This window comes from Tursiops truncatus, chromosome 5 (assembly GCF_011762595.2).
Source record: "Tursiops truncatus isolate mTurTru1 chromosome 5, mTurTru1.mat.Y, whole genome shotgun sequence".
NCBI classification, from domain to species: Eukaryota; Metazoa; Chordata; class Mammalia; order Artiodactyla; family Delphinidae; genus Tursiops; species Tursiops truncatus.
Window position 1 is genome coordinate 35,875,829 of NC_047038.1, and position 118,765 is coordinate 35,994,593.

General features: G+C 49.3%; 1 protein-coding gene across 3 annotated transcripts; it reads left to right on the top strand.

Moving 5' to 3' along the window:
- Window positions 1-16,920: 16,920 nt before the first annotated feature.
- On the top strand, window positions 16,921-118,090 carry JAKMIP1 (janus kinase and microtubule interacting protein 1). Of its 3 annotated transcripts, none has more exons than XM_033856828.2 (13): window positions 16,921-17,025; window positions 74,469-74,730; window positions 82,182-82,676; window positions 91,128-91,337; window positions 92,137-92,256; window positions 95,322-95,468; window positions 96,398-96,538; window positions 98,229-98,288; window positions 109,793-109,921; window positions 111,107-111,235; window positions 112,616-112,699; window positions 115,752-115,814; window positions 117,712-118,090. In XM_033856828.2, exons 2-13 carry the CDS (start codon window positions 74,602-74,604, stop codon window positions 117,883-117,885), a joined length of 1,881 nt encoding a protein of 626 aa, XP_033712719.1. In that variant the 5' UTR covers window positions 16,921-17,025; window positions 74,469-74,601; the 3' UTR covers window positions 117,886-118,090. The 3 variants fall into 3 exon arrangements, with proteins under 3 accessions (XP_033712719.1, XP_033712721.1, XP_033712720.1); XM_033856830.2 differs by having other exon boundaries at window positions 91,128-91,250; XM_033856829.2 differs by lacking the exon at window positions 16,921-17,025 and adding an exon at window positions 26,809-27,741.
- The last annotated feature ends 675 nt before the right edge of the window (window positions 118,091-118,765 follow it).

Here is a 118,765-nt window from a genome sequence, read left to right on the forward strand (position 1 = left end):
AAAAAGAAGAGAATGAATTATTAATCAATACTGCTAACTGGCTAGTCACCTGAGAAGAAAAAGGATGGACTCCAATCTAATTTCAAATACAAAAGTAAATTCTAGATGGATTACAGACCTAAAGTAATAAAGGAAACAATAAAAATAATACAAGACATTGGGATCCCAATATCATGCTCAGCTAGATAGCTCAACTGGACCACCCTCTCAGATCAAAGTACAGAGATGGGAGATTGTTTACAACAAACTTAAAATGCCCTGCTGAACCCACGGGGAAATATCCCACACATAAAAAGAATCATCACACCTCCCACACACAAAAAAGAATAATCAGCCCAAAACAGAGTGGGTGTTAACACAGAAATCTGAGCTCCACAGGATACAACCACCTATAACATGAACTTCAAGTTTTAGGGACTGATGCTGGTTCAGTGGACCAATGAAGAAAACCTGCTCATACCTGCTGCCTCTGGGTGGAAAAACCACAAATGATATAAATAAATAGTTTCTCCTGAGAATTTGTAGCCAGAGGACTACTCCCATGTGTGTCTGGGGTTCAAATTTGCACTGCCCCCAAAGTAAACTCACCTATCAAACTGAATTAAAATAGTTGCAGGTTAGTATCGCCCCCTGGAGCCCAGAATAAGCAGATGCAAATGTTCTCTGGAGAAAAAGCATCTTCAATCCAGGCCCATCACCGTATACCATATATGAGCTCATAATAAAACTTACCACAGGCACGAAGAAATAATGCAATATAAGTGAGATTCTGAAGAGTAACATTAGTTTAAATACTGAAGTATTTCTGATAGTAGACACATAATCCGCAGACTAAAATTAATCATGTATAAACAAAAAATGTTAAAAGAAATAAAAATGGGATAAAAAGAGTTCAAAGAACAAAAGTCAAACAAAATAACCAGGAACATTTGAAAAAGAATCAACTAAAACATCTTGAAATAAGAAATATAATCACTGAAATAAAAACCTCAATTGATGGGTCATATAGCAGATCAATTATCTGAAGAGAAAATCAGTTAACTGAAGGACAGATTTGAGGATATTACCCAAATGCAACTCAAAGTGACAAGGAAATAACAAATAGGAGAGAGAGCTGTGGAGGCACACATGATAGAATATGAAAGTCTAACGTCTGTCTAGTTAGAGTTCCACAAGATGAAAATAGAGAAAGTGGAGGAGAAGCTATACTTAGATGATGACTGAGAATTTTTCACAATAGTTCGAAGTTGCCAAATTTCAGATCTAGGAAGAACAACGTATAGTAAGCAGCATAAATAAAAAGAACCACACATAAACATATCAGATGAAACAAGAAGACATCAAAGATAGAGGAGTAAAAGACAGATATTCAACAGTTACCATATTTCATCAATTCTAAGTTGCATATTTTCTCACCATGTAACATGCATGACGTTGGGACCAATCTTACTGATAGAGTATTACGATTCTAATTGACAAATTGACAGAGTAGTTCTTACTGGTAATAAAATATTGGTGCATCATATACTCAGTGATGTCTTAGAGTGAGTGAAATATGGTAGACTGGCCACAGACACGTCAACAGCAACAATGGAAACCCAAAGACAGAGACGTGGTAAATTCAAGGTTCTGAGAGAAAACAAAAACAGCATTTAGATTGCTGTTTCTGTCGCTGGGGAAAACTGGACAAACTATATGAAAAAATTGTTTTCAGATATTGGACAACAGACAGAGCAGAGCTCTGATCCCTGAAGGAAAAGAAGCAAATAAGGAAACTCTATAACCCGGCTTCCTGTCTGGGAGTACTTCCCCAAGTGCAGTGCAAGGAAGAGGAATCAGAGCAGGGCACACATTTGCTGAGTTGAGGAGAGAGAGAGAGAAGAGAGGGAAGCCAAGGCAGCTGGGACTTCAGAGGCAGAGAACCAGACATGAGAGGACTATGGGGAGAAAGATCTAGGACTCTACAGAGGGCTTCTCTCGTGTCTATGGATGAATACTAAGCCAGGAATATATCAGATGAAACTTCTTGAGCTAAAAATCGAATAACTACTAGATCTCTCAAAGGGCTGGGAGACATTTGAAGTTTAATCAGTCAGAGCGGAGAGACTTTGTTGAATACCCCAGGGCATTCAGTAGAGACCCCAGAATGGCCATGCCTTAGGAATAGGGCCCATCTAGCGCTAATGTGAAAGCAAGCCTAGGACCCGATCTAACAGACAGTAAAACTAAACTTCAAAAGTATCAGACTGATCTGCAAGTAAATTAACTGTCTGACAGAAGAAAGCCAATCATTCTTTAAAGGAAGAAAACAAAGTCTTCCCTGGTGGCGCAGTGGTTGAGAGTCCACCTGCCGATGCAGGGGACACGGGTTCGTGCCCCGGTCCGGGAAGATCCCACATGCCGTGGAGCGGCTGGGCCCGTGAGCCATGGCTGCTGAGCCTGTGCGTCCGGAGCCTGTGCTCCGCAACGGCAGAGGCCACAACAGTGAGAGGCCCGCGTACCGCAAAAAAAAAAAAAAAAAAAAAAAAAAACAAAATACTCAGCAACATAACATTCACAATGTTCAGCATCCAGTCAAAAATTACTAGACAAATGAAGAACCATGAAGATGTGAACATAACTAGAAAAAAAAAGTCAATAGAAAAAGATCCAGATATGACAGATGATGGAACTGGCATTCAAGGGCTTACAAGGAGCTATTATTAATATGCTTAAGGATGTAGAGAAAAACATGAAACCAATTAAGAGATACAGTAAGATGAAACAGAGAACCAAATGAAACTTCTAGAACTGAAACATGCAATGTCAGAAATTAAAATTCATTGAATAAGTTTCAGAGAAGATTATACCCTACAGAAAACGAATAGTGAATATGGAAACATAGTAATAGAAGTGATTCAAACTAAAGTACAGGAAAAAAAGCTGAAAAATGAATAATCCTCAGTGACTTGTGGGATATCAAATGGCTATATAATTAGAGTATTAGAAGAAGTATAGCAGGAACTAATATTTAAAGAAATAATGAACAAAAAATCTAAATTTGATGAAAATTATAAACGCAAAAATCCAAAAAGCTCAGCAAATCCCAAGCAGCATACACACACACACACACACACACACACACACACACACACACACCCCCAATGCACGTCTGAAATTGCTGAAATACAGTAATAAAAGAGAGAATCTTAAGAGCAGCCAGAGAAAATAGTACATCAAAAGAAGAGCAAAGGTCTAAGACCTACACTACCTGGCTTTTCAAGATTCAGTATGAAGTCTTATAACAGTGGTATTGGCATCAAAGATAGACAAATAGGTCAATGGAACAGAACAGACTCCAGAGACAGACCCACACATTATGTGGTCAATTGATTTTTGACAAAGGTGTAAAGAAAATTCTGTAGAGAAAGGACAGTGTTTTCAACAGATGGTGCTAGAACGATTGGCTATCTATATAAAAATGAATTTTGATCCATACCTTGAACCATATATGGCAATTATCTCAAAATGGGTCATAGACCTAAATAAAAATAAAAATTATAAAAATTCCAGGAGAAAACATAGGAGAAAATTGTTGTGATTTGGGGTTGGACATAGATCTTAGGTACAGTACCCAAAGCATAAGACATTGATCAAACAGTGAAAAGGCAAACTATGGACTGGGAGAAATTATATGATTATATAAATAAATGTGAATGTGTGTGTGTGTATCAACTCCCACAATAAAACAAACAAACCCATTTAAAATTGTCAAAAGATTTGAATAGACACTTTACTAAGAAGATATACAGATAGCAAATAGGTACATGAAAAGATGTCAGAGCGTTAATCATGTAAATAAAAATGAAAATTAGAAGTACAATGACCTACCACTACATACTTATAAGAACGTCTAAAATTAAAAAGGCAGACCATACGAGGTTTTGGCGAGGTTGTGCAGGAACTGGAGCTCTCACGTGTACTGCTGGTGGGAATGTAAAATGGTACGACCACTTTGGAAAAGTTTGTCAGTTCTTAAAAAGTTAAACATACATTTGCTACCTGACCTGGATTTTACACTCTTAGGTATATACCCAAAAGAAATGAGGGTATATGTCCACACAAAGACTTATATACAAGTGTTTATAGCAGCTTTATTTGTAATAGCTGAAAACTGGAAGCAATCCAAATGTCCATTAACATGAGAACGGACAAGCAAATGGTGGTATATCAATCCAACAGGATACTTCTGAGCAAGAAAAGGAGTGAACTATTGGGCTTTCCTGGTGGCACAGTGGTTGAGAGTCCGCCTGCCGATGCAGGGGACATGGGTTCGTGTCCCGGTCCGCGAAGATCCCACATGCCACGGAGCGGCTGGGCCCGTGAGCCATGGCCACTGAGCCTGTGTGTCCGGAGCCTGTGCTCTGCAATGGGAGAGGCCACAACAGTGAGAGGCCTGCATACCGCAAAAAAAAAAAAAAAAAAAAAAGGAGTGAACTATTGACCAGTGCAACAACCTTGATGAATCTCAAAGTAACTGTCTAGTGAAACAAGACCAGGAAAGCGCCAGGGATGAGAGGTGGGTGTTGGGGAAGGGGAGAGGCAAGAAGGAGGCCTCACAGAGCAGCTCCAGGAAGCCTTTGAAGGATGAATAGGTTCACTGTCTTGATTTGTGGTGATGGCTACACAGGCGTCTACACGTGTCAAGATTTATCTTCACTTTATATACGTGCAGCTTATTCTGTACTAATTTTCCTTCAATAAAGTTGTTACAAAAAGAAAAACTATAATTGACAGTTTTAAGCAAAAATAATTACACTTTTCAATTTATAAGAAGTGTAGAAGTAAAATAATGGGCAATAGCACAAAGGAAAGGATGGGAGAAGATTGAAGTATAAGGTTAAAAGTTCACACATTACATGGGAAGTGGTATGTGTTATTTGAACTAGACTGGGATAAAGATGCATATTATAAATTCTAAAATCAGCCAGTAAAAAAGTAAAATAGAGGAATGGCTAATAAGTTAATAGAGGATAGAAAATGGAATACTAAAAACACTTAATTTAAAATAAAGACGCAAAAGGGGAATAAATAACAAGTGGGAAAAATAAAAAGCAAATACCAAGATGGCAGACTTCAGCCCACCCGTATTCACAATGACATTAAAAATGGATGGATAACAACTCCATAGAAGAGGCAGATTGTCAACTAAATAAATAAGAAGACCCAGTGATATTCTGTTTATAAGAAACCGTTTTTAAACATGAAGAAAGATGGGCTGAAAGTAAAAGTCTGGAAAACAATAGACCATTCAATATTCTTAAGGATCAGGAATTTCACAAGGCTATATAAATAACAGAAAAACCCAGACTTTACAACAAGGAATGTTACCAGAGAGGTTGCATAATGATAGAAGGGTTAGTTCATGAAGAAGACGCGACAACCTTAATTATGGATATATGTAATAATAAAGCTTCAGAAAATAAATGGATCAAAAAGTGACAGAGCTGAAAGGAGAAATGGACAAATTCACAATTATAGTTGTAGATGTTTTTTGACCCCACTCACTCTCTTGATAATTGACAAAAATCAGCTGATACATAAGAAGATCTGAACAGCGCTATCAACCAACTTGACCTCACTGACATACATAGAATCCTCTACCCAATAAAAGCAGATATTGCCTCTCTCCAAGTGCAGATGGAAAATTCACCAAGATAGATCCTGTGCTAGACCATAAAATACGTCTCAATAAATTTAAGAGGGCCGAAACCATACAGAGTATCATCTTTGACAACAGGAGGATTAAAGCAGAATTCAGTAGCAAGAAGATGTATATAAAATCCCCCAAATATTAAGAAATTAAGCACCACATTTCTAATTAATACACAGGTCAAAAAAGAAATCAAGGGATTGACTGGAAACCAGGGGAAACAGAAAATATTAAAACTGGATGATAATACACACTGTGTATATAAAATTAGTGATCTACTTAATAGGGTTAAAAAAAAGTAGAAGCCAGAATTAAAATACTGGACAAAAACTGTGTAACCTGAGAGAGAAGTGACTGAGGTTAAAGTACTATTGTTTGAGATGATGATTTAAGATTTTGATTAGTTTAGGCTTTGCAAAATAAATATGGTAAAACTTCCAGGTGAATCACTGAAAAGATGGAAATAAATGATAACTTTCAAACAGAGGAAAATGGAATAAGAAAAAATCTCATGTCATCTAAAGAAGAAACAAAGAGAGAAAAGGGGGAAGAAAAAAAAAAAAAGCAAGACAAAATCAGATGGGTAGAAATAGCTCCAAAGAGATCTATACTCACAGTCTGCCTAGGTGAAGAAGCTGGCTGGGTAAGGATGGAGCGTTACGTTGTAAAAATTCAAAACCCAAGTATACAAGACACACCTAAAGTGTGAGAAGGACACAGGAAGGTTGGAAGTCAAAGGATGAAATAAAATCCATGAAGTAAAAGAAAGCTGCAGTAGCTTTTACTATCGGACAAAATAAACATGAGATTAAATCATCATTAGGATAAAGAGGATTACTACCAAATAATGAATTCGCCAGCAAGAGATCACAATCTACAACTGCACGCGTGGTATATGAAACACAAATATATGAAAAAAGACGGAGAGAACTGGAAGGGGATAGTGACAATTCCACTATCTTAGTGGGGCAGTTCAACATACCGCTTTTTAAAATTTAATTTATTGTGGTGAAATATACATAATATAAAGTTTACCATTTTCACGTACAGTTCAGTGATATTAGGAACATTCACGTTGACGTTGTGCAGCCGTCACCACCATCCGCGTCCAGAACTTTTTCATCACCCCAAACTGAAGCTTTGTCCCCATTAAACAATAACTTCCCATTTTTCATTCTCCCCCAGTCCCTGATAACCACCATTCTACTTTCCATCTCTATGAACTTGACTACTGTAGGGACCACATGTAAGTGCAATCACACGGTATTTGTCCTTTCATGACTGGCTTTCCTCACTTAGCATAATGTCATCCACGTTGTAGCATATGTCAAAATTTCCTTCTTTTATTGAGAGTCAATACTATTCTGGGGTGTGTGTGTATCACACATTATTTAACCATTTATCTGTTGATGGATACTGGGGTTGCTTCTGCTATTTGGCTATTGTGATGAATGCTGCTATGAACATGAGTGTACAAATATCTGTTCAAGGTCCTGCTTTCACTTCTATTGGGTATATACCCAGATGTGAAGTTATTGAATCATGTGGTAATTCTGTGTTTAATTTTTTGAGGAATCACCATACCATTTCCCACGTGGCTGCACCATTTTACATTCCCACCAACAGTGCACAAGGGTTCCAGTTTCTTCACATCTTCTCCAACACCTGTTATTTTCTGTTTTTTTGATAGTAGCCATCCAAATGAATGTGAAGTGTCAACATACCACTTAATAATTTATAAGCCAAAGAGTTAAAAGCTGATAAGGATAGAGAAGATCTGAACAACACAACTATAATCAGCTTTATTTAATGAACACATAGAGAATCCTCAACTTATCATATAAAGAACATTTATCATTTTAAGATACCATTTACAAGGACTTCCTTGGTTATCCAGTGGATAAGACTGCACACTCCCAATGCAGGGGGCCCGGGTTCGATCCCTGGGTGGGGAACTAGATCCCACGTGCATGCCGCAACTAAGAGTCAGCATGCTGCAACTAAGAGCACTCATGCCGCAACTAAAAAGATCCCGCATGCCACAACTAAACATGCCGCAACGAAGGTCCCACGTGCCGCAACTAAGACCCAGCACAGCCAAAATGAATAAATAAATAAATGATTTTTTTTAAAAAGATACCATTTACAATAGCAAAACAAAATAAGAAATACATTTATTGACAGATATGCAAGACTTTAACAGAGCAAATTGCAATTCCATATTGAAGGATGTTTAAGAAGACCCAAATAAATAGTGGGATTCATCAATAGAAGGACTTGATATAAGATGTCATATCTCTCCAAACTGTGTGATAGATTTAATGCAGTTCCGAATACAATCCCCATAAGGTTCTTCGCAAAATTTGCAAAGCTAATTCCAAAATGTATATGGAAGAGCAAAGGGCTAAGAATAGCTTAAATGCTCCTGAAAAAGATGAACAAGTGAGGGGGGGAAGTGACAGATATTAAGACAGAACAAGTGACAGATATTAAGACTTACTCTAAAGTTAAAGTAATTATGACTGTGTGATATTGACACAGAGTTAGATAGACAAATGGGACACAATAAGCAGACCATGAATACATGGAAACTTGACAAATATCACAGGTGGCATTGCAGTTCACTGTGAGGAAGGGTGGAGTTTTAAATAAGTGACGATGGGACAATTGGCTCTTCCCATGAGGGAAGAAAATGAAATAGGACCTCTAGCTCACAGTGCACACAAAACCCCATTCCAGGGGCATTAATTCTTAAAACTAAAAAGTAAAACTTTAAAACATTTAGAAGGGAATATGGGAGAATATTTTGAGTGCTTCAAGATATGGAAGAACTTCTTAAACAAAATGGAATAAGCAGAAATCATAAATGCAAATATTGAAAAAACAACTATATTAAAATTAATATTTTATTCACCCAAAGGAGACCAAAGTAATGAGAAATGACAAGCCCTTAACTGAAGGAAGGTATGTGCAAAACACAGGCCCAGCAAAACATTAGTATATAGAAAATATCAACAATCCCTGAAAATAATATGAAAAAGACAATCCAATAGAAAAATAGGCAAGATACATGGAGAGGCACGTTCATTGATACAAAATGTGAGTAGCCAGAAATACACAAAGAGTTGCTGTCAGAGAAATTCACAATTCATTGACTCTGAGACACCACTTTACTCTCACCAGATTGGCAACAACTTAACATCCAGCCAATAGTACATGTTGGCAAAGATGAGGAGGAACTGGCTTTCTTGCAGACTGTTGGTTGGAAAATTAATTAGCATGAACATTTTGGAAAACTATCTGGCAGTTATCTTGTTAAGGTGAGGCTATTCCTGACCTGGCAATTCCGTTCCTATGGTATATACTCTGGAATAGAGGTTCTGTCTGTGAAACCAAGTTTTTTGTACATGCAAGAAAATCTAGGAAACTGCCTGTGGAGTCTAGGTGTCTTGGAGACTTTCTGACCACAAAAAAAACCTCAGAAACTATATAAAGAAAGAAAAAGAAAGTGAGAGCCGTTTACATGTTTGACTATATAAAAAGTTCGTTGTTGTGTGGCAAAGATGCCACAGGTGAAGAACTTGAGAGATGAAGGCTGGATCTGGAAAAAGTGCCTGAACAGTCATGACAGGCCGAGAGGTAACAGCTCTACTGAGCAATCTTAAAAACTGACAAAGGAAAAAACCCCAACTAAAAATGGGCAAAGAGTATGAACAGTTATCAAAAGAGCAGATCTAAAGTTATGTATATATTCAAATTCTGTCAAATTTCCCAATAGACAGAGAAACGCAAACTAGGATAACAAGGACATATCACTTTACATCCATCAGAATGGCAACAATTACAGCTCGCTGTATCGTCCGCATTGGTTGATGATGGGAAATAAACACATTGAGGTAGAAGGGTGAGGGGCCACAGAGTCTTGGGAAGTTGACCTCTCAACATCTACTAAAATAAAAGTTTAAACCTTCAAACCAGCAAGTCCATGCCTGGGAATCCATTTGTAGGATGATATGTGAGGACATGCATACAAGAGTATTTACTGTCCACTGTCCTAAGCTGACAAGGACAAAGAGGATGCCTACATCATGGAAGCCATCAGCCTTTCAACCTTTCAAAAGGATGAATCTAGTTCCCTCTAGATGCTAGTAGGGATTTTCGCCAGGTGTTGATGAGCATGAAAAGTAAGAAGCAGATAAATATGATTAGGATGGATTCATTTTGTAAAACAATGACCCCCGCAAACCCCTGTATGTGTGTGTGTATGTAGGCGTGTATGTATACAGTATATACTTTCAAGCATCCATAATAAAAATGTGGTGCATAAAAGGAGTCCATTCATGTAAGTCATTTGTATGTACCTGCACTGGAGGAGATGCATGAAGGCCTGGTCACCGAGGGCCTATGGGGGTTACCCTGTGCAGCAAGATTCAAGGTGACCTTTGTTTTCCTTTTTATATCTGCCTGTACTGTTTGAATTCTTTACAATGAGCATGTATTATTCATAGAACCAGAAATAGCCCACAGAAAACCGTTTTCATTGGAAGGTGGACAAGAGATGAAAGAAGCCTGTCTTGGCACAGGGACTTTGCTGCTGAGAAGGCTGGATGCCTCCACGCTGGAGGTGGTAGAGAACTTGGGTGTTCTGCCTGCCCCACCCGTGTCAAGGCTGCTCCACCCTGTTTCTGGAGGACAATTCCCCCCTCCCCCCGGTTCCATCTCCCTGTCCCAGGGAAGAACGCTGTCTGGTGCAAGAGCCTTGGTCAGCTATCTTAACGGTTACCACTGTCTTTTAAAACAACTTTTTATTTTGAGATAATTGTAAATTCACATGCAGTTGTAAGAAAAAATACACAGCGACTCATTATACTCGTCACCCAATTACCCGCACTGGTAACACTTTGCAAAACTATAGCACAACATCACAAACAAGACAATCAATGTTGATACCAGCCATCCACCTTATTCAGATTTCCCTGGGTTTATATGGACTCGTGTGTGCGTGTGCATGTGCGTGTGCATGTTTAGAGCTCTGTGTGCCACCTCCACGGTCAAGATACAGAACAGTTCCAGACAAGGACCCCTCCTGCTAACCCTTTATAGTCACAGCCCCCTCCCCGACTCCTGGCAACCACGAATCAGTTCTCTATTTCTAGAGTTTTGTCATTTTGATCAAGCTATATAAATGGAATCATACAGCTGTTCTCACTCCCCATCATCCCCATCCTTTGCATTTGAAAGTGAATTGATGGAGAAAATGGCCTTGGGGTCATAGAGACCTGGCTGTAATTTCCAGATCCTTTTTGTCAGAGTGACTTTGACTCTCTGAGTTTCCACTGTCTCATCTAGAAAATGGGAATCACAGCACCTGCCCTGCAGGGATGGAAGGAGGTAAGCTTTTCAGCTATGTTTACCAGTGTTACCAACTGAGTACATTTAATAGCCCCGACCCTCTTTTAGGTGTGTCTTGATCGGAATCTAGTTAAACAGCCAAAGCAGCCTGTGAAGTAGGTTCTGTTCCCATTACTCAGATGAGGGAACTGAGGTTCAAGGTAACCTATGGACCAGATGGTGGACTCAGGATTCACATCCCAGACCATCTGGCAGGTGTGCGGTATGGCAGCCCTAGGAAACCAATAGAGATTCATATATATTAACTCATTTAATCCCCACCCAAAGCTAGGAGGTTATTACCATTATAAGCTCCACTTTACAGATGGGGAAACTGAGGAAAGTAAAAGGGCAATAACTTGCCTAAGTTCACCAGCTAGTAAGTGACAGAGTCAGGATCCAATGCAGGCAGCCAGGCTCCTGCAGTGGTGGGCACAAGCCTCAGGTTCACCCTGGCAGAATCCCCTCTCCAATGCTCTCCTAAGTTCACAGCCTTCACAGCCAAGGGAGCAGCATCTCTGATGAGGGCCTTTGTTCTCATGATGCTGAGCTGAAACCTACCTCCCTGTGATGTCCAGGCCTGGGTTACACACCACAAGTCCCACGTGCCAGGGAGGCCGCTTTGGAGGAGAGGGATGGGCTCTTGGCCCCCACGTTACTGCTTCCTGTGTCTGGGCCCTGGGGCCCCCTCATCCCTAGTAAGGAAGTAGTGATGGTACCTGACTTGTAGGCTTGTCCTGGGGGTGTGCAGTGAGCACATAGTGGCAGTAGGCATGGATTCCCTGCAAAGTAAGGAGGGCAAAGCTGCAGGCTCCTCCAAGGCTGGGGAGGGCCTGAGCTCTGGGTTCAGGTGGTCACATAGTTTTGACAATTTTGCAAATGTGAGATATTTTAGCCACAGTTGGTCAAGCCCACTGCTAGGGCTGCCATAACAAAGTACCATAGACTATATGGCACAGAACTTATTTTCTCACGATTCTGGAGGCTATAAGTCCATGATCAAGGTGTGGGCAAGGTTGGTTTCCTCTGAGGCCTCTCTCCTTGGCTTGCAGATGGCCGTCTCCTCCCTGTGTCCTCACGTGGCCTTCCTGTTGTGTGTGTCTGTGTCTTAATCTCCTCTTCTTACGAGGACACCAGTCATGTCGGATTAGGAAACATCCTAAAGACCTCATTTACCTTAATTAGCTCATTAAAGACCTTGTCTTTAAATACAGCCAGTGTTCGAGGTGCTGGGGCCTAGGACTACAACATATGAATTTGGGGGACACAGTTCAGCCCATAACACCCACCGTCTCTTTCCCACTGGTTTCCCATCATCATACTCCTCATGTTGGGAGGTGCTGGCGTGGCTGAAGGCATTTTGGGGATGTAGCTGAAGGGAAGTTGAGTGGAGGATGTCTTGATGTGAATTTAGTGGGCAATGTTTATATGGTCCTCAGCCAATCTGTGTAGGTCAAGTTATTGCTCCCTGAGCAGGTACGATGGCTTCCAGGTGTGCCCTTCCCCACACTGTGCCAATCCAGGGCCACCTGATGTCTGAGTAAATGGGTAGAGGAGGAATGAGGTTTAAAAGGTAATTTTTCCAATGGGGAGACCTGGATTTGCAAACCTTCAGAGTCAGAAAGCAACCTTGGAATCACCTAATCCAGGGCCTCTCAGGCCTCAGCAGACATTGGAATCATGGGGGCACTTAGTAAAATACCGATTCCTGGGCCCTGCTGTTCCAAGGCCTCACTTCAGCAAGATGTGGAGGAGCCCAGGCATCTGCATTTTTATATGTTTCCACATGTGCCTGTGAGGGGCACCAAGGTTTTGGAACTGCTGGCAGAGTCATCTTCTGGAAGATTTGTACAATTTCCAGAAGACTTATTTGAATCTGTACAATTGCCTTTTGTCCCCCAAATTAATAAAATCACAATGAGGAAACTGAAAAAAAAAGCAAGTCTTCCAAATCCTAATGTTCATTTATGAAACAATGATAGAGGTCTTCCCAAATTTGACAACAATCCCAACAATGTACATGAATACTAATAATGAGTTATGAAGCTGAAAGAAAGTTTTCTCATTAACGTTTTATAAAAATCCATCATTAGGGACTTCCCTGGTGGTCCAGTGGTTAAGACTCCATGCTCCCAATGCAGGGGGCCTGGGTTCAATCCCTGGTCAGGGAACCAGATCCTGCATGCTGCAACTAAAAGATCCCACATGCTGCAACGAAGATCCCATGTGCTGCAACTAAGACCCGGAGCAGCCAAATAAATAAATATATTTTTTAAAAAATCCATCTTTAGAGGAGTACTATGAATTACTTTCTATTTTCTCCATAGAAAAAAATATTGCGAAATTATTGTCCTATGAAGAGACAATCCCAAAAGATGAAAAAGCCAAAAAAATGTGGAGAAAGATATTATAAAGGTGGATATCAGTTAATTAAAACTTATATTACTTTTCTGGATTTTTTAAATGCTTGTGATATCTGACAACTTGAAACGTTTAAACATTTGTTGTGATGTTTAAAATTATTCTAAATACATATTCACTTTTGTACTTAATTTTGTATTGTAATTTTAAAATTTCTTTTTCTTAAAGAGGACCTCCCAAATTGCGGAAGCTCCAGGTCCTGGGAAACCTGCTCCACCCCTGCTAGTTGCCAGCTGGAAATCCATTCTCCCCTCTTGCTCACCAACAGAACCCTGATTTTGTTTCAGGCAACAATGAACCCTCCTTACTTTTTTGTTTTTTAAATTTCTACGAAGCCAGGGGTGGCCATGTGACACTGACTTGGTTCAAAAACAGAAGTCTCTGGGAAGAGTTTCCAGGAAAGTGGTTAAAGGGAGCCAACTCAGTTGAGTTATGCCTTTTGCCCTTCCCTTTCTTTTTTTTCCTTAAAGATTATTTATTTATTTATTTATTTATGGCTGCATCAGGTCTTTGTTGTGGCATGCAGGATCTTTTGTTGTGGCGCGCGGACTCTTCCTTGCAGCGTGCAGACTTCTCTCTAATTGTGGCATGCGGTTTTTCTCTTCTCTAGTTGTGGCGCGCAGGCTCCAGGGCGGGTGGGCTCTGTAGTTGTGGCTCGCGGGTTCCAGAGTGTGTGGGCTCTGTAGTTTGTGGCACACGGGCTCTCTTGTTGAGGCGCGTGAGCTTGGTAGTTGTGGCACACGGGTTTAGTTGCCCCCTGGCATGTGGGATCTTAGTTCCCTGACCAGGGATCGAGTCCATGTCCCCTGAATTAGAAGGCGGATTCTTTACCACTGGACCACCAGGGAAGTCCCTTCCCTTTCTTCTTGACTGGTATAGTGATGAGATGCTGGAGTAAGGGTGACCATCTTGCCACCATGTGGCTATAATGAGGAAGAAAATTGTATGCTGAGGATGAAGCAGTGCAAACGGATAAAAGAAGGGATGGCTTACCTTTGGGTTTCTTGTTGAGTGAGAAAAAAAAATTTGTTTAGGCCACTGTATAGTTGGCATTTTGATTACTCACAGCCAAATATAATCCCTAACTATTGAAATATGCATGTATCAACGTACCCCAAACTGAGTGGCTTAAACAAGAGAAATTTATTGTTTTTCAGTTCTGGAAGCTAGAAGTCTGAGATCAAGGTATCAGCATGGCCATGCACCCTCTGAAGGTGCCAGGGAAAGGTCTGTTCCAGGGCTCTCTCCTAGCTTCTGGGGGTTTGCTGGCAATGTTTGGCATTCATTGGCTTACTGATGCATCACTCTGGTTTCTGCCTTCATGTTCTCATAGCATTCTCCCTGTGTGTGTCTCTGTGTCTAAATCTCCCCTTTTTATAAGGACACCAGACATATTAGATTAAGGCTCACCTCACTCCAGTACAACTTCATCTTAACTAATTAATATGCAATGACCCTATTTCCAAAAAAGGTCACATTCTGAGATATGGGAGTTAAGACCTCAACGTTTGATTTTTTTTGGAATTCAAGTCAACCCATAACACCAGGGCCATCCCTGATGCCTCTTCTCTCTGGGTGCCTCCTGTCTAAGCCTTGATCAAGTCTTGCCAATTTGATGCTTGACCCTCTCTGATGCTCCTCTTCCCTTGCCACCAAAGCCACGCCCACCCACCTCTGTGATCCACACTTGCCTTCTTCTTCAGTCCACAGTCCATAGGCAGCCAGTGCATCTGTTAATGAGAGTCTCATCTGTTCACAGATATTCCAGTTCTTCTCATCTACTGGGAACACGGGAGGTCTGCACTTCTCACCCTGATTCAAGTCAGGAATGGCCATGTGACTTGCTTTGGCCAATGAGCCATGAGGGGAAGTGATGTGTCTCTTCCAAGTGGAAACTTTAAAAGGCGGTACAATTTGCCACCTTTCATTCAAACTGCCAAATATATTGTGGGTACAATACACAGTTTCAGATAGAGCCTCCATCAGCTTGGGCTCCTGATTCACTAGAGCAACCAGAGCCCCCTGTTGGCCCAGGTGGGATGTGTAGCATGAGCAAGATGGTGAGATTTGAGTTTGTTTGTTCCTGGGGCTTTACATAGCTCATCCTGACATGTACATTTTAAAAATATGAATCTGACAGTGCTCCTATAGACCACCTTCCCTGGTGAGACAGTCTCAGGATAAATTCCAAATTCTTTCCCATAGCCTATGAGAGCTTACATGTGCTGGCCTCTGGCCACCTTCCCAGCCTCAACTTTCCCCACTCTCCCGCTTACCTCTTTGTGGCACAGAGACACCCACTTTTTTTTTAGATTCTCAAATATGCCACATTTTCCTCCAGTCAAGGGGTTTAACACGTGCTGTTCCCTTTATGTGGACGCTCTTTCCTCCCTTCTCTTTGCTAGAATGTAAGCTTCAGGAGGGCAGCTGTTTGCTTTCTGTTTTTTCACTGCGATATCTCTAGATCTTAATGGCTATCTGGTACATAGGACACATACCGGTACATAGGATATGTACCTGGTACAATAAATATTTGTGAAACGAAACTGAATGAATGAATCTTTGCCTAGCTAAATGCTACCCTTCCTTCAAGCCTCAGCTGGACATCACATCGTTCATTTTACTATTGTTTGGTGATGCTGTTTTGCCTAGTAGTGAAGCCTCTGGGCTCAGGAGTAAGACTCCTGGCTCTGCCATTTGCTGGTTGTGTTACCTTCAACATATTCCTTTAACCTCTGACTTTCAAATTGTTATCTATACAAAGGGGGAAACATAGTACCATGGTCGTTGTGTCTTCTGGACCACGGATGGCCCAGGATGGCCACAGTCTCAGGTTATAAATATCAACACACTCTCTCCAAACTGGGTGTGAGTCCCCTGAGGGCAGGAACGAGCTTCCTGGGGCCCTTAGCTTTAGATGGAGCCGTCAGAGTCAGCCTCGACCCAGCGCTGGGCAGAGCGGCTAGGCTGATGGAGCTCAGCAGTAGGTCCCCCAGCCCCTCCCTGGCACGAGCCGCTGGGCCCACTGCGCACGCTCAGGCCTCCCCTAAACTCCTCTCGAAGCAGCAGAACAGCTCCCGGCCTCGGCCCCTGGCGGGGGCGGGGCAAGCGCCAGGCCCACCCCTCCGACTGGCAGGAGGACGGACCAACCGGAGGGGCGCCCCGGGTGAGGGGCGGGGCCGCGCTGCGAGCCGGGCGCCGGGCTGCCGCGGGAGCTGCAGCCGGGAGTGTGCGGCACGCGCTGACCGGCTGCCCTAAGCACGGTCACCCGTGTCGCTGCATCTCAACCCCCGCCCCGCCGGGCCGCGCGCGCACATCAGCCCGTCTTCCTCATTTGCTTCTTACGATTTTTTTTTTTTTTGCATGCATCCTTTTTCTGTTCCGTTTTGTCCTTTTTAAGGCGGGGGCGGCGGCAGCGTAAGCTCTGGGCGGGGAGGGGGGCGGCCGGAGGATGCGGTGCGGGGCTGCGCTCGCTACGCCCGCTGCTGCTGCTGCCCGGCTCGGGCCTGAGCACCGAGCAGGTGGGTACAGGTGCGCCGGGGGGCGGGAGGCGCGCGATGGCCAAAGGGGAGCCGCGGACTCCAGGACCGATGGGCTGACCCATTGGCAAGGGACGCAGTGACCAGTGCCGCCCCGCCCCGTCTCCCACCTTCCCCGCCCCTCCTCCAGCCTTCGCGCCCCCATTTGATTACACTGCCACTCTTGCATCTCACCTCTGAGGTCCCGCACCTTTCCGTTCCCATCCCCCAATCCCCTCCAAATCCCCCTGCAGTCTCCCAGCCGGAGGACTCTGCGTCGCCTTCCTACATACACCCCCTCCTTCTCCCGCCCCCAGCCCTCTCTTTCTTATGCCACCCCCATTTCCACTCCTCTCCCCATTCCGTCTCCAAGCTAAGGAGGGGGAGGGGGATCCACCGGGTGCCTCCCGGGAGTGGCGCGGGGGGCGTGGCCGGCCGGTTCTTTCTGGGTCCCACCCCCTGAGTAGGTCTGGGTCCCACGGATCTCTGCCGAGGTGGTACAGAGGATGGAGCCCCGGGCCGCGCCGTGGAGGCAGAGGGCCGGGAGGGCGAGGCCGCCCCACCCCACGCACAGCACACGCTGCCGCGGCCTCTGCCACGCACACCCCCACGCTGCTCCGCCCACGTGGGCGCCGGGGAGGAGGCTGGAGAAATGCGAAGAAAGGCTGGTACCCACCCTCCTGCCTGGCCGGCGCGCCCTGGGCGTACTCTGCCTCCGGAGATGGCGCACAGAGATTGGCTCCCGCGGGGCCGGGCACCTTGCCGGACGCCCTGCGTTCAGGCTAGCGGCCGCTCGGGCCTGCCGCGCCTTCGCCACCAGCCGCCTGACTCCATCGCTCCATCACTCCACCCTCCTGGCTTCGGGCTCCTGAGCCGGCCTCGTCATCCCTGATAGAGGCTGCCTCCCAGGCTGGAGCCTTTCGCCTAAAGACAGCCCCCTCGCCCCCGCACACACATACACCACCACCACCACCTCCCCTCGCCACACACTCTAGTCTACCCTTCTGAAGTCTTGGCCGGCCTGGGCTCTCCGCCGGCCTCTGCCCAGCTCTCTAAGCTCCAGAGATACTGTATCTAACCCTGGTCCTCCTCCGCCCCCCACACCCCTTCCATGCACACTCACAGGCACGCTCTCCTTGGCCTTTGCTCGTGCTCTTCCCTCTCCGGGAACTCCCCTCCTTTAACTGGACAGCTCCTTCTAGAACAAGGCAGGGAGAGCCCCGTGCCCCACCTGAGCTTTCCTGTATGGCAGAGCTGGACATACTGCTGCCCTAACTGATGGCCGCCGCCTCCCAGACCAGACTAAGAGGTTCTGGCGGAGGGCGGAGGAGCCTAAGCCCCTCGCAGAGGGATCCACCCAGAGTACATATCCGGCCTAAGTCGGGGGGGGCCTTCCCCCAACTCAGTGTGACCTGGTATGGGGCGGGGCTGTGGAAGGAGTTGGCTTCTTCTCCAGGGCCTTGGGCAGGTGGGTGGCTCTTCCATGAGCCCGGATGTACGAAGAAGAGGGACAGGTTTGGGGATGGGGTGGGATGGTCAGCACTCCCCCACTTCCCGCCCCCAGGATGCTTGCCCAGCAGGGCATTGTCAACTCCCAGAGACCTGCTGGTCTGAGCAAACTTTTCGTTTTGTACAACTCGGTGGAGGTTTATGGATGGTTGCACAGTTTTTGTTGTTGAGACGCCTGCATGTGGTCTGTAATGCTGAACATCTCTGGTCAGAGTCTGGGGGCAGCTCTTGCCTTGAGTCTTATCACAGCAAGAAGCCCCTCAAAGGGTCAGAGTGTGGGTCCCACAAATGAGCTCATTGCCATTTTCATCCTTCACTAACCATCCATGGCTCCCACTGCCTCCGTGACCTCACAAGTTCCTCACATCCCGGCTTCCCTGGCCCACCTCTTCCTCTCCCCACCACAATCTCAGCCACACATGCCAACTCTGTGTCCCCAGATGCATCTTCCCACTTAGGTTTTCCCCACGTGCTGTGTTTTCTCCCAGAAATGATCCCCTCCTTTGTCTGTCTGGAGAACTCCTATTCATATGACAAAGCCCAGCTCTCATGTTACTTCTCTGTGGTGTTCCTTGACTCTGCCAAACAGATTGTGTAGTTCTCTCCCAGAACCTTATATCTGTACGTTGCATAGTATTTGTGTCATTTTTCCTTAAGCAGACCTTGCCCACCAGAGACTAGGGGCACAGTGAAGTCTGAGAGGCAGCCCCTCTTTGGTGGGGCTCCATCTTCCTGGGGAGGCCTTCACACTGGCATCGGTACTGCCAGCGCTGGAAGAGAGACACGTACAGAGGGAGAGAGCATGACAGCTGCCTTCCCCCGACCTGGAGCCTTCATGAGGAGGAGGCACGATGGAGCCCGCTGTCTTAGCACAGAGCAAGTTGGGGCTGGAGAGGAGCGGAGGGAGGAACAGTTTCTGAGGAAGGCATAACCCAGCAGTGATTGCCGCCGTGTGCTATGGCTGTTTACCTCCCCGAGGACGGGCTCTCCCTCTCTCCAGGCTGTAGAGCCAGACTGCCTGGGTTCCCCTTCGGGCCCTGCCCCTTACTCATCTGCGGCTGGGCAAGTGCTTCCCACCTGGGCTTTCTAACTAAGATGGGATGCCTTCCTCAGAGAGATTGGGGGTGACTGCAGTGTATCCTGGTTCTTCTCTGTCGGCCTCCTTCCCCACTGTGGTTGGGTCAACCTGCAGGGCTTCTGAAGCTGGACTCACCTGTGCCTGTTCCTTATGGCTGTGTGATCTTGGGCAAGAGGATTAACCTCTCTGAACCTCCATATCCTGTACAAATGAGGGCAGTGGTCTGTCTTTGGCTGAGTTGGTGTGAGATCAGAAGTGTAGTCTCTGGGCATTGGAAGCACTTAAATAAGTGGTCATGACAAGGAAGGAGGGTGTCATAAGTGATTTGAAAAAGATAAATCCTTTAGCTTTGTCACAGAGCAAATGGCCTGGTTGGAGGCCCTCTTTGTCCTTCGCAAGCTAACAACGTCACGCCAATAAGCTAAATATTCAATAAGCAGGAATGAAAGATGAAAGGGGTGGGTGCCGTGTTAACTAATCCCAACTGTGCAGACTTGTGTGAGAAGGTGCTGAGAGCTACATGCAGGAATCCTGAACTCAGAGTCCACTGGTCCCAGAACAGTTCCTTCGATGCCTCTTTCATCTAGACTTTCTCCCTGCTCAGTGTTGGGGTACAGCAGTTACAATAATTTCCACCCAATTCTTAGGAAAACTCGTTAAAAAAAATTTTTTTTTATTGAAAGATAGTTGATTTATAATGTTGTGTTAGTTTCAGTTGTACAGCAAAGAGATTTAGTTATATATATATTTCAGATTCTTTTCCATTATAGGTTATTACATATTATTGAGTATAGTTCCCTGTGCTATGCAGTAGGTCCTTGTTGGTTATCTATTTTAAGGAAAACTCTTAATGGAACTAGTGATCATGAGCGGTGGCCACCAGCTAGGTGAGGTGGGCTGGGAGGGAACAGGGCTGGGTTAGAGGAGCTGCATTGAGAACCACCTCACCCCTACTAGCTGTGTGACTTTGGGCAAGTCACTTAACCTCTCTGTGCCCAGTTCCTTTTCCTGTGATGTTCGCATAGGGAAAATAGCTCTCTATTGTTGCTTAAACTCCCACTTCTGCCATGAATTATCTCATTTAAACGGCACAGCACCAGGCAGGGTAAGGATTATGTGAGGCCCTGACAAGCAGGGGCTGTGTCTGGAGGTGGAGGCAGAGGTGGAATTAAGCAGTGTGTGTGTGTGTGTGTGTGTGTGTGTGTGTGTGTGTGTGTGTGTGTGTGGGCGGGGGGTGGGGGGGGTGTCTCTCACTCCGGAGCTTAGATGTTGTTCCATGAAGCATGCTGATTCCAGTAATGGAAAGAAAACCTTCCTACAGGGCTAGTGTGAGAAATCAATCAGAGGAGCCTTCTCAGTGCTTTTAATAGAAACATGTTACCTTAAAGGCAGTAGTAGCTATTGGTGTTGGTGTAGCCCGAGGTTCAGGAAAAAACCCCAAGGCAGGCTAGCAGTGGGACCTTGGCTTGCCACTCTAGCCCTGAATGCCTTCTGAAAATATTTTCTTTGCTTATGCCTTTCCAAAGCCAGATGGACAGCCCGGGGACCATGGGCCAGCAGGGAGGGGCAAGGACAAGGAAGGGGGCCCTGAGGGCCTCATGGTGTGAAGGGCAGGGGTCAGGAGCCCCTCCTGTGGGAGGTGGGAGGGGCACGAGTGCTTGCAGAGAGTAGCCCAGGAGGTAATTAACATGCTGGTTCTGAATCAACCTGAAAGCAGCAGAGAGAGGGCGCAGGGGTGCTCAGGGTGAGGGAGGGGCCAGCTCCCCAGTGGGGACAGTGGCTCTGTTCTTGTCTTTGGTGATAGTATTTATTTTCAGAACCGCAACAAGGAGTACTGTGCCTTTCATTGGTCTACAGAAATGAATTGAGATAAATGCCGTTTTTCTTAATTGTAACAGTTAACATTGGCTGAGCACTTACCAAGCGCCAGGGTGTCCGCAAGCTACTGCTCATCGGCCCGCTGCTTGATTTTGTAAAGAAAGTCTTACTGGTACACAGCCATGTCCATTTGTGTACCTGCTGTCTATGGCTACTTCGGCCCTGTATTGGCAGAGTTGGGCAGTTGGAGAAGACACCAGTAAAGCCAGAAACATTTACTACCTGGCCCTTTGCAGAAGTTTGCCACCCCCTGGTCTGTGCTCTCTCCCTGGTTTGAGTTCATTCAATCCTGAACACAACCCCAGAGGGAGAAGCCCTGCATCTCCCATTTTACAGGTGGACACAGAGAGGCTGTGAAGCCTACCCAGGGTCACAGAACTGGTAACTGGGGAAGCAGGGATTTTTTTCCAGCAGGGGAAGAATTTATATTTTTTATTAGCTTCTAACAGAATCTTACCATGTTCAGAGAATGTGGTCTGTATGATATCTCTTTTTTAAAATTTGTTGATAGTTTCTTTATGTCCTAGTACCTGACCAATTCTTCAAATATCTTTGTTTCAAATATATATAATATTTACTATTAACCATTTCTGAGGGTATAGTTCAGTGGCATTAAGTACATTCGCATTGTTGTGCGACCATCACCGCTATCCATCTCCAGAACTTTTCCGTCATCCCAAACCGGCGGCCCATGTTCTTAACCATGACTCCGTCCTGCCTTGTGGGAGTTTTGTAGAAAAAAGCAAACATCAGCAGCAGCATAATTTAGCACAGGAGGCGTTGATGGCAGCCTTGGGTTTGAACGCCGGCTCTGCCGTATGCTGACCGTGGAAGATCGCCTGTACCCTTTGAACCCTCCACAGCTCAGTGTCCTCATTTGTGAAATGGGAATAACCCCAATCCCCATCCTTGCCATCCACGTGGGTGTAAGGATGAAATAAAGAACAGAGGTGGGGCTTCCCTGGTGGCGCAGTGGTTGAGAGTCCGCCTGCCGATGCAGGGGACGCGGGTTCGTGCCCCGGTCCGGGAAGATCCCACATGCCGCGGAGCGGCTGGGCCCGTGAGCCATGGCCGCTGAGGCTGCGCGTCCGGAGCCTGTGCTCCGCAACGGGAGAGGCCACGACAGTGAGAGGCCCGCGTACCGCAAAAAAAAAAAAGAACAGAGGTGAAGACCCAGCCTTGTGTGGTGGACAGTCGCTGTGATGCTGTTCCCTGGAACAGCCACACCCTTAATCAGTCGTTAGGTCCGTCTGTCCTCTCTGTGTGGCTCGTGGTGTCCCCTTTATCCTTTCCAGGTCTTGGAATCATCCTCAGGACCCGTCATGTGTCCTAAAGTCCCCAACTGGACCTCAGAGGACCCATGTGCTGTGTGGAGGCAGGTTTCCTGCTGTACTTTCTCCCCTGTGGCCCAGAGTTGGCTGAAGGGCCACTTTAGGGAATGAAAGGAGGTTCTGTTGTGGCCATCCCGGGGCTGCCAAGGGCTGCCCATTGTAGCAGTAATGCCCTTGTGTGTGCCAGGTCAGGGGATGCGCTGGCTCAGCCTGCTGGCCCCCAAGCCTCCATCTCGGCTGCATTTTGATTCAGGAGCCCTGGACTGGCCCCTCGTCCCTTCCTTAGGGCTGGTAGGGGTGGGACACACCACTGAGGAGAGTCCTGCTTCCTATGGAGGACAGGAAGACTGTGAGTATCACAGGCGTCGATAGTGGAGGTGAGAGTGATCTGGTAAAGTATCAATAGCTTTCTGCTTCTTTTAACATTGGAAAGTCCGTCTTCTCTCTTTTCCTTTTCTATTCTGGTACTTCTGGAGGCTGATCACTCCTATCTGCTTTCTGAGACACGGGGTTTTATTTTATTTAACAGGATCATGACCTGACCGTTCTGTTGAAACAATTTTTTTCCTCCCCTTCCCCTTTTTTAAAAAATTGAGCTGAAATTCACACAATGTAAGATTAACCATTTTAAAGAATACAATTCAGTGGCATTTAGTACATTCACAGTGTTGTACAGCCAACACCTCTGTCTAGCTTTAAAACACTTTCATCATCCCCGAGGAGAACTCCCTCCTCGTGGAACACTCACTCCCCCTCCCCGTCCCTCAGCCCCTGGCAACCACCCATCTGCCTTCTGTCTCTGTGATTTCCCTGTTCTGGAATTTCATATACATGGGCTTATATAATATGTGGCCTTTTGTGTCTGGCTTCTTTCGTTCAGCATCATATCCTCAAGGTTCACCCAGGTCGTAGCATGTATCCGTACTTCAGTCCTTTTTGAGGCTGAATAATATTCCATTGTAAGGATGGACCACATTTTGTTATCCCTTCATTTCTTGATGGACTCTTGGGTGGTTTCTACCTTTCGGCTATTGTGCAGAGTGTTTGAGGTGTAGCTTCAAGTGTTAAAGCTTTCTTCTTGGGGCCTTGGCTACCAGGCTTCTGTTGTGGTGCTTCCACTGTCTCCTCCCACTGCTCTCTGATTCATCCGTTCAGCCACTCAGCAGATAGCTATGAATGTGCCCTCCTTGCCAGGCTCTGTGCTGGGAACCTCCAGCCTTCACTTGCTCTCGACATCCGGAGAATGGTTTGTAGATTTCTCATTTTCCAAGCCAGAGTGTGGGAGCGCCCTGAGGCAGGGGGGCCCCCGCCAGGGGCCAACCCGGTGGCCCAGAGAGGCAGCTGGCACAGCACAGGGGGCCTTTCTGACGGTTCCTGGAATGTACTGGACTCTCCTGCCCAGAGTGTTGTGTCTCCTTCTTGCCGCCTGGCCTGTTCATCTCCTGCCCTCACCGGAACTGGCTTCTTCTCACCCTTCACGTCTCAGCTTAAATGTCCCCTCTTTGGAGAGGTCTTCCCTGCCCTTCTCAGGTAGATGCCCGCCTTCCCGCTCCACTGTTATTCTCCCCTCTGGCACCCCGTTTCTTCTGAAATCATCATGATCTGAAATGCATTTTGTTTCCCCATTTGTGATCATTCCCCTGGTCCTCCTGAGCTAGAATGAAAGCACCGTGAGGGCAGGAACCTCGACTGGCATGTTTTCTATCTCTCAGCACAAGACTCTGGCATGCAGTAGGTGCCCAAGAAATAATTGTTGTTTTGCTTAGAGCCAGATGTGCGTTAATTTCCTAACTCCACCTTGGTAGCTCGGTGATCTGGAGCGTGTTACTTCATCTTTCCAAGCTTCCCTTTTTTCTTCCGTTCAGTATGGAGAAAGTTCAGCGTCCCTAGCTCTTGGGGTTGGTGTGAAGGTCAGAAATAACTGTGCAGACGTCCCAGAGCATGCTGGTGTACAGGAGGTATGTGTCAGGTGGTACTGCTGACACTGGCGGTTCCAGAAGTACTGGTCATAATGATTATGAACGGGCCTCCTAAGTCATACGTTCACTTGCCCTGGGGAATGGAAAACACACACTGGCTTTCAAAGACTTTGTAGGAAAAAGAGAATGAGAAAGATCTCAGTAATAACTTTAACACTGATGACTTGTTGAAACAAAACCGTTTTGGATATGTTGGGCTAAATGAAATGTATCATTGAAATTAGTTTCGCTGGTTTCTTTTTACTTTTTTTTAACGTGGCTGCTAGAAAATTTAAATTTTTACCTGGGATTCACATTGTATTTTGGGGGGCAGTGCTGCTCTAGACGCTATGCTCCTCAGGAGCAGGGACCAGGCCCAGAGGATGGTGGCTCTGCCTTCTGTGAAGTATGTGGCCCTGGGCAAGTGAGTTACATTCTCCCATGTTTCAGTTTCCTCCTCTGTAAACAAGGCACTCAGTCTGATAACAAAGAGTGACAGTGCACATCTGTGGGCCTCCTGTGTGCCCCCGGAAGGAACTAGAGCCCCAGGAAGACCAGGCGCGGCAAGGTCCCTGCCCATGGCAGCTTTCATTCCGAGAGAGGGGAGACCCACAAATAAAACACAAACCCCATCACCAAGACTGTGACTGTTACCTGGAGAATATGAGGAAGGAGACTCGGTAAACAATCGCAGGGCGGTGAGAGCTGGGTCTCTAGCTGGGAGCCCTGAGGGCAGACCTTGTGAGGGGAACAGGCTGGATCCACATACAGCCTGGTGCGTGGTAGGCTCTCTGTAACTGGCGGCAACGTGATTAGGATGAAGAGCGTTGGGACACTCTTCTGAGTCGCCTCCACTCAATGGCTCTAGCGTTTTTACTCCCTCTGCATAGAGTAACCGCACCAGAATTCTTCTGTCCTCTGAAGAGTTTGCATGTTCATTTCCCATGGTCTCTGAAGGTGGAGATCTCTCCATGCTTCTCAGAGCAGTGGGCAGGGCTGCCCAATGGCCAGAGCTGATTGCTCGAGGGAAGCTGATTCTCAGGGCCTGGCAAGGCCACCTCCATGTTTTGCGCATCTCCTCTGCTCCAGACCATCTGCTTTCTGCCAGACCTGGGAGGGAGTCTGGGTTGAACTCCACTCCCCACCCAGCCAGGAGCCTCGAGGGAGACAAAGCACATCACCCCTGGGAGTTCTGGTGTCCTGGGGGGTCACACCCCTCTCCCAACCCAGGGTGCCATGTGTTCCACGTGGAGAGATGCCCGTGAAGGGCTTTGTCCAGGTTTTGCAGGGGTCAGCGAATATTGTCCTCCTTGTCTTCTCCATGCACACCTGCCTGCGAGTTGCTGGCCTTCTGCTGCTGCTCGGGTGGGGACTGAGGAGTGGATCGTGCTGACGTGTAAGTGGAAGTGGGTTATTGAGGGCAACAGCGAGTCTTCCTCTCCAGCCCCTGTTGGGCCCGTACCACCTCATTGGTGAAGAATGAATGACTTATTACCTGAGATTGCCCAGGTAGAAATGGCAGTGATGGGGGTCAGACCTCTGGCTACTCCAGTTGCTGATTACTTATGAAAAGAGTGCGGCCAGCTTAGCCTGTGTTCAGGGCCCCCATGGGCTGCTCCCAACTCAATTCCCATGTTTCCCCTGGTGAATTGTACCCCCCTCCTAAGCACTGTCCCTTCTTCCAGACCCTTGCTTGCCAGCTCCCTCTGCCAGGAATACCTCCCTCCCTCACCCCCCCACCTGTGAATCCCTGCAGGTTCCATGGCCCGGCTTGGATGGTGGAGCCTAGGAGAGACCTGTTTGCTTACTCTACAAGTGAAGATACAGTGGATGAGGTCACCAGGGCTGGATTAAGATAGGAACAGCCCGGAGGCAGAGAGGCGGACTAAACAGGCTTCCGGCACTCTCCTGATCTTGCCAGGGTGGCGTGGCCTGCCCCTGCCTCTCTCCTTCCAGGCCTTCAGTAGAGCATGTTTCCAGCTGTACCATCCGCCTGCCATTCCTGACTGAGCCGGGCCTTTGCACATGCTGTTCCCTCTGGCAGATCTGCCCATTAGCCTTTCCTGCCCCCATTCACCCAGTTGAACATCCTCCACGTGTGCTTAAGATCCACCATCAGCCTTATTTCCTCCAGAAAACCTTCCTTGACAATCCTTCCGCATCCGCAGGCCAGGTCAGCTATGTCCCCAGGGTTCCCGTTGCTCCGCACATCCCTCTGTCACTGCCCTGGATTCTGTATTCCAGCTGCCAGTGACTTGTCCGACTCTCCCACTAGACAGAAGGTTCTGGGAAAGTAGGGATGCTGCCTGGTTCACAGTGGGATTCCCAGCACCCAGCACAGGGGGAGGGGCACAGTAGGTGGTCAATCACTTTTGGGCTTTAGCCTTAATATTTGCTGTTTATAGTATTATGACTGAATTGTTTTCACTTCTGGGCCAAGAAAGGAAGAATGAATATGTTTCATATTCCTATAATGTTCGTGTTGGGAGGGACTGTAACCGGGTGCCGTAGGTTCTTCTCTCTGTTGTTTGCATCAGGTCCACTCTGCCCTCAATAAGCCCCACTCCTTTCTCTGTAGCAGCCTCCTCTAGTGACATCAATTCTCCAAAGCTCCGACCCCTCAGTACTCGTGGTTGAAACACCCCTGGTGGTTCTATCAGCCCAGAGATGACATTTGTGAAGTTTCTGTAGAACTCAGTAAAGCTACCCTTCCCCTGCGCACGGGGATTTCACAGCCTTGCAGTGCAGTCTGCGTTTAGTTAAGGGCAAAAAAAAAAAAAAAAAAAAAAATGTTAGACAGCTGTTCTTCAGAATCCAAACCATGTTCTTGTGTTCACAGGTCATATTTCTTGTTAAACTGGTCTGATGTTTCCATTTCTCCCAAGCTGCACCTCAGAATACGCTTTGGAAGACACATCTTCTTTTTGGAAGTTGGCGGGGCTGCTCTGTGGGCCAGGGCAGCTGGGTGAGTGAGCTCATTAAGCCTGGCGGTAATTGAGTTTCTGCGGCAAGTCTTGGAGCCTTTCAGGATCAGGGCTGGAAGAGGTTCTTTTGCCAACCAGACACCTTATTTAAACAAGGGCCCGGATGCCCCCAAATTATGCCTAATCTGTTTAAACTATTGGGCAAATGGGCACTTTACTTTTAGTATCTATCTCTCCCTGGAAGTGCACCAGATACCCAGGATGAGCCCAGTTTATGAGCGCCTGGGCATTGCAGATCCCCTGAGTTTTCTATAGGCATGGCTAAAGGTGAATGCAAGACACTTCATACCAAATACGCAAACAAGTCCTGTTGCTGGATAGGATATCGGAAATTGGGAGTGTTCCAGTCAGAAGATGGGGGAGGGGTGCTGGGTGCCCCAAACCTCAGATGTTCACAACATAAACTGTGAATTGGGGATTTCACAATTCACAAGCTCCCGGATTGTAGTTTCCCTTCATATTTGTTGATGAACAGAGGGCATTGTAGGTAGGTCAACTAAGAGGTCAAGTGACAAGGAGATGGGGGGCGGGTATTAAATCACTCCCTGGAAGGGATGTGGGCTGATCAGTTTGTGGTGTCTCACCTGTTCATCGTAGCTGGTATAGAAAACCCCTCCGCTCACCAGATCTTTGTTAGCATCTGTGCCAGGTGTCTGTGAAAGCAGTACCACAGCCCTTGAAAATATCCATGCTATGGACTCTGTCGTGAATTCCAACCATCCTTTCCCGCCTTGGTCTGAAGCACTGAACTGTTATGACACTTTGTATCATCCCATGTCATGAAGGTGGTCCTCAAAACACCGTGAGTGGCCCCATGCCTCCTCTTTGTGGGAAGGTCAAATTCTAGCCTCAAATTGTCCAACCCAGGAATCTGGTAATGGACATTATTATAGATGATGCTCTATGACTATTGGGTGAATAATTCATTTGCTCCTGTTTACTGGAACCAGAGAGAAAAAAATCATGGTCGATTAGAAAATGAACCATTTTAAGAAACTAAAAATTGCTGGAGAGGTGATTTTGTTATCTGAATTAAAAAGAATAAGCTCTTTGAAGTTCTTGCTGTGACATATGCCCGATTCATTTAATGCAAAAGAACACGGTAAAGGAGGAATGGAGGAAGTAAACTGACATGAGACGTGTAGAAAACAAAAAGTAAAATGGCAGAGGTAAACTCAACTGTATAAATAATAACATTAAATGTGAATGGCTTAAACAACCCAATCAGGGACTTCCCTGGTCATCCAGTGGTTAAGAACCTGCCTTCCAATGCAGGGGATGCAGGTTCGACCCCTAGACGGGGAACTGAGATCCCACATGCCGCGGGGCAACTAAGCCTGCATGCCGCAACTACTGAGCCTGCACGCCGCAACTGCAGAGCCCACGCGCTCTGGAGCCCGTGTGCTACAACTAAAGAGAAGCCTGCGTGCCGCAACGAAGATCCCGCGTACCACAACTAAGACACAATGCAGCCAAAAATAAATATTTTAAAAAACCCCAACCCAATCAAAAGGCAGAGATTGTTAGAGTATATTAAAAATGATCTAACTGTATGCTGTCTACAGGTGACATACTTCTTTAGGCTCAAAGATACAAATAGGTTGAAAGTAAAAGAATGGAAAAAGATACATCATGCAAAGAGCAACCATAAGAAAGCTAGAGTGACTATACTGATATCATACCAGATAGATTTAAAATAAAAAATAGAGATAAAGGACTTCCCTGGTGGCACAGTGGTTGAGAGTCTGCCTGCCAATGCAGGGAACACGGGTTCGTGCCCCGGTCCGGGAAGATCCCATATGCCGCAGAGCGGCTGGGCCCGTGAGCCATGGCCACTGAGCCTGTGCGTACGGAGCCTGTGCTCCGCAACGGGAGAGGCCACAACAGTGAGAGGCCCACGTACCGCAAAAACTAAATAAATAAATAGAGATAAAGAAGGACATTTTATAATGACATTTAATAACATTTTACAATGGTAAAAGGGTCAATCCATTAGGAAGATATAACAACTAGAAACACACATGCATCTAACAACAGAACACCAAAATATCATTATTTGAAGCAAAAACTGATCTAAAAGAAGGGAGAAGTAAATAATTCAGCAATAATATTTGGATACTTCAATACCCTACTTTCAATAATGGATAGAACAACTAGACAGAAGATCAGTAAAGAAATAGAAAACTTGAAGGACACTATAAACCAACCAGACTTAACAGACACCTAGAGAAAACTCCACCAACATAAGAATATACATATACACATATATATGTAGAATTGAGGTATAATTGATATAAACCATTATATTAATTTCAGGTGTATAACATAATAATTTGATATTTGTATACATTGTGAAGTGATCACCAAAATAAGTGTAGTTAACATCCATTGCCACATATAGTTACCAAAAATTTTTTCTTGTGATGAAAACTTTGAAGATCTACTCTCTTAGCAAGTTTCAAATATACAATATGGTATTACTAACTGTAGTCACCGTGCTGTATATTGCATCCCCATGAATTGTGTATTTTATAACTGGAAGTTTGCGCTTGGTGACCTCCTTAACCCATTTTGCCCACTCTCCTGTCCCCCGCCTCTGACAGCCACCAATCTGTTCTCTGTATCTATGAGTCTGGTTTTTGTTGTTGTTTTTTAAGATTCCACATATAAGTGAGATCATGTGGTATTTTTCTTTCTCTGTCTGATTTATTTCACTTGGCATAATGCCCTCAAGGTCCATCCATGTCTCACGAATAGCAAGATTTCATTCTTTTTTTGTGGCTGAATCATACTCCATTTTACATCTATCTATTTCATAGTTTCTTTATCCATTCATCCGCTGACGGACACTTAGGTTCTTTTAATTTCTTGGCCATTGTAAATAATGCTGCAATGAACACGGGGGTGTGTTTATCTTTTCAAGTTAGTGTTTTCATCTTCTCTGGGTAAATACCCAGAAATGCTGGATCATGTGGTGGTTCTATTTTTAATTTTTTGAGGAACCTCCATACTATTTTCCATAGTGGCTACACCAATTTACATTCCCACCCAACAGTGCACAGAGGTTCCCTTTTCTCCGTGTCCTCGCCAAGAATATATATTCTTCTCAAGGGCACGGGGATCGTTCTCCAGGATAGACCATATGCTCAGCCATAAAACAACCTCGATAAACTTGAAAGGATAGAAATAATACAAAGTGTGTTCTCTGACCACAATGCAATGAAATGAGAGATCAATAGCAGCAAAGACAGGGCCTGGTCCATAGCTGATGTTCAGTTCCACCCTTGTAAGCCTGATTTCTACAGCCCCCGCTTTTTCCTCCCACCTCATCCTGCACCTCATTACTCCTAGCCACCTCTTTGACCCCAGTGAACTACTGACTTCCTTACCCACTGTTTCCAGATTCCATGTGTTTGCTGCCCCAGTCCCTGGAATGCCTGTTCCTCTGCCTTCCCCCATCCTTGCTGTCGTAGGAGGACCTACCTATCCGGGCTTATGGGACCACCTGCCCTAATGAGTCTCAGTAAGCAGAGTTTGTAAAGAGTAGATTAGAGCAGTGGTTCTCCAAGTAGGGTCCTGGGCCAGCAGCATCAACGTCACCTGGGAGCATTTTAGTAGCGCACGTTCTCAGGCCCCACCTTGAGGGGCTGAGTCAGAAATACTGGGTCAGGGTGTAGCAGTCTGGCAATAGTTTATTTTCATATTTATTTTATGACTCTAAACTTATAGTGCTTCACGTCACGTCAGTCCATGAGAACAGTGAGGTTGCCTTGATGCATGTAACTTTCAAAATGAAAAGTTTGGGGTGACAGTAGTATTCTTAACAGCCATGGCACCCTGAGTGTTAATTGGGCTTTGTTGTGGTTGTGAAAATATTCTGTTCTCAGAATCTTTACCTACCACATTTGCAATCGGTAAGGTTTTTGTCAACAACTTGTCTTCTAGTTTCAGGATCCGTTTTGCTAGAGATGACAGGAGAGTCTCAACCCCAAGACATGTATAAAACTGAGTATTCACCTGGCAACCCAGGTCCATGCAGTGGCGTCTACAGAGGGTCGACATTTGATGTGCAGCTCATTTGAGCTTGTATGCCGTGTTTGTAGTTTAAAATGATTCTACCTATAAAAAATAGAACCAAACATTTGTTGCTCCAGAACCCTGATCTCTGATACCCCTGAGCCTCTTCAGGGTGGACCAGGGCTCCATGGAATGTGGTTTGAAACCCAGGCCTGGTCACCATCTCCCAGTGCCCCAAAGTTCTGATGGTTCTGCTCTGTTTTAGGTACTGGCCACCATCCCTTTGCAGACACCTGTGTCTCTGTGTTGTCATGTGCCCATCAGTATCACATTGGTTCTGTCTCAACCTCCAAGTATCCTCATGTTCCTTAGACTGGGCCCTGGGAAGGAGGAGCCTCCAGGACTGTCACTGACTGAACTGAGCTGGGCTGGAGAAAGAGCTGCATTAGGACCAGCACTTGCTTCACCCCAGGTCTCTGTGAACAGACCTTGAGGGTCCAGTGCTCTCCGAGGACAGTCTGAAGGTTCTGCCCACCCACTCCTTCCTCAGAGTGGCTCTTGAGTTATTGGGAGTATTTGGGAAGACAAACAGTCATACCAAGAAAGGCTGATATCTTTCAGAAACCACACCTGGCTGTGTCACCCCTCTGCTCGATGGACTCCGCCGGTCCTGGGATGAAGCACACACTCCTTGTCACCACATCTGTGACCTCATCTCTCGATGCTCTTGCTTTTACCAATTATCTTAGTCTGCTTTGGCTGCTATAACAAAAAATGCCATAGACTGGGCAGCTTACATAACAGAAATTTATTTCTCACAGTTCTAGAGCTGGGAAGTATAAAATCAAGGTGGTGGCTGATTCTGTTTCTGGTGAGAGTTCTCTTCCTGGCTTGCAGATGGCTGCCTTCTCACTGTGTGCTCAGGAGGTGGACAGAGAGAGGAAGTAAGCTCTCTTGTGTGTCCTCTTATGAGGATGCTAATCCCGTCATGAGGGCGTAATCACCTCCTGAAAGCCTCATCTCCAAATACCATCACATTGGGGATTGGGGTTTCAACATATGAATTTGTGGGGGGGGGGGACACAGACATTCAGTCCATAACACTGTCCCCTACCATATAGAAGAGTCTGACTTCCTTGAACCTGCCCTCCGTTCCTCCTGTCTTTGCACATCTGTACCCTCTCTCTAGCGCGCCCTTTCTGCCGCCTCTAGAGGTGGCTTAGGCTCATATCCTCGGGTACTTCCCTGACTCCCCAAGCCTTGCACATCTTTCTGTACCAGCTTTGGCCATACTGTGGGACTGTTGTCTTTCACAGTTTTTCTTCCCCACTGGCTGGAGCTCAGGGCCTGGCTGGGATTCGCGTCTGAAGCCCCTGTGCACAGCACAGGGCCTGGTATTGGGCAGGCACCGGGATGTTGATTGAATGTGGTTCTCTGCTGCTCTCCCTGCCTAAATGCCATTCAACCTTCCTTAGACCCCTATTCCCTTGTCTGCATGTCCACATTTCACCCCTGCCAGGGCCCACTTCAGATGTCTCTTTTGTCACACCCTACTGGGACCCACAGCCCTGGTCTGCACTTATCACCTGGGTTTGCTGCACTCTGTTCCCTTGCCTTCCTCCCTGACTTGACGGGAACTCCTCACGCATGTGGGGGAACCATTGGGACACCCAGCCCTGGGCCGGCACATTCGAGGGATTCGGCAAATGTCTGCATCTGATGAAATCATCCTTAACCATCTTCCTTCCCGATGGTGGTAGTAACCTGGTAGTAAATAACCTGGCAGTAAGTTCATCTTGGTCCGAGCACCCGAGCCCCGTAATTAGTGTTCCGATTTGAGCCCCTTGTCTCTCCCTGCTTGCTTCAGCCTTGCCACCCTTTCCCCTGTCCTCCAGTTCTGGAGTCATTCGTAAGTGTCTGTTGAGGAGTGCCCTAGGCATATCGGACGACATTGAGTGGCTGGTGGAGAAAGGATGTGGAAACCACAAAAGAAGTTGCTGTTGGCTTGAAAGTCACGAGTCACACTGCTTGTTCTTAGTGGTGTGATGATGTGACTCATTTCAGGAGAGGTGGGACAGAAACAGCCTAATGGCTGAGACCTTTTCTGGGACTCCTTAAGGGGCCCTTGCACATCAATAAAGGGGAGATTACAAAATGGTGCAGGGGGTTTGCGAAGAGTCAGCACGTAGTAGCAGAAAGCAAAGGCTTTGTGTTCAGGTGGGGACTCGAGCAAGTCCTTTACTTACTTTCAGCTGAAATTTTGTCCCTATAAAATGAGGAAAATAACATGTGCCTCTCCAGGACCTCGTGAGCACCAGGATTATGTGTGTAAGGACCTGATGCGTTTTGGCTGCCTAAGGGATAGCAGCCATCTACCCCCAGGTATGCAGAATGGCTGAGGCTTCGTCAGTCTTATAAATGTATTTACTTTGGCATTTTGCGGATGAGGCAGTGCCTGGGCCACCCTAGTGGCTCTATCTTCACATTCTGGCTGGCAGAATGTCACAGGGCTGTGGAATAATAGAGAATCTGGAAAGTTTGGAACAGTTTCTAGTACAGAGAGACTGCTGTATAAGCAGGGACTGTTATTCCTGTTAACTTGGTGCACGTTGGTTGAATTGTATTGAATTCTGTCTGATGGAAGAGGAGTACGGGTGCTGCCACGATGCTTTGTTTTTCTTGCCGCACAGTTATTGTTCCCATTGCTCATCCCCACCTCAAAGTTTCTCTCCTGTTCAGCACCTGGTAAGATTTTACAGTGAAAAGCTAAAGAAAAAAGAAGACGTCACATGCACAGAATATTCCAAAGGAAGTGTCATCATGTTCCTGTAACTGTTGATAAACAACTATCGTTCCTCTATTTGATGAGAATTTTGTTATGGGGGTCCTGCATACGAGTAGCAATTTTATCAGATTGTGTTTGTGGGTGTGTTTGGTGTTTTGGTTTGGTAGGTGGTTTTCTGATGATATTGGAAGTTTTTCATGATTGAAAAAGTTTTACTGTTTTACAGAAGTTTTACTGTTTTATATATGTCACTCACTCAGTGACATTTGATTTGCTGTCAATATGCCTGGTTCTTGGAAGGTGATGGCATGATGTGCAGGAAGGAGCCTGGCTGTTCATTCCTAAAAATGTTCTTGGGTGCCTTCTAAGAGCATTCATGGTGCTGGGTCCTGAGGATAGAAAACAAAATTGACAGTTCTTTGGGCACCTGGGAAGTGGCCTTAGAGTCAGACATACCTGGGTTCAGTCCTGGCTTTGCCACTTACAAGCCACAGACCTTGGGCAGGTGACTTCACCTCTTTGAGCCTCAGTTTCCTTATCTGTCAAATGGGGATAATACTGTTACTTGTTTCACAAGGACGGATGGACTGAGGATGGATTGAGATGGGTAGGTCCAGCACATTGCCTGGCATAGAGTAGGCTCTCATGAGTGGCAGCTCTTGGTTTAACAATGCTGCTTTTAGGGCCCAGAGGAAGGAGTCCTGCCCCAAGAGTCCCATGCAGCCTGACTCGGGGCCACCCTGGGCCACTCCCTTCCTCTTGTTCTCCGGCTGGCAGAATGAGTAGGGTCACCTTCTGCAGAGGAGGTGGCTGTGTGTGGGGGTGAGAGGCCTGGTTTCCTGTGGGTTTGCGGCAGTATCCCATCAGGGTCTCCCAGGAGAGCACGGCCAGCGACCACCCCCCCTCCCCCTTGGCCTCTGCCTTCCTGTCCAACTCTATCCAGTCTGCCTCTCAGCAGTGGTATTTACTGAGTGCTCCCTGGGCAGGTGCTTTCTGCTTCTCTCTGGGCCCCTCAACCACCGTGTAAGAAGGTAGGAGGGCACAGGAGGCCCTGGGAGGTTACACAGTCATTGAACCGTCAGAGTTAGTGAGCGGTGGAGCCTCAGGACGAGAGCCTTGCCCTCTCTCCACCCACGCTGGCGCTTTCTGGGTGGGCTCAGCAAAGGTGGCTTAAGAGGCTGAGGTTTGGGTGTGGGTCCTTCCAAGAGCAGCTTCATGTGGACTGTCCAACAAGTTTTCATGTCATGAAAAAAAGCAAAAACTGTTTGAAAAGCACCTCTAATCTTTATTTTTTTTTGCCCTCTGAACATATATGCTAGTTTTGTATTTTACTGGGGTCATACTGAACCAACTTTGTAGCCTGCCCTTCTTTTTAAATGGAGCAATCGAGGCTGAAGACTTCCCCACGGCGTGGTTCCTTTGGGGCGGGGACAGGAAGCAGGCTGTGGGCGTGGCTAATGAGGTGGGCTGGGGACAGGAAGCGTAAGGTGAAGAGTCAGGCTCCACTTTAAAAGTCCGTGGCAGGAAGTGACGCAGGACTGGCCGGAAGTGGAAGGGGCAGGAATCAGAGTTGGCGGCTTTGGGTTAACGTCAGGGCCTTAGTGAACAAACTTGCTTTTGGAGTTGAGGAGGCTTGGCATGGGGAGAGGAGAGGTGACCAGGCAGAGGGATGAGGGATGGCCTGCAGCGTGTGAGAGGCCCCGTGGCAGGACGGGGTCAGGTGCTTCCCAGGCCGCAGAGAAGGTGGTGGCTCTGACGTAGGTAGTGGCATTGGAGGGGAGCAGAGTCTGTGGCACTGACATTAAAGGGAACGCAGCTGTTATTGTATGGCTGTTCTCTGGGCCCATCCATGGAAGTCTAGACTCTGCAGGGGTCTTCTTAATTCATGTAATCCTTACAACATTCTCAGGAGGCAGGGTTTTCTTTCGTTCAGGTGACATGACTTGATTTAGGTCCTACAGGAAATAAGGGATGGAGCCAGGATTCGACTCTGGGTCTGACAGTGAAGTCCAGGCTTTTTTGGGAGTCCCAGGATTTCAGGGGCAGGAGCCTTGGCAGTCATGGAGGACTTCCTGGAGCCGGTGGTGATGTGGCTTATACACCTTTACCAGGCTAAGTATGAGGTAAGGGTAAGGAGAGCAAAGGATTGGGTTCAAATCCTGCCTCCCTGTGTACATTTGCATTAGACACACCATCTCTGGGCTCCATGTCCCATCTGTACAATGGGGAGGTGGGACCAGATGGCCTTTCTCAACATCCCTTCTAAGTCTCGGGCTCACTCCTTCTCTACAGCAATGTTTGCTAAATATTTTCCTCTTGGGGAAGCCTGACATCTGACTACCAACACTGTCTCTCTTCCTGAGCTCCCTTTCTGGTTCCAGGATGCCAGTGGGTGCCCAGGTAGGTGTCCCTGTTCACGACAACGAGGGCTGTGCCCTGCCCGCCATTTTGAAAGACTCCAACTCTTTCTGGCCACCTGGGCTATCAGTGCTGCTAGGAGGTTCACCTGCTGGGTGACGCCATGAAGCAGGCCCTGGGGCCTGACAGACCTGTGTTCAAATCCCAGTCTTCTTGCATGTTCGGTGGAACCTTAGGCCAGTCCCTCTGCCTCTGAGAGCCTCCATTTCCCTATTTGTAAACATGGAGGTATTATCTCCCTTATCTCCCTTAGTCTCCTGACCTCCCTCCCCCATCCCCCCACCCTTGGTTTTCACCCTGAGGGCAGCGGGAAGCCAAGGGTGAGGTGAAGCAGGGCTGCTTCACATTTCTGCAGAAAAGCAGCCCTGTGGTAGGAATGATAAGGAGCTTGGTGAACCGTTTGACGAGATTTAAAAATAGATTAAAATGTAAAATACAGCTTAATTCAAGCTTTAGGAAATCGTCTTTGTCCCTCTCGTCCTATCGGTTTTGCCTCCTGAAATATTCACATCCGTGGCTCACCTCAGGCCTCTTCGTCCCCTACCAGGTGAGGACACAGCCTCAGCACTGTGCCTCTGGGGGCCCCCTCCAGGCAGCCCTCCGTGTTGACCCTGAGCAAGTGGTCTGAACTGCATGGGTATCTGACCTTTTCCTCCCAGGCATAAACCTTAACCAGTGGCTCCCTGCTGTGCTCAAGGTCACGTACTAGCCCTTTAGGGATTTATTGTGCTTCCTCCTACACGAAGAGCCTGTAATCACTCCAGGGCAGCACTGCGTCTTGTTCATCTCTATACCATCAGTGCCTGGGAAAGTATCTGACACTTAGTAGATTCTCAGTCAGTGGTAATGATGCTGCCTGTCTACTGAGCAGGGTACCTCCTCCACTGTTAAGAGTTTCAGTTACAGCCCTGTGGATGCCAGTATTATTATCTCTTATATGGATGAAGAAGCTGAAGTTCAGAGGATAATCGGTCTTGATGGGATTCAAAATGATCATTAAATAAATATATGGTTACTCTCTTAAGCTCTTTAAAGGGAGCCATGAGGCATCTATTACTTCAATTGGACAAAAAAAACCCTGAAGTCTTCCAGGTGCAGAGAGAGCCCAGGATAGGCAGGCATGCTGCAGATGTGGGTAGGGTCATGGGCTAGGGCAGTGTCCACCTGCCTGGGCAGAGCTCAGGGGGAAATCCTACCTGTGCCAGCCACACTGAGGTGAGTTCCCAGCTGAAATCAGGCCACCAGTTTTATCTCCTGTGCATAGCATATCAGCTATATCAGCATATAGTGACACTGAGATGCTTGTGGAATTCTTCATCACTTAGCGCCTGCCAATTTCTAGCCACTTTTATTTTTCCACTGTGAAAATTTTACACCATACAAAATTAATGGAAGTATTGCATAAAGAAAAAACACACCAGCATCCACCTCTATTCCTAGCACCCTCTGAACCACTGTTGTAATGTCCTTTCCAGCACTGTCCAGAGGCAGTGTGCATGTAGAGACCTGCATCGATGAAACATTTTGCCTTTAATGTGGGATGAAGGGATCGGGCTTGGAGCTCACTTCTTTGTGCCTTGGTTCTATCACTCCTGAGCTGTTGAACTAGGGAAAGTTTGTCAACCTCTCTGGGACTCCATGGCCTTAGCAGTCTGTCCCGTAGAGAATGCCATTGCTGGTCAGGGCCGCTGCTTTCTGACGTTGGTTGGGATGGCGGGTGAGGGGAGTCCGAGGGGATCTGTGGTAAGGGGGAGGTGGGGAAAAGACGAGGAAGGGCTTTATCCAAGCCAAGGAGTTTGGTTTTCCCCCTGAGGCCAGTGGAGAGCCAAGGGCAGTCTACGAATATATTTTACTATTTCTGACTCTCAGAAAAGTAGTGGTAGACACCCGGATCAAGAGGCCCTGATCAGAACTCTGCGGCGCTCAGGGTGGCCGTGGACGTGGGGGCAGTTGGGGCTGCATGGAGTGGGGCGGGGGTGAGGAAGTGGCCAGATCCCATCCCTACAGATGGGAAAACTGAGGCCCACAGCGGCTGTGTGACTTCTCCAGAGTGACTCAGCAGTTGAGAGGTGGGAGCCCAGGTCCCCTGCTTTTCTGCGCCATGGCCCACCTGGCCCACGCTGCCAAAGCCCAAGGACAGAAGGACCCTACTGTCCTGCCTGAGAGCGTGTGGTTTGTGTTTTCTTAGACACAGAGCTAAGGACCAGGGCTGGCATCGGCTGAGGGGTGATTTGAGACTGATCCTCGTTTATCGCTGTGCCCAGAACCCCTTCCAGCTGCCCTGCCCTGTTGTCAAAGATTATTCTGTACTTAATGATGTTTATTATTCTTGATTGTTATGTTTTACTTTTCCACTTGATTATTTGGGAAAGTTTGTTTGTGGTTTGGAGTACCTCTGACAGAGACAGAGCTGCATCCTGCCAACAACTGCTATTTAATAAGTGCTGCGTGAAGAAAAAGAATCATTTTGCTACATAGGACATCATTGCAACAGTTGGTGACATTGGAATATGAAATGTATCAACGATAAAATTTCCTGGTCTTGATAATTGTGTTATGATTTCATGATGTCTTTGGCGGTAAGGGATGAAAGCCACAGCACTGAGCGTGAGATGTCATGATGTCTGCAATATACTTTCAAATGATTCATAAAAATAGACGTTTATATATAGAAATGTATCTTTATAAAGTAGCTGTGGGAAAATGTGAACAATGGTGAGTTTAGGTGAAGGTATGAGGAGTTCATTATACTATTCTTGGGACTTTTCTGTAGTTTCAAAACTTTGCAAATTGAAAAGTTTGTGAAAAATACTCCTAGCGGGAGAGGTGTGGTGAAGCTCGGCTGTGTCCACCTGTCCACCCTGGTGTCTCTGGCCTCTTCTGTGTCTCATTTGCCTCTAGGTGGAGAGATCTGCTCACCCCACAGTTCGAGTCTGATCAACCCCTTGGGGGCCAGTCTTGAAATAGAGGCACAGCCTTTTGACAAAATTCATTCTTCCCTCTATAGAGAATTCATTAGATTTTCAGAATCTTTGCTTTTGGGTCAACTTCCCCTAAAATTTTCATTTCCCTCCTTCCCTTATTACATTTTTTAAAAAGTTGTGTTGCCTTCCAAAATTACTAAAGTAGTATTTGTTATTTTAATTATTCAAACAGAGAAGAGAATAAAGAAATGAATAGACTCTATTTTTCTCCATCCAGTGTGGGGTAACCAGTGGTAGGTGGAACCCCCAGAACGTTCTCCCATGCTCGTGGGAACACATAGAAATGCACACACACATCTAGTAGGGCTTGGTGTCTTCTTTTCATTTCTTATCCTTTGTTAACCTGGGCTTCCTGCCTCTCCTTGAAGACATGGCCTAGGGGCCACCTCCTCCAGAAAGCCCCCCAGACTCTGAGCGCTGACCTTACTTCATTGCAGTCATCTGATTACAAGCCGCCTCCCCTGCAGATCGTGGGTAATGCAAAGGCAGCAGCTGTTCCCATTTCATCGTCTGCACTCGAGCCAGGAGCCCAGGAGATGTACAGTCGGTGTTTGTAGAGTGAACAGATGGGCAGGGCAGGCATCCTGGGCGAGGAAGCCACATGACCAGAGCCTTGCAGGTAAGAGAAGCCTTCTCGTTCAAACACTCCTAGCCCCTGGGAAGAGAGTCCCAGGCCCCTGGGCATCTGGGGTTGGAAAGTCACTTTGGGGAACATGGTCACTGCCGCCCTGAGGCTCCCATGCCCGGGCTGATTCTGTCCTGTCACTAATGCCCTATGTGGGCCAGGCTGGTGAGATGGCCATGAGCAACCAAGGGCGGGCAGGGCTGGATCCTCTCTTCCATCCCAAGCCCCGTACAGGCTTGGCCCACTGGGAGTCTCAGGGGCGACAGGAAGAAGCCCAGGCCAGGGCTGGAGCAGCACAGGATTTAGACGTGAGCCTGGCCTAGTCTTGTTATCTTGCCATAATCCCGACTGCTTCCTCATTAGAGGCACTGCTTTCTGCATCTGGGATTTATTAATCTTATCTGCAGGTCGTCCGATTGGTGCCAAGGGACCAGGTCACTGCAAGCTGGAGGAAGTTAAAAATTTCAGCAGGATGTAAAGCTGAGGGGCTGGCTTCTCAGCCAGTGTGCTTGGGTAGTGCAGAGAAGAGCATCCCTTGCTCTGGGCAGCTGTCCCAAGCTTGCCCGCCAGTTCAGGCTGGAGGGACCCTGGCTTATCTGATGGCGGGACTGTAGACATTAGAGCACTGGACCAAGATTTTAGACGATTTAGGTTACTGGAAGAGAGTGCGCTGCGAATTCCCTGGTGGGATGGTGTGGGCATGTGTCCTGGGAAGAGCGGTCATGGTCAGTGTCAATTGGGGAGCCTGTTAGAAATTAGAAATTCGGCTTTTCTGTTAGTTTTGATTATTAAATTATTAAATAGTTATTCAGTATTAATAGTGCTTGACTATTAAATGTCTTCATAGCTTTGTAGGAATATATACTTCAGCAGGTTTGAAATTAGCATTTTCCCTGTTTAATGGAGGCATAAGCTGAGTGGGAAAGTGACTTTGGAAAGTCAGGTCTTGTGGACTCATTCCTGATGCCATGCCAGGCCCCGGACCGAGAGTCGACAGTCGGAGATGAAAGAAGCACAGTCCTAACCTCACCTAGTCTAGGTGGTTTTTAGGTTTGTCCACCAACGTGCAGGGCATGTAAAGCTTCCTCTTCTGTCTCCCACGCCCGTCACTATTTTGTATTCATTCCCATGGCGTTTAGTTCTGAACAGGTGCTGAAGTGAATTGAGTTGGGCTACATGACAGCAGGTTCTACATCCTTCTCTCCCTCTCAGTTTCTTGTCTGCTCGTCCACATAGGCTGACATTCTTTGATGGCTGGAACTGTACTGTGAATACCCGGTGGTGGTGCTGGTGGGGTGGTGGGGAGGGTGGTGACAGTGATGATGGTGCTGGTGGTGGCAATGGTGACGGTAGTGGTGGTGGGGAGGGTGGCAATGGTGACGGTATTGGTGGTGGCGGTGGCAGTGGTGGTACTGATAATGGTGTTGGTGGTAATTGTGATGGTGATGGAGGTGGTGGTGGTGAGGATGGTAACAGTGATGATGGTGCTGGTAGTGGTGATGGTGACGGTATTGGCGGTGGGGAGGGTGGTGATGGTGACGGTATTGGTGATGGCGGTGGTGTTGAGGGTGATGGTGGTGGTGTGTTGGTGGTGGTGAACGATGGTGATGGTGGTGGTGGTGGTGGCAGTGGTGATGGTATTGATTGATGGTGGTGGTGGTGAGGATGGTGGTGGTGGGGAAGGTGATGGTGGTGGTGAAGCTGATGTGGCAGTGGGGATGGAGGTGGCTGTGGTGGTGGTGGTGGTGTTTACTAAACTTAAAATTATGGGCCTGTCCGTACTAGGCACTCTTGTAAGCACTTTAGTTGTCTGAATCTGTTGCCTGCTCATAACAATCTATGAGGTTGTAACCATTGCTAGGCCCATTTGCCAGGTGAGGTGATTGAGGCACAGGGACACACAGTTAGTGCATGCTAAAGTTGGCTTCAGAGCCCACACTAAATCAGAGTTACCCAAGGATGGTCCTGGGTTCTCCAGCATCACATCACTTGGGAGCTCTGTGGAAATGCTGACTCATGGGCCCCGACTCATGGGATCAGCATCACTGGGGAGGGGCCAGCTAAGGGACATTCAAGGAGCTTGTCATTCTCATGCACGTTAAAGTTTGAGAATCACTGCATTAAACTGTCACCGAGTCCTGCTCTCAGTGGCTGAGTCAGCTTGTAACCAGGCTCATGTGACTCTGACCTTGTTACTTAGAGTAGCCTGCGTGCAGCACAGTAGCAACTTAAACAGGACCTGGGCCTCACCCCTGGCTGGATGAGAGCTTCTAATCCAAAGTGGGGGGAGGGGCAGGGAGAGGAGAAGAAGGGAGGGTCTTCTCACTCCTTACTGTGTGCTTAAATCACCTGGGCATCTTGTTAAAATGCAGGTTCTGATTCAGTGGGTCTGGCGGGGGGCGGGGAGAGCTGAGACTATATCTCGCAAGATCCAGTGATGCTGACGCTGCCAGCCTGTGGACCCACTTTGAGTTGCAAGGCCCTAGGCAAGAGATTCTCACACTTAAACTAGCATCAATGGCACCTGGAGGACTAGCTAAACTCACCCCCAAGTTTCAGATTCAGCAGGTCTGGGGTGGGCCTGAAATCTTGCATTTCTAACAAGCTACCTGGTGGAGCCAGTGCTCTGGACCTGGAGGCCACACCTGGAGCAGGCAGGGCCCGAAGCCAGCGACTTCAGCTTGGACTGCTCGTTGGAATTACCTGAGGACCTTATAAAACCACTGAGGACTTAAAAAACCCCACTCCAAGACGCTGAGTCACTAGGACTGAGAGGGGCCTGGGCGCTGGGAATTCTCAGCCAATGTTGAGAACTGCTGCTCAAGCCTTTTTTTTTTTTTTTTTTACCCTAGTTGCCTGGGGAGGTGAGAATATAATACCATCTTGCCCCTGGAGAGTTCTCATTCTGTGGCCAGGTGGAGCCAGGCAGGGGCATGAACAATAAATTCTCCAGACTTTTCCGGTGGGCAGTGTGGCTGAGAACAGCTGCCCCGGACCTAGAGCTTGTGCCTGGCCCCTCGAGGCTCTTCTGCTGCCGGCAATAGGTCCTGAGGGCCAGCCTTGCATTCCTAGCCTCTAATTCCTTACCTTGGTGAGGTGAAGCACCTTGAAGTCAGAGACCTACACAGAGACTCCGCTTCTCCTGCTCCCCGCTGGGCTGTGTGACCTCCGGGAACTTACTTAACCTCTCTTGAAGTCTGTCTTCATCTATAACATGGGGGAAGTAAATTATTTGCTCCAAAGAGTTGCCTGAGAAATAATGTTTATAAGCAGCTTGCACAGCACCCGACACCCGGGAGTCCCCCTCAATATCAGTAGCTGCGTATATGTGGGTAGTACTGTTTATCAAGTACAGCAGCTCTCCAGCGTGGGGGGCAGGAGAATCACAGGGGGACTTTAGGAGCTGGGCCTCTGTGACCTTTATGAGCCCTCCAGGGCTTTTGGTGCACAGCAGTTTGAAAACCACTAATGTTATAATAATCTGGTGGCTATTATTAGCTAGTAGCTAAGAAGCACACCCAGATTTCTGGCCTGGGAGTCTGGTGGGGTCTTCTCTGGGCTGAGGAACATGGTAGAAGCACAGATGTGAAGGAGGGAGATGGGGAGCCCAGTTCTGGGCTACTTAGTATGAGGCATCTGGGGGTCAGCCAGGGGAGGTACAGATGGCAGTTGGGGACATAGGTCTGAAACGCATGAGAGAGTCCTATGCTGTATTCCTACCATCTCTGAGGAAAGGCTCTGGTTCTTCAGGACCTAGAGCTTCTTGCATTGCACTGTGACATTAGCAGTCGGTCGTACAAGCGAGATCCATTTGTGGGATCTATGGGGATGCTCTATGCCATGAACTGGCTCTGGGTCTCACTCACTGTCTGCCTTGTCCCTCAGGCTGTGGCTCTCAGCACTCTGACCACTGCCTCCCACGTGCTTTGTCAACCCCTGGCCTCAATTTCTTTGCCCTTCCTCCCCTGACACCCCCTCTGAGGCTGCCTCTCTGAGGCCATGGTTAATGGTTTAATGTCTCTGGTCAGATCTGGTCACAGCTGTCCTTTGCAGGCTCTGGGCATCGACATGGCGTCTCTCAGCCTTGAGAGTTTTGTTTGTTTCACTTGCCTAATGGTTAAAAGTCAGTTTAAAAATAAATCATATATGCTCAACAATGCTAATTGTTAGAGAAGTGCAGATCAAAACTACAATGAGGTACCACCTCACACCGGTCAGAATGGCCATCATCAAAAAGTCTACAAATAGGGACTTCCCTGGTGGTCCAGTGGTTAAAACTCCAAGCTTCCAATTCAGGGGGCGTGGGTTCAATCCCTGGTCAGGGAATTAAGATCCCATATGCTGTGGGACGTGGCCAAAAAAAAAAAATCTACAAATAAATGCTGGAGAAGGTATGGAGAAAAGAAGACCCTCCTATACTGTTGGTGGGAATGTAAATTTGTGCTGCCACTATGGAGAACAGTATGGGGGTTCCTTAAAAAACTGAAAAGTTACCATATGATCCAGGAATCCCACTCCTGGGCATATATTTGGAGAAAACCATAATTCAAAAAGACACATGCACCCCAATATTCATTGCAGCACTATTTACAGTAGCCAAGACATGGAAGCACCCTAAATGTCGATCAACAGATGAATGGATAAAGAAGATGTGGTACATATATACAATGGAATACTACTCAGCCATAAAAAAGAATGAAATATTGCCATTTGCAGCAATGTGGAAGGACCTAGAGATTGTCGTACTGAGTGAAGTAAGTCAGACCGAGAAAGGCAGATATCATGGTATCACTTGTATGTGGAATCTAAAAAAGAATACAAATGAATTTACTTACAAAACAGAAATAGACTCACAGACAAAGAAAATAAATTTATGGTTACCAAAGGAGAAAGCGGGGAGGGATAAGTTAGGAGTATGGAATTAATAGATACACACTACTATATGTAAACCAGGTAGCAGGATTTACTGTATAGCACAGGGAACTATGCTCAATATCTTGTAATAACCTGTAATGGAAAAGAATCTGAAATATATATATATATAAAAAACTGAATCACTTTTCTGTACACCTGAAACTAACACAATATTGAAAATCAACTATACTTCAATTAAAAAAAAAAAAGGAAAACATCATGTATATATGTGTGCACACATACACAGAGTTTCCCAGGGCTGCTGTAACAAAGTACCACAAGCTGGGTAGCTTAAAACAGATATTTATTCTCTAGTGGGTTTAAAGTGCTGTCTCACTGTGGTTTTGATTTTCCTTAATGACTAGTGATGTTGTGCATCTTTTCATCTGCCTATTGGCTATTTGTATATATTTTCTTTGGAAAAATATCTATTCAAATCTTTTGCCTATTTAAAAATGAGGTTGTTTGTCTTTTCATTGTTGAATTATAAGAGTTCTTTATATAGAGTTCTGGATATAGGCCCCTTATTGGATATACGACTTGCAGATATTTTCTACTGTGGGTTTTCTTTTCATTTTCTTCGTGCTCTCTGTATTAATTTCCTGGGGCTGCTGTATAACTACAAACTGGGTGGTATTTTCTTAAAACAACAGAAATCTATCCTCTCACAATTCTGGAGGCCAGAAGTCTGAAATCAAGGTGTCAGCAGGGTCATGTTCCCTCTGAAGTCTCGTCCTGGCTCTCCCAGCTTCTGGTGGCCCCAGGCATTCCTTGGCTTGTGGCCACATCAATCCAATCTCTACCACTGTTTTCACACAGCCTTCTTCCCTGAGTGCCTTTCTGGTGTCCTCTTCTCTTCTTATAAAGACACCAGATCCAGAATGATCTCATCTCGAGATCCTTAACTAATTATGTCTGCACATACCCTATTACCAAATAAGGACACATTCTGAGGTTCTGGTGGACATGAATTTTTGAAGGACACTATTCAAACCACTACAGTATCCTTCGAATTTAAAAATTTTGGTCAACTCCAATTTATCTATTTTTTTCTTTTCCATTTATGCTTTGGGTATCTTATCTAAGAAACCATTGCCTGATCCAAGGTCATGAAGATTTATTCCTATGTTTTCTTCTAAGAGTTTTATAGTTTTAGTTATTGCATTTAGGTTTTTGATCCATTTTGAGTTAATTTTTGTATATGGTGTGAAGTTCATTCTTTTGCTTGTGGATATCTAATTGCCCAAGCACCATTAGCTGAAAAGACTATTCTTTCTTTCTTTATCAACTTGTCTTGGTACTGTTGTTAAAAATCAAATGACCACAATGTAAACATTTATTTTTAAATTCTCAATGCTATTCCATTTATTTATACGTCTGTCCTTATGCCAGTATCGTATTATCTTGATCACTGCGGCTTTGTGGTGAGTTTTGAAATCAGGAAGTCTGTGTCCTCAAACTTTTTGTTTGTTTTCAAGGTTGTTCATGTTGAAATGTGAATTTCAATGTGAATTTTAGGATCAGCTTCTTAAAGAAGTCAGCTGGGATTTTGTTAAGAATTGTGTTGAATCAGTGGGTAAATTTGGTCTTAACCATATTAAGTCTTCTGATCCATGAACATAGGATGCCTTTCCATTTATTAAGGTCATCTTTAATTTCTTTCAACAATATTTTGTATTTTTCAGTTTTTTACTTCTTTTGCTAAGTTTATTCCTGAACATTTTATTCTTTTACATCTTGTTTATTTTTAAAAGTTGTCCTAAAAGCAAAATTCCTCAGTGGAAAAGACTCCTCCAGTTTGAGAAATGATTGTTTCCCTCCTTTGAGTGGTGCTTCTGCTGAGAATTTTCCTTCTAAGCCGAGCCCAAGAATTGAGGCCAGCCCCAGGCATCAGGGGATTGTTCCATAAAGTCCTAGAAGCTCAGGTTGGAAGGATCTTATGGACCCCCTGGACCAAACTCTGCTTGGGCTCTAAATCCTCTATTGAAGTTCTGAGTTGAACTGAGAAGTTTTTCTTTATCCCTCTGTTTATCCATGCATCCATGCATCCATCCACTCTCCCACCCCTTTAAGCCCGCCACTGGGGTATCCCACGTGCACCCTGTGCTGAGGGATAGAGACTAAGATGACTTAGACCCAGTCCCTGCCCTCCAGAAGCTCACAGTCTGCAGGAAATTAGGAGGCAATCCAGATGACAGCCTCAATGACTGTGGCAAAGCAGAGAGAGGCAGAGGTTAGGGGTGTTGGGGACAGAGGGAAGTCTTTATTTTAATGGGAATGACCCAAGTATATAAAGCTGACAGTGAGGTGCCCTGGAGGGAGGTGACACTGCAGCAACTGGGAGAAAGAAGGGAGGTTTGGGAAAAGATGGGGATGATAAGGTGTCCAGGGCCAGAGAAGAAGGGGGTGTTGATTTGGGGGCGTGGGGTTGAGGGTGACCCTGTCTGATTCTCAGTTCAGCTTGCTCTCTCCTTTATAGAAAAGTACCGTTTTCTTCTCTCTCCTGAACAGTCTGTGCTGTTCATTCCTAACTCCTTTTGTTTCAGTTATAAATGGAATCTTCCAGTTTTATCCACAAATTGGTTATTGCTGGTATATAGGAAAGAAGGCTATTTTTTGGGTCACTTAGCCCTATCCAACTACTTTGGGGAATTCTAGAAGTCCCATTAGTATATTTCAGACTGGACGTTTGACTTTCATCTTCTCAGTGCCATTGTGGCTTCTCTCCAGCCTAATTTCTTCTCCCTCTCTTTTTCTTGGCCTAAACCTAGCCCACCCCCACTCCATTTCCTGGTTCTTTTCTCCCTCCCTGCCCCTGATAGGAGCCTTCCACCTTCTCTTTCTAAGAATCCTCTTTGTTCACACAGCCTCCTTCCCCTGCCCCTAAATGGAAATACTTTCTTGGCTTATCCTACTCGTTAGGGCTGTGATGTCAGCGAGTGTCTCAATGTGGGGTTTTTCCCCTGAGAAACGGGATCACCCCGTTTGTGACCAGCTTTTCTCACATACACGGGTATACAGAAATCTTGCCGTGGCCTCTGCGGCTTGGACGTATTATGATTTATTTAACAAGTCCCTTATTATTCCCATCTTTATGGATTATCCCCTTGTCTGATTGTTCCCTTAGGAAAGATTCTAGAAGTGAAGCTACTGAGTGAAAGCAATCCATGTTTAAAAAGGTTGACAGAATTGCCAAATGGCACTCCAGAAGAGTTGCGTCAATTTGCACCCACCAGGGATGAATGAGAATAGCAGCTTCCCAGAACCTTGCCAGCAATGGATATTGCAGATCTTTGCCAGCGTGATAAATGCGAGTTCTCAGCCCTATTCTCACTCCTCTGATTGCAGTGAGGCTGAGCATCTTGTGGTCTGTGTACTGGCCACGTGCTTGTCTTCTCTGGAGAACTGCTTCTTCATTATTTATACTAATTGTTCTATTGATGTGTTGCTTAAAGCAATTTTGATTTGTAAAGTCTCTTCACTAAAAGGGATATTAACCTGTGGTCCTTAATATGTTACAGATATTTTTTCCCAGCTTTTGGTCTGATGTTTTTGCTCTGTGATGCTTTTCCCCTCCGGAAGTTTAACAGTGGTGCCTTCCGTGGACGCTTAGACTGTTTGCCTCCTTTAATACTTGTTTTTAGGAGATTCCTTTGTTTTGTGTTTCTTTGGTTTTTTTAAACAAATGTATTTTTAAATTGAAGTATAGTTGATTTACAATGTTTCAGGTGTACAACAAAGTGATTAGGCTACATACATATATGTATATATATATGTATGTATGTATGTGTATATATATATATATATATATATATATATACACACACACACACACACACATACACCTATTCTTTCAGATTCTTTACCATTATAGGTTATTACAAGATACTGAGTATAGTTTCCTGTGCTGTACAGTAGGACCTTGCTGCTTATCTGTTTTATATTTAGTAGTGTGTATCTGTGAATCCCAAATTCCTAATTTATACCCCCCTTTCCCCTTTGGTAACCATAAGTTTGTTTTCTAAGTCTGTGAGTCTGTTCCTGTTTTGTAAATAAGCTCGTTTGTATTATTTTTTTAGATTCCACATATAAGTGATATCATATGTATTTGTCTTTCTCTGTCCAACTTACTTCACTTAGTATGATAATCTCTAGGTCCATCATCTCTAGGTCCACGTTGCTGTAAATGACATTATTTCATTCTTTTTTAAGGCTGAGTAGTATTCCATTGTGTGTGTATATACACACACACACACACACATATATATATATATATATACCACATCTTCTTTATCATTCATCTGTCAACGGGTCTTTGTCTTTATTTCAATTTGTAATCCACTTGAAAGTTGTTTTACTGTAAGGATCTAGGTAGATATCCAGTTTTATTTGTTCCCAAATGGCTAGTCCTTTATCCCAATCCACTTGTAGTGCATGAGCTGTTCTCTGTCCCCATTTGTGTGTGTTAAATTCCTGTGTCCATCCTTGGATCTGTTTTTGGACTGTCTCTGCCATCTCACTGATCTGTTGAGCAGCCCACGTTTTACCCCTAAGGAGAGAGACACAAACTCCCAGTTTGAAGTTTTCAAACCAGATTTTTCTTTGCTAACTGAAAAAGATGGACTTCCTGTCTGAGAATGACAGCTGTTATCTGAAGGAACCCAAAAGATCGTCTGTGGGTGACCAGCCGTATACCCCAGCCCCTCTAGAATGTTCTTATACCTTCTTTCTCCCTAATCATATCTCACCCGGGGCTCCAACACTAAACCTTTACTTAACCTACAGACATTGCTTGCCACCTCCTCTGCCAGACCCTGTGCCGGGGCAGCCACACGAGTTAAGCAGGGGCTTCAGAAACCATGACCCCTGGTGCCTTTCTTCACCCACCACGAAGCTTTGTGGACCTGTGTTCATTCGCAGCATCTCTGACATTCCTACTTGGAAGCAGGCGGGCAGGCAGACACCACCACCCCACTGCTGTCCCTATGCTGGAAGGCTCTTGGCCTTCAAGTGCTTCGTGTTCGAGCCTGTGGGAAGCTGGAACGTGCGTGGGGAAAGCTGGGATGTCTGGAGCACTCGCTCTGTGCTGGCCTTTATCTGTCCTCAGTTCTGACAGCATCCCTGTGAGGTGGTCCATTCTCATCATCCTCACTCTGTTGAGGCTTGGAGACAGTGAGAAGAGGGCAGAATAACCTGGCCAGGGTCCCACACAGGGGAAGGGGCAGAGCCAGCCTACAGCTGGGGCTCTGCCGTGTTGCACTGTTCTCCGTTCCTCTAGCCCTGGAAATGTGGCCCAAATAACTCTTCTGAAGTTGTGGAAGCTTAGTTAGCTCTTGCTCTTTGGGGGAATAAAATGCTCCATAGAAGGAAAGCTGAGCTAACCCGGTGCTGTTGCTCTAAATGAAGACGTCGTGCGAGTAGCTCTCCTCCCCAGAGGCACTGCAGGAGGGGGCTCTGTGCCTGGTGCTTTGCAGAGAGGTGGATCTAACTGTACAGGGAATGGGAGAACTAGACAGTTAGCCCCAGGTTACACACGAGGAGATGGAGGCTCAGAGAGCTTAGGTGGCGTGTCCAGGGCAGCACAGGGAGACAGTGCTGGGATTCTGGCCCCAGTTCCTGGCTCTTAGCTGCTGTGATGGTTTGTGCCACTGACTCACGAAAAGGTCTGGGCAATGATGGATTTCAATCAAAAAAAAAAGGCAAGTGTTACGATGGAAAGTAGGTGCTGAAGTTTTCCTGAAAGTTTGAGCATTTCTACTCATTTGTGTCTCCTAAATGTCACGAATTACCTTGTATAGAAATTGCTGCTATTCAGAGAATTTTCAAATGAATCTCATTTGGTTCTCAGAACAACGCTGTGTAGTGGGCCGGATTCCCATCCCCAAGCCCTTCTTGCAGATGAGAGTAACCTGCCTAGGGTGTCCGACTTTCATCTAGCCGTGGGACCTGTTAAAGGACATGCAGGGCTGTAGAGCACTGGCCAAAGGGTGCCGGTCCTCTGAGTGCTGAGAAGTCACAAGAGGACCAACAGCTGTTGTGGACAGACCACGTGCCAGGCCGAACATCCAGGGGCGACGGGGCTGGGATGAACCCGAGTCTGGGCCAGAAGCACCCTCTGGCCCATCCTGTGGCCTCCAAGAATGTAGAGAAACCCTCCAGCCGATGCTGTCAGAAGTTTCCCAGGTGAAGACAGGTGAACAAGCCTGTCATTTGCATCAGATCTTGGTTTTGCATCTCAGCAGCAAAGGGTTGGATGACCAGGAGTACTGGGGGCTGCAGCCACAAGCTTAGGACAGATGGCATTGGATTAATTCTTGAAAATCATGAGAAAGGGGATGCACAGCAATCTGTTAGCTGTGTTGGCATCCGACTTTAATTTTTTAAAATCAGAATTATGTACTCAGTTCCCGTATTTTAATAAATCTAAGATGACAGCAATTGAGAGATGGCATCATTATCTTTGTACCACTAAGGAAGGGGAAGAAACAACGCTGCCAGCTAAACCATGACAGAGTTAGGTTGTAAGACACATTCTGATTTCAGAAATGTTAAAAAGTGAAAGGACGTGCAACTCAGAATCAATGCAGACGGCAGTGTTCATGTGTTTATGTGTTCATGTGCTGGTGGACCGCGTCCGAGGGCTGGTTCTGTGCTGGGTACAACAGGGTAACAAGATGTTCACAGGCCCTGCTCCTCAGAGGCACACAGATTGGTCAGTTATTTAGACCTGCCAACAGAGCATTGCAGAATAGTTTGTTGATTGATGTGTTCATTCAGTCACCAAATATTTCTTGAGCACCTGCCGTGTGCCAGGCACTGTTCTAGGCACTGGGGACCCTGTGGTGAACAGAACTACTCGCGGAGCTCACCCTTTCCATGGCATAAATATTCATCCCCAGCAGTGGTTCTCAAACATTACCATGCAGAAAACTCTACATGTAAAGATTCTGATTGCCAGGTCCCACTTCCAGACATTGTGTTTCATGAGGTCTAGGAGGGACCCAGGAATCCACATTTTCACACACACCCTGGGAGCTCCAGGGGCAGGAGGACTTCAAACCGAAATGTGATAAATAGAGTTTATGACTCTGTTAGCATGTTAACGACTTCATAGCATCCCACTGCGTAAATGCTCCTCAGTAGTTCAGGACGTTTGCTAATATTTGGATGTTTAGCAAATACTTAGTCGTTGCTTGTTTTCCTGTTAGAAACAACACATCCATGAATATCCCTGCAGCTAAATCCTTGCGTAACTCTCCCGTGGTTTCTTTAGGGTAAATTGGGCAGCGGTACTTGGGCTAACTTTCTAAGGGTGAGGTATGGGTCTGCCGTAGTTCTCCCAGCCCGTCCACCTGGGTTCCTTTGCCACTTGTTAGCTGGGCACTTTTGAGCAACTTCCTGAACCTTGCCATATTTTCTCATCCCTAAAACGGGACAATAATAGTGCCTACATTTTAGGGCTATTGTAGGGATTCGATGGAGGTGCTTAGAGCGGGACTGGTAAATGGTAACCAGGCTGTGTTATGCGCATATTAGCTGCAGTGCTGGTTGTGATACTGCCTGGCAGGTCGAGGGGCCCTGCTTTCTCTGCACGGTGTCTGGGCACAGCAGTGACTCTGGAAGGATGCTCTGGATACAAGCAGTCAAGCATATACGATTTGATGCTGGAGACTCACTTCGTCATCACGGATCCAGTTTCAGCCTGTCTCCCACATTGTCACCAGAAATTTTCTACCACGCTCGTCTGGAAGTGTTTCTCTGCTTGTGTCTCCTCCCTGACTTCCCACACTGCCTGAGGATGAACTGTAAATTCCTTACACACCGGACAAGGAAGGAAGGCCCTTTAGAACTTGGCCCCAGCCCCATGGAACAGCCCCCCGGACCCCGCCCTGCCCCGTGTGCTCTGTGCTGCTCTGTGAAGGGAGAGATTCTATGAGGGGAGACTTCCTGTGGGAGGTGATGGTTGAACTTGACCATCATTCCTGGGCCTTTGAGGAATGAATAGGAGTTTTCCAGGTGGAGAAGGAAGGAAGGGCTGTCCTGGCTGATGAACCGGCACATGCAAAGGTGTAGCTGAATGTTTGGGGTGATGTCAGTAGATCATTGCGGCTGGGTATGGGGTGTTGGGATGGGGCTCATAATCTAAATTGAGAAAGAGGCAGCTGGGGGCTGGGTTGGAAGGGGCTCCAGTTGCTGGGCTGCAGAGTCGGGCAGTGGTTCCTGCACGCAGGGCTCTTGAAGTCATGCTAAGGTTCCCCGTCTACCTTTTCAATAGGGCCTTTTTCTAGGCTGCAATCCACCTCCCCATTCATTCTCTATTTCTATTTTTTAGAGGACTGTAAACATCTGACAAACTCCTTGCCTAGTTGCTAAGGGCACAGAAGGCTTCCCTTCAGTTATTTAGCTCGTTGCAATACTGGGACTTGGAAGGCTACCAGTCCCTCTTTGCATTCTTTGTGGTAAATCCCTTCTGGGAATGCAGATGCGACATCTTGGAGGGCTTTTCTTGCAAAAGGTTTTGATGTGAAAGCGACCGAGTTATTAAAATAACTTAGTGGGCTGAAAAAATGCAGGCAGAGGACGGAGAATTAGGAGTAGCTCTCCCAAACGTAGCCTTTGCACTTTCACCGCTTTGTTTCTCTTCTGCATCCACCTGGTTTCCTGCTTGGCTCTGCTTCTGGTCCCCTCTCCCTCTGAGTGGCCGTTTCTCTGAATGCAGCATTTATCAGCTCCGAGGAACGTAAGCTGGCTGCTTCCCGCTGCAGGTGGTGGAACTCAGTCAGGTTGGTCAGAGATGGAAAGGAGATGGGCCGTGGATTGTCCCTTGTGTTCAGCAGCCAGTATTTAGCAAGTGCTTGCTGTATACAGGACACCAGGCTAGACTCAGTGACAAGTAAGATGTGGAATCCAGACTTTCAGAGCTAAAGGGGCCTCGGGAGGGAGTGGTCACTTCATTAAGTATTTCTCCATGGGGCATGCATGGCTTTGTAGGTGCGTGAGAAGATTTGGGGTGGCACTTGGACGTTTTATTTTAATAGGAATTATTTCCGCGTGTATTAGAGAAAGTATACCTAGCCCATTAAGCCTGTCATTTTGTGGATATCATTGCTTAGAATAAAGCTGAAGCCGTGTATGTTTTTAAAAAGTCAGTCATTTTAAAGGAAAATATTAAGCAAACAAAGGTAAGTTGCAAAGGGGTGTGAGGGAACTTTTGGGGGTTCCCCCAAACGTTTTCTATCTCAATTGCTAAAACCCTTTGAGCTTCCACTTAAAGTTGATTTTTAAAAAGTAGTACTTGTTATATGTATTTTATGCAGAAATTACAGCAGCTGCAACCGGATGACTGAAACACTGTCCAGCCCAAATGTGCATTTTTCAAAGGATGAAACTGAGGCCCAGAGAGAGGCGAGACGTGGCCTGAGGTCACACAGTGCACTGAGGGAAGAATGGGGATCAAAACCCAGGGCTGGTGGCGCTCAACTCAAGATCCACCCCAGATCCAGCCTGCGACCAAGGCCTGTGTTAACAGGAGGCCGGGGTGCGGCAAGGTCTGGAGCTGAGGCGGCCGTGGCGGGGGAATCTGAGTGCTGGTGACGTGCAACAGGTGTTCGGGCCAGGTGCACGAAGGTCTGGGTGGGGCTTGAGTTTGAGGCCTTGTGGCTGGATTTGCCTGCTGAGTTGTCAAGGAAGGTGGGAGTGGTGGACATGCCTGGTTGTGGCTTGTTACAGCAAAACAGATGGTCCTCAGGTTAGCAGGTCGGCGCTGTGGGTTACTAGAGTTGCTAAGGAATACCCACTCCTGGGACAATATTCTGAAGACATCCCCATGGCAAGAGTGAGGGTTTAGAAGTTTCAGGATCAAAGAAGGAGAGTTTAGGTTAACTTAGGGGTTAAAGCATCGTGTAAACACTCCTAGGGGTCCGATGTTATGGTTCTCTCTTGTTGACTGCCTGCGTTTTGAGGGCTGGCCCAGCTCCTCCGATGCCTGGTCTTACCTTTATGTTCACGGCACACAGAGAAGCTGCAAGATTCCTCAGCGGGTTGGTGGGGGTCGGGGGGTGGGGCGCTGGGAGCAGAGGCTCCAGGCTCAGGTAATGCAGCCTCCGCCAAAGAAGATGAAAGTCAGGCTTGGGTAAGTTAGGACAGTTCATCAAAGCCGCTGCGGGGTGTCATGGCCAGAATTCAAAGAAATTTGGCTTTTTTGCTCCCATTTAGGGCATTGTCTGTCGGTTATGCAGTTTTATTCCAGGTAGATTCATTGGTCTTTTTCTTTCTTCCTCCTTCCCTTCCTCCCTCCCTTAAGTGGCTTACAGTGTATCAGGAAGAGTGGTGAGGACTGTAGTCGCTACCGAGCCAACACAGGAACATCAGCTAATGTTTAGTGAGCGTATAGCAGGTGCCCAGCACTACGTTAAGCTTTTACTTACATTATCTCATTTACTTCTCGCAACAACACTGTGAGTTAGGTATGGTTGTTTAATAATCCCATTTTCCAGTTGTGTGTCCCCTGAGCTCGCTGGTGGACCACCTGCTTCAGGTGTAGAAGTGGGTGTCTTCTGTCTGGAGGCATGACTGTCCTGCTAAAACGGAGGAACCCCAGACGGGTGTAGGCAAATCATACCCGTTATTTAACCGTCATGGTCTAGGAAGGTGATTTTAGAGACCTGCATTTCCAAAGGTGCTTTTCAAAGAGTTTGCTTCCTATCAGCAGCATCAGGGCCATTTTGGGGGCCCAGGTGGAGTCTGTCGGGTTTCAGGGAGGAAGACAGGCAGACGCTGATGCAGATGCTGCCGGCTCCCTGGGCTGTTCATCACGATGGAGAGGCCGTTTCGGGGAACACTGCTCAGAAGCCGAGAGTGGAAGCATGTGTCTATTCCTGGACGCGGAAACCACTCAGTTCAGCAAGCAGGGCCGTGTCCCTGCTGTGTCAGGCCGGAGACAGGGCCCTGGGGATGCAGAGGTGATGAGCTGCAGACACTGCCCTTGAAGTTCAGGGCACAAAGGTCAAGGTTTAGGTAGATTGAACCCTGATGGGTGGGTGCCGCTTCCCAGCCCATGATCTTGGGTAGGTCACTTAATTTCTCTGGGTCATGGTTTCCCCTTCTCTGAAATGGGGGTGGGGTGGGGAGGGTGACAGCATCTCTTTCAAAGAATCATGACGATCACCGAGCACATAACATGAGTCTGCTCTTGAGAGCTGCTCCTCTCTCTCTCTCTCTAGAATGTTCTGTGCTGTAGGAGCAGGGTGGGGACACTACCTGTCTCATTCACCTTTCACTCACAGAGCTTGGCATACAGCAAACTTTGTGGCATGTTTGTTGGAAGAATGAATGTGACAATGGCCTTGGAGAATTTGGAGTTCAGGCAAGTGGAGACCTGGGAAGGTGGGTCAGTGTTCTGGGCAAGCAGGGAGCACAGAAGGAGCAGAGGTGCAGAGGAGGGGAGGCCGGAGGCCTGGGCAGGGGTGAGAAGAACGGCCCGGCTGGAGGGCGGGTTTCTGTAGGGAGAGTTGGCAGTGGGACGGGAGAGGTCAGCAGGGCTGTGCTGCAGATCCTGACCACCAGGCGGATGCTGTCACTGAGGTTCTGAGGCTGTCTTTTGGGTGTGGGTAAGAGATGTTTGGCCTCGTCTTCTCCAGCCTGGTGGCAAATGGAGGCCTGCTCTGTGCTGTTCAGGAGCTGAGAGATACAGCCCTCCCCGCTCTTGGAGCTTACAGCCTGGTCAGGAGAAAAAGACACTGCAGGTGCAATGAGAACTTGATATAATTTGGACTTTGTGAGCAGATATAAATATTGATGTACAGCAGAAACTAACACAGCATTGTAAAGCTATTCTCCAATAAAGATATTAAAAAATAATGAATTTTAAGTTAGGTAATTTTTTGCCCTATTTTTTTAATCTTTGGAGGAGAGATGAAATGAACTTTCCTTCCATCTTGAGCACATGTGGCACAAACTGTGATTTGCAGTCAGATCTGGTTTCAGATCCTGGACTCAGTATTTCTTACCTGGGTGGCCTTGGGCCATGTCACTTGATTTCACAGAAACTCTCTTTTCGTGTCTATAAAGTGTGAGAGTCCTTCTTCAAACATAAGACTTGAGGGTCGACTGGGATGGTCTTACAGAGCTGGGCCTGGACTAAGTGCCCGCTCACTGCTGGGCCTTTCCTTCTGGGAAGAAAGGTTGCAAAGACGCCATGTGTTGGGTGTGAGGTGTGGGATTGTAAATTAATTTTGTTTTTTTTTCTGAACCCCTCAAATTTTTTCTTTGCTTAGCATGATTTTACTTTTATAATTAAGAATATGACTTACAAAGAAAAGCCCCAACAAGCAATCTGCTCATTTGGGTCCTTGCCTCTGCAGACTGGCCTTGTGCCCACTGGCGGCAGGTGCGGGACTCAGGAGCCCCATGCCCGTGGTGGGTGGATGCCATGTGCTGCTCCAAAGCTTTGAAACTTCCCAGGCAGCCAGAGAAAGGGAGATACTTGGACCCTGGTACATTTGCAAAACCATTCGCTTACATGCTCATATGCATTTCCTGCAGTGCAGAAGCTGAAGCTTGAAATCCTCATTTGCTTAGGAAGAAACAAATGCAAAATGTCACCAGTCCTCTGCTGCAGAAAATCTGCTAGGTGTGAGCCAGCACTGGGGACTGTAAGTCAATCAGCTGCATGGAGCGTCTCGTCAGGAAATGCACCTGCCCCGCTCTTGGTCTGAAACTGACGCACCGTAGCCATCACATCATTGCACTCCAGCTGGCATTCAGCTTGGAATATGCCAGAGTTCAGTTAGCATGTACTGTTACCCAACCCACAACAGTTCCAGAAAGCCATTCTGCAGTGGAAATCCTGCTTGATTTTCATTCTGTCACCCACTATTCTCTGAGCACCTACTCAGCCCCAGGCACTGTGGTAGATCCCGGAGCACAAAGCTGACCTGACCAGGTCCTGGCACCTAAGGAGTGAATGTTCAGAGGAGGTCAGCTCTGGGAGGGCAAGGACTTCTGTCTGTCGGGTGGTCCCAGTGCTGAGAATTGTGTTCTTCAGAGTGGAGGCTCAATAAGCCTTTGTCAACTGGATGAATGATTGCGTGGGAACAAGTCAGTGGGTGATGCCAGCCCAGCATAGCCAGGGTAGCCCTGTCAGGAGGAAGTACGGGAGCTGTGGGTACCCTGAAGCGGATTATGGAAGCTTCTGGAGGAGGAGACTTGTGAGCTGAGAAGAAGACTGTGTCCAGACTGAGAACAGGGCCTCTGGTCAGAGGGAGGCAAGGAGGCAGAACCCACATTGTTAGCAACCATGCGAGTCCAGTGAGATGCACAAATACACCTGTGTCTTCTGGGCTGTAGCTGAGTGTTTTCTTAATTGTATTTTCCCATTGTTCATTCCTAGTGTATAGAAATGCAATCAATTGTTGTATACTAATCTTGTATCCTGCCACCTTGCTGAATTTGTTTATTAGTTCTAATAGTTCTGTGGGGTTTTTTTTTTGGGGGGGGGCGTCGATTCCTTAGGGTTTTCTATACAAAAGTTCATGTCATCTGCAAGTAGGGGTAGTTTTACCTCTTCTTTTCCAATATGGATGCCTTTTATTTCTTTCTTCTGGCCTTATTGCACTGGATAAATCTATAGTATAATGTTGAGTAGAAGTGATGAGAATAGACATCCTTGACTTGTTCTGAACTTAGAGGGAAAGCTTTCAGTCTTTTACCATTGAGTATGATTTAGCTGTGGGTTTTTGGTAGGTGCTTTTTATTTGGTTGAGGAAGTTCCCTCCTGTTCCTGGTTTGTTGAGTGTTTTAACCATGGTAGGGTGATATGCCTTTTCTGCACTGAGATGGTCCTGAGGATTTTGTACTTTGTTCTATTAATATAGTATATTAAACAAATTCATTTTGGATGTTAAATCAACTTCGCATTCCTAGGATTAATCCCACTTGGTCACGGTGTACAGTTCTTCTCATATGTTGCTTGTTTGTTTTTCTAGTATTTTGTTGAGGATTTTTGCATCTATATTCATAAAGGATATTAGTTTGTAGTTTTCTTATAATGTCTTTGCCTGGTTTTGGTATCAGGGTAATGCTGTCCTCATATAATGAACTGGGAAGTATTCACTCCTCTTCTACTTTTTTGGAAGAGTTTAGCATTGATTCTTCTTTAATGTTGGGTAGAATTCACCCATGAAGCCATCTAGGCCTGGGCTTTCTTTGTATCTAGCTGTAAAGTTTGTTTAATACATAACAGTTTTCATCTCTGTTGTGGCATTACAGTTTTACCTGAATTGGAAAGGAATGGCTAACAGGGCCAGGGCTTTTAAAGGATAAATTTACATCAGATTTGCACCTTTTTTTTTTTTTTTTTTTTTTGCGGTACGTGGGCCTCTCACTGTTGTGGCCTCTCCCGTTTCAGAGCACAGGCTCTGGACGCGCAGGCTCAGCGGCCATGACTCACGGGCCCAGCCGCTCCGCGGCATGTGGGATCTTCCCGGACCGGGACACGAACCCATGTGCCCTGCATCGGCAGGCGGACTCTCAACCACTGCGCCACCAGGGTAGCCCCTGCACCCTTTTGATATAAGGATGCATAGGCAGGAATGGTAGTTTTTTTTTTCTACCCAAAATCAGACCTTTGGCGGCATCATGACAAAGCTCCTTCCTTTCTGACCCGTCTACCCACACCAGCCTTTGTGCTGAGCCTGGGTCACCATCTCCCCTTTAATCTCACGGACGCTGTGAGGTGATTCTGTGGTCCCCTGTTCCAGATGAGGAGACTGGGGAGAAGGGAAGGTGCTCACCCAGAGCCATTAGCCAGTAAGTAGCGGGGGAGCGGACTAGACTGGCCCCAGGCCCCGCAGGCCTTCCGTTGTCCCCTGATGACCAGAGAGAGTCACTGTGAGACTATTCTTTTTCTTCTCCATTTAAATAAAAAGCCGTGCTCCAGAGCAGCATGCATTAGGATCAGCTGGAGGACTTGTTAAACCTCGCGTTGGTGGGCCCACCCCCAGTTTCTGATTCGGTAGGTCTGAGTCGGGGCCAAAGGCTTTTAATTTCTAACAGGCTCCCAACTGGAGCTGATGCTACTGGTCCAAGGACCACACTTTGAGAACTGCTGTTCTAGGGGAGGCATCCAGACTAAGTTAAAATTTTTAAAAAACCAATTATCCAGAGGCTGTAGGTGAAGCTATAAGAGACTGAATGGGACCTGGGGTGGATACAGCAGCGCTGCTTCTTGTCTTCGTTTTGGAGTGTGAGGGGGCCCATGCTGGCCTCAGAGGGGACCTGGTCACTCTGATGAGCCCGTGTTCAGAGAGGGCCACAGAATGAGTCTATGGCAGCTGAGCCTTAAGCCTTGGTGATGGCAAAAGGTGGTCTCCCACTTCTAGATCAAAATTCGGACAGGGGGCCACAAAGCCCCTAAGTCTGTTCAGAAAGCTTTCAGAACATATCCAAAGGAAAACAAAAACGGGATAATAAAGGTTTAACGTTTTCTGCGAACTCTGCCAGGTGTCAGGTGCTGTGCAAAGTGCTTTACATGTGTTAAGTCATCTAATCCTCACAGGTGAGAGCTGTCATTGTCTCTACAGATGGGACGCTAAGGCTCAGAGAGGTCCAGTAACTTGCCCAGAGTCACCCAGCCAGGCAGGACCAGAGTGTGTGCTGAACCTGAGTCTCCCAGAGCCCCTGGAAGGCATCAGGGTAGTTTTTCTCTTTATGTAGATAGTGTAGTTGGAAACAAGAGGCCGTACACACGTGCATACGTGCATACCCACACACACACAGTGCTGGACTAGGGAACCAGGATTCCAGGTTAACCTCTGTCATTTCCAACTGTGTCATTTAACTTTTCCATCCTTAGTTTCCTCATCTGTGGACAGTGAGGTTGAGTTATTTTCTCCGAGGTCACTGAAAACCCCACGATATCATTTGTCACTTCTTAGAAACCTTGCAGACAGCACTGGGAGTATTTAGATGAGTGTGTCTCTTGGTGGTTCAGTCATATGATAATCTCAGCCCCTGTGGACTGCATGCTGATTGCGGCCAGGCCCTGTGCTAGGAGCTTTCCATCTTTGTCTCATGGAATCCTACATCAGACTCCAGAAGCCATGAACTTGACCCCTCTGCTAGCTGCCTCTTGAGTCTGAGAGCAGTGACTCCAGATATATTTTAAGATTCAAGATTGGAATGCGGATAGTAACGTTTTGATATGTTAGCTTAAAAAATACCACTAATATGAAACAAAATCAAAATATACAGCTTTTGAATATCACCGAGTCTACTTAGAACTTTTATTGTGTGACAAATCAGCAGTGCTGTGGCTGAAGGTGCAAAAAAAAAAAAAAATGTCATTAGGAAGCACTAGTCTCAGAAAAAGCAGAATCTGAGAAGCTACCATTATGAAAACATAGGACTCCTGGGTTGGGCCGGCTAACCTTGCCTGTGCAGGTCTAAATGGGTACAAGCCCCTTGGAAAGTTTGTGAGGTTTGGCCAGTGAACCCACTCCTGGGAAGGGAATAATTCTAAATATGCATAAAAGTGCCTGCAAAGCGAGGGTCAGTACAGCTGAAAAAACGTTCACGTTTGTTCTACCCCCTCCAGTCTTTTTTCTCTCTGTGTGGATGACATGGTTCCCTTCAAAAATTGCGACAATATTTTATATGCCGTTCCCATTACTTAGTAAATATACTGCATTAGTTTCCCATGGCTGCTGGATGAAGGGACCACAGACTGCGTGGCTGAAATGACAGAAAATTATTCTCTCGCAGTTCTGGAGGGTGGAAGTCTGAGGCAGGGTTGGTTCCTTCTAAGGCTGTGAAGGGGGATCTGTTTGAGGCCTCTCCCCCAGCTCCTGGGGGTTTTCTGGCCCTTCTTAGGGTTCCTTGGCTTCTAGCTGCATGCCTCTGATCTCTGTCTTCACACAGTGTTCTCCCTGTGCGCATGTCTGTCTCCAAATGTCCCCTTTTTATAAGGACACCAGTCATATTGGATTAGGGCCCATCCTGATGGCCTCACTTTAACCTGATTACTTTGGTAAAGACCTTATCTCCAAATAAGGTCACATTCTGAGGTACTGGAGGTTAAGACTTCAACATGTAGCTTTTTATAGGAGGGCGAGGAATTTAACCTATAACATATCAAGAACATTTTTCAATATCATTGAAATTTTCTTCTGACATTGTGGCTTTCAAATGTTTTTCAGCTGGCGTGGAATCCTTTTAACAAATGAAATCTTGAAGTCCATGTGAAACCCTCAAGTGCAGGTTAAAGTGGGGGAGGGAGAGTGGTGCCCAGGCTTTAGAGGAGTTCAGAGGAGAGCAGGGCTGGCCCCTGCTGTTGTGTGTGTGTGTGCATGCATGTGCGTGTATGTCCGGGTATGTGTCAATGAGTATTAATTATTAATATTAACTAATGGGATGGGTAATAGTTAATAATTATCCCCACTGTTCCCAGAGGGGTGGGGAAATAAGTGATTTTTAATCTCATCTTTATCTGTCTTGTTCACATTTTCCATAATGAGCATGTAATACTTATTAATTAATTATGTGTACTCATTAATGTTAATAACATTAATTAATAATTAAATTATGACTTAACAAGTTAATGCAACTCATGCTGTACTCACAACAACCCAGCCCTGTGAGGTAGGTGTTATTACTTTCATCATTTTCCCAGGTGGAGAAACTGAAGGCCAGAGAGGACAGGTAACCTGCCCAGAGACGCACAGCTAATGAGGGGCAGCTAGCTCAGTCTGATGCCACAGTCAGCCCTTGAGAACCCTCCACTCCACTGCCATTTCTGAGCTTCTGGACTGAGAAATTCCATCAGTGGAGTGTAGGTGAGGCAGGCTCTGTTTGTGCTGAGTGTGAACAAAGTATTGGGTTTTGTGCTGTGTGATTTAACATTGTGTGTCCCCCTTTCATTTCAACTCAGGTTTCTGGGGCACCGCCTTTTTTTTTTTTTGCAGTACGCAGGCCTCTCACCACTGCAGCCTCTCCCGCTGCGGAGCACAGGCTCCGGACGCGCAGGCCCAGCGGCCATGGCTCACGGGCCCAGCCGCTCCGCGGCATGTGGGATCCTCCTGGACCGGGGCACGAACCCACGCCCCCTGCATCGGCAGGCGGACTCTCAACCACTGCACCACCAGGGAAGCCCTGGGGCACCCCCATTTTAATCTGTGTTCAGTTGCAGACAACAGAAGCCACTCTCTTGGGTTCCTTTAAACAGAGGGGTGTCGCACAGGGAAGCAGGTGCTGACAGCATGCTTGGAAGGTGGAGGAGTGGGGTTTGGGCTGGGCCTCAGGGTACCACCCCAGAGTTGCCCTCTGGGGAGCTGGGGGGTTAGAAGCCACTGTCCCAGGGCTACAGCTGCAAGCAGAGAGGTGGCCAGACCCCAGGAGCACCAGAGCATCCCATATCCTCCAGGCCCACACCAGCAGATGGGCGCCTGGCACCAGCACCTGGTTGCCCATTTATCCTGGAGTCAAACCTTGTGTTTATGAATGATTGAATGAATTGAATGAAGGATGGAGTGTGAGTCCCACGTGAAACGCTAGCCCCGATGGAGCTGAGAAGTGTAGATCTCAGCTTGCCAGCCTCCGCAGTTGACATTGGCACGTTTGTCCCCCTAGGGGGTCATTTCCTCAGGGTATGAGAGAGTATGGCCAGACCTCTAAAGAGAATTTTGAAGAGCTCCTGCCTCTAACCTTTGAATGAATCACTGATGTCCTGGAGCAAAGGACTTGAAGGGTTCGTACTTGACATGCAGCCTGTGCTGTTTCCCAGAGTGTGAGTCAACTTTGCAGGAACTGGAGCGGGTGTGTGGCGGTGGTGGCTCCACAGGGCAGAGCCTTGTGCATTTCCTGAATCCCAGCGAAGACACAAGAAGTGCAGCCTAAAGCTGCTCTGGGCCCTGTTAGGAGAACAGCGACAACACGCTGTCTCTCAGCAGAGATGGGTGAGCCCACAGGACGGGCACTGAGAACACATGCAAAGCACCTGTCTGTTCACATGGAGGAGCGTGGAAGAGGCGGGGCTGCACGGGCTGTGTTCTGGGGCATAAGATGGGGAGTGCCACCAGGCAAGGCGACAAGCAGCCCCTTACTCTGAAAGTGTGGAGTCGGGTGGGAGGTGGGGGGGAGAAGCAGTTATCCCTTCCTTGGGAGGGCAGAAGGGCCACAGAGTGGAGCAGAGGAGGCTGGAGGGAGCAGGCTGCGGAGTCAGGCCCGGTGGGATCGAGGCCCCCATTTCACCTCCTTGAGCCTCAGTTTCCTCAGCTGTAAAATGGGTAGTCAACTGAATTCCATGAGCTTGTTATGGAGTTTCAGAACAAAACTGTTTAAATGCTGAGTGGCTACATGGTTTGTTGCTGTTGTTTTGTTTCTGCAGGCTGTTCACAGAACAGAGCTTTCTGGGTGCAGAGGACCTGCTGCCATGTGGGTTCTGGCCAGCTGATTTCTTTGTTTTTTCCTGGGCCGGCCATTTCTTAGAAGTCTAGTTTCTTTACCTTAGTTTGGCTCTTAACTAGTACTAAGTTTCATCAGAAGTAAGAAAAGCAAGCAAGAAAGGGCTAAGAGTAGGGATGGGGTGGGGACGGCAGGGGCCCTTTCTGGCTGTGTGAGCATGGGCAGTGGCTCAGCCTCTCTGTGCCTCAGTTGTCTAATGTGCAAAGTATGCCAGATGAGCCTCCCTGTCAGGAGCTCGAGAGGGTTAGCGAGATGACTCTGTGCAGACACTTAGCACGTTCTAATAGGTCCCTAATTGGTGCTTCCCTCGTTCCTGCTCCTGGAGGGAAATATTACCACTGGGGTGCTGAAATAGGATCTTTCCAAAAGTGCTTAAATATTTTCACGGTTATTTGGGTTTAAACAGACCAAAATATGGATTCATAGATGCCTGCAGGAAACCAGAGCACTTCCATAAGCATTGAAGGAATGGTCCATTCACTGTGTAATTTTCCACCTCCCACTATTTCTTAATTCCCAGGACACCAGTCTCTAACACGGTGTTAGGTGATGATTTGAAAACGTTTGTAAGAATTTCTGTGACAGCTAGCAGTTCTACTGGGCAGTGCTTTAGGAAGGAACCAGTGGACTGGGCTTTCAAAGGTTTGGGTTCAAGTCCAGGCAGAGGTGGGACTTCAAACATTCAATTACTGCTTCAAATATTTCTTGCGTTCCTTTCTCTGTTTCTTCTCTCTTCTCCTATCATTATGCATATGTTACAGCTTTTGTAATTATCCCACAGTTCTGGGATATTCTATTCTGTTTATCTCAGAGTTGGTTTTTTTTTAATTTGCTGTTCACTTTGGAAAGTTTGTATTGATGTATCTTCAAACTCACTGATTCTTCAGCCATGTCCAGTCTACTAATGAGCACATCAAAGGCATTCTTCATTTCTGTTACAGTGTTTTTGATCTCCAGCATTTTTTGCTCCTTTCTTAGAATTTCCATGTCTGCTGACATTAGCCATCTATTCTTGCATGTTGTCTACTTTTTCCATTAGTGCCCTTAGCGTATTGATCAGAGTTATTTAAGGTTTCAGTCTTATAATTCCAGTATCACTGCTATATCTTAGTCTGGTTCTGATGCTTGTTCTGTCTTTTCAAACTTTTTCTGTTTGGTTGTTTTTTGTTTGTTTGTTTGTTTTTGCCTTTTAGTATACCTTGTAACTTGTTGTTGTTGTTGAAAGCTGGCCAGGAAGTATTTGGTAAAAGGATTCTAAACCGGTTCCCACAGAGGTTTCTACTCCTGGGTTTCTGTTGTGTTATGTTGTTCTCCGTATCTGCCTGTCTGCAGTGGTTTGCCTCATGACCTCGGTTCTCTGATGGATATAAGAAAAGTTACTGATTTTCAGTTTGTTCAGCTCTTGTCTTGTGATGACTCCCAAGTTCCTTACACACCAGACCAGAAACCAGAAGTTTGATTCCATTCTTTCTGTGTTCTCCCTTCTCCCTCCTTCCTTCCCTTTTTCCTTCCCTCCCTCCCTTGTTTTTTTCTTCCATTTTTCCTCCCTTCCTTCCTCCTGTGTAGGGGTCCCCTCCTTTTCACTGGGCGGAACTTTGCCAAAGTGGCCACAGGGCAGGTAACTGCACAGTGTTGCCCTATTTGGGTTTCTCTGTTTTTTTTGGCAGGGGAGGGGAGCTGGCATCCATGAGTGCAGGTGTGGCCTCTGTGGGTCCTTGACTATGAGTCCTGGTGTTTCAGAGTCTGCAAATTCAGAGAGGCCTCCTGTCCCTGAACTTGGCTGTACTCTACTGCTTTGGGACATATCAAGATGGGCATGCTAGGACCAGGTGATGGAGGCTGTCCAAAGATCCCTGGGCTCTCCTGCTCCTGTTGAAGGGGTGTCCTCAGGGTCCAGCTGTTGCTTATGTCAGCTCCAGCCATTCACATGCTCTTGACCTCAGAGGTGACGATGCTGATTCTGTGACTGGGGTGACAATGGCAGGGGACGATGGCAGGTGATGCTGCCATCAAAAGGAGGGGGTGTTCTGACCTCCTAATACTTTTCTAGGGATTGAAGGGTGGTGATCCTTGGAGAAATCTCACTACACCCTTCTTACAGCAGTTTTAAGGTGCAAAGGGCAGGTCTCCTCCGCAGCTGCGTATGGAGATACTGAAAAGAGCAAGGGAGCAGGGGTCTGAGAGGAGGGAGCGTTGGGCTGGAGAGGCCGTCAGCATCCCGAGGTGGGGGCGGGCTGGGGCGGGGCTACTCAGTGCCGTGGTCCAGTGCCCAGCGCAGTGCCTGCATGCAGGAAGTGAGCGGTGTGCTTCCGCTGAACAGATGAGGGAATGACGTGTTCATTCGGCTGAGCTCCTCTCTGCAACCAGCTACCCAAGGGCAAGGCCAAAGTCTTTGATGCTCATATCTTGTCATTTTGCTGAGGACCACATTTGACTATGGGGGGTACCCATCTGGCACAGCAAGGGGGCCAGCTTGCAAGTGAGCCAGACCCACTATCCCGGGCACTCGCGTCTCTGTCCACACAGAAGTCAGTTCTTACGTAGTGATGCTCGGCTTCATGGTTGGGGGATTATTTTTACCAAGGACTCAGGAATCCTGCATCCCTTGAAGGATCTCTTGTGTCCTTCTGCCTGAACTTTGTAATTGTAAAGACACCGTGGGCTGGGTATGAAAGAAGGGTATGTGATGCTTTCACAGATGAGCAGATGTCCGGGAGGGGCCCTGATGTCGCCAGACACCTGCTCTGGGCAGGCACTTTGCTTGATACTGGAGAGTCAAGTGAGTAGCTGAGAATCCGGCAGGGCAAGCAGACAAGGAGACGCGGCAATGGGGCAAGACGGCAGGGGCCTCGCAAGGCATCCTCGGTGATGTGCGGACTTTCCCCTGAGGCAGTGGGACCACAGCAGGTTGACGTGTTGTTTGATTCTTACTGTTGTTGTTTTGATTATTTTCTAGGCAGGGGTGCAATGTGGGCTGACTCCTGCTTCAGGAGGCTTCCTCTTGGTGGCTGTAGCTGGGTGACTGGAGTCGGGGGGCCAGGGAGACTGCTTGGTAGTCTGCCAGGCTGCAGGTGGCAGGTGCGGGGAAAGGGAAGGACGCTAGAGGGAATCTGACAGGTGGCACCGTGGGTTTGGGCATTGCCCGTGAGGGGCAGGCAGCAAAGTCAATGGTGGGAGGAGCGGCCCATGCCTGTGTGTCCCCCTGAGCTGGGGTTTGTCCAGTAGATGAGTCCATTCTTTTCTCTCCACTTGCGGAAGCAAGTTTGCCACCAGCCGGGTTCCCCACTGTGGGGACGAACTCCCAGGCCCCAGGCTTCCCTTCACCCCCTCCTCTTTCTCTGTCCCTCTGAGCTCCATCCACCACACCATCTGCAGTGCCTGGCTCCGGGGGGTAGAGTGCTATGTCCTCACGTTTGGAAAAACACACCCACAGGAAACCGGTGCTGGCCGGCCCTGTCCCCATGGAGAGATGTCCCGTGCTGAGTACCTACTGTCTAGGACCTTCTCAACAGTGACAGCTCCACTTCACAGATGGGAAGACCGAGGCCCAGGGAACTCAGATCACAGACCGCAGACCAGAGTGACTGACTGGGATTTGCATCCAGGTCTGCCTGCCTCTTTTCTAACTGCATGACCGCCTCGATTTAGGGCCTCAATTCCTCCATCCACAAGATGGGGGCAACAGTAGCACCTGCATCACAGTCATTGGGAGGCTTAGATGGATTTGTCCTGTAAGAGGCTGACCGTGGTGCCTGATGAGGGGCATGTGCCTTGCTCTTCTTATGCCTCGTCCCCTGGAGGAGAGGAAGGTGGGGGAGTGTGATGGGCATCTTCAGGCTCTAAAGGGCCTTCTTTGTGGCGGGGGAGTGGGCTTGTTTGGGGCAGCTTCCAGGTGCTGGAAGGCACTAACAGCAGAAGTCCTAAGGAAGCCCTTTTAATTTGTGTGTCTGCATGTTTTGGGCTTGAAATAGGAAGTGCTCTCTAAAGTAGGGATGCCCTGGAGAGCAGACGTTCCCATTGTGGTGGCGTCTTCCTGTCCCTGGAAGGACTTTCAAGAGAGGCTGGAAGGCCACGTGTGGCAGCTCCCGCAGGGGAATGGCCAGGAGGAGGTGACCTGTGGGGCCTCTGGGTCCCAGGGTCCCTGCTCACTGACCTTGTCTTTGTTTGCGTTATTTTTTCATCACACATTGAAAAGCCCTGTTTCTGGGCCTCTTCATGGCCTTCCAAGTACTGTCATAGCCATTGTCCCAGTTGGCCCTTACCAGTGTGCTGGTGGGGTCGTGCTAGTGACCTGACCAGTGGGAGTCAGAGGCTGCCCGCCGAGCTTCCCCTGCCAGGGCCCGCAGTCTCTGCCCTGCCACCCCAGGCCACAGCCCACACCCCCTTTCTCCTCTGCTTACCCCCATCCTTCCACAATAACCAGCTTTTCAGCAAACCCAGATGTGTGGCTTTTTAGTGTGTGTGTGTCTGTGTGTGTGTGTGTGTGTGTGTGTGAGCCTCAATTTCCTCATCTCTTAATCGGAGAACAACCTTTGCGCTGCCTGCCCCTGGGTCACTCTGTGGTTTGGCCGCAGTGAGGTGGGCCATGGCGGGCAGCTGGTAAACCAGACTCAGATGGGGCTCGCCTGCAGTGACTTGGGCGCTCTGAACCCCTCTGAGCCCAGTTCCCTCGGTGGAACGATGGGAATGATGATCCCGTCAGCCTGTGGGCCTGCTGTGAGCGCACCTGCTCAGAGCCTGCCGATTCTGTGCTTGCCTTTGTTGTTGGTAACAGGAATTCTGAAGCACCCAGGCCTTCCCGAGTCATTGGAGGCTCCGAGGAGGCTTCACAAGACGCTCAGGACCCCTTCTGGGGAATCCCGACATGGAGGCTGGCGAGGCAGGTCTGCGCGTCTCAGAAAGGCTTTCCTTGGACATTCGGGGCCTCCCCATCCTCGTTGGAAATGCTGACCTAGTGCATGTGGCGTGTATGGGATGTGTGTTGTGTTTGGAGGGTATGTGTGTGGTGAGTTTGTGGTGTTTGGTGTGCATCTGTGTGTGTGTGTGTGGTGTTTGATGCCTGTGGTGTGGTGTGTGTGTCTTCGTCAGCTTGGGCTGCTATAACTGAACTCCATAGACTGCATGGCTTAAACAACAGGCATTTATTTCTCACAGTTGTAGAGGCTAGAAGTCCAAGATCACGGTGCCAGGTTGCTCAGGTTCTTATGGGAGCCCTCTTCCTGGCTTGTAGACAGCTGCCTTCTTGCTGAGTCCTCACAAGGCAGAGACTACAAAGGCACTAATCCCATTCACGAGGACTGCACCCTCACGATCTAACTTTTTCCCAAAGGCACACCTCCTAATACCATCGCATCGGACATTAGAATTTCGACATACGAATTTTGGAGAGAGACATTCAGTCCTTAGCAGTGCGTATGTGTACTCACTTCTCTGTGGTGTATATGTGTGGTGTGTGCATTGTGTGTGTGCTTCTGTATGATGTGTGCATTGTGTGTGTGCGTTTGTGTGGTGTGTGGTGTATGTAGAATATTAACAGAAGCCACCCCTCCCTGTCACTAGAGGGACCCTCAGATGTTTGTTGGGTGCAAAATGTATAACCTGAACTAGAAAAGGAGGCCAGCACAGCGCAGGCCCTGTGGTTGCAGAGTCCGCGGCTGGGAGACTTGGCAGCAGGGGGCTTGAGTCCCAGCTCAGTGGGAACGGGTGGCCCTCGGTGTAGGGAGGAGCTAGGCAGGGTCTTGGCTCCGGTGGCCCCTGGGATGAGAGGGTCCTAGGTGAGGGGTCAGCCAGCCCAGGCAGGGGAGCCCAGCTGCTGTGATGAATGACATCATTGGCCCGGCGGTGGGGGCCATGGGAGCCGAGGGCACTCCAGTGAGCTGGGGCTGGGCCCGTGGGGTCCGTGTGGGGTGGTGCCCACCCCACAGCCTCTACAGCTCAAGGCAAGCTCTGCCGACTGCCAGGTGGGCTCAGGGGAGTGGTGAGTTCTCCTCTCCCCACTGGGCCCCCCTCCCTGTGACCCCAGGCAGGCCTCCGATCTGTCTGGGCCTCAGTTTCCCCATCGGTAAAATGATTCTGTCTCCTGTGGCAGCCCCAACCCTGCTGGACTCGTGGCCCTGGATGGTGGCTGAGAGTCAGTCTGGTGAGGCTCGGGCTGCAGGGACACCCTGACCCTGCCTGTGGGGCGGAGAGGGCTGCCGGAGGAGGTGTGGCCGGAGTCGCGCGCTGGGCACAGTTAGGAGGTGGCCCTGTCAGGCAGGGAGAGGCACGGGCTGAGGACGGCAGGGGACGGCAGGTGTGGCACACGGGGGCCACCACTGGTTCAGGCCGGGCAGTGGATCAGGGCCCAGCACAGCGGGCTGCTTTCTGTGGCCATGGGCACTGTCCCCTGCAGGTTGTCAGCAGGGAGTGGCGAGGAGGGTCATCCCACTGCCCCTGGAGCCTGGGGGGGCAGGCAGTGTGCAGGCCAGGAGACAGGGAAGGCCACAGTCAGGCCAGCGGGACGGCCAGAGCCTTGGGAGGAGGGGACACCTCTGAGAACTGGTGGGAACAAGGCTTGGTGGCCGGACACTGATGGTCAGGAGCCCCGGAGTCAAGGTGAGGACCGAGCCGCCACACAGAGAGCTTGGAGCAGGGCCCAGGGAGCCGAGCGCTGCCAGATGTGCTGTTCTGTCATCATTTCTAAGACGTGGCAGCTCCGGGCTGCTGGGGTCTGTCGCGGGACGCAGAGGCCCCGGCACCGTGGCCGCAGGCAGTCTGCTCTGGGGTTAGCCGTGGTGGCAGCCCTGGCGCCCACACCACCCCTGCGCGGCCCGCTCCACTCCATGGCTCGAGAGTCCTGGGTGAGGAGAGCGCAGAGGTTGGTGGCGGAGCTGGGCTGAGCGACTGAGCCCAGCTCCTTCTGGGTCCTCTTTATAGCCCTGAGCCCCGGAGCCCAGGATGTGTGTTAGGAAAACCCGACTCAGCTGACTTTATTTATTACATCTCATGAACTTTTTTTTTTAAACTCCCACTGACTCTCTTGCACCAACACTGTATAAGAAGAGTCTGGACAGGTAGCACCTTATTAATTTGCTGTAATTGGAGAATGAGGTGTCCTAAGAATGTTAATATTTTAGGCCTTGCAGGCTTTTTATGTATTAAAGGTAATACTGAAGGTAATAAAAGTAATTATTATTTTACTCTCTTAAGTTTTGGGGGGGAAGGTATGGTAGAAAAATCTTTGCTCTCTTTTCATTCTCCTATCTGCGTGTTTGCCTTTTGCAGAACACCGTCTGCCGGTTTTTAGTTTCCTTCTGCTCTGGGCTGGGAGAACAGACAGCACAGCTTGCTAGCACTGTGTGTAAATCATGAGATAGTAGGCTCTGAGTGAGGGACAGGGGATTTGCCTGTGGTGTGGCGTGAGCTGGCTTATTACTGATGGGAAAGGAAGCAGGGAAAGAAGCAGGGCTCAGTGCTGAGAAGCTGGCTATCTTAAGTCATTCAACAAAGTGCTGAATGTGTCCCACGAGCGTTTTTCCCTTCATGCCCAGTGTATTCCTTTCCGGTGTCTGCCATAAAGAATTTCCACAAGTGGAGAGGCTTAAAACGACAGAAATTTACTTTCTTACAGCTTTGGAGGCCAGAGTCCAAAATCTGGCGGTGTCAGTGGTGTCGGCGGGGTGCTGCTCACTCTGGAGGCTCTAGGAGAGGACCCCCCGACCTCCTCCAGCTGCATCACTCCAATCCCCCCTCTCTCTTCACACGGCCTTCCCTTCTGCGTGCTCTCTGCTCTGTGTCTCTTTCAAGGGCGCATGTCACTGAATTTAAGACTCGCCCTCATCGTGGATGATCTCATCTTGGGATCTTTAACTTGATTACATCTGCAAAGACCCTTTTTCCAAATAAGGGCATATTCCCAGGTTCCGGGGAATAGGATGTGAACATGTCTTTTGGGGACCATCATTCAGCCCACTGTGGTCCTCATCAGCTAAAAGCTGACCCCTGTTGCTCGGGACCTGCTGCCCAACCAAGCATCCTCAGAGTTGCGCTTAAATTCTGTCCGGGGCCAGCATCGCCGGTGCATGGTGTGGTTGTAGAGGCCGTCAGGGGGCTTCACTCTTGGTTTAATGCTCAGTGTCGTGGTCATGAAAAGCTGAATAGCTTTTGAAACAAGACCCTCGCATTTCCATTTTGCACTGGGCTGCACATTCTGTACCTGGCCTTGACTCTGTCCATGGTCTCTAGGCCCCATGTAGTCGGGCAGTTTACTCCCCTTGTCTCCCTCTGCCAGTGACTTGGGTAATATTTGATAGAGGTCTCAAATACCCCGTTTACTATTTCTTTCCAACGCCAATCCCAATCCAGAGTTATTTTATGTATTCATTTCCGTAGTCGTCTCCCTGGCTAGAAAGTTCTATGATGGCTGGGACGCTGTCTGGCCCTCCATCGCATCCCAGGGCTAGCGCAGGGCCGGCGCTGAGTATAACTTCTGGAGCGCACCTTCTCGGCCCTTCTCTCCCCGTGGTGTGGCATCGAGCAGTCACATCTCCTTGCTGAGACTCTCGGGCTTCTTTGTCAACACTGTGCTGTGCCGTGTTCTGTGGGGTGACAATACACAGTGCTACTAGCTGTCACTAGGGCCTGATTTTAATGGCTTTGGCTTTGACACCGTGTGGGCTGTGAGGGCAGCCCTACCAAATGGAAGGTCTGGGGTCCCCCAGGGAAATGTGAGTGCGGGAGGGGCCGTTAGCTTATCAGGGCATCCCGTTGGCCGCCTGACCAGCTCAGGCCTGGCCAGGCAGGCACAGAGGCCTGGAGGCCTGCAGAGCACCATGCTTGGCTGTCACCTCCTCCAGGGGCTGTGCTACTCCCCCAGGCTGGCTTGGGCACCAAAACTGGGCCCAGAGCTAGCAGTTCTGGGCAACCAGTGCTGTGCTAGTCCTTGGGGTGGGGAGGGAACCACTAACCTTTAGTGAGTCAAAAAGCCCAGTTTTCAGAGTGCGGTCCTTAGACTCTGCTCCTGAATCACCTGGGTGTGTGGATGAGACATCCAGGTCCCCTGGCCCCCTCCCCACAGGCCTCAAGCTTTGAGCTCTGTGCTCCCCCAGAATCCTGCCTGTGAATCAAGCACCAGGGTGACCGAGGCCCAGTTACACTTGCAGATCGAGGTCTCTAGTTGCTTAGATGGCATGGTCTCATCTTGATGAGGCCGGGACTGGACCAGACAGAGCTACTCAATGAGGGTGGTCACCTGGGAGCCTCACCTGGGAGCCTGGGAGACGTGCAAATCAGATTCCTGGGGGTGGGCCCAGGACTCCGTCTTAACAAGCTTCCAAGTGATTCTGATGCGGCCCCTGTTGGAGAAGCCCTAGGTCAGTGTTGTGAATGGTGGGCCATCTTCGGGGTGAGCAGGTGCCCGGATCAGGGAGGGAGGCATCGGCAAACGCTGCCTGCCATCGTGTTTGAGTGCCCCAGGTGAGGGGGCGCCGGCCCGCTCTCTCTGCTGACCTGGCTTCCTTCCTCCCCCAGGATCCCAAGTGATGGTGGTTTACGCAGAGGAGCTGAGCCCTGTGAGACTGATTAGTGCGGTGGAGCTGGGAGCGGCGCCTGCTGGCTGGCGGGAGTGAGCACAGGATCTCAGCGTCTCAACCTGAGAGGAAGCATGTCTAAGAAAGGCCGGAGCAAGGGCGAGAAGCCTGAGATGGAGGTGGACGCGGTGCAGATGGCCAACGAGGAGCTGCGGGCCAAGTTGACCAGCGTTCAGATCGAGTTCCAGCAGGAAAAGAGCAAGGTGGGAGGGACAAGGGCCTCCTGGCTCAAGTGAGGGGTGGGCTGTGAACTCCCGGGGGACAGACTGCCCCCGAGGGAAGTGTGAAGGGTGTGCCCCAGGGCTGGGGTGGGGCTGGGCGCTCCACCTCTCTGAGCCTCAGCTTGCCTCACTTTAAAATGGGTATAACATCAGTGGTGGTACAGAGACCACCTGGATGCGAATCCTGTCCGCTACCCGCCCCCCACCGACCCTCCCCGACATTTGGCTCTGATCTCGGACAAGGTACTTCATTCTCCACACCGTAATTTCCCTCACCTGCAAGATGGGATCATAACAGTACCACCTGATGGGCCGGTGGGCAGGAGTAAGGATGTAAATACGTATATCAATACGTAAAGCAGCGGTCCCCAACCTTTCTGGCACCAGGGACCGGTTTCGTGGAAGATGGGTTTTGCATGGACAGGGTCAGGGGTAGGGTACAGGCGGTAACGCGAGCAGTGGGGAGCCGCCACGGGGAGCGCCAGCTGAAGCTTCGCTCGCTCGCCCGCCGCTCACCTCCTGCTGTGCGGCCCGGTTCCTAACAGGCTGCGGACCGGTACCGGTCCACGGCCTGGGGGTTGGGGACCCCTGACATAAAGGGCTTGATTTGGAGCCTGGCTCTGTGATGGGAGCTGTTTTGCTCTCGTAAGGCAGGTATGAGCTTTGGAGCCAGTCAGTACGATGCCCCGTTGGGTGCCAATCAAAGTGTCGGCGTGATGGGCAGCCAGTCACAGTGGGAGGAGCCCAGGCTTCCTAACCATGCAGACCTGGCTTCAGACCTCACCTTGACCCCCGACTGGCTTCACGATCTTAGACAAGTGACATAAAGCCTCTGAACCTCCGTTTTCTCACGTGTAACATGGCATCACGATAACCACCCAGTTTAAGGTTGTCTTAAAGATCTTAGGTAATGTAAGCAAGAAAAGCCCATCCGGTGCCTGGGCGCTGCCCCAGCCCTCCTTGTTGGTGTGGTTCTGACCTGGGTGGTTTGAGGGCAGAAGCAGGCGGGGTGGAGGTGCTCTCCTAGCAGGATGGAGCCGCCATTCGTGTGAGAAGAGAAGGAGGACGGGGTTAGGGCTTGCTCCTGGGGGGCCCGACGGAGGGGCTGGCCTTATACCCCAACCGTGAAGGTACCCTCCGGCCCTGCCCATAGCACCTGAGGGAGGGGAGGGGCTGCTTGGGGGATGGCAGCAGGTGTCTGGTTGAGAGCTGCAGTGCTGAGCGGGGTCCAGCTCCTGGGTGGGGAGGGGGCTGGGGCTTGGTCCTTGGCTCTGACCCCAGCTCAAGACAGCTACATGGAGAGCAGAGGCAGAGCCCCCGACCTGGGGCAATGAAGACTGGGCTCCTGGAGCTTGCGGACACATGTGCTGCCTCCCATCCCCAGACGCTCAGAGTTCCAGGGCCAGTGCAGCCAAGGTGTTTCAGCACAGTTGCTGGTGGTGCCAGCCTGTCCACATCCTGTCCAGCTCAGGAAGGATTTGCCTGCCAGGATCCCCTGGGTTGTCAGCTGCACAGCTGGGCCTAGAGGGGCTGACCAGGCAGTAGCAGCAGCAGCTGTGGTTATGGGGAAAGCCGCACAGCCAACGTCATTCGGCCAGGTCTCCGTCCCACCTCCACCACCTAACTCGCCTTGAGGCCTTGGGGCAAGCCAGGTAGCTGCCTTATGCCTCAGTTTCCCTATCTGTTAAATGGGGACATCTGATGTGTCTGCTTCCCTGGGTTGTTTAAGGAATAAATGAGAGAGTCATATCCGGAGCCTGGGCACTGCCTGTCACATGTAGTTACTCAGCGGTTGGCAGACACGTGTCTGCTACACAGGCCACACCAGGTACCTTAGAGGGCCTCCTGACCCTCATAGTGACCTGTGAGGTCAGATGTGGCTTTCCCCACTTTATAGGTGGGCAAACTGAGGGTTGGAGAGGAGAGGTGGCTGGGCTGCCGTAACAAAGTACCACAGACCGGGGTAGGGGTTCAACAACAGAGATTTATTTCCTCACAGTCCTGGAGGCTGGGAGTCTGAGATCAAGGTGTGGGCAGGGTTGGTTTTTCCTGAGGCCTCTCTCCTTGGCTTATAGACGGCCGCCCTCTCCCTGTGTCCTCACATGCTCTTCTCTGTGTGCATCTGTGTCCTAATCTCTTCTTGTCAGGGCACCAGTTGTATTGAATCAGGACCCACCCCCAGGACCTCATTTAACTTAGTAACCTCTTTTAAGACTGTCTCCAAATACAGTCACATTCTGAGTGTCTGGGGGTTAGGACGGCCACTCAGGAATTTGGGGGGACACAGTTCAGCCCGTCACAGCAGGTGTGCACAGTCACAGGTCACACAGGTGTTGGCACTGGGTTGGAAGCCAGGCCTACAAGAAACCCAGTCTGTGCCTCCCCAGGCACCTCCTGCCTCTACGTGCCCTGGCTGCCCGTTTGCTCAGTCCAGCCACCCCGTGGCCCTGCCGGGGGCGTTATCCAGGCCGCCACTGGGAGAGTTTCTGTTCTCAGAGAATTCAGCAATGTGCTTACTGGCTGGTATGAGAAACATAAGTGTAAACTTTGTGATTGCGTTTAACTGCTGTTTCTATATGATCTCATGATAACTGTTGCTGATGTATTTACAGTGTTGTTACTTGAGTAGAGGAGTCCCCATTGAACACCGCAGGGCGAGGGCATGTGGGGAACGTACCTGTTGGTTCATCCACACATTCATCGAGCCCCCAGCCCCCCGCCCCGTGCCTGTGCTCTGGGCCTGGGCTGGGCGTTTGGAAGTGACTCAGAAACGGCCCGCCCTCAGGCAGGCTGGGTGCTCAGATACTCAGGGAGCTAGCCGGATGACAGTACTTGGCATGTTGCACCAGAGATTTTAGGAAGCCATGCAACGGTCAGAGTGGCCCGAGAAAGCTTTGCAGGGGTGGTCTGGAGCTGGCTCTGAAGGATTTTGCTGGCTGGCCCAAAAGGGAGCAGGGCTCACACCGTTCCAAGTGTCTGGCATCACCTGGGAGTATGCGCAGCACCAATCAGCGTGCCAAGGCCACTGGGGCAGAGACCCTGACTTGTTGAGGCCCATGGCCTGGAGTGGGTGGGGGCAGAGAGGGCAGTGGTCAGCACATGGGCCCAAGCCAGGCCATGAAGGTTCCGGCTGCTGCCCAGCGCTCACCGAGCTGGTGATTCATTCGTTCTTGCAATGAGCAGCCCACCCTGGTCTGGATCTACACTGGGCCAGGGACTAGTCCAGCTACAGAAGTGAATCAGGCTTCATCTTGCCCTGCAGGGGCTGCCGGCTGCAGTGGGTAGGCCGGGAGAGTTGGAATTTGGGTGTGATGTGTGTGGTGATGGAGGGAATGATGCAGGGCTCTGGGAGCCCAGGGGAGGCCCTGACCCAGTCGGGGAAGCCTTCCAGGTCTCCTGGAGAATGGAGGGAAGGTGAGGCACAGGGACCAGGCAGAGGGACCAGCTAGCCTAGGAGCCGGCACCCACGTGGGGGCAGGGGGAAGGCCAGTGCCCCAGAACCGCGGTCACCCTCATGCCCCAGGGAGTGGATGCTGTCATTCATTCTTTACAAAACTGCCAGGCCCCTCAGCCTTTCATTCTTTCCTTTGCTCAGTCCGTGGCTAGTTATTGAGCACCTACTGTGTGCCATGCTGTGTCCCAGAAGCTGGGTTGCCCTGGAGGTCCTCTCCTGGAGCTAGTGTCTAATGGGGGAGGTAGGGAACGAAGGCCAGGAGATTAACGTGTAATATTTATTCCATAGTGAAAAGTGCCAAGAAAGTAAAGCAGCAGAAGCTGGTGGAGAGTCGTGGGGCTGCAGTGGGGGTGGCTCTTTTGGGAGGTGGTCAGCAAAGGGGTGCTGCAGGGGGTGGGAGGGCAGGTCCTGCAGAGGCCTGGCTGGGAGCATTCCAGGCAGAAGGGCCGGCTTGGGGAAAGGCCGCAGGCGGGAAGGTGCCTGCATGTCTGAGGTGCAGCAGCCAGGGACGTGGCTTGAGCTGGGTGGTTAGGGAGGAGGACCGGAGAGCCATCAGCCGGGGTCAGTCCTGTGGGCCGGGGAGGACGTGGGCTTGTATGCTGGATGCCACAGAGCCCTCGAGGGTGTTTTTGGTTTTCTTTCGTATTTTTACGTGTATCAGTTCAGTCATTTATATCACTATGAACACTATTTTACACTTCGGCTTATAATCCAAAAGTAACTTTATTTTGTTGCTCAGACTGTTCTAGCTTTGGCCACGGGAATCTCTTTCAGTTGACCCCTGTGTTCCTTTGCACCCCATCATTGTGGCATTTATTTATTAATTTATTCTTGGGTACACCCTTACTTTCCAGTCCTGTAAGGTGCTCCAGGTTCGTCTCGTATATTCCCTGCCCCAGTCCTAGAGCCACTCATTTCTCCAAGGAGCCCTGGTCCCACTTATTAGAGAATGGCATGAGAAACCAGGATCTGGGCACTGGGTGTGCTCACCGCTGCTGGCATGTCGTTGCTTCTAGGCTTAGCTGACAGAGCAAGGAAGTGTATGCGTATATACTAACCGTGTATGTGTACATATCTAAAATATTTCTAAATGTAGCATCTATATGTATATTAAGTTAAACATGAGTTCTTACCGATGTCCCCAGGCTAATCCACTAGCACCTGGATCCTCTGGCCTTCTCCCCTGGCTCATCTGTCCTCCCTCCAGCGGGGAGGGCCTGACCCCACCACCCATTTACTTAGTTATTCAGCACTCTAGTGGTTTCAGAACGGTTAACCCTCACCCCGTGGATTCAGAGGGCAGTAGAGGGAAACCTTCTAACGTGTGTGTTCAGAGGCCTGTGCTGGCCGCTGGGAAGGACTAAAGGGCGAGTGTGCGGGGGCAGAGGCAGGGCGATGGGTGAGAAGGTGACTGCCACGGTCTGGCAGAGGGCTGCTGCCACTGGCTTGGACCAGGGTGGTCGCAGGGAACGGGGAAAAGTGGTCTAGGCCTGGAAGTGGAGACCCGGCGCTGACAGATGGGCTGAGGAGCTGGGGAAGGAGCCAAGTGGAGGCTGACTTCACTGTGCCCAGGGGGCGCTGGCGGTGCTGCCTCAGAGTTCTCCAGGCCAGCCCCTCCCACCTAGATGCCTGCCCTTTGTTGGTCACTTTGCTCTTGCCACATTTAGAGCCCAGGCGCTGAGGCAAGGCTGGTAAGGGCCCCTCTCTCCTGCTGCACCTCTGGACTTGGGGGCAGGGCACAGCTTGGAGGCAGCTGGCGAGTCAAGTGGCACATGACTTTCGTAGACCTGCTCCACTCAATGGAGTAAGGAGCGGGTGCTCTGTGCCCACCAGGGGCCACCCCGCCTCACTGTGCCACACCTGGCTCATGGCGCCTGGGCTCGGCCCTCAGCTTTTCTAGGCAGAGCTGGTGGGACCCAGCAGGGCCTTCTCCCGCAGCCCATCCACTGTTAGCCTCCCTGCCCTACACACGGGTGTCACCTGGCCCATCTCAGCTGGCCCCCTCTGCCCCTCCCAGGGGCAGGCCCGGCCTCGCCCAGGCTGCCCTGCACACGCCTCTGCTCACGCTGGCCGCATTCCTCCTTCCTTTACTGCCTGGGACCAAACTCCCCTTTATCCGCTCATCCGCTTTCAGCTTTCCTCCTCCCAACAGTCTTTAAGGGGCAGCTGTTGATAGCCTTGTTTCCCAGGGAAGGGTCAGGAAGCTCTGGGAGGTCTGTATAGTCAGGGTTCTTCAGAGAGAAGAAGAACCAGTAGGAGAGAGAGATGGAGGGGGATTTGGTGTTTTCAAGAAGGTGGCTCACATGGTCACGGAGGCTGACAAATCTGAAATCGGCGGGGCAGATAGGCTGGAAATCCGAGCGAGCACTGATCTCACAGTAACGAGGCAGAATTCCTTCCTCACTGGGGGACCTCAGTCTTTTCTCTGAAGGCCTTCAACTGACTTGGTGAGGCCCACCCACATTATAGAGGGTCATCTGCTTTACTCCAGGTCTACTGATTTAAATGTTAATCACATCCTTAAAAATTCCTTCACAGCAACATCTAGACTGGTGTTTGGCCGAATGACCTGGTACCACAGCCCTGCCCAGTTGACACGTAACATTAACCATCTCGAGGTTAAGTAGTTTGCAGAGGGAAATGCACTCGTCAGTGCAGATTCGGATTCCGACAAGATCCCATCCCTTTGACTTCAAATCACCGTCAGCATCCCAGAAAGTTAGAACAGTGTTGCCTCCTTAGAAGGAGAATGCCAGAAGCATTTAGTTCCTCCCTGGGGAGATCATGTTAAATATTTAAAGTTCTGGCTTCCTGGCACTCAATCCCTTAGGAAGAGGCCAATTCTAGCTCTTGGGTGAGATGAGCCCTCTGACAGGTCCGGTCCTTGTTTTATTTCTGTGATTATGCGTGTTTGATGTAAGGAGACATTGATCTTGTATCTTTGCCTGGCCAGGTTTATTTGCTCCTTTCCCTGCTGTTATGAGTAAGGATTTATCAACCCGAGTGACATCGTAAAACTCCTCACCTAAAAGTAATTTCAGCATGTTAGTGTTCTGTAGACTGTGGTCTGGGGGAAATGTTGCCACCTTGGAAGCAGCTCATCCATGAGAGACACATTGGTTTCTGTTCTTCGGAGATTGCTGTAATTTAGAAAACGAATGGGTTCCTGTGGAATGTGTGTAATTGTGTGATATTTGAAATAAAAAGATCGAATAAAGCCTTTTGGAGTGTTTGAAGAAGACACTCCCTTGGCATATTTTACAAATAATGTTTTTTTTTGCTGAATAGACGAATACCTTCTGTTGGGGTTAGCAGCCTGGCACCCGCAGAGCACTGGCCCTGGGGCCGGGCTCCTGGGGGTGAAGCCTGGCTCTGCCCCTTGGCAGCCCCTCATCCCAGGCAGGTCACCAGCGGCGCATCTCTGATGCTCGGCTGCCTTGTGGCAAAGCAGTTACCTCCTTCCTGGCTGCTGTGAGAGCTTCATGTGGCAGGGAGGGTCACAGAAGCCCCCAGCCCGGGCAGGAGAGCCACTCAGCAGTGAGGGCACCTCCACCCCTGCCCCTCTCTACGTCCACCTGCTCGGCCTCCTCTAACTCCAGAGTTCAGGGCATGGGCACTGGAAATGTGTTTCTGGTTTACAATCTGTTCTGCTCTGATGAGACAGATGATTTCTGCGCGGCATATTTTGTGACTGATAAACTGTCCTTACTCGTAAATCTCCAAATTGGAAGGGATGTTAAAGCCTTACTCTCCTCTCCAACACCCTCAGATGTTTTTCCACAGCTGGGAACATCTCAACAAAATAGTAGGGAAGACTCTGCGTGGGACTGATGGAGGTGGCAGGAGGGGGAACTGGAGAGTGGGGACCGGGGGAGGGTCTCAGGGGCCTGTCACACACGAAGGGACACGGGGAGGTGGCGGCAGGCGTGGCCGGCTCCCCCAGCCCGGACCCTGACTGGCTCTCCCCCCACGGCTGCAGGTGGGCAAACTGCGCGAGCGGCTGCAGGAGGCCAAGCTGGAGCGCGAGCAGGAGCAGCGGCGACACACGGCCTACATCTCGGAGCTCAGGGCCAAGCTGCATGAGGAGAAGACCAAGGAGCTGCAGGCGCTGCGCGAGGTGCTTATCCGCCAGCACGAGCAGGAGGCAGCGCGCACGGCCAAGATCAAGGAGGGTGAGCTGCAGCGGCTGCAGGCCACGCTGAACGTGCTGCGCGATGGTGCAGCCGACAAGGTCAAGACGGCGCTGCTGGCCGAGGCGCGTGAAGAGGCGCGCAGGGCCTTCGACGGCGAGCGCCTGCGGCTGCAGCAGGAGATCCTGGAGCTCAAGGCGGCACGCAAGCAGGCGGAGGAGGCACTCAGCAACTGCATGCAGGCCGACAAGGCCAAGGCGGCCGACCTGCGCGCTGCCTACCAGGCGCACCAGGACGAGGTGCACCGCATCAAGCGCGAGTGCGAGCGCGACATCCGCCGGCTGGTAAGTGCGCTGCCCTCTCCCCCCCACCGGCTCGAGTGCGTACCTGACCTTCCGCACACGCAGCCCATCCTCCCTGCACACATGCAAGCCCTCCTGCACACACGCAGCCCATCCTCCCTGCACACACGCACCCTGCTCCCTCTTACGCACAAGCAACTTGTCCTCCCTGCACACATGCAAGCCCTCCTTCTGCACACACGCAGCCCATCCTTCCATGACGCATGCGCCGTGTCCTCTCCACAAGCAAGTGCCCCAGTCCTCCCTCACGGAGCAGTAAATGCCGAGTTTTGGGGACCCACTGTGCTCCAGGTATGGTTCTAGACCCTGGGGTCCCAACAAAGCCCCTGCCATCCTGGGCGTGGAATGGAAGCTTTGGCAGGTCTCTCCTGTCTCTGGAAGACACCTAAGAAATTTAAGGACTGGAGGCAGAAGGACCAGGTGTTCTTTTTGGAGGCCTGGTCCAGCTGTCCATCCTAGACTGGTCACCAGTCAGCGACAGAGCATCAGTTCACAGCTTAACAAGCCAGTACCAAGAATGGCAGAAGAGATGCACTGATTTTAAATGTCTAATGTATAGAAAATCTAAGCACATACCGATACTAAGTTCTCAGAAGTATTCCCCAGCCCCTTTTCCCTTTGTGTGTGTAGGGGCGGTGTTATCACATAATAGGAAGAGAAGGCTTTGGAGAAAGTCTCTTCTGGGTGTGAATCCAGACTCCCTCACTCGTTAGCTGTGTGAGCCCAAGCAAGTTGCTTACGGTCCCTAAGCCTCTGGTGCCTCACCTACAAAAGGAGAAATAATCACGTATCTGTTACCGCATTACGAGAATTAAGTTAACTAAAGCATCTATCCGCAGCTTGTAGATTGTGTAATAGGAGACATGTAAAATATGTTCCTCTGTTACAGGAAATGTATATTTAAGGTAAATAAAATGGGGAAAAAACAAGTATTTGCACAAGAGACAGACTGAGCTTAATTTAAAACGAACCAAGGACTTGGTGTCTGTTTCCATTTCAGTGCCAAACAGAAGTATCCCCAGCTCAGGTAGTCTCAGTGTGTGGGGGCCACTTAGGAGAACAGAGTGAAAAGAATAAATGTCCATTTCTCCAGTTCTCCACGCATTTGATAAATGTCCCTCGTCAGACAGGCCTCTTGGCAACGTGTTCAGAAAGTGGCCTGCGTTTTGTTTCTTTGTCAGCTGGATTGGATTAGAAATGCAAAAGGCTTCCAGGCTTCCACTTACACATTTAACATGCCTCTTAAGAAACAGTCAAGAAGAAAAGGCAATTATGGTCAACGTGGGGCTATTGGACACATTCTTTAGACCAGTTAGGATTAGGTCTGAGAAGACTCCCCCCAATACACAGGGGCTTAAAATCTGGAAGTTATTTCTCTTTCATATACAAAATCTGTAAAGTGCTCCACAGAGTAGGGTAGGCCACAGGGCCTCTTACCTCTTCTCTCAGAAGGGGCTCTGGGATGTGGCCATGGTCCTCATGGCCCCTCATGCCATGGAGTGCCAGCCATCACATCTGCATCCCAGGTTGGCAATAGGAGGGCAGATGAAGGAGGGTATGGTCTTCATTTAAAAGCACTTTTCTTTCTGGAGGTTCTATATACCTCCACTTCCGTCTCTTTGGCCGGAAGTTACTTGCTCAGCCTCACCCAGCTGCAAGGGGAGCTGGGAAATGCATGGCAGCTCCTAATAAATCCTGGTATGGCACTCTGTTCATTTCCTAGGGCTGCTATAACAAACTCCATGGCTTATAACAACAGGAATTTATTCTCTCGCAGCTCTGGAGTCTAGAAGTCTGAAAACAAGGTGTCAGCAGGGCTGTGCCCCTCTGAGGGCTCCAGGGAAGAACCTTTTGTTTGCCTCTTCCAGGCTTGGGTGGTTGCCGGGAATCCTTGGCGTTCCTCGGCTTGCAGCTGCATGACTCCAGCCTCTGCCTCCACATGGCCTTCTCTTCCCCATGTGGCTGTGTCTTGTCGTCTTCTTATAAGGACACCAGTTACTGGATCTAGGGCCCACCGCCATCTGTTATGATTTCATCTTAGTTATATCTGTAAAGACCCTATTTCTAATAGGATCACATTCTGATTTTCCTAATAGACATGAAATTTGAGGGGGACACCATTCACCCAACTACAGGTACCAAGGAGGAGACGAGAATGGATCTTGGGGTAGCAGCTTCTTTTTCATTCTTTGATGCTCCAAACTTTGCAAATGAAGTGGAACTAACATTTATTCACAAATTGGTGGGTTCGTTGGGAGCTGACTAAACTGAGGTTTTCACTGAGACGAGTGTCCTGATGGATGTGACTGCTGAGAAATGCTTAGATTCTGTGCCTCTGGGGCTGAGAGAGGGCATAGTGAGGGCTTTGCAGGGGCTGACCCGAGTCTGAATCATGGATCTGCTTCTGACTAGTGTGTGGGCACATTCACCTCTCAGGGCCTCAAGCTTATCTGTAAGATGGAGTAAATAATGTCTACTTTGAGGGTCTTTTGAAGACTGAGAGAGAGAGTGTCTCTTAAGTACCAATGTAGTCCCGAGCTCACACTAGCACGTAAGTAAAAAGTGATAGACGTCATCCAGACTGTTGTTCTTTCCCTAACTGTATGTCAGCTAGAATCTTATGGTTGCAAGAGACAGAGATTCCACCTCACACTAGCTTAAACCATGAGTCTGCCGGCTCTCATGACTGAAGTAGCAGGACTAGCCTCAGGCATAGCCCCAGTGGCACTAATGATGTCACCCCGGACCCAGGTTTCTCAGGCTCTGCTGTGTCCCCTGATGCATCATTCTCAGGCTCTGAGCTCTCAGTGTGCTGGTGAGATGCCACCACTGTGCCAGACCCCACATCCTCACAGGAAACAGCCCAGTTGATTTACAATGTTGTGTTAGTTTCTGCTCTACAGCAAAGTGAAGCTGTTATACATATACATATATCCACTCTTTTTTAGATTCTTTTCCCATATAGGTCATTACAGAGTATTGAGTAGAGTTCTCTGTGCTATACAGTAGGTTGTTATTAGTTATCTATTTTATATATAGTAGTGTGTATATGTCAATCCCAATCTCCCAAGTTATCCCTCCCCCCCTTTCCCCCTTGGTAACCGTAAGTTTATTTTCTACATCTGTGACTCTATTTCTGTTTTGTAAATAAGATCATTTGTACCATTTTTTTTAGATTCCACATATAAGTGATATCATATATTTGTCTTTCTCTGTCTGACTTACTTCACTTAGTATGACAATCTCTAGATCCATCCATGTCACTGCAAATGGCATTATTTCATTCCTTTTAATGGCTGAGTAATATTCCATTGTATATATGTACCACATCTTCTTTATCCATACCTCTGTCAAAGGACATTTAGGCTGCTTCCATGTCCTAGCTATTGTAAATAGTGCTGCAGTGAACACTGGGGTGTGAGAGAAGCTCTTTCTTAGCTCCTAAGGAGAAACAGGAGGGGCCTAGCAACACCCTCTTCGGGCCTGTTGGCTCTGATTGGGTCATGTATCCATCCCTGAACCAGTTACTGTTAGGCGGCAGAGCCATGCAGGTGATGTGAGCCAATCAGGGCCTGCCCTGGGAACTTGGAGTGATTTCAGCCCCACCCCTCTCCTGAACCACATGGTGAGAGTGGGAGTGTGGGAGAAGGGGAAATGGATGCTGGGAGGCAACCCAGGAATGTCCAGCACACTCAGGTGTTGGGGTTTGGGGAAGCTTGAGAAGCTCATTGTCAGAGGTTTACACTTCCTCAGGTCCTCAGGGCAGGGGGCAAGATCACTAAGGGCCCAGCCTGGGGGCCAGACCAGAGTCGACAAATAGTGAGAGTAGCTGTGTGAGCTGGCAGGTCTCCTGACCTCTGCAGCCTCAGGACTCTGGCTGGGGAAATGTGACAACCTAGAAAATGTTGGCTCCACAATCTATTCCACATTGTCCATCCATTCCTGGATGCCATCTCCACTAGCGGAGACTGTTTTCTGGGAACCTTTCCCACATGATGGGGTGTAAGTCCTCTGCTCATTTTCTAGGATAAATGGGGAATCTGTGCTCTTCCAGGCTGAGAATTTGGATTTCCAGAGATGTCTTGCTTAAGATGCTGTTCTTTCTTGTGGGAGGAACTAGTGTAATGCAGTGGTGGAGACAGCGCTTCTGGGCTCCAGTGCAAAGCCAGGAGTGTGCAGCTGGGATGCTGAGGGGGACGGACTGGAGCCCTACCTGTTAACTTGTAACACCTCCCCAACTGGCACCACTGATTCCCCTCGATTTATCTTTTTCTCCTAGCATTAATCATGCTCTGATCTACTCCATGTTGACTTTTTTATTCTGTTTTCAGCTACCCTCCCCTCTGGAATGGAAGCTCTGAGGGCGGGGACTCTGTTTTGCTCATCAGTGTTTCCCAGCACCTGCTGATGGCACTCAATTCAGTATTTGTTGAATTAATTAAAGCATGTTTAAGTGGTTTCAATTAATGAGCTTTCACTGGTTCACATTGCTTCTGGATTGAACCCTGCAGTGGCAACAGTGTTTTCTGCATCATCAAGTGCTCTTCCCTACAGCGGGGAGGTGTTCCCACCTCCGGCTCTGAAGAGCGGGGAGCTGCGGGTGACCGCCACCAGGGGGAGCAGCAGGCACATTCTGCAGCTGCTGCAGGAGAAGCTGCACCGGGCACACCCTTGGCTGGAGTTCCAGGAAACTGTCATGGGGAGGTGGTTGGGGAGTATCCTTTTTTCTTCTAAAGAAAGGCCACTCAAAGAGCTTGTCAGAGCTCTGGGACTTTGCTTGAAAGCCTCAGTCTGGAGGTTGGGGGTACCATTTGCTGCCTTCTGTAAACTGTATTTTGTAAGTTTTTCATGGTCTGCTGTTTAAATCAGATAGCCTTCTGTTATGCAGGAGCTAAAGTAGATTACTAGTGGCCGCTAACATTGATTGTGTGCTTGTAAGATGCCAGGCTCTGTGCTAAATTCTTCCCGTGGTTGAAGTCTCCCCCCAGTTGGACGGGGTGTTCTCAGTGTCCCCACATTACCGAAGCTGAGGCTAAGAGGGGTGGCCCAGTCTGCCCAGAGTCACACAGCAGGTAGGGGCGGGGATTTGAGCTAGCTTCTGTCTGCCCTCAGGGCAGGGCTCCTAACTAGCATTCTCTGCTGTAGCGATGTTTCAAGTTACAATCAGCTTTAGTTTGTTACCCTCTGAGAGTGTGATGAGTGAGAAGGGCATTTGTATTAGTTTCCTGGGGCTGCCTTAACAAATGGCCACAAACTCAGTGGCTTAAAACAACGGAAGTTTACTCTCTCACTGCTCTGGACTCCAGAAGTCCAAACTCAAGGTGTCAGCTGGGCTGTGCCCCACTGAAGGCTCTCGGGGAAGACCCTTCCTTGCCCTTACAGCTTCTGATGGCTCCAAGAGTTCCTGGGCCTGTGGCTGCACCACTCCAATCTCTGCCTCCCTCTTACATGGTGATAAATGGAATATTTCCTGCCATACCAATAAACAAAGGATGTCACAGTCATCAACGACTGCAGCCCTTCAACATGAGCCGGTGAGCTCTGAGGAAACTCAAGGCTGACAAGAATACCTGCCATCTAGCAGCCCTCAGACTGCAGCCACTCCCTGCAGCGGTGAGCCCTGAGGAAACTCAGGGTGTGAAAATACAGGATACTGGCCCCAGGTAGCTGAGGTGCATATCAAAGGAATGATTTCAGTGAGCCCAGACTCTTGCATCTTCCCATACATAGGAAAGCACTAAATTCCTTTACTTGAGATATCTGGTTTTCTTTAATTAACAATCATCTTTTGACGTTCCCTACTACTTTGCCTTTGTCGCAAAAACTCCTCTATATCCTGGCTCCTCCCCTCGCCTCCTCCGAGCAGTTTCTCAGAGTTGCCTGAAACGCTGTCTCCTGGGCTGCGGTCCTCATTTTGCCCCCAATAAAACTTAACTCGCAACTCTCACATTGTGCTTTTTTTTTAAGTCAGCAATGGCCTCCCCTCTGTTTTTTTTCTTTGGTCTGCGTCTTCTCTTTGTCCTATGAAGACACTTGTCATTGGATTTAGGACCCAGCCAGTTAATCCAGGACGATTTCCTCATCTTAAGATCCTTAATTACGCCTGCAAAGACCGTTTTCCCAAAAAAGGTCCCATTCACAGATATCTGAAGTTAGGATGTGGACATGTCTGTTTAGGAACCACAATTCAAACAACTGCAATATTCATTCATTCATTTCCTCAATATTTGCACACCTAATGGAAACAAAAGTCTAGGAAAGACAGGAACTACTATTTATTGAGACCTACTATGTACATGCAGCAATTATAATTAGAGCTAATGTTTATTTTATGCCTACTGCGTGCCAGGCAGTTTTTATGTGTTAGTGTATTTCATCCTCAAAACATCCCTATTATTATCCCCATTTCACAGATGGAAAACTGAGGCTTAGGAAGAAATCAAGTAACTAAACCAAGGTGACAGAGCCAATAAGTGGTGGCATCAGGGCTAGAACCCAGGCAGTCTGGGCCCAGTGGCCTTGCTCCTAAGCAGCCTGCCTGTCTCTGCTGTACCCTTCAGCCCTCACAGCTCCCCTTCCAGGTGGATGTTCCTACATCCCCATTTTACAGGTGAGGAGCCTGAAGCTTAGAGAGGTTGAGTGACTTGCCAGAGGTCACACAGCTTGCCAGTGGGGATTAGTCTCCAGTTAATACTTTTGTACGCCATGCACAGTGCTTTTTCCTCTGTGCCACGTTGCTTTATATCAGTTGGCTTTAACCTTTACGTTGGGTAATCAAGGTAGTATCCACGTTACACTGCCTAATACAGGCCCGCTCGCGGCGGGCACTCACAGGTATGTGTTAAGTAAAGCCCCATCATACAGACTTTATCCAGATTTCGTTGAAACCATCCTTACTAAAGCATTAGTATTCTTTTCAGAACTTTTTAATGTACCTTATCTCAGATAGAATTTATTCCTAAGTCCCATGATGATAGTAATCACTGTAGCCGAAACTCTTATGGTTTTTGTCAATTAATGAAACTCTAGTACTTGGGAAATTTTCTCTTTTAACACCTGTATTAGTTTCCTAGGGCTGCTGTTACAAAGTACCATGAACTGGGTGGCTTAAACAACAGAAATTTATTCACTCACAGTTTTGGAAGCTAGAGGTCTGAAATCAAGGTGTCGGAGGACCATGTTTTCTGAAGGCTATAGGGGAGGATCCTTCCTGCTGCTTCCGGCTTCTGGAGGCTCCAGGCGTTCCTTGGCTTGTGACCACATCACTCCAGTCTCTGCCTCCATCTTCTCCCTGTGTGTCTCTCCTCTTATAAGGACACCAGTCGTTAGGGCCCACCCGACTCCACTGTGACCTCATCTTAACTAATTATATCCGCAAAGACCCTATTTCCAAATGAGGTCACATTCTCAGGTTGTAGGAAGGACATGGATTTAGGGGAGGGGCACCCCAGTATAGCACCCTTACTGGGGCAGTTTCCCAGCTGTTGGCTTTGTGTTCAGAAACAATCGAAGTGTATGGCCCGGGGCAGAAGCTCCCTCCTCCGTAAGCTTCTTTCTGCTTGGTTTCCTCTAGGGAATGTGGGGCGAGGCTGGGCTGGGGGAGCTGGGGCTCACGCTGAGGCTCGAATGTGGGGAGGCTGAGGTGCTTTGGAGGCCCCAGAAGCATCCAGTCGGCTCTCTGACCGCGGGACCCTGAGAGACGTCAGGGCGGAGGGAGGAGGTTGGAGTGTCAGCTGCACACGGGGAGTTAGCATGGGTGAGGATGCGGCTGGCTGAGGAGAGGATACAGACTGGGAAGAGAGCCAAGCCTTGGAAACTACAGATTTCGATGGTGACCAGGGCAGGGCGAGAAGAAGATGGAAACAGTGAAGTCCCACAGAGGGCGCGAGGGTGGGAGCAGTTCACGTAGCTGGAGTGGGCGACAGTGTCAGACGGGGTGAGAAGGAGAGAGGATGGAAAATTGTTCAGTGAGTTTGCGGGCCAGGAGAGCGTTGGAGACGTTAGCAAGAGCCGTTTACTGGAGGGGTGGGGACGTGGCCAGACAGGAGTGGGAGAGAGGACGACCAACTCTGTGAAGAAGCTGAGCTGCTGGAGGGCCAGGGGGTGATGGCTGGAGGGCCCTGGCAGGTCAGGATTTGACTTTATTTCATTAAGGTGAGAGAGACACGAGCACTGATCAGTTTCGAGGGTAAGTGTCTGGTTGACCATATAGGTCGTTGAACCCACAGCTCTGTGCTCCTCTGTGCTGGGGGCGGTGACGGCGGAGCAGGGCCTGGGCTGTGCACTATGGTGTCTCTCTGTCCTGTGTTGCTGAGTTCAGCTGCCCCAGGTCCATGGACCTGCTGCACCTTTCCCTGGGCCTAAGGCCAGCAAAAGAGAGCTTTCCCTGGTCACGAGCCCCTACAATTGAATGCTTATTCTTTCTCTTTCCAGATGGATGAGATCAAGGGAAAAGATCGTGTGATTCTGGCCTTGGAGAAGGAACTCGGTGTGCAGACTGGGCAGACCCAGAAGCTGCTTCTTCAGAAAGAGGCTTTGGATGAGCAGTTGGTTCAGGTCAGAGAGGCTGAGCGGTACCACGGTAGTCCAAAGAGAGAGCTCCCACCTGGCATAGGGGACATGACCGAGCTCATGGGTGTCCAGGTGAGGGGCTTATGCAAGCACTGGGGCCTCAGAGCTGACCACCTACCTGTCCTTCCTCCTACTGGTCATTCTTCTGGCGAACTTGCCTGCCTGCCTGCCTTTCCCCCACCCCTCCCCCTTCCCTCCCATCCATCTGTGCGTCCTTCCTTCCCTCCCTTACCCCTTCCTCCCCAAACGTGAGCTCAGTTGAAAAGAAATGAAAACATGAGTGCCGAGTATACAGTGAGAGCTCAGAAAGGGACCCAGTCAGATCAGGACATGACTTAAAGGCAGAGCTCTGCCCATGAGGAGAGCTCAGCCAGCAGAGAGGGCACCTGGGGCCACAGCTTGGTACTTATCAGGCACAGAGGAGGCCAAAGCTGCATTCCTTCATTCATTCCCTCATTCATTCATTCACTAAATACTCAAGTGTCTGTTGAGTGTGCTGTGTGCAGACACCACGTGAGGTGCTGGCGTCTCAGTGGTGAGTGAGGTGGGCACAGTGCCTGCCCTTGAGGAGCGTCCTGGAACTCTGTGACTGTGCCTTTGTCAGAGATGCTTGGCGGGCAGGGGTTGGGACGGGAAGGTCCCCAGATACCACGTTCAGATGTCAGGGAGCCTCTGGAGGGTTTGAGGTCTTGTCGCCTTTGAGATGAAGTCTTTCCACATGTTGCTTGATTTGGGGGAGCCCCAGCATGGCGCATGGTCCTCCTAGTGAGGAGCTCACCTTTGCCCTCAGAGTTTTCCACAAAGGGTCCACAGAGCGCTTTGACTCAGTTAAGCTTTTTCAAAGTATGTTTGTATCTTGCTTCTTTTTTAGGATCAGCATATGGACGAGCGAGATGTGCGGCGATTTCAGCTAAAAATTGCTGAACTGAATTCGGTGATACGGAAGCTGGAAGACAGAAATACCCTCTTGGCAGACGAGAGGAATGAACTGGTAATCAGCCCCCAAGAGGCAGATGGCGCCTTGGGATGCAGGAAAGCAGCCCCGGGGCCACAAACCACGCCCTAAACAGGAAGTTAACACACAGGCCATCTGGTTTTCTCTACTTTCCTTCTCATTTCTTCCTGATTAAAAATCTAACACTCGCTTGTTGAGGAAACCTGTTAGTGCCCTTGATTCTGTAGGAATTTATCCTGAGCTGACAATCAGAGAAGTTCAGTGAGGGGTGTGGAGAGGGCTTTCATTGCAGTGTTGTTTATAGTAGCAACCGAAACCGAACCAAAACAAAACCAAGCCCCACCTAAGTATTGATCAAAATAATTATGGAACATTTATGCAGTGAGTTGCGTGCAGTCATTAAGAATGATGTTATAGGTCACGTTTATTTGCCGTAGAAATTTGTTCACGATGAATTAAATGATAAAAGCAGTCTACAGAACAAAAATACATTGTCATCCTCCTGGATTTTGGAAGTTGTTTTAGGTGGTGTGATTATGGATAATTTTTATTTTTTGCTTATCTATTTACTTTCTTTTGCATAAAAGTTCACATATTTCTAATTTTAAAAGTAGTGAATGTGAACTTCTGGTTAAAAAAAATAAATCTCTAGTAAGAATAGCAATTTCTTGAATATGTTTAAGTTTGCTGGATAAACAATTAACCTAATTTTTATGTAGTGGTAGTCAACACGTACAAATGTCTTGACAAGTGTCTCGTAATATTTCTCTTTATTCTAAATTTTATTATGAAAGTAAGTGTATCAATATATTTGAAAAACATGGGAGATGAAAAGTGTTAAAAAGTGTCACCTCTTCACAATTTTAACAGGATCAGAATAAATTCATTTCCTTCCAGTATTTTTAAAGGCATATTTTTATATAGTTTTCATCAGACTGTACATCTAATATTATGTCTCCACTTTTCATTTAAATATTCATGAGCTTAAAAAAAAATCCCTCATGAGAGGCAAAATAGTTTACTAAGTGGATTAGAAAAAAAAATATCTTGCTTGAAACAATGCAAACCTTCTGAAGTGTTTAAAGTAAGAATCAATAAGCTGGCCAGCACTGGGATCTTAAAATCATGAGGTGACTTCTGTTAACAGTTTGAGGTGATTCTCACGTGTTTTTAACGCTTATGCAAATATTTTGACACCCACGAAGAGCCTTTTTTTTATTGTTTTGTGGTTACAAACGGGACATTTTCCCTGTGTAATATTGTTCTGCAACTTGCTTTTTTCGCTTGCTGTGTCAATTACAGTGCTCCCCAGCAATGCGTGAAGATCCACCTTTGTCTTTGTAACCGCTGCATCATACTCTGTTGGTTTATTGAATGGTTTATTCAACCATTCCTCTACTGGTGAAGATTTAGGCCGTTGCGCGTTTCCTTGCTGTTGTAAACAGTGCCTCACAGAAGATACATTTCTGTCTTTACCGACTTGAACCTTTATTTCTGCAGGATAGATTTCTAGAGGTACAATGTATGAGTCAAGGTACATGTTATACTTTAATGGCTACCATCAGTGTTTTATCTTAACTTTCACAGCCTGGTAACCAAAAGCAGGGGTGTGCAGTCAGTCCCTTGTGTTTGGTTCTTGGTCCTGGCACTTTCTATGTGGTACATCACCCCACCTCTTTGTAGCCAGGTTCTTTGTCTGTGGAATGGGGATGGGGATGGGCCCCCTCCTAGGGCGGTGGTGAGGGCTAAATGAGAGGGGATGCCTGGAAGGTCCGAACATCGTTTTGGACACATGGCGAGTACTTGATAGATGCAGTGGTTCTTGTGATTGTCGTGATACTGATAAATATTTTAAATTGTTTATGTTTTTCATCCATTAAAATGACCCTGCGAAGACTCTCACTATGCATTTAGTTCTCATAACAAGTCTCTGAGGCAGATACTACCATCATTCCCATCTTATAGAAGAGGGAACTGAGGCTGAAAACTCGGCGGTGGTCGTGCAGCTAGTGTGTATGTCACGGAGGACACTGTACTCAGAAGGGAAAAGAGTGGGCGCCTCTAATGGAGCAGCCTCCCAGTCCCAGCTCCCCCTCCCCCTCGCCTGTCATCTCTCGTGTCTCTGTCTCGCTGGACTGGCCTCCACACAGCAGTCAGAGGGATGGATTGTTCTAGAAGGCATTCCTGACCACAGAGTGCTCCTGCCTCAAAGCCCTGGGGGCGGCAGGAGTGTGGCTGCAGGTGGAAACAAATGGCAGAGCTCTCAGCTCCCTAAATCAGACCTCACCATGCCCGCCCCTGCTCTGCCCATCCCGCAAACTCCTTGCTCCCGCTGCACTCAGCGACGCGCCGTCTTCTTGTCCGTTCTGAACCCCTGGATGTGTGGTTCCCCGGCCTGGCGTGTCCACCGGCTCCTGTCTCACTGTGTTCTTACCTCTGTTACCGTCTTTGTCCTCTTCTCTCGTCTGTTGGACGGTCACCCCATCGTGTCATCCCTTTGACCCAACTCCCAGCACAGGGCCCGGGCCCAAGAGGGGCTCCTCAGATGCTGATGGGATGAGAGAGACTGGAAGGACACCTCGTCAGTCATAGGGACTGTGCTCAGAGGACTCAGGGCGTGGCTCCAGGGCTGGATGGAGCCCTGAGCATTGAGGCTGGCATTGAGCAGGGCCAAGGGATCGTCTGTTGTCTGAAAAGTGTTGAGCTTTCGGCTAGGTCTCTACCTGGAGAGGAATGGTGGCCAGGAGGAGCTAGGTAGCTGGAATGACCTTTATGCATATGACCCATGACCTCTGGGGGTTATGCCCGGAGGTAAAGGAAGTGTGGAAGAGGCTCAGGCCGCCCCCTTGCCGGCGGGGACGACCTGAGGGAGGTCTCTGGGCCTCCGTGTTGGGCTGCACCCCCTCCTGTTGCCCTGCCCGAGGCCCTCTCAGGCTCAGGTGGGAGCCTGCATTTGGAAGCCAGGTGTCTGTGGGCTCTTCGTGGTGTTTGCACCACCCAGGAGATGTGGTCCCAAGCAGCGGCAGCTCCAGGCCAGGGGGCATCTCCACTGGCCTCTGAGGTTGGCTCTTACAGCTGCTGCCCTCTCTGTCTGGCCGCAGCTGAAACGCTCCCGTGAGACCGAGGTCCAGCTGAAGCCCCTGGTGGAGAAGAACAAGCGAATGAACAAGAAGAACGAGGACTTGCTGCAGAGCATCCAGAGGATGGAGGAGAAGATCAAGAATCTCACGCGGGAAAACGTGGAGATGGTAAGTCATCGTCTCGGAGGCCTTGTCTCTGCCCGGGCTCCTCCAGCTCCTGGCCCTCACCGTACACGTTCCCTGGGGCCACCTCCTACCCACCTTCCCCAGGAAGCCTGCCGAGCGGTCTCAGTCTGCACCCGTCCCTCCTGCCTCTGTTCTCCACAGTTCTCAGCACTGTGGGCATCTGTGCCTGACAGAGAGCCCGGGGCAGTCAGACAGTGGGTCTCCACCCAGGGTCCTTAGGCCCAGCCCTCATTCTTTCAGCTTCCTCATCTGTGAACTGGGAAGGAAAATATCAGTGCTGTGGGTTTAAGGAGAGGATGAGTGATGGCGTAAAACATTCTCACAGAAAACCCGGTGCACTGACGAAGCTCAGTACGTGAATGATTACAATTTTGCTCTGAGTGCTTTGAATTTGGGCCTTTTATTTGCTCCAACAAGAATGACTGGTCTTTGTGGTCAGGGTGGTGTCTTGCAGTTGATGGTTTAAGGAATACTCTGAGGTTCATTGTCTAAACTAGTGTCAGTCATGCCCATTTTACAGCTGAGAAGACTGAGGCTCCGGGAGACAGAACACCCTTCTCCCACGCCCTGGCAGGTCCAGGTGTGAGTGTGTGTCGTTACCATGTGTTCCGTGCTCTCTTTCCCCAGCGACCAAGCTTTCCAGGCTTGGTGCAGACACCCACCTCTCCCCACCCCAGTGCCCACCCAGCCCTTCCTGTCAGCGTCGGGCACAGTCAGCCACACCTCGGGCCTGACTCTGGTCTGCAGCTGTCCACTCCTCCAGCTTGACGACCTGGGGGCTCTCATCCCTCCCTCCATTCTTCCATCCCATATCCCCAAGCCCACACTCCATGCCCTGACGCGCACGGTGGCTTCCTATCAAGTGTTGTGGATGAGTGGCCCTGCAGTGCCCTCTCTTCCCTTGGCCGCAGAAAGAGAAGCTGTCGGCACAGGCGTCCCTGAAGAGGCACACTTCCTTGAATGACCTCAGTTTGACGAGGGACGAGCAGGAAATCGAGTTCCTGCGCCTGCAGGTGCTGGAGCAGCAGCATGTCATCGACGATCTCTCGCTGGTATGTCTGCATGAGCGTGAGCGACAGCCCTCCGTGGGGCGCATGAGACCCAGGCCCCGGGAATGGCAGCAGGGCTGCAGGGCGATGCTGCTGGCAGGGTGGGATCTCACAGAGCTCCTCCTGGTGATGGGCACCTTCCCCCTTTGTTCTTCCAGAAAGCAGCCTCCACTTGTTTATATGACATCACTGGTATCTGGGAGCGGTTTTCATGGCTGCTCTTTTTCTCAAATCTTATCCCTAGTTTGCTGCCATTGAGAAGCAGCATCAGTTTTTTAAAAAGAGCCTTCTGGCCTCTACAGAGTGGGCATGATCTGTCCCCAAGAAATCTATTTTCTTTTCTTCTAGCCTAGTTGTTGCAGACTGTGAACTTGAAAACTGGAACCTTGTGATCAGAGCAGAATTTGAAGGACTTGTTAAGACTGTGTGTGTGTGTGTGTGTGTGTGTGTGTGTGTGTGTGTGCGGGGCATCATTAAGGGGGTTGTATGTCTTAAGTAGGTGGAGTGTTACACCCAGAGAATTCTGCACCTCTTTGTGGAAGGAGCTTAGGAACCAGGAAGGGAGCATCTATAGTGAGCTTTAGTTGCATCTTAGAAGCAAAGTGTGTTCTGCTTGCCCAAGGGGGTATGTGATGCTTCCGTTAGTGGATCTTCAAAAAGTAGAAAAGCCAGTGATCAAAATTATAGAAAAGGCTTTGACTGTAATTGTCCAATTCATTTTGCTTTCCTATCTCTCTATCTCTACTCCTTCCTTCTCTCCTTCCACTCACCCATCCATCCTCCCTCCCATCCCTCCATCCATCTTCCCATCGTCCCCTTCCTCCACCCATCCCTTCTTCCCTCCATCCCACCTTCATTCCAACCATCATCTAATCATTTATCCTTCCATTCATCTTTGCTTCATTACACGAAAGTCTTTATGCCACATAAGATGAAAAAAACACACTCAACAAAACAATGATAGAGTTGAAAGAGGAAGATTAACAGATAAGACTAGAGAAAATGAAGATAGCAGCATCAGTTAAGATCAGCAGGGACACATGGGTGGACCATATGGGCTGTGGCCAAGCACCAGATTTGTCTCTGGGTTTCCTGGCAGCCAAAGAGAATAGGAACATTTGATTAGGAAGGAGAGAATTTACTGGTTTTATCTGGGGCAGAATGCTGCTACTACTCGATGGATGCCATTTCTACTGACAAGAACCACAGGTACCCACAGTCTCTGAAGGGCGTGTTCCAGTCCATATAGCAAAGGAAGAACCTGAGAGTCAGAGAAATGAGGTGTGTCACCTGACCAGGAGGAGGCCCCATGGGGACTTGGCCCCAGCTCTGTCTGAGATCAAAGCTGCAAGCTTTTTTATTTTCTGCTGGGATCACTGACAGCTGATGTCTAGTCAACACTGCCTAAAGTTTTATAGCTTACAGCCCCAGAGACAGACAGGCTGGAGTTTTACAAGATTGGCAAATCTTGGCATTTTTTCTGGGATGGTCCATGTCCAGTTAACGGCATGGCTCTGTAGCTGTCAGTTCTGAGAAGCAGCCATGCCTTGGGTGCTCAGAACCTGGACTGACCCAGGCCTGGTGCAGACAGGTAGGCACAGCAGCATTGTAAGTTATGCCCTCTGAAGTCAGCTGGGTTGGTGGATGTGATGTGAGGCTGGCTGAAAATCCCAACAGTTGTGTTTCCTTCTAGGAGAGAGAACGGCTCTTGCGCTCCAGAAGACATCGTGGGAAGGGCCTGAAGCCACCCAAGGTGAGCGTGCGAGGGCGCAGCTGCCCTGCTTTGGCTCCATGCCAGCGTCTGCAGGGCGGATGGTCCAGGCATAGGGGGAGAAGCGAGCAATCCATAGAGGAGCCCTAAAGGCAGACACACTCACATCTCTGCATATTCGATGGTGAAAAACCTGTTATAACTACCTCTGAAAGCAACGTGGGGCTGCTTACTGTAATTTATTCATGGAAAATTTACAGATGAATTCTGTATTTAGGTCTCAGGGGATGCACACCCCAAATTAAAAACTTAAATACTTAGACCTTTTGAAGGATTTAAAAGACACTTAGTCTTGGTTTATAACATCTATATCCTGTTTTGAAAAATCAGGAGCTTCGGGCTTTTTTGGAATGATACAGGATGCGTTCTTTTTGGAAAATGTGGTTTTGCCCATTTTATAGAGATGGTGTCCAAACGTCCAGTGAAGAGAGCAGAGCTGGGTTTGGAAAACTCGGATGCCCACAGAGACCAAGCTGGAAATTAAAAGAACAAATTGGTATTTAAAAAGGACTTAGTTTGCATTAATACCCGTAAACATTTTTCACTTCCATGAAGATGTGGGCCTGTTCTCCTTTTTATTGAACCAGATGCCCCTCATGGTTTATCTTTGGGTAGAGATATGGTTGTAGAGAAATATTTCTCTCCTATAAAGAAAACAGCAGTGCAGATGTCTTACTGAATGATCACTAATATATGGCTTTGGTGTCAGGGTGACAATAGGGAGTGGTGGGGACTGTGGAAAACTGGCCCCAGACTATCAGTTGCTATAAGAAAGTGAGCCAGGTGGTATCAGATATTCCAGTCATTCAAGAGAAGTGGGGCTCCTTATGCATTAGTTTCCTAGGGCTTTTGTAACAAAGTACCACAAACTGGGTAGCTTAGAACAACAGAAATGTGTTATCTCAAGGTTCTGGAGTCTAAAAGTCTAAAATCAAGGTGTTAGTAGTGCCGTGCTCCCTCTGAAACCTGTAGGGGAATCCTTCCTTGCCTCGTCTGAGCTTCTGGTGATTTACTGGCAATCTTTGGCTTTCCTTGTCTTAAAGCTGCATAACCACAATCTCTACTTTTGTTGTCACGTGCCATGTTCCCTGTATGTCTCTGTATCACGTGGCTATCTTCTTATAGGGGCACCAGTCACATAGGGGTCCACGCCACTACAGTGCGCCCTCATATTATTGCAATGACCTTATTTCCAAGTGAAGTCACATTCTGAAGTACTGGGGGGTTAGGACTTTAACATATCTTTTTTGGGGGACTCAGTTCAACCCGTAACACCTTTATGTAAAATCTAAGGGTTGTAAATATTGGTGCAAATTGTTTATAGTATACTCTGTGGGCCAAATAAAATATATCTGTGGACCGAATTTAAATATATATATTTTATTATGGAAGTAGTATAACCACATTGTAGACTATCTGGGAGACAAGGGGTCCATCACAGCGGTACCTCCCCAGTGCAATCAATGTTGGCATTTTAACGCAATCTCCGTTCCCCCCATCCTCATTCTGCTTCCATTTTTTTTAAATAATGTAACTGTAGGGCTTCCCTGGTGGTGCAGTGGTTGAGAGTCTGCCTGCCGATGCAGGGGACACGGGTTCGTGCCCTGGTCCGGGAGGATCCCACGTGCCACGGAGCGGCTGGGCCCGTGAGCCATGGCCGCTGAGCCTGCGTGTCCGGAGCCTTGCTCCGCAACGGGAGAGGCCACAACAGTGAGAGGCCCATATACCGCAAAATAAATAAATAAATAATGTAACTGTAATTGTAGAATACACTTTTGCACCCTGGGTGTTTACTTACTACTATACTAAAAAGCATTTATCCATGTTATGCTGCTGTCATCATAAATGTGAATGTTCATGGCTACATAATCCATGGAGTGGATGGGCTATAGACTTGTTTACTGTCCTGTGTCTGCCGAGCATGTTTGCTTCCAGCTCCTCACGGTTGTGAATAATGCTGCAGTAAATGTGTCTATGCTTAGCAGACCACTCTTCACGGGCCAGTTCTGCTGGATTCCCTGAGTGCTGAACATCTCATTGGGTGACCACCCTTTCTGTCTTCCTGGACTTCCTTCTTCTGTAAATGTCGCCACAGCGAACTCTTTTTGTCCAGAAAACTGTGTCCATAGTCTGGATCGTTCCCGTGGGTAGATTTCCAGAAGTCAAAATGTGGGTCAGAGGGTGTGAAGGCTTCAGTCAAGAACATTCGCCCCCAGCCCCCCACCCCTGCTTTATAGAAGGGTTGCGTCATTTTGCACAGTTGCCAGTAATGTACACCAATGCCATTTTCACCACAGGACGTATGTTTAAAAAGCAACAATCTAAAGGTGTTCAGTTTGTTGCACGAACTGGATGTGCTGCGGCCTCATATATCCCAGAAAGGTTTTCAGGAAACCCACTTTGGAGCCGTAACTATATTTTTCAAACCTTATCAGAATGCCTGGAATAAGAGAAGATTATGTTTCCCCTTTTCCTGTTTCTGAATGTGTCTATGGGAAGAAACTTTACAGAGGCCTAGAATGGGCTTGGGATTTGCTAGGCTTGCATGTACAGCCGGCAAGGAGGGCAGCACCTGTGTCCTGCTCACCACGTCCTGGTCACTGCCTGGCACAGAGTGGGTGGCCCTAAATAGCTGTTGACTCAATAAACAAATTGCTTTTACTGGAATGATACATTTGCCTGACACTGGGTCTTCTCAGGATGGGGATGTTTGGTCACTGTCATTGCAATAGTTTTATGCCACTGGAAGGTGGAGTTTGGGAACTTCTGTGGGAAATTTCCTGACCTGATTCAGGGTCTTTCCCACTTACTATGACCCACCAGCATCTTTCTTTTTCTCAAGGTTCAGTGTACAGCTGTTTCCCTTATGCTACTGCTCAATCCCAGCTTGTCGGGGCTGGATGGGATGTTATCTGGGTCCATCGGGGACCCGGTTAGGTTTTTAATTCTGTAGGGCTGCCTCTCAAGCTGGGCAACTTCCCTTCCTCCTCTCCACAGGCCGCAGGGATTCAGTACTTTCTTTTCTCTCCTTAAATGCCTCCATCGCACTCTGTCCCTTATGCATCCACGCACTTTACCGCTTTGTCCGGGTCCTTGCATGACACAGTGTCATGGTGAGCGCATTGAAGTGTCCAGAATTTTCTGGAAGTCTGACAGCCATCCCTGCTCTCTGGCTGTTGCAAGCCTCCCTGGACTCTGCAGTTCCCCCGAAGGGGCTCCTCTAATTCCACACCCACAGCCCAGTTGCTGCAGAAGTGCTGAGGGGAGAGCAGTGATGCCAGCCCTCATCTTCCAGGGGACCATCCTGTCCCCGAGGGCTGCTGACCTGTCTCATGGGTCTTCTGGGGACAAGACTGGTGTTGGCTGTCCCTGCCCGGGGACCCTGCTAGTTCAGCCCCGGGTGGAGGTTGCAGGAGAATGACCCTGAGCGGTTCCTCGGGCCCTAGCCAGGGAGGGGGACTTGCTCTGCAGAAGGTCTGATCAGGGCCTAACTGGAATCAGAGCCCCGCCATGGAGTGGCAGGTGGTAGGGGGTCAGCTCGTGCGGCCTGGCAGCAGAGAGCTGTGTCTTAGGAGAGAGCTGGGTGCGTGAAGAATGGCTAAAATTAGTACAGTTTGCTCACGCACCTTGAAAGGGGGGCTGGGATCTTGGATGAGGCTCAGAAACCGTAGCCTGGAACAGCGTGGGGGTCACACCGGCTCCTAGCTGTGTGGCCTTGAACTCTGGGAACCTCGGTTTCCTGGTTCTTACAATGAACATCACACCCATGAGATTAAAGGTAGCTTCTGGCTCCATGCCTGTTGTGTCGTCAGGGATCAATAAATTATAATTTCTCTTTCTCCCTTCATCTTAAATCAGTAGCTTTCTTTTGGAGGGCCTTTTAGATGCAGGTTCCCGGGCCCTGCCCCTCCCCTCCCCCCCACTCTAATTCACGTCACCATCTTTTAGATAGAGACAGTCTCAGGTAGCAGTGAGGTGACATCTCGATGCCCTGTAGACAGCAGCCATCCTTTGAGGGGAGGTTGGGAAACATCAAAGCACCACCTGAGAATAGGCCCTTCCTTGGGTTCAAGCATCTGTTCTGTGGTCCCCGCTCCCAAATGGACCAGGGGTCTGCTGTCACCAGGACACAGTTCACACCTGGGGAGCTTCTGATACGTCACTCCTGCTCAGTGGCTCCTGCATCCATTCTGATAGGACACCTAGGGCCTATCCAAACTTGACCTTGTGCCTCCGAGGCCAAGCCTGCGGCCTTGTGGAGGGAAGGACCAGGGTCCCAGCAGCTGCTCTGGCACAGAAGCCAGGGTGCCGCACCTTAGCCTAGCTGGATGCCAGGCACTTTCCATCACGTGGATACATTTCCCATTTTTAAGTAGCCAAAGGAATCTTTTTTCCCCTTTCTGGTTGTTTCCACTTGACTTTGTTCCTGTTACAGCCCTTCCCCATGGCTCTGTCATCAGCCTTTGAGTGTGGAGAGGGCTGGATCCTGCCTCGTTCGTCCAGTTATGAGCAGCTCCCAGCACAGCACCCGGCCCACACAGTGGGGCTCGATCACATTGACTAAGTGAGCTATACTTCCTTTCAGTCCTGCTGGTCTGTGAGGCTCCCCGCGTGGCAACGTGCAGCCGAGGGCTTTCGCTGGGTGTTTCATTCCCTGGACAGGACAAAGGCTTGTCCCTTCCAGGCTGGGCAGCACCCCGTCACTTGTTCCCTCCTCCATAACCCGGTCAGGCAGTTGGCTGAGCTCTACATCAGTAGTACATGAGGCCCCCAGGAGCTGCTCCAGGCGCCGCCTGCTGGGTTTTGGGGGCTGTTTGGTAAAGGACTCAGGAAGAGATTCGGGTCCTGCAGATAAAACATGGGGATGATTTTGAAGATGCAGGGCAGCTGAGTAGCTAGCCGCACACGCAGTCTGCACTGTCCCGACCTGGGGCAGCATTGCAGGTTGCTGGGCAATGGAGGGAGGAGAGAAAGCAGAGCTGGGGGCCTGACCTGGCTGCAGAGCCTGCCCAGGGCACCTCATCCCACATAGCAATGCCCATGGGGACATCCAGGCCATACCCGAAGACTTTGGAATAGATAGGAGGTGATGGTGGTTCTAGGCAATGTATTCTAGCAGGGCAGGAATCCCCAACACGGGGAGTGAGCATGGGGGTGAGCCTCAGTCTTCGGAGAGGAGCCAGCTGAAAGGCGGGTCTGCAGCTCCTGGCCTCCTGCCTGGTGTTAGGAGGGGATCCCAGACCCAGTGCTGAGGAGCTTGAGGCAAAGCTCCCTGATTCCAGACCCTCCTCTCTAGGCCTCTGCTTCCTCATCTGTCTCCACCATCTTCCTTTGGGCCCTCATCTGCTGTCCTGGGGTTATTGCCACAGCTCCCTGGCTGCTCCCCTGCTTCCAGCATCTTCCTCCCCCAAGAGCTGTTCAGAACAATCTTTTCATGGCACACGTCTGACCCTGCCACCTTCTTCTTAGAAACCCTCCACTGGTTCCCCATTTCTTCTGGGACCTGGTCCCGCTTGCCTCCTGCCCAAGGCCTATGGTGGCTCGTGTCCTCAGTGGGCTAGGTGGTGAAGGCCAAGGTGGTGCAGCTCTCAGCCCTTCCCCTCCCCCCATCTCTCTCGCCATTGCTCCATCATCCGTGGAGCATCTGCCTTGGGCACAGCACAGCGTCAGGTGATGGGTGCAGAGGGGTGCCTCCGCTCTTGAGGAACTTGCAGCAAAGGTGGGTCTAAGTAGGTCCAGGAGGCAGCCCCACTGGACATGTGTCATGGTGTCCACAGAGCCAGGAATCTGCTTGCAAGGCAAAGGTTGTCTTTCATTTTTCTTGAGGGTTCAGGTGTAGAGCAGCTCAGAGAGAAATCAGTCTTTAGGCTTATCACAGAACTCAACAGTTTGCAGATGACTTGATTTCTAGGATTATCTCCCTCTTCCCCATTAGCCAGGATTTTTTCTGTTGCTAGCGTCAAAAACTCAAAGTCATTTAAACAAAGAAAAAAATTTGTATAACTGAGAAGTTTAGACTGGTTTCAGGCATGGCTGGATCCAGATGCTCACATGATATTGCCAGGTACCTATCTCCATCTTTCAAATGTACTTTCCTCTGGACTGGCCTCTTTCTCAAGCAGGCTCTCCCATGTGGTGGCCCAAACAGCTTTAGCAGCTTCAGGCTGGCATTATACCTGTCTAGCAACCTTTGTGGTCAGAGGGTGTCTCTCCTTAGTGGTTCCAGCGAAAGTCCCAGAGCTGGTGCTCCTTAGCTCAGCCTGGTCACAGGCCCATGCCTGAACCAGTCCCAGCTCTGCCTGGGTGGCAGCTCATTTGGAAGGATGACTTAAAGACTTAGCACTAAGTTCCATTGTATGCCATGGCTACGTAGCTCATATCATGGCTACTTTGAAAGGAGCAGAGTATCAAACATTATTGGAGTTAAAATATGTATGAACCTGGCTATGTATATTTTTTCTTTTGTGAATTAATGTTGCTTTACTACCTTTTAATGTTGCTTTACTACCTTCCAAGTTGCAGAAGTTTTACTTTTTAATGGTAAGATGCCCTTTTTTAAACCCTCCATTAGGAGGGTTTTTTTTCTTTTGATCTTATGCTTAGAGAAGTCTGCAAGAAACGCAAGGCCCTCGTAGGTGCCACACGGTGGGAAACTGAAGACCTCTCTAGTTGCAGTTTTTCTGTTGGATGATGGTTTCTTTCGGTTCGTATAAATGATAAAAACAAATACTTACAGAAGAATTGCTGAGAACCCATGAGTTTAACTAGTCCGGGGCGTGTACAGGGTGGACGGGGATCAATAGAGAAATTTCCCAAGCCTCCTCATTTTGGGCTCTGGTCGTGAAGAAGCCTCTCTCAGCTTCATGGTTGCTAGCGCTGTTCCCGGGGGCCCTTGTGATCATCCAGGGACCCGGGCCCATGGAATGGCCCCGACAGCAGGGCGGCTCAGGGAACCTGGGGTCTACAAGGAAAGCCCCCAGAGAATAAGCCAGCCTGGAGGCCGTCCTCTGTGACTGACACGCCCAGGCCCGGCCCCTGGAAACCGGCTCCTCTCAGCCCACAGATCTGCCCCAGAGCTGGCATCCCTTTTAATAAAGGTGCATCTTCCGGAGTATCTTCATTCTCAGAGCTCTGCAGCAGAGAAGGAAGACAGTGGGCTTGTGTGGTCGAGGGAAGGAGAATGCTCTGGGGAAGAATCGGTGCTTCCTCCTAGGACTTGAGAGAGACCTAGAAATTGATGGCAATGATATGGCTTTCGGCTCCCTCGACACACACGGCTGGTGGGTCCTGCAGCCCCTCCCCGCCATGGAGTATATCCTCTTTGTGCTGTACTTCTCCTTTTTCCTCTGTCTCTGCGCCCTGGTGTGCCTCTACTTTTCTGGCTGCCAGGAGATGACCTATAAGCGTGACGGTGAGTGGCCAGCTTTGGGGGATAAGTTGTGGCTATGTGAAAGTAAGTGGCTATGATCGGGGAGCTCCTTCCTGTGACCACGATTGTTGGGAATGACACAGATGAGGAGAGAGGAGGCTGAGAGAGGCTGGAGTCAGTTGAAGGGTTGTTTATTTGGGGGGTGCCTCGCCTTTTCCTCTCCATCCCATGTGATCTGCTAAGAATGAGCGTCTATTCAGCACATAAATGGAGAAGAAATGTTTATTTTTCTGTCATTTTTTGCCCAAACTGCATTTCAAGCATTTGGATTAGTTAGTAAAAAGGTGTCAGCAAGGCAAGACTTTGGTGGTAAAGAAAATAGAAGTCTGGAGGAGTGCGCCCCTTTTATACAGAAAATGCACTTGGAATGGGCAAAGATGGAAATTTTATGCTCCTGAAGTGTCTTTTCATAAGAAATTCCCAGAGAATTTTTGAACAATGGAGGCTCCAAAAAATCGATGGTTTCTTTCATGCTCGACTTTTTAAAAGCCCATTATGAGCCGAGCATTTGAGGAAACAGTATTTGCAGGTGATTTTCCTCTCATTCCTTGGAGGCTGGTGTGGTGTTTTGTGTATAGGAAAATGCAGTGGAAGGCAGCGTTGCTTAGTCTCCAAGAAGACAGCCACCAGATTTTCACTTGAAACATTAAAATGTCTTTTTCTATCTTGTTGTTTTATTAATAAAGGCATAAATATACATAGTACATTCTGGCTTCCCATATAATACAGTCACTTAAAAAAACTAACCCTCAGAGGAAACAAACTAACCTCACCCATAAGTTAGACAAGGTGGGGGGCAGGTCATGGTCAGCTCACTGCTGCCCTGGAAATTGTCTGTGCTGTGTATTTGCGGATTCGTCTCCTTTCTGATTGTGGGGGTATAATTTGATCCTTTTGTGTTTGATCCCCACTCTCAGAGCCGCTTCCTCCTTCCCTCACTGCAGCACGCTTCCTAGGGTTCTTGGTCTCTGGGCCCACATGATACTTCGGGGGCTCCCCTTGAGTCTGGGCAGGTCTGCTTTAAATGCGCGGCTGCGGCGTCTGTAGTTAATACACTGTACTAGGGCTCAGTAATTGAGTACTTAACTCGCAGTCCCGCAAGTGTTCAAAAAGCGGGTTGTCCTAGGTAATGGAACACTGAGCCATCACCTCCCAGCATGGCCCACGACGCCTGCAGTGAGTGACCACCACTCAGCATTGCGTCCTGGCCGTGCGGAGACTGTGAGGCTTGATGCTTCCTGGGGCTCCATCGGTGTGCCAGGCGGGGCCCTCCCCGCATCACGGCTCGCTGCCACTCAGCACAACAGGCCTGTCCCCAGAGGCCTAGCAATTAGCAGTGTTTACAAGAAATGAGGTCAGCTGAGTGGCTGCCCAGAAAAATAAGGAGCCTGAGGCTCGGGTGAGCTGCGTGTGCGCAGAGGAGCTGAGCGCCGTAAATGCTTCCGCCATCAGATGTCATAGCCACAGCTCCCTGGAGATGGAACATCTGGAACATCGTTGACACTTGAACTCAGGTGGGGTTTCCCAACCCAGGGGCAGGGGGGATTTGAGTGTAGGATTGTCTCCTCCAACCTCCACTCAGAAAGGAGCCTAATAGGGCCTCACATTCCTACCTGGCGGACTCACCTGGGGTGCACAGTCAGGTGGAGGCCCAGCTGATGCTGGCTGTATGAATGAGGGAAGGGAGGTCACGTGCAAACCCGACACTATTTGTGGGTAAACAGGTTTGTTTGGCATTGAGTTCATTGCAAATACTCATTGAACAACCGATATTTCTTGAGTGTGTCAGGTCCTGGGCTACAGTGGGGAAGAGAAGAGCCCAAATCCTTGCTCTCATGGAGCAAAATCCCTGTCCTCATAGGGCCTATATTCTAGAGGAGAAAGACAGCTAATAGACACGTAAGCAAAATATGTCTTATGTTAGGTAGTGATGAGCACTATGGAGAAAAATAAAGGAAGGAGAACAGAGGTTGAGGTGGGGATAGGTTAGTCAGGACTTTGATGTGGTGGTCAGGGAGGTCTTTTTTAATGTTACATTTGTGCAAAGACTTGAGGGAAGGGAGGGAGAGAGCCTTGTGCATTCTGGTGAAGAGCATCTAGGCAGTGCAAAGGCCCTGTGGCAGGCATGTGGAAGATGCAGGGGTGTGCTTGGCAGTGTGGCTGGAGCCCAGTGGTCTCCAGGGCCTGTGGACTGCAGTGTGGATTGACTTTTACTGAGGTATGGTGCAGAGCCGGTGGGCTTTGAGCAAAGGACCAACGCAACCTGACTCTTGTTTCAAAATAGTTCATCTGACCACCAGGGTTTGGGACAAGGGCAGGAGCCGGAAGGACAGTAGGAGGCAGTTTTTTAAATTTCGGTGAGAGACGATGGTGGCTTGAGCCAGGAGGGAGGCGCTGGTTCCTGGAGGATTGGATTCTGGGCTGAAGATGGAGCCAACAGGATTCCTCCCAGAGGCATGGAACATGGGGGGCGGGGCGGGGCGGGAACCTAGGTTTTTGGCCTGAGGAACTAAAAGTATGGAGCTGCCGGTGACAAGCACATTAGACTGTGGGAACAGTTGGTTTGGGGGTGCCCACTAGCCACCCATGGAGCTGTTGAGGAGATTATTTGGGAGTTCACGGGGCAGTACCTGCCCCTCCTGTATTAAATAAACAAAAAGGAGCGCAGGGTGAAAGCAGTTTGCAGAAACACGAACGCCAAATGCAAAGCCATTGTGGGTGACAGCGGTGGTCAGGTGCCTCCAGCACAGCCTCTTGAGAGACACTAACCGCACGAGATGACAAAGGAGCCCCTTCTTCTCCCTTCCTGATTCTGAATTATTTCCTAATCACGTTATTGATTGTGGTACCAACCACATTTTTCTTACATCTGGGCACATGAGACTGTACACAAGCATTAGCCCCAACAGAGTGGGAGGCGCCCTGCGCATGTGGGGAGCGCCCTGACCCCTCCCTCTGTGTATTGCAGGGGGGCAGGCGGGGAGGGGGATCTGGGAGGAGCCGGTTCAGATGAATGGGTAGGAGCCTGGACTTGGCTCTGGATTTAGTTATAGTTCTTTCTTCATGGTCAAGAGTATTCATTGATTGTAAAAACAAATGAAAATCCTTCTTTGAGGCTATTTTGGGGAAGAAAAGCGCCAGTGTTTCTGGACAAGGGATGTTGATCTGGTGATTGTGAGTTGACATCTGCAGCCCCAGGGGACAGAAGCTCTTTGTGGTAGCGACCAGGCCTGGTTTTGGTCTAGTTGTAGCCCCCAGGCCCAACCTAGTGTCTGACCCATAGAAGGCGCTCAGTCAGGTGTTTGCTGAATGAATGAATGAATGAATGAGTGAACGAAGCCCCATCTCCTGTGATATTTGGGGTGGGAGAAGTGCTGGGCAGGGTAACCGGGAGGCCAGTACACAGAGCATTTAAAATTGCCTCTGAATCTGAATATTGGATGTATGTGGGTCTGTTACACTCTTCCTTCTCATTTTGTAAGTGTTCCAAGTTTTCCATGACAGACGGTTAAACTAAAATTGCCTCACGGGGAACGTCTGGTGAGGACCTGGGGCCCACACTTGTCCAGCTGGAGTCCCAGGGTCCACCCGTGGACAGTCTGCCTCACCACCTTCCCCTGTGCCTGGTCTAGAACACCACGTCTCACGTGGCTCCCCTCCCCGCAAGGATGCTGCTCACTCGTACTGCCCTGGGCGTGGTGCTTGGTGACCTCACTTTGTGCCCACAGGTGAGGGGGGGGGGGGTCCCATGTCTGTCCGATGGAGAAAGTAGCTGGCGCTCAGAAGGGCCAAGGGGCTGACTTGCAAAAGGTCATCAGCTCATGCGCCTGGAGCCAGGGCTGGGCCAGCACGCTCTGCGGCAACCCTCCACCCTCTGACCACCTTTGGCGCCCCCTTTCTCCCCCAGCCAATCCCGGACAGACCCTACGACCCACCTCCTGGGATGCCCCGTTGGCCCAGATGCCCATCGTAGCCCCCTCTGCCCCAGGGAAGACGGGATGGAGGATCCAGGTGATTCTGAGTCCCCTCCTCATGTCATGCAAATTGCCTCTTACAGAAGCATGTTGTGGAGACATTTTTTGGATTTGACGAGGAGTCTGTGGACTCGGAAACATTGTCAGAGACGTCCTGCAACACAGACAGGACGGACAGGGCTCCGGCCACGCCCGAGGAGGACTTGGACGACGTAAGCAGACCTCACCCTGGGGATGCTTGTACGGCGCCTCCCGCCTCTGGCCGCTGCAGGCATTGCTCCCTCACTGTGAGGCACGAACCCTGCAGGACCTGTGTGATCACAGTCCAGCGTCCAGGAAAGGTGGTCCCCACTTTCACAGGTTCCGAGAATGGTGATGGGGGCGCTGGCAGCACGTGGGGACCCCTTCCTTCCCCAGCACGGCTTTCACACAGGAGATCCGTGGCCACTGCGTTGTTGCTTACCCTTTGTCATTGAAACTGCTGAGTGGCGGGCTGTTCCTCGTCCCCCTGTGCTCACACACGCACATGCATGCACACGCACACAGACACACACACCACCCATGTATATGAAGATGGCATATCATTGTAGGAGAGGATCCAAGCAGCACTGAGAAGGGTAGAGAGCAGAGTGAAAGCCACCTGGAGCCTCTCATCGTGGCTCAGCGCCCTCACGCTTTCCTGACTCTCCATCTGTGCACGCCCGCGTCCGTGACCGTGGCTCTGGTGAGCTGGAGCCACAAGGGAGGGAAGAGTAGCTTCACTTTCCCCCACCTCCCCCACCTGGTGGGGTTCACTCAGGAAACCCCATGAAACGTGATCACGTCAGACACATGCTTTTTGATTTGCTCTTTTCACCAAGAATGTGTAACAGGCATCTTTTGACACCAAACACTGTGTTGCACATCACCCTCTGTCACGAGCAGATCCTCATGGATCTGCACGTGCCTCTAACCTAACAGGCCCCGATGAGAGGTGTTACACGGATTCCAGTTTCTCACAACTGCGGCGATGCTCTTTGAGTGGTTGTTTCCTGAGGAGAAACTCCCAGAATGAGGAGGGCTCCTCGTGCTGGGTGGGAGGGGCGCCCTTTACAACGTAGATGCTCACCGTGCAGTCGTGCAGTCGGGGCGGGCTCACCCTTGCTCGCCTGCACGTGACTGAGTGATTCCCGGGGTTCAGGGAGCTCCTGGGAAGGGCGCTGACGGCAGAGAAGGCATCTTGTCCCCGAGCCCTTCACTCCAGAGTTCCAGTTAGGTCCTGGCAGTGACCGGGTCATTGTGTAACTGTTGGCAGCAGTCGTGAGATCTGGACATGCGCTTTGCCTGACTTGACCCTGGCATCGCAGTTCACGTCAAGTCACGCACTTCCTTGTGCTTTTCTTTTCCATGACGTTAAGACTACAACCCGAGAAGAGGCTGACCTGAGGTTCTGCCAGCTGACCAGGGAGTACCAGGCCCTGCAGCGAGCCTACGCCCTCCTTCAGGAGCAGGTGGGGGGGACGCTGGACGCCGAGCGAGAGGCCCGGGTAGGTGCGGCGGGCGGGGCGGCGAGCGTCTGGGCAGAGGCCGGGTGGCTCGTGCCCTTTCCGGCATCGGGATTCCATAGGGGTGCTGAGCGAGGATGGGGACGCCTAACAGCTTCCGCCGTGGCAACATTCCAGTGTTTAGCAAACCGGACGGGGACTATCTGCCCATCCTCAGTGTGACAGTGGAACTCGCAGAAGAAACGCTGCCGTCGCACACGTGTCGTGTGCGCCGTACATTGACAAGAACGGTTTCAGAATTTAAGACTCAGTGATGAAATCAGGCTCACTGTTAAACAGACTCCCCTCTCTCCTGGCTGAGGAGCCCTCAAGCCTGTCCGTAAGGAGCCCAGGCAGAGACGGTCGGGGTGTCCCAGCCCACACGGCGCTCTGCTGGACACGCAGGTCTGGGCCACGCCAGCCCTCGTGCTGGGCTGAGCTCTGCCTTGTAGTAATATCCACTCACTGGCCATCACCCCACCTTCAGGAGTCACACAGACCAGGGTCTGCTGGCCCTTCCTTCTGAAGGCGAGGGGGACTCCCAGGGAGCACACCCGCTGGGGCCAACATTTCACCCCAGCGCGTCCCCGTTTCATTCCCACAACAGCCCCGTGAGATGGGAGGTGGCGAGTGAGGCTGGGGGAAGGAAGCTTCTAGTGCTACAGTAGCGTTCCACCTGTAACCGATAGATTGGAGGAGGTATACTGCTGGAAGTGGTTTGGGCTGAATCGTGGTTTTCATTAAAAATTTCATCTACTTGCAGCATTTAAAAGTCAGGAGATTTCACATCGAAATCCCAATTCCTGGCTTCTCTCGAGGGCTCAGAACACCTGGCAGAACGGGGCTTCCCGTTCCACATAGTCCCATTTGGCCGCAACCACTGGGTGGCACTCCCCCTGAGATGGGACATGTGCCTCTGGTTTGCCGCAGTCCCCACCACTCCCTATTACCCCACACCCAGTTGGCTTCCTTCTTTATAGTAGCTGCCTGGTCCTTGGGGTATTTTGGAATTCAGCCCTTGTTCTAGGTGGCAAAGGCCCACGAGATGGGCTAAGCGATCATGAAAGTGTTGCTGGCATTCGTGATGCAGCCGCTGCACTTGGTCAGCTGGGCTGGGACCTGACGTGAGTGAAGAATCTGGCCCCTTCTCCAGTCTGCAGACTTATTTCTAAACTGAGGCGGTAGCACTGACAGCCTCTCAAGACCTTGCAGTTCTTACACACGTCACACCTGTAGGTGACAGAGGAACCAAGCAGGCCAGTTTGCACGTGTGCTCCTAAAAAAGGACCCGTTTTTTAGGACTGGATCCTGCAGCCTGGTCCTTTCCACTCTCCTGTCACCATCCAGGGTGACATGCTCACTTCCTGGTCTTTTTCATTTCAGACTCGGGAACAGCTCCAAGCTGATCTGCTGAGGTGTCAGGCCAAAATCGAAGATCTGGAGAAGTTACTGGTTGAGAAGGGACAGGTGAGCAGAAACGGTCGTGTGTTCTGTGGCTGTTTACATTTCTGTTCCCTTGGTGGTGGCCCTGGGGCCTTGGTGCCAAGGGGACTATTCTGTGGATCTGCATCGTTCACTGCGGAGACAAGAGAAAAAAACACTAGCCGAGACCAGGCGAGAATATCCCAGCTCACGTGCCTCTTTCCCGAGTTTTTAAAAATCAGACACGTTATGAGATCCTGACTTGGCTTTTTCTTTGTTTGTCAAATGCACAAGAATAGGAGACAATTCCAAAAGTAAAGTGGTCACCAAAATCTTTTCTGACTTGAATCTGGAAGAAAAGCTGGCATTGCCTATGAGGATTCAGTTGTGGAAAAGAACTGGTACCTGCAGCTAGCTCTGAGTGATGGCAGGCAGAGGCGGCCTCGGGATTCCATGCGGTGATTGCCACATAAAGATCTGGGCCCCGAGCTTCTCAGATTAAAGTCACCTCCGTTTGCGCTTTCTCTGAATTTGGTTAGGCATGAATTCTCTGAATTTGAATTCATTGCATATGTTGACAGCAGGACATAGTCGAGAGGCAAAACCTGGGCCAAGACCCATCCCCTGGGGTGGGGGGACCCTGAGGGGCTCTGGGTGGAGGTCCAGCCTCTCAGAGGGTAGCATCTAAAAGCAACATGAACCCAGGGGTCAGTACGGGTGGGCCATGCTCTCCACGTCAGAACTCTCTGTGGAAAGAGATAACTGGGACTTCTCAGTGGCTTACCACGAGGTTTCTGTCCTGCTTGACGCGCTGCGTGTCCTCCTGTAGGCAGAGGGTCTCCGCTCCATGTGGTCACTCAGGGATCCAGCACTGGAGGCAGCGCCATCTTGTACTGGCCTATCCCTAGCACATCCTCCTCGACAGGGGCCAGGAGAGGCTGTTCAGTGCCTCAGCCTGAACAGGCACACTTCCTGCCTCTTGTGAGGGTGCCAGGGAGTGTGTGGGCAGGTGGAGTGTGTGGTGGCACCACTGCCCCAACCCCAGGGCAGGAGGTGACCTGAGGAGGTCTGGCATGGGCTACTAGAGGCCCTACGGTGGGACACTGGGAGTGGGGAGGTGGGTGTAAGGGAAGGGGTTGTAAGAGGCTCCAGGAGGGTTAACGGGGGCTCAGGAAGAGCTACGGAGCAGATGGCTTAGAACTAAGTCTGGTGTCCAGTCAGTGGGATGAGGGCTCAGGTTGTGACTGACATTCAAATGGAGGCAGCTGGCTAGTAACCGGAACTCAAGCCTGCACAGAGCAGTTCACTGTGGCAGCATTTATGCAGGACTGACTGGGCACAGGGTAGCAGCCAGCCCTTGGGAGCTGGTCACGTAACCATGGTCCAGAATCCTCTGCAGAGGCAGGAGTGCAGTGCAGGGCACACGCTGCAGCAAACCCACCACATTCCAGCCCCACCACTGACCTGTTGCACAGCCTTGGGCAAGTTACGTGGTCTCTTGTGCCTCAGGTTCCTCATCTTTAAAATGGGGCTAATAATAGTACTTAACACATAGGGGAAGGGGAGACTCAGCAGCAGCTGGGCGGAGTCCAGGTGAGAGATGAAGCTGTTTTCAGACTCCTGTCCTAACCGGCCGTTGACCTCAGCTTCCCTCTTCCAGGCTGAGCTCACAGATTGTAACTTACCCGACCACAGTCTACGAATAAGTTAACCTCCTACCTGAGGGTGCTAGGCCCTGTTTGTGGGCCCGCTCTGCCCTCAGTTCCTACTAAATGAAGAGGCCAGTTTGGGACAGAGCACACGGCCATTCATTTGGTGAGCACTTACCAGAGCCCTTGCCCTGCGCCAGGCTCTGGGCTTGGTGTGTGGGATAATGTATCAGTTAGCTATCGCCGCCTAACAAATCACCCCCAAACTTAGTTGTTTACAATAACAAATATTTTATTTGGCTACAGTTTTATGGGTCAGCAGTTTGGGTTGGGCTCAGCTGGTGGTTCTGCTGCTGGTCTCACCTGGGGTCATTCTAGAGGCTTCATTGTTGGTAGAGCAATTGGGGATAGATGGCCCCAGTAGCCTCTCTGTCCTGTATTTGCATTGGTGCCAGCTGTTGGCCAGATTCTTACGGTCTCTCATCCTTAAGGAAGCTACCCTGGCTCCTTTACCTGGTGGTCTGGGGGCAGGAAGAAAAGGCAGGCCCCAAAGCACAAGTACATGCCACACCTCTGCCTGTGTCACATTCACTAATATCCCAGTCACCAAAGCATGCTGCAGGCATGCCCAGCCTCGAGGTTGCAGGAAGAGATGCATCTCTCCATGGAAGGAGCTGCAGAGTCACATTGCAAAGGGGCACAGAGATGGAAGGGACGTTGCCAACAACCTCCCACAGGAAAAAAGATGAATGGAACTGGCTCTGTCCTCACAGGGACTCAGCCTCGTGGGACCTACACGTGTGTCAACCCAGGGATGGCGCAGGGTGATAATGTTGGGTAGAAGGAAGGGAGGAAGAAAGTTCCCTCGTGTACTCCTTCATCCATCCCCTGGCGTTTATTGAGCACCAGCTGTGTGCCAAGCACCATGCTAGGCACTCAGGATGCTGGTGTAAAGGCAGACTTAGCGCCTCGTGCTCCTGGAACGTTCCTGGACAAGACTTGTCCAGGCAAAGAGACTTGGTTAGGGCGTCACGGGCAGAGGGTCTAGGATGAGCAGAAATGTGTTACTGTAATGACTCCAGGTGTGTTGAGTGTGGGCAGACCCTTGAGGTGCGGCCTGGGCGCTGGGCTGCGGGCCGCAGAGAACAAGCCAGGGGAGGGTCTGTTGGGGCCAGCTCAGTCGCCGTACAGGTGCTTTTCTGTCAGTGATACAGATGCGCTCCCTGTGCTTTAAGGAACATGAGAGGTGGAGGAGGGATGCGCCACAGACCCGCTGGTTCTCTTTTTCAGGTTTTGAGGGATGATGCGATCGTTCTAACTGCTGTCCTTTTCTCTGACGTTTTCATAGAAAGTTTCATACGAAGTGACCTTTCCCACTGCCCCTTTATTTGTTATTTAGCTGTCTGTTTGCTTCAATGAGTGTGAACATATTTAGTACTTTTCCTTAGGATTCCAAATGGGTGGAAGAGAAGCAGCTGCTCATCAGGACAAACCAAGACCTGCTGGAAAAGGTATGTGCCGCAGACACCCTGACGCCTCCGCAGGGGGTCACCCTGACGCCTCCGCAGGGGGTCGTGGTATGCGCCGCAGACACCCTGACGCCTCCGCAGGGGGTCACGGAGCCCCATGGGCTTCAGAGGCCTGCTCTGGCCGCAGGGGTCGGACCCGCGCCCCTCCCGGGGGCCCCCGGCCTCGGGTCCTGGTTCTGTCCTCTGGGGCGGGGTCCACAGAACTGGGTTAGAGCACGCTGCAGGCATGACTGGGGCTGCCCATTCTTCTGATGCTGGGCTTCCAGGCCACCTCTGCCATTGCCCTGGGTTCCAGACCTCCTCCCCCGCCTGCTCCCCGTGCATGGGCCTGAGGCACTGGTTGGCAAGCAGGCCCTCGGCGGTCATAGTCCAATTCATGGACCGGAGGCCGTGGCGCTGGCAGAGCTGAGCCTGGCCTTCCCTCTCTGGTCATGGAACTTTCTGGTCAAGGAACTTGACAGAGCTCTCTCAAGGAGTCAGCTTGGCGAGTAGGTCTATAGCTTCGGGACAAGACTTTAGCTTTATTTTTTTCTTATTTGTGAACAATTAGTGCTTTTTTTTTTTTAAGTAAATTTACTGAGTCATGCAACCATCCCCACAATGCCATTTTTATCTTTTAAAAAATTTTTTGGCTGTGCTGCACGGCATGCAGGATCTTAGTTCCCCAACCAGGGATCAAACCCGTGCCCCCTGTAGTGGAAGTGTGGAGTCTTAACCACTGGACCGCCAGGGAAGTCCCGCCACCATGCAATTTTTAGAACTTTTTCAGCCTCCCGTAAAGATCCCTCGTGCTCATTTGTAGTCTCTCCCCATCTCTCACCCTGCAGTCCCTGGCAACCTACTTTCTGTCCCGATAGATTTGCTTGTTCTGCACCTCCCGTACTAGTGGAATTGGACCTGGGTTAGGCCGTAGCTTCTAAGCATCCTAGAATGCCCCAACTGTATGAGCCCAGCCTTGCCCCCTTGGGTGGGGGGCCGCGGCCCTGTCCCAGCTCTGCACTGGCCCGCTGTGTGGCCATCCATTGTCCCATGTCTCTCCACAGCATCTGGGGCATTGGGACAGGACTGGTCATTGTCCTGCGAGGCAGCCCCGTGCGTAGGGAGAGATTTTGTATCCTTGGTCCTGCTCGCTATATTGGGAGACACGGAAGGCTCTCACAGTGTTTCCAAATGTCTCCCGGGGGTGGGGCGGTACCACCCCAGTAGAGACAGGAGGGAGTAAAGGTGACCGTGACCCACCGGGGCCCTCGTTTCCATGCATTGTCTTAGTCTCACCGCAGGCAGCCTAGTGGGGGGGGGGGCTGCCGTTTGCCTCTAAGGTACCGACAGCTACGTAGCTGGCCCAGGGTCTCCCAGGGGGGTTGGGACCCAGGCCATCCCCCTCCCAGACTGTGCTTTGGGGAGATCTGCTACCATTCGGGCTCCCCATAGGAGCACTCTGGGGAGTACAGGGTGCCTTCCTGCCGGACTCTGGGTGGGCTGACTGGGGGGCCGGGTCGGAAGGAACTCAGACAAGCTCGGGGATCACTGTTGCTTCCCCCACGACTGACCTTGGGGACGGGACTTAATCGCTTCATGCCTCAGTTTCCCCACCATTCGTGTATTCAGCAAACATCTGGCCCCCGTGCTGGGCCAGGCTCGGGGCCGCAGGGGCGCAGCAGGCGCGGCCTCCGTCTGTGCCATCCCCAGCTCCCGGAGCAGAAAAGGCCTTCTTCACCCACTCGCTGAAAGCCTCCCCTTCCCACCCGCCCCCTGATGACAGCCCCTGTGTCCTCAGGCCAACACCGAGGGGGTCTGTGATCGAGGGACACATTCTCATGGCCCCTGGTGAGAGACAGTGGTTCTCCCACCCGTTAACCCACAGGTATTTCTGCTCCAGATTTACAGGCTGGAAATGGAAGAGAACCAGCTGAAGAACGAAATGCAAGACGCGAAGGATCAGAATGAGCTGTTAGAGTTCAGAGTGCTAGAGCTCGAAGTAAGAGACTCTATCTGTTGTAAACTCTCAAACGGAGCAGACATTCTCTTTGAGCCCAAACTGAAATTCATGTAAAGTCCCAGATGTTTTCAAGCATGTGTAAGGGGATGTGTGACACTTGCTTTCTTTTCTTTTTTTTTTAAATCTGTATGTTCAGAATAATTTCACTGCCTTAATATGTTCTGGAGAGAATGCTCACCGAAGTCTTTGGACATGTACCAGAGCTAATATATTTATTGCCTACGGCTTGTTTTTGCACTTAATAAAATAATTTGTTTTTGCAATATTTTGCCTTTTTTATTTGTGTTTCATTTCCATAACTACTTCCTTCTTGCATGCATAGTCACCTGGTATGCATTCTGCAAACCCGGACAGAAGCACTGTTGCAATTAATAACACACCTTTTTAAGTGACCTTGCATGCATGAATCTCACCTTTTGAGAGAGCGGGGTCTGACCTGGCCCGCAGCTGACTCTATAATGTGTTTACTGCTAGTTTGGCCCATTTTCTATTTGCCAAGGTAAACACAAGGTAAGTAAACAGGGTAAAAGAAAGTATTTGCATAGGCGGTTGAGAAAGCTTGTAACGTTCCAACTCCTTGATGCAGTGAATACAGACATGGCAAGCAGTGTTGGACTAACACAATTGTTGTTTGTAACTCAAACGGCAACTCAGAATGACTCTTTAGCGTGAAGGGAGATTGGATGTTGTTCACAGGTAGAAATCTTGTCCCAAATCTTCAGTGACTTCCCACATACACGGAGTTGGACTCAGTGTGAGGGGTATTGATGGGACTATTGCTTCCTACTGGAACTTTGCCTCGGGTGTGTTACTGTATTGCCTTGCTACCACTTCATACTCCTTTTTTGTTTGTTTCCATTTAAAAATCATCAACCTGTGAGACATCACCTGAGTTTGTGACTGGTTTTCTCTAAGCATCTGTGGTGACACGGCT

Bases quoted from the DNA above. Each gene is read 5' to 3' on its own strand.
- JAKMIP1 (XM_033856828.2), top strand. From the start codon at position 74,602: ATGTCTAAGAAAGGCCGGAGCAAGGGCGAGAAGCCTGAGATGGAGGTG. The intron at 109,922-111,106 runs GTAAGCAGACCT...CATGACGTTAAG, and splicing joins CCGAGGAGGACTTGGACGAC to ACTACAACCCGAGAAGAGGC. The intron at 111,236-112,615 runs GTAGGTGCGGCG...TTTTCATTTCAG, and splicing joins ACGCCGAGCGAGAGGCCCGG to ACTCGGGAACAGCTCCAAGC.